The sequence below is a fragment of the Oncorhynchus mykiss genome, chromosome 19 (assembly GCF_057628025.1).
Source record: "Oncorhynchus mykiss isolate SJ-2025 chromosome 19, ASM5762802v1, whole genome shotgun sequence".
NCBI lineage: Eukaryota > Metazoa > Chordata > Actinopteri > Salmoniformes > Salmonidae > Oncorhynchus > Oncorhynchus mykiss.
The window spans coordinates 17,079,007-17,223,185 of record NC_143040.1 but is presented as its reverse complement, the minus strand read 5'-3'; the positions used below and the strand labels follow the sequence as shown (position 1 = coordinate 17,223,185).

Here is a 144,179-nt window from a genome sequence, read left to right as displayed (position 1 = left end):
TACACCACACATAGAATTATCTGTAAGGTCCCTCAGTCGAGCAGTGAATTTCATACACAGATTCAACCACAAAGACCAGAGAGGTTTTCCAAAGCCTCACAAAGAAGGGCACCTATTGGTAGTTGGGTAAAAATAAAATAAAAACTAACATTAAATATCCCTTTGAGCATGGTAAGGTTATTAATGACACAATACATCCAGTCACTACAGAGATACAGGAGCGACAGGTAGCCTAGTGGTCAGAGAGTTGGGCCAGTAACCCAAAGTTAGCTAGATGGAATCCCAGAGCTGACAAGGTAAAAATCTGTCGTTCTGCCCCTGAACAAGGCAGTTAACCCACTGTTCCTAGGCCGTCATTGTAAATAAGAATTTGTCCTTAACTGACTTGCCTAGTTAAATAAAGGGTAAATAAAAACAGGCATCCTTCAGTTGCCGGAGAGGAAAGAAATGGCTCAGGGATTTCACCATGAGGCCAATGGTAACTTTAAAACAGTTTAATGGCTGTGATAGGAGAAAACTGAGGATGGATCAACAACGTTGTAGTTACTCCACAATACGAACCTAAATGACAGAGTGAAAAGAAGGAAGCCAGTACAGAATTAAAATATTCAAAAACATGTTTGCAACAAGGCCCTAAAGTAAAACTGCAAAAAAAGTGGGAAAGCACTTTGTATTCAGGACAAAAAGTTATGTTTGAGGCTGAGTGGTACTCAGTAATGTGTTGTATTGGAGGCAAATCCAATACAACACATTACTGAGTACCACTCTCCATATGTCCAAGCACAGTGGTGGCTACATCATGTTATGGTATGCTTATAATCGTTAATGACTGGGGAGTTTTTTAAGGTTAAAAAAAAGAAACGGAATGGAGGTAAGCACAGGCCAAATCCTAGAGGAAAGCCTGGTTCAGTCTGCTTTCCACCAGACTCTGGGAGATGAATTCACCTTTCAGCAGGACAATAACCTAAAACTCCAGGCCAAATCAACACCGGAGTAGCTTACAGCGAGGACAGTGAATGTTCCTGTGTGGCCGAGTTACAGTTTTGACTTAAATCTACTTGAAAACAGTTGTCTAGCAATGACCAACAACCAGAACAGAACTTGAAGAATTTTCAAAATAATATTGGGGAAATGTTGCACAATCCAGGTGTGTAAAGCTCTTAGAGGTTTACCCAGAAAGACACACAGCTGTAATCTCTGCCAAAGGTGCTTCTACAAACTATTGAATGTGAATACTTAAGTCAATGAGATATTTCCGTATTTAATTTTCAATAAATTAGCAACAATTTTAAAAACATGTTTTCCCCTTTGTCATTATGATGTATTGTGTGTAGATGGGTGAGATTTTGTTTTAAATCCATTTTGAATTGAGGCAGTGACAACAAAATATGGAATAAGTCAAGGGTCTGAATACTTTCTGGAGGCACTGTACACAGGCCAGCGCATCGCTCTGCTGCTCCAACCCTCTACAGTACCAACAACACAATACAAGCACGCTGGTGCCGATGTAGCTCACTATTCTGTGTGTGCATTCCCCGTGGAATCTCCTATGTCAGTACATTACCGTATAAGTGGCGGAACTGACTGTGGGGACTCTTTCATACACATTCATACAGTACCAACACAATTGATCTTCTAGCAGCATGCTCTGAGAGAGGGGAGGCTTGCAGAGAGGAACGATCTATACATTTACAAGTAATAGATCACAGGCACTCATACGGAAATAATAACTCTGCATTGAAGGGGACAAAACACCTGTTTGATAAGGATGTGACATGGGGACAATATCTCCCCAGAACATTAGAATATAGTGTATCATATCAGCCATTGAACTGTAAAGATGTTTATAGTAAGTAATATATACTAATTTATGAACAGAGTACCATGTAACATTTTGATTCATTGTAGATTGGCCTTTTCTTTTGTATTTAGGCATGTATTTATTTTTCTTCGCGGACACATTATCCCCTTCTGGATGATCAAATGCTGAATATGTTGTGAAAACATTTGTACCTCAATCAAATGGTGTTTATGTCAATCTTGTGTTTGTGTTTGTAGCAGTAGTTGACTGTGGACACGTCAGTGGGAGGACGTTGTCATCTACTATAAACATGAAGGTTTCAGGAAGCATGGGGACACAGAATGATAATGCTAGGGTCACTCTTCACATTCCCATTTTCTGTAAATAAATAAATAAATAAACAGATATAGATGTATATTTTCAGCAGTACAGAGGCTGCATACTTCCTTGTTAGTAAAGGGAATTATTTAGAAATTTGTTTTTTTTCAACATTAAAAAAAGATATATATATATATTACTAATATTGGCTTTGCAGCTAATCGATTCTCCCCATGTATATTTCTGTTGTATAAGAGTGAGGGCATTAGTTACTTTAAAATAAACACTTTCTCTTAGATCTTGGTTGAGGCTGCTGTGCACTCAGACAGCAGTCAATGATATGTTTGAAATTAAAATAAATGGACTGAAGAGAGTTGATCTGTGTGTGTGTGTGTGTGTGTGTGTGTGTGTGTGTGGCATTGCGTTCGTGCACGCTTGTCTGTGTAGTGAAGTGAGTTGCTCTGTGAGAGACTAATGAGAGTGATCACAGATGCTGAGAGACCAAACAGTCTGAAACAGAGAGGAGCTTGTTCTCTCCCACTGAAATAGAGGAGCCTTTAAAGAATATTATCTTTAAAGAAAGGAAAAAACACAAAGGGTGACAGTTAAGAATAATGATGGAATTATATTTCCTTTAAATGTAGAAACACCCTAAACTACTAGTACTGCGACTAATTCACCATTCAGCTATGAATTGGTTGCATTATATTGAGACCACTGCACATTTTACTGAATGCTTATACTGTTTGTAATGTACAGTAACAACACTATGCATTGTGTTTGTGTGGTTTGGATCTCTACCCCATCTACAGTAAAAATGTTTGTAATGTACAGTAACACTACGCATTGTGTTTGTGTGGTTTGGATCTCTACCCCATCTACAGTAAAAATGTTTGTAATGTACAGTAACAACACTATGCATTGTGTTTGTGTGGTTTTGATCAACCCCATCTACAGTAAAATGTTTGTAATGTACAGTAACACTATGCATTGTGTTTGTGTGGTTTTGATCAACCCCATCTACGGTAAAATGTTTGTAATGTACAGTAACAACACTATGCATTGTGTTTGTGTGGTTTGGATCTCTACCCCATCTACAGTAAAAATGTGTGATGGAGAAGACGAGGTCAAAGTGCATACAGTATGTTGTTAATGTACAGTAAAGACAATAATATGGATGTTCAGCAAGTACTGTAGATAAATGAGAGAGAGACAGCGAGAGAGAAAACTAGTTGGTCTATTTAAACTCTTCCCCCGCAGGGTAGAGTATTTACAAGGAAACGGTTATCATTTAGTCTCTGTTGCGGATCAAGATGTCAGGCTCCACAGAGAATCTTCCCAGTGCTGTGAGGGGCAAAAGTGCATTTTAAGAGCCTCAGGATCTGAAGGGGAAAAAAATATTTGCAAATGTCCAAATATCTCTAATTGACCTGGACTATGGCCTGTGTGCAGGAACTGTTTGAAATCGATAGCGAGTGCGTTAATGCGCTTTTTCCTGAAGAAAAAGTCCTGTTGCTGCTCAAAGGAAGAGGGTCATACAGCAAAAGCACAACAACATATCATTAAGTCACTGAGGACCTGATGATGAAGAAGCCTATAACTACCTCTCATAATGGAGGACTGGAGAAGTCTCAATATCTTGTGCTGAATGAATTGCGATTCCTTTTCCCCCACCAATCAGACAGGGAGTTACCTACTGCTACTCGAGTTGCCTATTCAGTGTTCAGTACTGTGTACATACTATACATGTCATTTATGATAGCGTACACAAACACATTAGTCCCCACTGAAATACCAGTAAGCTACCTCAGAGTCAGGTGTATTTCTTTCTTTGTGTGTTTAGTGAGATAAATCAATGTGCCGTATTGCAATGGATGATGGGATTCACAATTAGCCCCAGCACAGTGAATCCCTGAGTGTCCGTGGGTGGGTGGTGTGTGTGGATAATGACTTACAGTCAAGCTGACACTCCTTCACTCTTCCCCCTCTGGCCCTCCTGCCTGCGGGTCCCTCTCCTGTCCAGGTGCCTTGTGGGTAACGGCCAGCTAGGCGAGCTAGGCCAGGTGGGCGAGGAGAGCCCCTCCCTGGTGGCGCTGGGGCGTGACAGCTCGACGCGCTCTTTGACCTGCAAGGAAGGCAAAACAACATCAATGGTAATTCCCCTTCAAACACATTAACTGGGAAGAACCGAGTCCCACCGAGCCCCTCTGAGTGGACTCGCATTGATCGCCCAGACTCCAGAAATCTATGAATAAATTTAGCACTAATTGATTTTTTTTCTCCATTTTTTATTTTCTCAACAGAAAATAAATCTACTAATTCTCTGAATGGAAGCCATGAATGTCAAATAAGGGAAAACTGCCTTTTCTTTACTTAAAATGAAGAGGGAAATACAATCTACGAGCAACAATAAATCCGACCAAATTCTGAATAGTAGTGGCCCAATGGCCAGTCCCCTAGACCGGTTTATTTTTTACTAGAGCTAGTAGTTTTATTATATTGAGACTTGACAAGAGTCAATAGAAAGTCCACCTTGAGCTTCTGTTGCCAAGTAAACAAACAAAGAGAATTCATTGTATCGGCTGCCGTGGCAACAACCCCAGAAATTAACCCATTAGGGTCTTAGGATTCAGCTACCTTTTAATTGCTTTCAATGGGGATTGGAGAAGCCTGCTGGTTAGAGGGGAAACGGTGTCACATCTGCATTACAAGGGTTTTCCATCCCCTTACACCCGCGAGTTGGAGGAGTGATATTGTCAATATTGGAAGAGAAACATTTTAAAAAGATCCAAAAGCTCAAGTGTACGGTTGTACATTCTGGCACCAAAGAGAGAGAATTGTTTTTTAAATAATGTTCAGAATCTTTAGAAATAGTATATTTCAACTTGATAAAGAAGCGATTGATTGAGAGAGCAATATTTTTTTCCTGAAAATTACCTTGGCAAACAAAAATCCCTGGTCTCAAATACTCTCTCTCCTGTGATTTCATATTACATTAACAAAAATACAAACATTCAAATGGTTGTTGAAATGCAGCACACAACTGACAATTGGAGTCCCAGAAAATAATACTAATTTCTGAAGACAGTTGACCAATATCAGAAAAATACAAGTGTACAGTAAATCAACTTTGGACATCATTGCAGCACCTCAGTGTGACATACTGTCTACATATGTAGTACCCAAGCCTTATATTGAGAATAAATTAAAATATGAGGCTTTGTATAGTGCTATAAAACTAGCATAACATAATACCCGTTCCAGCCTTCTTCCAAGACCTACAAATAAACATTCAAACATGGATTGATGTTCTGAATGTAAAATACTACACTAAATAAAGACAGGACACATAAAGAGATTGTGCATGTGTGAATGAAAATATATCCTCACATTTTATTCTGATCTTCATTTTTACCCATTTAGGTATTCTGATGGTGAGTTTGTACTTTGCTGTGGTATATACCTGGCAATCACCAAATCAAAGAGACTGCTTCTTCTAAGACTGTAGGACTCATGGAGTTGAGCTGCAATACTGACCAGATTCAGGTATCATACTGCCACCTGTTGGTGACAAGGCAGAACAACAGGAGAAAACATATTATTTGGGAATTTTGAAATTGAAGGAAATAACTACCTACAGTACAGAATGCCTAATAACATTAGGATACAACAACTGTGCTTATCATAAATAGCTGGTAAAACACTTTGAATTGCAGGAGACTACTATACTAATTTACAGCGGAAATATATCTTCACCCCGTAGGTAAACTGAGATCCCTGGGTCCCAAGCCCCACTGAATGAAACACATGCTTCTGACAATGGTACCTTATTCCATGTATAGTGCATGGACCCAGGACAAAGGTAGTGCACTACATATGGAATAGGGTGCCATTGTGGACGCACCCATGTGGGTATACTCTCATCATCAAGTGCAAAGAAAGAAATCTCCCTGATCGTTCCTCTATGTTTGATGGATGAGTTGTGCATATAATGACTGGACATTACCTCTGTAAATAAACAGGCTTCCACATCACAATGCCCCGACAAGCAGAACATCTGGGGGAGCCATGGAGACAGGATCAAAGGGCTTGTAGAATCTAGCGTCCTCCCCGGGTCTGACTGTACCGAACATATATGGTGACATCATTCCCTTCAACAAGCAGCTGCAGTGTTTTCCTATCTAACTTACAAGTATGTCATCATCGACTTCATGCTAGTTTGTTAGTCATCAATGTCTTGTTTTTTTGGATCGCAATTTGTTCATATTGGTTGTCAGACTGTTTAGTGATGTTGTAGCAGCTGGGTTGAAGTGGTGCTGATATACACCACACTGGTCAAACTATGAGTTGAGTTCAACATTCCAACACTTGAGGACAGGTTCCCTTAGTGTGGGGTGGATAGGGGACACACTGTGCTGCACAGAGAGGCCAGAGGTTTGACATGGGCCTATTTATTCTCCTTTAATCCTGACAGAAAATGGCTGCAAGGATCCAAGAAGAAAACGAATGCTGCCGAATTTATGACCGATGCAATGACAACATACAGGCAGCTTACAAATGAAGGAAAAGTGGACAGAAGAGGAAACAATGACAACTTTTCAACTGAGAAATACACACCATTATGTTGCTGTAGCCAACACAGTAAAATGCTTAGATACGTATAATACAGCAACAGCACATACTGAGTGTTGTCCTCACCAGCACTTTCCAACTGACAAATCCAACTGACAAATCTCACCAAATAGCAAGCCAATGTTCTTCTGTACTGTTACAATGTGGGCCACAGTACTACACCACACATTACAGATGTAGGGTCTTAATTTGAGCCAGTTTGCTACAGCAGGAAAAGAAACCTGTAGCAACAGGAAATTTGAATGATTTTGTGGATTATAATTCATGGACATTTTTGTAGGGGCCGATACATTTTCCGTAAGGGAAAATCAAGTCTGAAATTTCAACGTGGAAATTAAAAACTTCAGAAGCCTTTTTAAACCTCAAATACACAACACATTTTAAAATGTCCTGCATTGCAGGGTGATCAAATTACGATCCGACATCTGTACTCTGGGTTGGTGTAGAACAAGTTGGACAAATGCTCTAAACCTTAATCAGTCAAGCTGTATTCACTCAAGTGATTTCAGGGCCTTGTAAAGTGGTGAGCAACAGCATCTGTCACTGGGGTTGAAATGATTTCCAAACCAAATAGATGTAGTCTACGTACCTATCTGTAGGTTTTTACTGGGATGCAGTATTACATAAAGAATTTCCCAACAGATAACAAATAAAGTCACCATTTCAAAGCTCCATATCACACTTAAATCTAAATATTTACTGAATGACACGTTTTACTACAGAAATGTGTTTAATCTGTCTTGTGTGTCAACTAAAGCAACACATCATCTTTCAAACAGTCTTTCAGATCAAACATAAACATGGTGTAGTATGAATTGGGCTTAAATCATCTTTTCACAGAAAAAGTATTTTGAATTACTGCAATTTAGCAGGCGTTGGGGGGAAGGAAGGACTAAATAAACCTAGTTCTGGGAGAAACCAGGCGTTGGGGGGAAGGAAGGACTAAATAAACCTAGTTCTGGGAGAGACCAGGCGTTGGGGGGAAGGAAGGACTAAATAAACCTAGTTCTGGGAGAGACCAGGCGTTGGGGGGAAGGACTAAATAAACCTAGTTCTGGGAGAGACCAGGCGTTGGGGGGAAGGAAGGACTAAATAAACCTAGTTCTGGGAGAGACCAGGCGTTGGTTGCCAGGTTCTTGAGTTTCATTGTGTTTGCCATCTCTAAATCTCCCCAAGGCTATGCATGTGGGGCGGTAGGGGGGGGGGACAGGATGTCACTTTGGTGAACTAACCGCGGAGGGAGAGAAGGGAAAATGACGGCATCATCAGAAAAGTGGTTTGCGTGGCGAAGCAATCCGGACTAATGAGGGGCAGGTTGGGAGAGGAGGGAGGGAGTAGAGGGGAGCGCCAGCGACGGCAGATGTGTCTCAGTGTCACTCCGCATCCTGAGCCGAATGAATCACCCAACAGATGTTTAACGTCAAGGCCGGGCTGTCACGCCAGCCAAACACACACACGGCCAAGCCACAAGTATCCATGCAGCAGTATTCACACACGCAGCACAATTTACCAGTACGATAGGGAGAGTGGCTCCGCGAGGGGACAGGTTAGGCCCGGGCACTTCACCTCTATGTGACTTTGACTGGGGACGCCCAAACTAACTCAAACCATATCCCACTAGATAAAAGAGCTTCTGGTAAAGGAAAAGAAGAGATACCGCAGCTGCCCTTAAAAACAAACATGTAAGTCTTGGACTGCAGAACCATTCAAAGGGCTTATTATTAACAAACATGCCTTGAGCCGAGCAACAATGTAATCACAAAGAGAAAAGTCCTCTTCATCTTCTGCTTGTACCATGTGTCATCCTCTTTCAAAAACAAGCAGTCAATATTCAAAGATATGAGTCTCTTTGATAACCTCACACCAACACTCTTCACCATCTTGTGTCTTCTCCTTTCTGGTCTTCTTTTCCATTCTGGGACGTTTCATGTCAGAGGCAGTGTAATGATATTTTTGTCAATACCTATGGCCAACAAACTTCTGTAGCCCCCTTGCCCGTGTGATGTAATTTTCATCACCTCGCTCGCGTTCGCTGCTGCTGTGTGGAGTTGTTGTCTTCTGCATTGCCACTGCCTTTACAATCGGAAGAATACACTCTCCTCGGGAAGACGGCTTGAGAATGTGCAGCAGCTAAGGTAAAGCAGGGGTGTTTAAAAAGAGTTGCTGCGTGTTTGAGAATATTCTTGAGGCCCCTTTTCTCTCTGTCGGAGAAGCCCAGGCAGATAAAAGGAATCACTCGGGTGGATTAAAGTGCTCAGACTATACCAACATCAAACCACCAGAGTTTTTGCCCTCTCCATTTTTCAACCAGTCAATAGATCTAAATATTTTACTGTGCCCCGGCCAATTTATTATTTGATGTTTTAAAAACTCGCGTGGAATGAAAGAAAATTCATTAAAGCGGAGGGGGCCCCTGAACGAGGCCGTATGCGATCAGCTTTGAAAGTCGAGTTTAACTGGGATATTGATCATTCTCTTTCTTCTGTGACAAAGGCCACCAGGGAGGCCGCCGGTGTCGGAGGATGAAGGCAGAGCTGCCAATAACCGCCAGACAACAATGTACACACCGTGTTGTAGGTGAGACTGGGAATAACTGATCCCACCGCTGACGCCAAAAGCTCCACGGAAGCCAATACTCTGGGAGAGGCCCGGGGAGAATGACTGACCAAACACACAGCAACACATACTTGACTCTTTGTTGTGTGGTCAAATGAAGATCAAGTACATGTACTACCTTGGATGCAATAAAGGACTCTTGGGGGTTAACGTTTGAAATACAGCACGGAGGAAAGAGTTAGGTTTCCTAGGAACTCATTAGATCGGTTTTGGACGTTTCTATAGCAAGAATGACACATTTGACTGATCGAGTGATTCAATTTTATTTTGGAGGTTTTAAAATGCTTTACTTTATATTACGGTATACATTTTACAGTTATTTTACAAATATATAGTTTCTATCACATTTCTATGAAGACTTTTTCAATGTAAGACATTAATAATTCAAACAACAACCTCGTACATTACAAAGCTCTTTTAATTTCCTATTATAGTGAATTGACAGTTAAAGTTGATGACTAGAGATGTGTAGCAGAAGGGGGGAAAGCTACTTTCAGAACACATTCCTCACCAGCCAGGCATCAAAAACTCCAACACAAAGAAAACAATGGCTCTTAAGTGTTTCCCTCTTCAACAATAATGTTGTGTGCGGCTGGTGGGCATGAACCTAGAGCCCTGGGAAGGAGTTACAATCATCAAAACAAAATGCCCAAAGTTTGTTTATTTGTAGGACTTCGTCTTCTGACATACTTTTGTAATGACCATGAAATGTAATGATTGCCATTCCATATTCATGAATCAACAACCAACTCACCAGATTTGTTTCTAGTAATATTAGAGAGAAGGCTAATTCAGTGGCTGGACTCCAGACATGCTGTTTGTTTCAACGTCTCCAGATGTTCTTTGCATTGTTCTTTTTACTCACTGACAAATGCCTGTCTTTTCATATTTGAAATATTAACCTACATAAATAGTGTAAAAAAAAATACACTGTTTAAACCTGGAAAACTGATCTCGTGTTTTGTATTATTTTACCTTTATTTAGTTTTAAAAAACAGACTGAAATATTGGTGGGGCATTTCATTTTTTAGGCTCTTGCGATTGTGTTGACCAAAATGGCAGCAAAGAGGCAAAATCACTGACTCTCCTTCCAGTCCAATACCCCTGTCCAGAGGCCTCTCCACTCTTCGCTCCCTGCCCTCTGTGCCCCCTGCCCTGGCCACTGCTCTGAGATATAATTACAACCCATGGCTGTTTCAGCAGCTTGGTGACCGATGCCGTGCATTAGCAGTGTGTCTCCCGTTGGCTGGGCGGCTGACGGCCCACTTGATGGCTAGATTGGCCTGGCTCCTGTCCACACACCGATCACCTCACCAAGCTCAGACCAACGGAGCGGGAGCCTTTCTCGCTCTTCCTCCCCTCTCCCCCTTCTCTGCCTTCCCAGCTCCCACAAGGTTATCAGGGGGAATTACCATTCAGCGGACTGACGGTCGGTAGGTCGAAAAGGAGGAGGCAGGAGGAACCGCTAGCTGGCCAGAGGTGAGAGACAATTCCATCGATGGATACGCAGGCAGGCAAGCAGACCAGGCAGACCTGCTGGGCCACCAATTCCCCCGGCCCAAATCAAACCTCTCACCCAGGGCAGAGTAGTGCTGGCTGGTTTCTTTCAGCTCCTCTCTTACTGTCAGTTCACCATGGCAGGTCTGGAGAGAACAGAGGGGTTGAATTAAAGAGGGTATGTGTGTGGATCCAGGACACGTAATGTGGTAGTGTGTTGTAGTGTAGTGCACCCTGGGTCATGTCATACTAGTCTGTTCAGAAGAGACTGACTGAACACCTCTCTGGTTAGCAGCACATTTGTACAGTGCAAGGCAAACTACATGAAATATGGTGTTGATTCACAAAAGGATGACCTATCATATGAAGTGGCTAGAGGTTTGGAGTGGGTCAGGACAGGATGATGTGGAAGAGAAGGCTACACATGAACAATGCTGGGAAAAATCAAGTCAAGCCTTCTTCCTGAATCATATGGTTCATGCATGCAATGTTTAGTTCATGACATTTCCTCTGGTTGGAGCAGGTCAGAGCAAATTCAATGTGCAATATTTTATTCTACTTATGGCTAAGCCATCATTTCTAACATTTTATAATACAATGTAAGACTCTTATCAAAAAGTTTAATTGAGTATGTATAACATGTTTGGACTATCTAGCTAGGCTACATGTATCTGGCTGACCAGTCAAACTACAGATGATGACCTCTCCCCGTTAGTTAAAATAATATGTTTTCAAGCTAACGTGGATAGCTAGCTAATTGACTGAGCAAGTACGATAGCGGTAGTAGGTATTGGCTAGCTAGCTAGCTTCAATGTGATGATACTTTGTAACATGTTAAGTAACGGCGGCTAAAAACAATAACCGAACAACAATATATGGTTCACTGTTACCTTAACTCCACCAGAGGAGGCTGGAATTCGACATTACTTGCCAGGGAGCTGTTTCTGATAACTGCTGCACTGTGCCTGTGCATCACCAGCATTAGCAGTGCCGCTGTCAGTCACTGGCAGCTAGGTGGCGCTAATCAAGACTAATTTGCCGCAATAGAGAGAAAAAAATATCCGGGATCCTTGGTACGTCCTTACCCCATTGAAGTATACATTTAAAATGGTTAAGGTTAGCTTTAAAATTAGGGTTAGGTAAGGGTTATGGTTAGGATTAGGGTAGGGGCTAAGGTTAGGGTTTAGGGTTTAGGGTAGGGACGTCCCAAGGATCCCAGATAGCACTGACCGAAGTACTGTAGACTTATCTAGAAAATATATAGATTATTTGCATTGCTGTGTATTTCAGTGTATGCCTCTCTATATGAAATTGTTTAATGTATTTACATTTTTAGTTCACACTTGAACTTTCTTTAACTGACATTTATATAATTGATAATGTAATATAATGATATAATGTGAGTTTTCAATGTCAGTTCTTTCAATGAGGGGCAGTAACTGTATCCTTGCTCTCAATATTGTCCTTTTTGCAGGAGCCGTCTTTCCGCCTGCATTCACCTCTCCTTTGAATAGACACAGCGGGAGGTGAGTCGTGTTCTGTTATTCTTTTATTGACTGACATGGCTGATGAGAGAGCCCGTCCAGGTCTCTGGCAGGAGAGGGGGAGAGTGAGCTGAGCCGCTGAGGTGGTGCCTGGCCAGGAGTGAGGTGGGACGACACCACACCGCCACGGCACCACGTCCGTCCTTCATAGATATTCTGTACGCGGCTTTACCCCCGGTTGCCCTGTCAAGGTCTCCGCCCAACGCTCCCCCCCGAGGGGGCTGAGACAGGGTCATAGATGACACAGAGCGGTTCGCTTGCCAGACGTGACGGCACAGCTGGTGGCTTAATGACAGAGGGGCCCTCCCCGGCACACACCTGCCCATCCCAGGCAGGGCAGGCAACCTCGTGAGCTGCCGTGCCACGTTGGACGGGCAGATGTTGGGTCAGAGAGAAAGAGACAGAGACAGACGCACTACAGGGACCCCTCTCCGGTTCTCTCCTCCCGCCTGTAATTGAAAATCATGTAAGAGGTCAATTGTGTTCAGCGAGCGCTCAGCTGTCCCTCTCTGGTCGTATCCTTCTAGAGAAAACATGACAAGAATAACGCTCTCCATCAAGCTCAATGCATGACAGCTTTTGCCTCAATTACTGCCCATTAAATATGGACGACCATATACCATAATGGCCATGTAATGAGAATATCTGTAAATATTCTGCGCGGCATAAATCTGCATAGTCGAGTAGGTGCAGCCCATCTGTTGGAGGCCATGGTTACGGGGTCCCAAAGAAAGCCCTAATCATTGGGTACATTACTGAGACGTTGTTATGACATTGGGTCTCCGGGTGGAGGATGACTGCATGCGAGGGGGCCTGGAAATGATAACAGTCTCAGGTGATTATAAAATGGAGGCCAACGCCAGACCAATACAACAGTAACCCTGTCCAAGCTGGTACAGTGTAGTGTGGACCAGGCCAGCCATCACCTAACTGTCCTGAATGCTTTCGTCAGTCAGAGTGACCTTTGGGTCCGGGTCTCTCTCTGATGAGGAGTGGCAGGGTTCTGGGTTCTAACCCCCCCCCCCCCCAGGGCCTTTCTGTGTTCATGGTTCTATTAAACAGAACCAGCAGTGGACCTGTCAGACAATATCAGCTTCTCCACATGTCAGGAGAGACAGTCTGGAGACGCCTGGAACTTCACTGGGTGCGGGAGGATCCAAACAGGCTATCAGGAATCATTCAGGAATACCAAGTTAGGTGATTTGAGGTAAACATTTGATTCGAGCCCACTTTGCGGTCTGTTCGAAATTTGGACGTGCACTTTGAAAAATATTGGAATTCTGACAGTATGTTTCAATAGGTTCTTTATTTCGCTCGGGTTGAAAGGCAAGGTTTCTTGGGAGTTGGATTCGCTGCAAAAAGGTTCAATATTTCTGAATACGAGTCTCCGAAAAAATATGGTTTCAGGACAACACAGTCGAAACTAAGTAAATTAAAGACATACCCCATCGACGGTGACATTTCATTCTGGTTTTATTTCAATAATTCATGAGGTTTGAAAAGACATTAGGCCAAACGAGGAACACATGAGGCTAACGCTCAAACATGTGGTTCGGGAGAGGGGGAATTTTTAGGACTTAACAAAAACAAGTGCTGTGACGCGAGCGCAGAGCGCAAACAGGAAGGAAACAACACACTCCATAAACTCTCCCCAAATGAGTATGTTATCAATAACACTTGTGTCTGAGGGAGAGAGTAAATGTAGCCGCGTTTCACAACGTGTGTTTTAGGTTTGACTGCCGGAGCCTTTGCCAATAACCATGTTACCCGCAATCACTATCCAAACCGCACTGCCTTGGCACCGTCGTCTGTCACAAATTATGTTTTGGTTCTGACCGAATGCTACAGCTTCCTGTCTCGTTCTGTTTTCTCTTACCGTCTTTGTTATGAGCCTCAGCCAAAGGCAGGCTTTTTCACTTTAGCAGGGAAGGAAATGCACATGGAAACAGTTGGCGCAATGACAAATGTGAAATATAGGTCTACATATCTTTTTATGTTGACTTAACAGGGCATGTGAATCAAGTCATTATCATATCTGATGACGTGCGTGCTGGTGTATGATGGCCCATTGACCCGAACACCACTTAAACAATTGTAACAATTTACTTCACTTACGTATTTACCACTGGGCACAGACGTTAATTCACTGTCTAGTTTTGATTTACATTTGGTTGAGTTGTCAGCTAACCGTGAATTCAACGTGAAATCAACAAGAAATGTCACAAGGTCATTGGATTTAGGTTAAAAGTTGTTGTTTTTAAATGACTAAATGCCTTTTAGGTTAAACGTTGTTGTTTTTAAATGACTAAATGCCTTTTAGGTTAAAAGTTTTTTTTTTTTAATGACTAAATGCCTTTTAGGTTGATGACTTTTTGCAAATCCAATCAGTTATCCACGTCGATTCCACATCATCACATAGATTTGTCGGGGTTGAAATGACATGGAAACAACGTTGATACACACAGTTTTTGCCCAGTGGGTTACCACCTTCTGAAAAACAAAAAGTACGTACAGTTTTAGGTTTGTCATATCTAAAAAATCCCTTCTTCTGTAGCCATTTTTTCACTCTCTTTGTGACTGTGTCTGTGTGTGAGAGAAAGGCAGTGTGTGTGTGTGTACCCGCTGGTGAGTGTGTGTGTGTGTTTCAAATGCGAGACAGCTCCTGGGCTTGCTGAACTTTTGCTTGTTATCAGGAGCTGGGAGAGAGATGGAGAGAATTGATCTTTTGTCTGCTGGAGGTGCACTCCCCTGAGCCGGACCAGCTCTCTCTTCCTTCCTCTCTGTCTCCCTCCCTCTCTGTTGTTCTCTCCATCCCTCCCTCTCCCTCTTTTTCTCTCACTCCCTCTTCCTTTCTCTCGTTTTCTATCCCTCTCTCTCTGTCTCTCTCTCCCTCTCCAACCCTCCATCTCTCTGTCTCTGCATGGCGGCTACCTCTCCTCCAGCTGACACTTGTCCTGCCGTTGCTGAGAGGAGAGATGTGCGCTGAGCGCCTGACACCAGGATTGATCTGATCTCGCTGTCTCCCCATAAGCTCCATCTCATCCCTCGCTCCCAGAGACTCCGGAGGAGAGCAGTGATGGAGGAGAGAGGAGAGGCTATTGTCAACCCTTATCCTAGCGTGTCAAATTAGAAATGTACTGTGGGCACAGAGTGAGGATTCCAGAACACACGGAAGTTAATGACAGGAGAGGGGTTGCAACACAAAGCTTATGAGACTGGGTTGCAAGAGATGGGCGTGACATTCAGACAATCCAAGTGGATGATTATTATGAAATCCTAAACATCACTTTATACCAGTGGCTTGGCACCTCTGTCTTAATCGTTCCCTGAATCCATCCAGAAAGTATATTTCACTTCTCCCAACAAGTACTGTGAGTGAACCTCTGACCTCTTTTATTGAAGTGAACTAAGAATGGTATGTCAAATGTTATTTTATTGAGGTGAAGTGAGAATGTAAAAACCAATGAGTCCTGTGTTTCTGTAAAAGCCATGCCTACCCACAGTGAATAACAAATCCCAGACATGTTCTTGCCTGGGCAAGGATACCAGCTATGTATTTCTTCCATCGGGAGAAAAACTCCAAGCTACAGTGTGCTGGCCAGATGTTGGTGGGAGTGAGAAGGTTTTACCGAAGCCCACTAAATGTTTGAGCCCACACAAACACACACACACACGCATGCACGCACGCACACTCACACGCACACACGCATGCACGCACGCATGCACGCACACACGCACACACACACACACGCACACACACACGCGCGCACGCACGCATGCACGCACACACGCACACACACACACACACACACACACACACACACACACACACACACACACACACACACACACACACACACACACACACACACACACACACACACACACACACACACAGAGAGAGAGAAATCAAGACTTCACTCCAGGCCAGAAAACACAGCACAAGTAAACTGTATTCATCTGATAAAACTTTATTTTTCTATGGATTTGTACTGGAATCAACATAATATTTTCTGATGGAACAGAAAACACCAAGGAGAAGGGTGGGAAAACCCCCTCTAAACACCAGATAATGTTGGAGGGTTTCAGAGTTGGAGTGAACATTAGGGCAGCCTCCTATCCACTCTTATTATTGTCCTTGTCTTTCTTCCTACTTTTGGGGTGAGTTTCTTGTCTTTGATTCAAACACTCTCACGTGTTTTTACATATGATTAATGACATGGAACATACTTGTCAGGGTAGATCAGAAGAAAAGTACACTAAGCCAACTCTGACATGTACTGTAGCCCTCTCTCCCCCAACATACCTTGTTCAGAGTTTATTGTGTGCCTAGGGTATATTAGTTGCTATAGTAACTAATATACTATATAGCAACTCCAAAATAATTCTTGAAAAAAGTGAAAACCTAACTCTGGCCCTCGTCCAATTCTGAGTGAATAATGTAGGCTAGTTAATCACAAAATGTGTTTCTTAAAACCAACAGTTCATAAAAAAATGCTAATTTATTAAAGAAATCTAGGGGGGGAATAGACATTTTTGCTCACACTTGTGTATTGACGTATCGTCAGAGCGCAGGGTGTAAGACTTTGTCACATATGAGGTTCTGCATTTAGTTCCTAAAACACAGTAGCTGGATTATATTTGCAAACCTTGACCAAAATAGCTGAAAATAGTGTGGTAAAATGTCCTTTCAAATGAACATAATGGGGCAAAAGTGAGAAAATAGCTTATGGTGTATTGCACTAATACAGTACAAACTAGTATAGCCACATACTCAGGGGGTAGTTTGTTGGAGGTATTTGGGCACATATTAAAGTGACAGCTATATCTGACTGCCAGCAGAGTGCCGTTGACAGGGCTGTAAGCCATCCAAAGTGCATAATTAGCAGGATCATGTCATGTCGTATAGCCAGACTTAGGGAGATACGGTGGTAACGTCTCAGTGCAGTTTACCCGCTTCAAAAGGGGATCCATCTGCTGCTGCTGACAACACTCACCTTGCCATGCAGGGGAATAAGCTGTCTATGTTAGCTTACTTCAGGCAGGCGCGAAGTTGTGTGCTTGAGAATACAATGTGGTCCTATTTACATGTACAGTTTAGTCAATTAGCAGGTGCTCTTATCCAGAGCGAGTTACAATACAGTTAGTGCATTCATTTTAAGATAGCTAGGTGGGACAACCACATACAGTATCACAGGCATAGGAAGTACACTTTTCCTCTATAATGCAGCAGAGTCACAGTTAGAAGGGCGGGGTCAAGTGCAAGTGTTGGTTCAGGGAAGTTTGTTTATTTTTTTAAATTTTTTAAAATCTTATTTTCTTATATATATATTTATTTTGGGGGGGTCGAGGGGAGGAGGGGGATTATTTGAAGATGTAAAATATGCTAGCTTACTTTATGGTACAGTCAGGTTTGGGTAGGTTACTTTCTAGATGTAATCTGTTACAGTTATTGTAATGGGTCATTTACTTTTGGATTACCTAAACTCAGTAACATAATCTGATTACTTTCAGTTACTTTCAGATTACTTTCCCCTTAAGAGGCATTAGAAGAAGACGAAAAGAATCCATCAAATGCATTTGGTGTGTCATCATAGTGGTTTCTGACTTGTGGTCAGATTCGCTCAGGGGGAACAAACTTAAACTTGTGCTTTTTTTTCAATGTTGAATTGAATGTAATTGAGAACTTCCTTTCTGAATTCAAAAGAAAACCAATAAGTAATCATGAAGTTTTTTGAAAGTATCTGTAATGGGATTAAAATATGTTAACTGGTAATGTAATTTATTACAGTTACATTTGTTTCTAATCAGATTACATGTAGTTCATCTCCAACCCTGGGTACAGTGAAATAATGTACTTCTGGACGTAAGAGGGTCATTTAGTAGATGCTTTCAACATATTTAACCTGTGTTCAGCATGTTCAGTCTAGGTGGCCCACGTGGGGAAGAAGTAGCCAGCTCCTCTCCTACAGAAGCCTTGGTGGAGCGGACTGATGATCTTTACCGTTATTATTGTGTGTTACTGGCATTGGGAGGAGAGGGTGATGTAATCTATTGTATCTATGTTAATCACCTCTTTTTGATCCCAAACAACTAGCGAAATATAACAACCAACACCAACAAAAAAATATATATATGTATATATAGGCCTAGCCTATTAAATATGGAATAAAGATATTCTATTTGTTGAACAAAAAGGAAAAAAGAAGCAACTGAGCAAGAGATGAATTAAAACAAATGTCTGTAACTCCTGAAAGAGAAAAGTAACAGAGATGTGTTGTTAAAAACAAAGGAAGGAAGAGAGAGGGGGTGGGTTGGGAGATGGGTTGGCTGCTTTTTACCAGACAGGTAGCAACTGCTAACATGATCACTTGCAGGTTAGCCAATTTCGGGAAGGCGAGATGCCCCGTTACCCTCCGCAAGGGTCCAGGGGAGAGAGAGGAGCAGAGCAGGGATGGATGAATCAAGTTTAATGACAAAGTGCTCTAATTGTCCCCCTCCACCCTCTCTCCACTCCCTCCTCCACCCCCATCCCCATCCCCATTGAACTCTAATTACGGGCCAAGCTCTCCACACTGTCACGCGATATTAAGTTGTTGAAGAGCGGGGAGCCGAGATCATCGATAAACACTTTACTTTTGCGGAGGGGGGAGACGGAAGAGAGAGAATGAAGAAGAAGAAGAGCCGGCCCCTGCCTCCTGCCGTAACAGTGGGAACCAGCAGCACCTAAAGCCCTCCTGCGTCCATGAGAACGCCGGTGGGACTGCCCGGGAATGATTGCCGAGCAACAATCCGGAGCGTGAGCTCCCGGGCCCCGTCGAGGCCTCCCAGGGGCCCACCAAGCGCTGGTGCGTCTGAGAGGGAAAGGTGAACACGGTCACTCTAATTACAGGCCACTCACACACACATTCTTTCAAAGACACACACACACACATTCACACATAGCACCGGCATAAGTAAAGACAGGCCAATTAGGCCGAGTGGGAGATAAGGGGAAGTTTTATTTGTATACTAATTAAGACCCTGATGAAATTCAAAGGGGGGGGGGGGGGGGGTTAGGTGAGGTGGAGGAGAGGAGCGAGCAGGCGGTAATTGTGTCTCGGAGAAAAGGTTGCTTTAGGTGCTGTTATCTGAGAAGCACAGCCTTGAGATAGTTGCCCCTAATCCCGTGCTAGAGCCCCGGTGTTGCACTGCAAGGTCTCTCATAATTTGATCCAGGCCCTTATGAAATTGCTAGAGCTTTGACAGCGGGATCATCGACTGTGTTTATTGTCTATTTGGTCCTTGTTAGTGAGTGTGGGAGAGAGGAGACAAAAAGGAAAGTGTGAGATCACACGGAAGGTTTATTTTTACCTGGCGGTGTGAATGAAGGAGCGGGAATCTCAAGACAATGGATGTGAACTTGTGGCTGTCCCCTATTAGTGAAATGAACCCTAAAGCTGATTCATTGAAGAGACGTGGTGTTATTAATCATAATTAGTAGCGAGCGTGCCAGTACACGTGTAATCACCTCAAAAGGCGTGACCATTAAAGCACTGAGTGGTCAATGGTCTCCTATTCACAAAGCTCTTTAATGAATACAGACAATAGATCATGCTTAGGCATAGTGGAAGTCAGCACTACCAATACACTGAGGGCCAGATTAAACCTAGTCCTGAACTAAAAAGCATGTTCAATAGAGAATCTATGTTGAAACAGCTATTTAGTCCATCACTACGCATAATATCTTTGTCCGTGAAAACCAGCCCTATGGGTAGGCCTAGAATTCTCTGTTATTTGTGTTTAAAACACAAGGAGATGAAGTTGTCCTGGTCTGGTAGACGTGGCGGTGTGTTTCTAGCTCCAACTCCAGCTAAGCAACAGCGAAGATGATCAAGGAGTTTGGGCATAGGCCTCTTGAATCTCAACTCGGAGTCATTGTGTTCAAAGAGAGTTGAAAAGGAGTGAGAGTGAGTGTGGAACTAGTTGAAGTAGCGAGCCCTCGTAGGTTGATCATCAGTGGGGTAATTCCCCCCACGGTAGCTAGTACCTCCTCGGATCAGAAAGTGAAGCACATAGATCCAAAGTAAAAAGTACTCCTTATCATTAGGCTACCCGCTATTTACTCCAACACTCCTCCGTCTTAAAAGGGAGTTTTTTCCCCCTGCTAAAGATCAACCTGGTTGGCTCTAAAGCCTCATCAAGAACCGTTTCATCCCTTATTAGAGATTAGGCTCACAGAGACCCCCTGCGACGCGTTGTCACAGTAAGCCCTGTTGCCCGGGAATCAAAGCAGGTGCCCCACCGAGCGTAGAGAGAGAGAGAGAGAGAGAGAGAGACAGAGAGAGAGAGAGAGACAGAGAGAGAGAGACAGAGAGAGAGAGAGAGAGAGAGAGAGAGAGAGAGAACGTCAGTAAAGCTCAGTTTTATCGGCCAAGTAAAGAAGATCGCATGTGGCAGGATCTTAAAAAAGTCAAATAATCTGGACGATTTGACAACTCTCGGCAGTGGAGGGGAGCTTGTTGCTTCATTGGGGAGACCGATTCTCGACCGATTTGGAAAACCCTCGGCTTCAAATTGAATTAGCCTGCGAGACGGAAATATTAATGACGTAGTAATGCGTCGCTAGCAAAGTAAAAAGTTAGTATAAGCGGAGAAAGTGTGTGATGTTAAAGTGATAAAGAGAATTCGAAATGGACCCTCATCAGTGGAGAGAAGACATAGCTTCACACTCTTGAATCTGAGGGCAACTTTTTACAGTTGCATCATGGCAAGTCCAAAATTGCATTATTTTTCTGGGGAATTGACTAAAACTATTTAATTTGTATCCCTGCAGTGGAAGCAAGTGTTAAGACAAATATCCTTTCACATTTTGAGATGGCAAATGTATCATTGGTTTATCATTGCTAGCATGGGAATTTGTTTGTTGTTGATTTTATCTCATAATTTCAGTTTAGTGAAGCCAGAGAATATCAGTGTTTTGTTATTCCCTAATTTCTCAACAGTCCAATTAATTGAAATCTAATTTGAATGAACATTCACTGGGATGATTGAGCTGAAAAAAAAGTGATTAAGGATTCAAAAACGTAAAAGAACACTGCGAGTGATTACACTCGGCCACGGTCGTCCATTCGCGTAGTGAAATATCTTGACCAGAGAGAGGCATTAGCAGAGATGTTTAATCATGTATTCCCTTTAAGCCCATTAAGAATATCTATGTGGACACTTTTGATTGCTACAGAAAGTGTATCATCTAGGAATAGGCTTACCTTCAAACCACATCTCACCCTTTCGTCTCTTTCCCCCCGAGCCACAAAGATCAACTGGACCAGGCTGTAATTGTTCAGAAGTGAAGGAACACCAGAGAGGTGGATGCTACAGAGAAGCAGGTATCAGCTGACCTCTGTTGGTCTGTTAGTGCTGCTAGGGGTTTTAAAGGTGTCATTGACAACGTGAAGACAGGTGCTGTAATGCAATGGTCTGAATGGTCACAGCACTGCTGGTTGTCATGATTAGGGACTGATTCAGACCTGGGACACGCCAGGTGAGAGGGAACTCTATGGACAATCAATGACATGAATTTATTTTAAAAAACAGCAGTACTTCAGGCCACGTGAATAGTTCTGTCATGATCTATATCATTGGCACTTTGATGGAAGACCTTTGATAATCTAATATTTAAAAAATGTTTTTATCTCAACTTAATAGTAAATCACTTGATAGCCCAAAAAAACAGCAAGGATTGCATCTTTTTCGTTTTATTGATTAATGCAACATTAATTTTGTTTACTTGTTTCCTGCTCACACATCAGTCCAATCTCCGTCCGTCCGGAAGGTTTCCCTTCTTGAATTTGTCTTGCAAATATTTATTTGGAGGTGATGCAAGCCATTGCAACTGTGAGAGGGGTGGTCAGCATGGGGTTGTGGGATCACTGTGAAGTAACCCACGTATCACCGATACCACTCCCTGTGCTCCACTGTGGGTTGAGGATTAGATAAAGAGCGTGCGTGTCAGTATTGGAATGGACAGTAATACAACACAACAGCTTACATGTCATGGATGCCAAACAATAACAAATCATAGTTTGGTTGGTGCATCCCTCGACGGGAAGAACTATCAAAGCCTGTTTGCTTTTACTCCGTGATCACTTCTCTCTTCCAAGGCTACGTGTGCCTTTTAATTCTTTTTTTACGTAGTTCTGTCTTTGAGCTGTTCTTGTCTGTTGATGTTCTGTATTTTGTCATTCTGTATCATGTTTCATGTTTTGTGTGGACCCCAGGATGAGGAGCTGCTGCTTTTGCAACAGCTAATGGGGATCCTAATAAAGTACCAAATACCAAGAGGAGGGATTGTCTAGTCTACAGAGAAAGAAAAAGAGAGAGAGAGAGAGAGAGATAGAGGCCCATTCACAATCCACCCTGGGGGGGTCTGGCTGGTCTGAGTGTCTTCACCGGGGATGGGGCTCCGGTCTGGGGCTCGGCTTCCACCGCTCCTGGGCCCGTCTGTCTGGGTGGAAGATGAATCTGGTCCATAGTCAACCGTCAACCTCCAGCCCCGAACAGACCCCCAACCAGCCTCCAGCCCCCAACAAACCCCCAACCAGCCTCCAACCCCCCAAACAAGCAACCATTTCCCATGCGCCAACCAAATGGCAGGGGCTCATGAGGGATAATTGTGTGTGTAAGTAATGTTGTTTCTTTAACCATTGCAGCTCTAAAGCCCCTCAACACTTGCCAGGCCGTCATTGTAAGTAAGAATTTGCTCCTGGATGAATAACAAACCAAATAAAAAGCAGAGTGTAGGTCCCTGTTTAAGGACTCTGTCAGGGGTTGGGGGGGGGGGTCTATAAAACCACACCGACAGGGGGTAAACAGTGCCGAGTCAACCCCGGCGACCTCCACAGCGACGCCTTCACTGTGTTATTAGCCCGGGGCCCTCTGGGGAAGGAGGCTTTGGAGAGCTGCCCACGCTAATGCCACGACAGACAGACAGACAGACAGGAAAACTGGCTGGGAAGCACAATGAGGCCTAATTAGCACAGAGACCTAGCAGCGTTAGCAGTTCTCGGCTACGCGCTCCCCTGGATAGCTAAACCCCCGGCCCTTCTTTTCATTTACTCTACTACTCTCATCCATCCATCCAGTGGCGTACCACATGTTGTGGCAGAGTGAAAACTGAGAGAAAACTGTGCAGTTTTATAACTAATCTCAAGTTATTCTACAAATTTTACAATGAGGCTGAGAGAGTTTTGCATTTTTAAAGCACATTTCTACACAAATTTTACAACGAGGCTGAGAGAGTTTTGCATTTTTAAAGCACATTTCCTGCCATTCTACACAAATGTTGCCACGAGGCTGAGAGAAAATATTGCAGTTTTACAGCTAATTTCCTGTAATTGTAAACATTTTTGCCTTGGTTTATGACATGTTCACATGCCTTGCCAGGGCTGCTGGGGTGTGTGGTACACCAGTGCATCCATCCATCCCTCCATCCACGGAATAAAATGTGTGGGTTAGTTCACATGTGGGAGAGCAGGGAAATAGGAGAGCACCAGCCTCCCATCCTATCTCTGGCCCCAACGTCAAGCCTCAAGTCTGGGCATCAGGAGGGGGCAGAGGTGGTGGGGGTATATTGTCTAAGGGTGTCGTTTAGCAACAACCCACACCATTTATGTCTAGAAACAAGGTACTGTAATTTAGAATGCGTTTCAGAGCAATTAAAATTTTACAGGCACAATTACTTATTTCCCCACTGGGGCAGCCACAATCAGAGAGTGTTTGTGTGTGTGTATGTGTGTGTAATGGGTTTATGGCCTTGACGCCGTGGCACAAACATGTGATGCCTATCGCCCAGCTCGGCCGGGGCTTCTCTCAAGGCTACGGACCTGCGTTTATTAATTGTGGCTAAAGTTGATAAATAAAATCAGCTGTTTGCTCTTATGCTAATTAGCGTTAGAGATCAAATTTATGATTTCATAAGCACATATTTCTCCAAAGACTTAGGCCGTATGCCCCCTATCCATCGGTCATATGCTGCCTTGTAAGTAATCTATCTTTTGGGAGAGGAGAGGGGCCGAGAGGGGAGCTTGGACGAACACAGGCAGTAAATACTAATAGTACTTAGTGGGTACTTTGAGACTTGAAGTATTTCAGGCGATTTATTGAGCTAACTGGGCTTCTAAAGTAAAGATGCTAGAATGAAGGACTAACACACAAAATATGACAATTTGTAGAAAAACGGAGCATCACAGGCTAACTAGCACTTAAATGAGATACCTATCTCACAATCAACACACAGAAAATAATATAGTGTGAGATTAGGTGTCACATCTATTGAGCATTTGTCTAATTGAATCCTAACCATTTCCTCTTTTGGGTTTTCTCTCCCTTATTTGAGGTAGAGTACGGGTTAAGGTCTGTATAAAGCGACCCGTAGTGGTTTGAGAGATTCTTCTAACATAAAATGTGAAAAAGCCCTCTGACTGAAGCCCTCTTCCTCGGGTAAACCCAGTGCACCAGCTTCACACAAACACTTCATCTGTTTTTAACATCATAGCATGTCGGTGCCACCGGGCTCCTAGTCCGACTATCGATCCAAGTCACGACATCAAGGTGTAGCGTGGACGCCAGAGCCCGTGAAGAGTACCACGGCGGGACCATCCTGAAAGGGAAGACAACGTCCACATCTCTAGCCTCTAGGCCATGCCCGGAAGAGTGACAAGTGCTGAAACCACTTCAATGGACTTCACTGTGCCCCTAGCCCTTTCTAGTCCCTGCTTCAAAGCCAAGAGGAGCCTCTGGCAGTTCCCTCTCTCACTCTCTTTCCCTCTCTCCCTCACTTTCTCTCTCTCCAGTCCTTTGGGGTGGCTGGTCCTCCTCTCCTCCTCTCAGGCCTGTCAATGTCAAAGCCTGACTGAGTCCAGTCAAAGTCAGCTACCCCGCTCTCTCTCTCTCTCTCTCTCTGATGCTCCAGTCTCTTCCCCTCTGCATGGCTGGCCCTATCTGACAAGTGGAAATCACATAGATCCTAGCTCCTCGCTGAGCGAAGAAGACTTCTGAGTGCCGACTACCCTACAGCGATCAGTTGTCCTGAACCTTAAAGATGACACAGAGTGCATACATTTCCCTGTACTTCAGAAACTACTTGCAGTTTGAGTTTCATGAAAAAATTTGAAAGGGGGCAAGGGATATAAAAATGGTCTGCCTGCTACTCTGCTCGTGATGTTTTTTTTTTACTTTCTAGGATAAATAGAGAGGGAGGAAAGAGGGATGAGAGAAAGGGAGCTTCACTTGCCAAAAGGGACCTTGGGTTTTGCCCTGTGGGCATGGCAGCTTTCATTTTCCTCTGCCTCCATCACTATTCCCCCCGGTTTCCAGAGGTATGATTAAGTTTCACATATTGGAGTTATATCTGGCAACACGTCTTGTTTATCTGCTGGGCTTGATAACAGTACTGGTCTAGGTCCGAACGGGTGGGGGGAGGGGGGGGGGGGGGGTGTAGAGAGAGAAAGAGACTTGAACTCAATCTCTCTGTTTGACTCATTGATTTAGCCAGAGTTCATTGGCAACCCTTTCCAGCCACTTGTTATCTCAAGCTCCAGATTGGACCCAGGGTGGACTCCCCTGGACCCTCAGACCCCTAAGGCTAGCTGGGCAAGAGTCTGGTGATCAAGGTGGGCTTTCTCTGCCCAAGACAGGGAAGACAGTTATTCTGGGTGACTTGATGGGTTTTACTACCGGGTAATCACTGTTTGTTTGTGTGTTTGTTTATTTCAGTTAAAGTCCAGCCCTCAAAGTTACTCTCCTGATGTCCGCTACGGGACTTGGTGGGGCGCACTATGGTTCAACCTTTTGGTTTTATTTTTTATAAACGGTATCCATTTTTAATAGGAGAGTCTAGGCTTTTTTTAATCAATACAAACGCTATGAATTATATTCTGCTCAAGTCCCAGGACAGTATGAGGGCGAGGAGGGGGGGGGGGGGAGTTCTTTGGCAGAGGGGTGTAGGATGGAGAAGGAGGGAAAGGGAGGGGGGCTGTGGAGAGACAGGAGGGACGATGGCAGCCCAACTCAACTCAGGGATCATTTCACCAAAGCGGATGGTGCCACGTCTCCCAGACTTCTCTTATTGTCAAGGATTAGATGTGTCCAGCCGGACAAAGAGAAAGGAGAAAGAGAGAACGAGGGAGGGAGAGATAGCAAGAGAGATAGAGAGAGAGAGAGAAGGGTAGAGCTGTGCTTGCTGGACCCTGGCTGCGTTGCAGCGAAGCCTCAATTATTCATGGTGCAGTGCACATGTCAGGAGGCCGCCAGACAAGCACAAGAGCAAGGCCGAGCCCGAACGGCGAGCGAATCAAACGGCCGCGTCCACGGGCAAACCAGGCCCACAATGCACCTGGAGCAGAGCAGCAGCACGCCTCACCACGGCCTATCTCTACTGTTCTCTGGATAAACAGAGAACAAGGCTACCTGAGCACCGGCTGACTCTCCTGCTTCTCCTCTGGAGCCAGGAGCTGCTGGCCTGCTGTTGTTGTTGGGTTCCATCTGCTCACGGCTCATTACTTTTTCAACCACTTTAATCTTAGACTATCCTATATCTCCTCTGTGGTTCCACTCTCTGTGAGTGTGTGCGCATGTCCCCAAAATGTCTACATTAGCTTGGGTTGTGAATGGTTTCCCCAGGTGGCCACAGAGGGACTGGATGGTGATGGTTCAGGAATCTCATCTTGTCTTTATTTTACTGTCGACCGCTGACTGACTCTCTTCTCACTTTCTTTATTCCCTGTTCTTGCACCTTCCTCATCTATTGTCGGTAGACCATCCAGGCTGTATCACAACCAGCCGTGATTGGGAGTCCCACAGGGCGGCGCACAAAGGTGAAATAAAATAAAATAAAAAGTTTCTCAAAGCTGTTAGAATTCCATGTATGTATTATTGTTCTAGTTGCCAAAATAGCCTTTTACACTTGGCCATTGCTCAACACCTGTCAATTAACACTTTCTATTCCACTCAGAGGTGGTAGAATTATGGACTGTTGGCACTATGGCGACCGTGGGCCACCCAGGGCTATGGGCAGCCATTCCAGAATCTTCTGAGCCCAGTGCATGCCTGGGGTGACCTCTCCGTGCTCCCTGTCAGTGACAGCGGGGAACCAATCAGAGAGCTCGTCACTGGCTGACCCTGTGCTGTATTTTAGCAGAGAATCAGGACTGTGAGGTTGGTGAGGCCAAATACGGGGAGAAATGAATACACAGTACATTTAAATCACGATTTTGTGAATTTGCCATTGTTTACAGCATAAATTCACCCCACTTTTGGGTTGATGCCCTCTTCCGGGTAAAACTATTTCCAAGAAAACTTTTCTAGGATATGTTGAGCTGATTTTCTAATGGAAGTATCAAAATGGTCTATTTACATTTTTTTTTTTTTATCAAACCTTTATTTAACCAGGTAGGCCAGTTCAGAACAAATTCTCTTTTACAACTGTGACCTGGCCAAGATAAAGCAAAGCAGTGCGACAAAAACAACAACACAGAGTTACACATAAACAAACGTACAGTCAATAACACAATAGAAAAAAAAATGAAAAATCTATGTACAGTGTGTGCAAATGTAGAAGAGTAGGGAGGTAAGGCAATAAATAGGCCATGGAGGCAAAATAATTACAATTTAGCATTAACACTGGAGTGATAGATGTGCAGATGATGATGTGCACGTAGAGATACTGAGGTGCAAAGTAGTAAGAGGATAAGTAACAATATGGGGATGAGGTAGTTGGGTGGGCTATTTACAGATTGGCTGTGTACAGCTGCAGCGATCGGTAAGCTGCTCTGACAGCTGATGCTTAAAGTTAGTGAGGGAGATATAAGACTCCAGCTTCAGTGATTTTTGCAATTCGTTCCAGTCATTGGCAGCAGAGAACTGGAAGGAAAGGCAGCCAAAGAAAGTGTTGGCTTTGGGGATGACCAATGAAATATACCTGCTGGAGCGCGTGCTACAGGTGGGTGTTGCTATGGTGACCAATGAGCTGAGATAAGGCGGGGCTTTACCTAGCATAGACTTATAGATGACCTGGAGCCAGTGGGTTTGGCGACGAATATGTAGTGAGGGCCAGCCGACGAGAGCATACAGGTCGCAGTGGTGGGTAGTTTATGGGGCATTGGTGACAAAACGGATGGCACTGTGATAGACTGCATCCAATTTGCTGAGTATAGTGTTGGGGACTATTTTGTAAATGACATCTCCAAAGTCAAGGATCGGAAGGATAGTCAGTTTTACGAGGGTATGTTTGGCAGCATGAGTGGGCAGTCACAATAGGGGCAGTCCTTTTACACCTCCAGGCTATTCTGTACAGATATCAGATACACCGAGACACGGTACAGATATAAGGCACTTTTCAAGGATGATTTTGGGGGTTTCTTCCTGGTGTGTTTTCATACAGTAGATCTGTTTGATATATAGCATTGTTTATTTTCCTCTGGGTTTTTGCACTTCCATGAGCAGTGACTTGTTCTTCTGAGTATTTGTTAGCTGGAAAATATCAGCTTTCACAGACACCCTGAGAGAGAGTGAGAGAAAAGAGAGAGAGAGAGAGAGAAAAGAGAGCGAAAGAGAGAAAGGGAGAAAGAAAGGAGAGAGAGAAAGAAAGGAGAGAGAAAGAACTCCTCTGTGTCGAGTAGTCCTCAGGAGGTGCGGCTCTCAACACCACTTGACAATACATCATTGGCCAATCCCCTGGCCCTTGTATTCTAAACTGTATTTTCCCCGGCCCAACCGACAGACATGAAATGTGTACGGGTTTAATAGGTCTTCTGATGTGGTCAAGTCGAGCAGAAGCATAGCATTATGTCCCTAGGAAGAAACAAAATCACTTTTTTAGAGGCGTTGGTCATGTTATCGGTCAATGAATCTCTCTCTCTCTCTCTCTCTCTCAGAAATGTAACATGTGTCTCTTGGACCTGAACTCCTCAACATCAATTTAAAGGAATGTGCAGGGTAGGGTTAGTGTTGTCCACTCTACTCTCTCAGGGAGTTCACTCCAATTCCCCTCTCTGTTTGCTGCCACATGTAATATGTATTACATTCTGTGGGGTGGAATAGGCTTTTGTATTAAAGGGTAGACTGTTAGACTGTCAAGCTGCAAAAGGACAGTTGACGAGACCCTGTAAGGATGCTGGTGAACCCCTGACAACCATATGGGACAATTTGCCTTAGATATTACCTGTCTTGTGTCTATTTGATACAAATGCTGTCCTTTGCACACATGATGGAATCTTACAAACAACACCAAGTGGAGACCGTGCCTTTGTGTGCAATGTCTGCAAAGTGCAATGCAGTCTCCCACCAATCTGAAGCTTGATGCCATGGTTTAATGAAATAACCAGTCAAACATCTGCCGAGTGTTATTCAAGGCGGTTAACAGGAAAGGTGTGTGTGTACAGAAGTATTAGCAGTATCGGTCTAATACCTCTGACATACACACACTGCTGCTGCCCCAGTTACTCGTCTCCCTCTCTCTTTCTCTCTTTCTCTCTCCTGATGGATGACAAGGCTCTAGAGAAAAGGAGGACAGAAATCCCTCCTTTCTTCCCTCAGTGAAGACGGTAATAATAACTCATTTAATAAGACGCCACATCAGCTGTTTTCCTTTACCCAAAGATCAGTGGCGTTCTTCGTCTTCCGCCACATGTTTCCCCTGGAACCGGAGGAGCTGAACTGAAATAAATACTACATGTTTACGTTTAGTTTTTAATGTCCGTCAGTTGTTACATTGAATGACTGATCTCCGGATCAAGAGTGTATCAAAATATAATTATTTCACAATTACATAACCCTCTATCCACTTAAAATCTTGGCCCAGCGCAGTCAAAATTCAGTTTTTCCAGTGTTTTGTATCATATTGTACAACAGCTGATGAAACTAACACTGTAAAAGTGTGAAAAAATGTGATCAGTGTTGTTATAATCGACACGGGTCCTTCTAATCAGCAGGTTTGCATGGGCGGGGGTTTCGGCATTCCATGGTGACATCACCATGCATAGATAATATGACATGCAAAGCAAGTTCCTAACGAGTTCCGGATGCCAAGCTAGAGGTCTGTGAGACGTTCACAGCAATGGGGAAAGAAGTTTTGATCAAGAGAGACCTTTAGAAAATATGAACATTTTCTCTACCTAAACACCTTGTAGTTAGTCGTTTTATAATTTGATTATACTATATTTAGAACTCATATAAGTCATTCCAAGCCTTATTCATACAGTTTGTTGAAAAGGAAATACATAATATAAAATAGCATTTCTAGTTATTGTTTATGGTACTCTCATGATAGGGCCATACTTGGGGGATGATGTATATTACATTTTAGATTTCATTTAGTTACATTTATAAAATGTCCACTGCAGCTGTTTTTATCTCAATATCAAATCATTTCTGGGTAACAATAAAATACCTTACTGTGATTGTTTTGAATTCAAATGGGCAAAAATAAACAAAAATGGCTTCTTAGCAAAGAGCAATTTCCCAAGCAAGAATTTTGCTAGGTTTGGTCTGGGAGTGTTGAGGGGAAAATTAAAAACTAGCTTTGGAACCCTCTGTCTTAACGGTCTATTAACTTATTTACCACATGGTGATGTCACCATGGAAAGGACAAAGGTTCATCTAGTCAAAACAGGCTGAAATGTCAGGCGGTCTATTCAAACAGCTCTTACACTAAAAGGGCAGTATCCTAATTTTCACAAATTCACAGTATTATTCCAACTTCATATTGTGGAAATATGTACAGGAGCAATTATGGTGCTTTGCTTAACTGCTTTACTCAAGGGCACATCACCAGATTTTTCACTTAGTCGGCTCAGGGATTCAAACCAGCGACCTTTAAGTTACTGGCCCGTAACTTTTAACCGCTAGGCTACCTGCCACCTCAGGAAACTCACTGCCAGGCTACCTGCCACCAATGTTCCCTCTAAGCTGCACAGGGACTGCCGCGCAGAAGAAATATCAGTCCGTTCACTCAGCTTTCTAGAGTTTTCCCTGATTGTTAACATTCAACGTTTCCCTTTACTGTGGGAATTGTGATCGAATCAATGCAATATTAGCCCATTTCAATGCAACATATCGAAACAAACTATGCAAGAGACTGTTTTGTAGGCAGAACTCATCGGAGTAGGATTCTATTGCGTTGACTGACAGGCACGACTCAGGCCCATACTCTAGTCTACATAGACTGGTGCGCCATAACCAATCAGAGCTGCAGTAGGCCTATGTGCAAATACACCGCTGCCATACATGGATCTGTGCCATTCACTTTGAACTGCTGTTTACAGCATGAGCGGTCTTGAGTAGATGAGTTTGTTTTGAGATCAAAGCGAGAGCTGCATCAGCCACACGCACACATTTGTTCATATTCTTTGCCAGTTAGTGAGTTATTAGCCCAGTTATAGATAATTTGTAGACAGCAATGAAGGAGTGAATGCTTCCTACAAGAGCACAAAACATGTACATTTCTAGACATCTTTGAAAAGAGAGTCAGGTGAAGAGCTTTTTGTCTTAAAAGGGAAGTGTTGTATTTTGAGACATGCTTGAATAAGCTCAGTAGCCAATAGGCAGAGGGTAGCATAATTTGTCTGATTCACTGTAATAATGATATGGGTATAATAATTCATTTTATTTTGTAAAGTGGTTTCTTGCATCAACCAACCATTTTCAGTTTGTAGGAAAAGTAGGTTAACGGGTTAATGTAAAACCCTGTATGTTTTTTTCAAAAGTCTCACGGAATGTTTTTATTTAACTTGGCAAAATAACAAATTCTTATTTACAATGACGGCCTACCCCAGCCAAACCCTCCCCTAACCAGGACGACGCTGGGTCAATGACGGCCTACCCCAGCCAAACCCTCCCCTAACCCGGACGACGCTGGGTCAATGATGTGCCGCCCTATGGGACTCCCGATCACGACCAAGTTGTGATACAGCCCGGGATCGAACCTGAATGATAGAACAGCTATTTCCATGTTAAAATGTTATGGGATGCATTTTTTCCGTTGTTTATGATGGTTGACCATTCTGGTAGGCTTACATTATGGTCAAACAGCCACTTAAAATTGTAACTTACAGCACGTACAGCCTCAGTGTTCACAGTAAACACACAGAAGTTGCACATTGCCTGCCACCCTGGAAACTCAACTTTTTGACTGCACCGGGCACTTAAGGATCAACTGTGGACAGAGAAGAGGAAAGAGGAGTGGCGGAGAAGCAGCCGCCACTAGGCTAATTAGCATGGGCTCACTGCTCCACCAGGCTACAGTTAATTACACACCTGGTGTGGTGGCATTGGCTCTGTGTACACACACACACACACATATATAGACATACACACACACCCCCCTCCCTGCAAGGGAAGAAAACAAATATACATCCACACACACTAAAGGCACTCCCCCACACTGGCCTATTGTGTGGACAATGCAAAGCAAGCGCATCGGTGGTCTGCCCTGAGATGGCTCCAGTGACTGCTTCATCAGCATCCCATAATTTATGTTGTGTTAATTAGGTCCCTGTGGCTGGGCCTGGCTGCTAGCGGTGACTTCATGCTCACACCAAGGGAGGTGTGTGTGTGTGTGTGTGACACAGAGAGAGAGAGAGAAAGAGAGAGAGAGAGAGAGCAAAAGTTAGAGGGGGAAAAAGATAAAGAGAGTAAAAAGAGAGAGAGAGAGAGGGAGAGAGAGAGAGAGAGAGAGCGAGAGCGAGAGAGAGAGAGAGAGAGAGAGAGAGAGAGAGAGAGAGAGAGAGAGCGAGAGAGCGAGAGAGAGAGAGAGAGAGAGAGAGCAAAAGTTAGAGGGGGAAAGAGATAAAGAGAGTAAAAAGAGAGAGAGGCTCCTTGCAGACATCAGTCGCATTAACATGCCCTCAGCATTGGCATCAAACTGAGATATAGACAAGTCATAATTAATGCTGGTGAATTATTAATGGCGCATGAGTCCTCATTGTGTGTGTATGTGTGTGCATGCGTGTGTCCATACCTTCTCAGTGCTTCAGTTGTTGCAGGACAAGTCTCTTTTCACACACACACACCTTCGCTGATTAGGACGAATGACATCACCTGGAACTGGGGTATAAAGCTCAGCTGCAGCTGCCGGGGCCCCAGCTCCGCTCCACCACGGCCCTACCTGGCTCATTAGCCATAGTCAGTGTCAGAGGTCAACACTGCACCGTGGAGCCCAGTGGAGCTTGGTGGAGCAGGGGCCACAGACACACAGCTATCCCAGCAGGAGCAGCAGGACCAGGGGCTGAGTTATTAAGACACTGCCTGCTGCCAGGGGCTGGTACAGGTCAACATCACATAGGTCTGGGAGGACTGGAGGATGTCCTGGGAGAGAGAGATGTAGACACAGATTTAAACACAAGTACACACCCACACACCTCAGATGTACACACACACACAGAAGTACACACATAAACTCAGCGCTCATGAACGAACAGAGACAGACAGACAGACAGACAGACAGACAGACAGACAGACAGACAGACAGACAGACAGACAGACAGACAGACAGACAGACAGACAGACAGATAGCTAGACAGTGCACACAAAGGTAAACAGTAGCTGAAGGTATGCCTACAGTATGTGAACTCAAAAATATTATGTGTGTGGGATTCAATGCAAAATACTGACCCAGGCAAAGTTGACACATATGGTAATACATAGTCACACCAGACCAGTACACATTGTGTAAGAAATTATTATTGTGTGGTCTGTTTTATAGCCTTGATTTATAATGCAATTCCACGAGGGAATTCAGGCTTTAAGTCGAATCCAAACGGGATAGGCCACTAGAAATGTATAGAGCTGATTATATTTATTGATACAGCAAGAAATACATTGTAACAAAACATATCCACACATTTTGCAAATGAAATTTTAGGGATTTGACCCAGTCAAAACCCGATTCAGAACCTTACTGAAAAATGTCTGATTTAGGAAATATCTAAACCAATACAGCATGAGACAAAGCCAAACATATTTGTTATGGTACTGTATTCTAGTGGCATATACAGTTGAAGTCGGAAGTTTACATACACCTTAGCCAAACACATTTAAACTCAGTTTTTCACAATTCCTGACATTTAATACTCATAAAAATTCCCTGTCTTAGGTCAGTTAGGATCACCACTTTAGTTTAAGAATGTGAAATGTCAGGATAATAGTAGAGAGAATGATTTATTTCAGCTTTTATTTCTTTCATCACATTTCCAGTGGGTCAGAAGTTTACATACACTCAATTAGTATTTTGTAGCATTGCCTTTAAATTGTTTAACTTGGATCAAACGTCTCGGGTAGCCTTCCACAGGCTTCCCACAATAATTAATTTTGGCCCATTCCTCCTGGCAGAGCTGGTGTAACTGAGTCAGGTTTGTAGGCCTCCTTGCTCGCACACACTTTTTTCAGTTCTGCCCACAAATTTTCTATGGGATTGAGGTCAGGGCTTTGTGATGGCCACTCCAATACCTTGACGTTGTTGTCCTTAAGCCATTTTGGATGTATGCTTGGGGTCATTGTCCATTTGGAAGACCCATTCGCGACCAAGCTTTAACTTCCTGACTGATTTCTTGAGATGTTGCTTCAACATATCCACGTAATTTTCCATCCTCATGAAGCCATCAATTTTGTGAAGTGCACCAGTCCCTCCTGCAGCAAAGCACCCCCACAACATGATGCTGCCACCCCCGTGCTTCACAGTTGGGATGATGTTCTTCGGCTTGTAAGCCTCCCTCCTTTTCCTCCAAACATAACGATGGTCAATATGGCCAAACAGTTCTATTTTTGTTTCATCAGACCAGAGAACCTTTCTCCAAAAAGTATGATCTTTGTCCCCAGGTGCAGTTGCAAACCGTAGTCTGGCTTTTATATGGTGGGTTTGGAGCAGTGGCTTCTTCCTTGCTGAGCAGCTTTTCAGGTTATGTCGATATAGGACTTGTTTTACTGTGAATATAGATACTTTATTACCCGTTTCCTCCAGCATCTTCACAAGGTCCTTTGCTGTTGTTCTGGGATTGATTTGCACTTTCGCACCAAAGTACGTTCATCTCTAGGAGACAGAACGCGTCTCCTTCCTGAGCGGTATGATGGCTGCGTTGTCCCATGGTGTTTATACTTGCGTACTATTGTTTGTACAGATGAATGTGGTACATTCAGGCGTTTGCAAATTGCTCCCAACCAGACTTGTGGAGGCCTACAATTATTTTTCTGAGGTCTTAGCTGATTTTTTTCCCCTATGATGGCAAGCAAAGAGGCACTGAGTTTGAAGGTAGTGTCCAGAGCATGGAGGCGCAACCAGGAGACAGGCCAGTACATCAGGAGACGTGGAGGAGGCCGTAGGAGGGCAACAACCCAGCAGCAGGACCGCTACCTCCGCCTTTGTGCAAGGAGGAGCAGGAGGAGCACTGCCAGAGCCCTGCAAAATGACCTCCAGCAGGCCACAAATGTGCCATTAGGTACCGAGATGAGATCCTCAGACCCCTTGTGAGACCATATGCTGGTGCGGTTGGCCCTGGGTTCCTCCTAATGCAAGACAATGCTAGACCTCATGTGGCTGGAGTGTGTCAGCAGTTCCTGCAAGAGGAAGGCATTGATCTGCACATCTGGGACATCATGTCTCGCTCCATCCACCAACGCCACGTTGCACCACAGACTGTCCAGGAGTTGGCGGATGCTTTAGTCCAGGTCTGGGAGGAGATCCCTCAGGAGACCATCCTCCACCTCATCAGGAGCATGCCCAGGCATTGTAGGGAGGTCATACAGGCACGTGGAGGCCACACACACTACTGAGCCTCATTTTGACTTGTTTTAAGGACATTACATCAAAGTTGGATCAGCCTGTAGTGTGTGACTCCAAATCCAGACCTCCATGGGTTGATAAATTTGATTTCCATTGATAATTTTTGTGTGATTTTGTTGTCAGCACATTCAACTATGTAAAGAAAAAAGTATTTAATAAGAATATTTCATTCATTCAGATCTAGGATGTGTTATTTTAGTGTTCCCTTTATTTTTTTGAGCAGTGTACATCCACAGGTACACCTCCAAATGACTCAAATTATGTCAATTAGCTTATCAGAAGCTTCGAAAGCCATGACATAATTTTCTGGAATTTTCCAAGCTGTTTAAAGGCACAGTCAACTTAGTGCATGTAAACGTCTGACCCACTGGAATTGTGATACAGTGAATGATAGGTGAAAAAAATCTGTCTGTAAACAATTATTGGAAAAATTACTTGTGTCATGTACAAAGTAGATATCCTAAACGACTTACCAAAACTATTGCTTGTTAACAAGAAATTTGTGGAGTGGTTGAAAAACTAGTTTTAATGACTCCAACCTAAGTGTGTGTAAACCTCCGACATCAACTGTAGGTCAGGGATTCTTGAAAGATGGGACAATCTTCTTAATATTAACAACATTTGAAATATATATTTTGATAGACCAAAGTACCAGCTATCACACCGTGTAAAGGAACAACCTAATTCTTAAATGTTTTCATAAAATGCAACTAACTGGATTCATGTCAACTCCCTCAAACACCGTAAAGGCATTTCATTTGTACATGTATTGTCTGACAAGGGTTTTTAAAGGCCTTGTGTAACGTCCGTCGTTAAGGGTAGACCAAGACGCAGCGTGATTTGGGTTCATCTGTCACGCCCTGGTCTAAGTATTTTGTGTTTATCTTCATGTATTGGGTCAGGCCAGGGTGTGGCATGGGGTTTTTGTATTGTGGTGTGTTTTGTCTTGGGGTTTTGGTGTGTATGTATTGGGATTGTAGCTAGTGGGGTTATCTAGCAAAGTCTATGGCTGTCTGGAGTGGTTCTCAATCAGAGGCAGGTGTTTATCGTTGTCTCTGATTGGGAACCATATTTAGGCAGCCATATTCTTTGAGTTTGTCGTGGGTGATTGTCCTTAGTGTCCGTGTTAATGAGCACCAGAATGAGGCTGTCTCGGTTTTCGTTACGTTTATTGTTTTGTAGTTTTTGTATTGATTCGTGTTTACGTTGTGTTATTAAACATGGATCGCAATCTACACGCTGCATTTTGGTCCGACTCTCCTTCTCACCTAGAAAACCGTGACAGAATCATATTTTATTAAAATGTGAACCAGCAAAAAAAACAAAAACATTACGAAGAACGAAAAGCTTCTTCGTGCAAAATACATGCAAACAAACAAAGACAAGATGCCACAACAGAAGGTGGGAAAAAGGGCTGCCTAAGTATGATCCCCAATCAGAGACAACGATAGACAGCTGCCTCTGATTGGGAATCATACTGGGCCAACAAAGAAAAAGAAAACATAGATATACATAATCACACCCTGACCTAATCAAAATATAGAGAATAAACAGGGATCTCTAAGGTCAGGGCGTGACACCTTGACTGTTCAATTCTAACATTAGATTATTCAAATATGTGATACAAATCTCCAAATGTATTTTGGTTTTATTTTGTATATTTTAATAAATGCTCCAGGGCTAATTTCATTAGCATTTTGGCATGTTTTTCTAGGTTCAGAACATAAAACAACATGTATAAAGCAAACATGATCCCTTAGATATAGAACAGTAAATACTTCAATGGTTGAAGCATTTGTTGCAGAACACGCACAAACACACACACGCACAAACACACACACACACACATATATACACACACACACACACACACACACACACACACACACACACGCACACGCACAAACACACACACGCACAAACACACACACACACACATATATACACACACACACACACACACACACACACACACACACACACACACACACACACACACACACACACACACACACACACACACACACACACCACAGAGGTACTCACTGACAAGTAGCATGTTGCTCTCTCTTCTTTTTACCCATACATACAGAAAGCAATAATATCTCCCCTGGACATTTAAATTGCTAATCACAGCATAGCTTTAACATCACACAGACAATAAATGATTTAGACGTATGTCCAGCCTGTATAATTACAGATGTATTTTTCTCAATCTGTCCAACATTGAAAATGTATCACGGTAATCCAGTGATGTTTAAACCAGATGAAATGGTAATTACAGTGCTCATTATTTAAACCCAGATCAAGGACAGGGGAACCTGAGGGGGAGAAGTGGATACCCTGGGTGGCTGTAGTATGGGGGTGGTGTGAGGGGTGTTACTTGGATGGCTGTAGGATGGGTGTGTGAGGGGTGAGACGAGGGAGAGGGGTGAGGCACTCAGTGTAAATGGGCCAAAGCCCCTATGAACCCCCAACCTCCATAAACACATACCTGTACAGATGCCCCCCCCCCCCCCCCACACACACACACACACACCCACACACAGTCTTTCTGAGGAACATAATGACACAGCTGGAGTTGAACAGAACTCAATGCCACAGTCACAACCATGTTTATGGTGCATTATTTGGCTACTTGCCAACCCGTTGGAGATGTTTTTCTCTGCTCTTGTTGCATCAGAATGACACGAATCAAAAAATAAAAGGCAAGTTTGTCTACACTCTGACTCTGTGTTATGGCTGGCAGTTAGAGAAGGGGACATGAGGGAGGTTATGTCCTTATGTTTGTCTACACTCTGACTCTGTGTTATGGCTGGCAGTTAGAGAAGGGGACATGAGGGAGGTTATGTCCTTAAGTTTGTCTACACTCTGACTCTGTGTTATGGCTGGCAGTTAGAGAAGGGGACATGAGGGAGGTTATGTCCTTAAGCTTGTCTACACTCTGACTCTGTGTTATGGCTGGCAGTTAGAGAAGGGGACATGAGGGAGGTTATGTCCTTAAGTTTGTCTACACTCTGACTCTATGTTATGGCTGGCAGTTAGAGAACGGGACATGAGGGAGGGTATGTCCTTAAGTTTGTCTACACTCTGACTCTGTGTTATGGCTGGCAGTTAGAGAATGGGACACGAGGGAGGTTATGTCCTTAAGTTTAAAGATGAAAGGCTCACGGAGAAGGACGACAGAGAGACCTTAATGTGTGGAGAGGGTTTGTCTGAGACTGGACTCCTGGGTGAGTTTTTCTGGGTTGTGATGGTGTGGAGAGAGGAGGGTGGGTGGAATGGTTATTGTCTGGTTGAATGCCGAGCTTTGGACACACGGGCCAAAAGGAGGGCGGCCCGGCGTCTCAGCATGCCCAGCCTCCCAGCCAGACAGCCAGCCCATCCCAGCGGCAGCGAGGCACAGAAAAACCACTGTAGCAAAAACAAGCCTCAAGATGTTGGAAAGAAAAAAAAAAGAAAAACTACTTTATCCACAAAATCAACAAGGAGAATGTCAATGTTTGGTCTCAGGGAGAGAGAGACACGTTTAAATATACATTTATTCAGACCGGGCTGAGATCAAACAGCAACATTGATCGGCTCTTCCCTCAACCCCCCCTCCCCTCTTTTCCTCCCTCCCTTCCTCTTTTTCCCTCTTCTCTGTGAGTATCGACTTTCTGCATGGGCCATCACCATGCCGATTCTGGCCCGCTGTCACCTGCCTCTCTTAGGGGCAGAGCCTGGATTATTATGGGATAGAGTTCATCTGATGGCCTTGTGTTGGGAGTGGAGGCTAAGAACACACACACACACACAAACACCCACCCACACACGTATACAACCACCCACCCACACACACACCTCTCTACGGGGCCCTCTTGTCTTACCAGCAGGGACAAATTGAGTTCCCTCGACCCAGTCCGAACACAAAACAAGTTTCTAATCAAGACAAGGACTGGCCAACGGATTCCTGCCAAACCCCAAGCTACATTTCCCCAGGCCCCTCATAGCCCCTCTCTGCATCGACCCAATGGGAAATCAGATTAACTCACTCCAGCCTATCAAGTGTAATTAGTCCATTCTCCGATATTGCTTAATTGCAAGGCCCGGCCTTTTTACAAAATGGGCTTGTCAGAACCCTTCCGAGGTGATAAAATATTTACAAGGGTATTTAAAAGGTAGGACGCAGCCCTAAATTAAAAGTGGCATCCTGTCTCCTGGTAAGGAATAACAGACTGATTGTGGAGTTAGAATGGTGACCGAGCCAGACAACCTGATGATGATGGTCATGAACAGCCTTCTACTCTCCAGACCACAACCAGTCAAATGGGCCGGGTCATATTTAAAAAGCGGGAAACGGTTGAATATGATTTGATGAACCACTTGTCAGTTATTGTTTTTGACGAATCACCTCCAGACCACAACCAAACGCCACAGTCAAACGAGGTGAATCATGATGTTCAATAAGCGGGAGATAGTTGAATATGATTGGATAAGTCACTTGTCAATTATTTGTTCTGACCAATCAGAATCATACAATGCTTGGTCAACGCTTGGACAACGCATCTCCAAAATAAGCCATAATGGACAATACTGCATAGGTGAGCATTTAATCATTCATCAATGAGTGAAGGGTGTCATTAGGACTTGAGGGGGGAGCGAGTTGTGCTGCAGTGCAGTTTCTGAAGCAACATCTCGTTGAGTGGAGAGAGCTAGAATGGGCATAGGAAGTAGATCGATAAGACCTGAGGCAGATGCAGAGGGAGTGATGGGTACTCCATGCAGCATCACACACACAGTGGTATATTACATTAGGAAGGCCAGCTCATGACGAAACACAGAGAAAATAATAACAAACAAAAAAACAAGGAGACAGTTTTTTGGAGGGTATAGCTGTGAATCCCTAAGTTTGTTCAACTTGGTCTGTGTATTTCAGATAGACACAGGTGGGCTGTATCTAACAGAGAGAAAGGCAGCCCCATCTAGATCAGTAGTGACTGAGATGGAGTTAACCTGTGCTCTCTAGGTAGTTACAGAACACTAGTTGTCTCATTTGAAAGCAGATCTCGGCTCTAAACAAGGGTCCAAATCAAATCAAATCAAATTTTATTTGTCACGTGCGCTGAGTACAACCGTGAAATGCTTACTTACTTAAGCCCTTAACCAACAACACAGTTCAAGAAATTGAGTTAAGAAAAAATTTACTAAATAAACTAAAGTAAAAAAATGTTTTTTAAAAAGGTAACACAATAAGGAGGCTATATACAGGGGGTACCGGTACTGAGTTAATGTGCGGGGGAACAGGTTAGTCGAGTAGCAGCAGTCTAAAAACAAAGGGGGGTTAATGTAAATAGTCCGGGTGGCCATTTGATGAATTGTTCAGCAGTCTTATGGGTTGGGGGTAGAAGCTGTTAAGGAACCTTTTGGACCTAGACTTGGCGCTTCGGTACCGCTTGCCGTGCGATAGCAGAGAGAGCAGTTTATGCCTTGGTTGACTGGCTAATACACTACAATTCCGCCTCACTATCAATTACAGATTTGACTCTTGTATTGAATCAATTTGTTCAATTGAAATGTAAGTTTATTAATCACCATCATCCCTGTGATGGCAGATGATTCATCTGGATACTGTAGATCACCGTTTCCCAAACGATTCATCAAGATCAGCGTTTCCCAAACGATTCATCTGGATACTGTAGATCACCGTTTCCCAAACGATTCATCAAGATCAGCGTTTCCCAAACGATTCATCTGGATACTGTAGATCGCCGTTTCCCAAACGATTCATCAAGATCAGCGTTTCCCAAACGATTCAAACCAATGCCAAACCTGTCAGCAGTGACTGATATGAATGTATCTGAATAGATCCATATTCACATGTTGCCTCCACATGTCAACCAACTAATTGATTATGACAATATTTTCTGAATGAATTGCTTTGACATTAACATGTTTCATTATAACAGATGAACTCTGTGTCAATAATAATAATATGTTATTTAGCAGAGGCTTTTATCCAAAGCAACTTACAGTCATGCGTGCATACAATTTAAGTATGGGTGGTCCCGGGAATCAAACTCACAACCCTGGCATTGCAAGCACCATGCACTACCAACTGAGCCACACATGACCACTATATTTGGAGTGAACATGTTTGGTTTGATACAGACCAAGAAGGAGAATCTAGTGCAGAGAGAGCAGTAATCTAATTGGAGCTAAAGCTCCTCTTGTGGTCAGCCCAGACTAAGAACATCCACTGTATGTCCTCTCTGCTTCCCTCCAGTCCAGTTCAGTCCATCAGCCAGGACAGATCCACCTCTGACCCATCTGCCCTGTGGTTGGTGGGGCTGGTGATAGTCTAGATGTAGGTGACTGGTGGGTGGCCCAGTGGGACCCACTGTCCCTACGAGGGTGCCCCGCCACGGGTCACCTGGCGCCGTCTCTATTCCTCTCTGCTTCCCTCCAGTCCAGTTCAGTCCATCAGCCAGGACAGATCCACCTCTGACCCATCTGCCCTGTGGTTGGTGGGGCTGGTGATAGTCTAGATGTAGGTGACTGGTGGGTGGCCCAGTGGGACCCACTGTCCCTACGAGGGTGCCCCGCCACGGGTCACCTGGCGCCGTCTCTTGTCCTCTCTGCTTCCCTCCAGTCCAGTTCAGTCCATCAGCCAGGACAGATCCACCTCTGACCCATCTGCCCTGTGGTTGGTGGGGCTGGTGATAGTCTAGATGTAGGTGACTGGTGGGTGGCCCAGTGGGACCCACTGTCCCTACGAGGGTGCCCCGCCACGGGTCACCTGGCGCCGTCTCTATTCCTCGTTATTTATCCCTGTCGGACAGTCCATTCCTCTTCCTGTCATCTCTCTCTCCTTCCTCATCCCCCATTCCCTCTCTTCCTCTCCGCTCAGCTGTGTCTGGCACTCGTCCTCCACTCTCCGCTCCCTGGAACTACAGCCAAGTGCCAGCTCCCTGGGCCAATGCCTGCTGAGTCCACCCCTCCACGCCGCCCCCATCCAGCCCCCCAACAGCCCCCCTCCGGTAGCCCCATTACGCCCATCCCCCGCCCCGTAGGGTCATGTGACCACCTAATGATGGTGATGGCAGATCCAGAGCTGTGTGCTCTCGATGTATAAAGTTTAGTCCAGTAGTCTAGTGAGTTCCTCCGGCCCAGCCGGGGGTGGGGGGGGGTGGGTTGCGGTCTCCTCTCCGTGGCCCAGCAGTGGAGGTAATTATTTCCCCGGGTTGGTTGGGTCTGGAACTTGTCTCCTTGCCCCCGCCAGCTCCCTCAGGAGTGTCCAGGACGCGGCCCTCTTTTATTTCTTTCATTAGGAAAGTAGCAGCTAACGGAGGCAAGAGGCAGGAGGCAGCCGGACAGAGTGAAGGCCCCTCTTTTGGCCGGTGATAAATTGGTTCGCCTTGCAGGCTGGAGGTAGGGGGAGGGAGGGAGGGGGGTAGAATGACACGCAGAGGACATGAAGGGGGGAAGAACACAAAGAAGAAGAAGAAGAAGTCACAAACAACATTAAAGGAGGTGAGGGAATCGGCAGCAGATAAAAAAATATCTAGTTCAAAGAGAGAGACAGGAGAAGTACACTTCCAGCTGCAGTCTCTGTCCATTCTGGCCCCTTAAATAACAACCCTATTCTGGGGTTGTATTAGCAAGAGACCACTGGTCTTCACATCAAGGACAGGCCCCAAAGTGCGAACAAGTGGTAGGCATTAACATGAATTGAAAGTCTGGTAATGACAGGAAAATAATTGGCATCATCTTCACTAGAGTTCCGGTTAAGGTGGAGGAATCCTCCAAAGCCATTTTCGGCGGTTTTGTACCTTGCAATTACTTTGCAGCGCTCACAGGCAGTTTAAAGTGACACAGCAGTGTAAAAAAAAGTGGGGAAGAAACGAGGGAGCGAAAAAGTGTAATTAGCGAAAGGGTTTCATGTGAGCAGCTCTTTGATTTATAATTCAGTAGCGCAGCGCTCCTGCTAACCCAAGGCTAATGCTCTACTGAATTAGCTAGACCTGCATGCGACTGGGAGAGGAGAGGGGCCAGCCAACCCAACATGGTGGGTAATTTGTGCTCTGTTTAAGGTGGGTTTAAAGAGGGCGAGAGACGTGAGGTCCATACCTGGCCCTGTCTCTCTCAACCATCCACCTGGCAGGCATCAGGCATCAGATCACAGGAAGAGGCGGAACATAGTAGAGGAGGGTCAGGGAGGTATGGATGATGGGAAGAAAGAAGGGTCTCTCTCTCTGATATCTAGCCAGATGAAAGGGATGAAGGGATAGGTTGGTAGGGACTGAGAGACCCCCCATCCCTCAAACTACAGGAAGGAAGAGGACCTCATATGAGGACTTCATAGGAGGACTGTAGTGACAACACTAATAGTTATTGTAATCTACTGCACACACTCTTTATGTGACCTTTCATCTGACACTGCGTCTGTGTCATAAGAAAAAGTCGGACCAAGACGAGACCAAAAATATGTAGTGTAGCTACCATTTAGAATAGTAGACATACAGAATCGTTTCTAATCAGATAGCTGCTTTGATGATGCTGCAGTGCTCTCTGTTCTCTGCTATAGTAGCCTAGTTTCTACTCGACACACAGTTAGGCTTTTTCCTCCTCAGTCTGTCTCCCCCTGGGTTCAATGATTCCCCCCTGATCATCTTCTTCTCTGACGCACTTATAAAGCTAATGTGCTGACTTTAGGTTTTCAACCCGCCGTGATCCCCCACAATCCCCTCTGTTCCCTCCGTTCCCCCGTTCACATTCCCGAGCGAGGATCCGCTGCCGCGGCGCCGCCTTTGATCGCATACAGGCAGTCCCCGGTTAACGGTTTAAAACGTCTCAATTCCTTGACGATGTTGGGCCTCGGCGGTTCAGTTAAAGAGCGTTTCCCCATCACCGCACCCCTGTCCAAATTCACAGCTCTTAAACGAAGAGGAACCCCTTTCTACGAGTTTCCCATCACCAGCACTGCTTTCAAGTTTCAAGTGCCCCTCAATAGTGTGCCGTAGATGTAAGCCCTAGATTTTGTCTCGCCCATCTTTGTCAAGCCCGTTTGCCAAATACTCAAAAGGGCCAATAAGCTAGGTCTTCATCGTTGCTCTCCAAGTAATCCTCAGCTCTGACTCTCTCTCAGAAATCAATGTAAAGGTTGAGAGGAGGTTAACTTGCAATTATTCACTCATTGGGGTTGGAAAGTAGTAAAATTTAAGGGATCACCCTTTTTTGTTAGTATGGGCATTGGTCTACATGATGCAATTAACTGCCCACATCATTCAACATTGTACATTTGGTAACAACAGTGTGTCAATATGTGACCCGTTTCAAGAAGCTAGGTGTATGTCACATGTCACTTCACAGGAGAGGCATTTGAACATATACACTACCGGTAAAATGTTTTAGAACACCTACTCATTCAAGGTTTTTTCTTTATTTGTACTATTTTCTACATTGTAGAATAATAGTGAAGACATCAACACTATGAAATAACCCATAGGGAATCATGTAGTAACCAAAAAAGTGTTAAACAAATCAAAATATATTTCTTCTTCAAATAGCCACCCTTTTCCTTGATGACAGCTTTGCACACTCTTGGCATTCTCTCAACCAGCTTCACATGGAATGCTTTTCCAACTGTCTTGAAGGAGTTCCCACATATGCTGAGCACTTGTTGGCTGCTTTTCCTTCACTATGTGGTCCGACTCATCCCAAACCATCTCAATTTGGTTGAGGTTGGAGGATTGTGGATGCCAGGTCATCTGATGCAGCACTCCATCACTCTCCTTCTTGGTCAAAAAGCCCTTACACAGCCTGGAGGAGTGTTGGGTCATTGTCCTGTTGAAAAACAAATGATAGTTCCAAGTCCAAGCCAGATGGGGTGGCGTATCGCTGCAGAATGCTGTGGTAGCCATGCTGGTCAAGTGTGCCTTGAATTCTAAATAAATCACAGACAGTGTCACCAGCAAAGCACCTCCACACCATAACACCTCCTCCTCCATGCTTTACGGTGGGTAATATACATGCGGAGATCATCCTTTCACCCACACCGCGTCTCACAAAGACATGGAGGTTGGAACCAAAAATCGCAAATTTGGACTCCAGACCAAAGGACAAATTTCCACCGGTCTAATGTCCATTGCTCGTGTTTCTTGGCCCAAGCAAGTCTCTTCTTATTATTGGTGATTCACACAATCTGATTCACACAATCTGCTCTGAACAGTTGATGTTGAGATGTGTATGTTACTTGAACTCTGTGAAGCATTTATTTGGGCTGCAATTTCTGAGGCTGGTGACTCTAATGAACTGATCCTCTGCAGAGTCTTCCATTCATGTGGCGGTCCTCATGAGAGCCAGTTTCATCATAGCACTTGATGGTTTTTGCAACTACATTTGAAGAAACTTTCAAAGTTCTCAACATTTTCTGTATTGACTGAGCTTCATGTCTTAAAGTAATGATGGACTGTCGTTTCTCTTTGCTTATTTGAGCTGTTCTTGCCATAATATATGCTTGGTCTTTTACCAAATAGGGCTATCTTCTGAATACCCCCCAACCTTGACACAACACAACTGATTGGCTCAAACGCATTAAGAAGGAAAGAAAGTGCACAAATTAACTTTTAAGAAGGCACACCTTTTAATTGAAATGCATTCCAGGTGACTACCTCATGAAGTTGGTTGAGAGAATGCCAAGAGTGTGCAAAGCTGTCATCGAGGCAAAGGGTGGCTACTTGAAGAATCTCAAATATAAAATATATTTTGATTTGATTTGTTTAAAACATTTTTGGTTACTACATCATTCCATATGTGTTATTTCATAGTTTTAATGTCTTAACTATTATTCCACAATGTAGAAAATCAAGAAAAACCCTTGAATGAGTAGGTGTTCTTAAACTTTTGACTGGTAGTGTACGTAAAACCTTTTTTTTTTTATCAAAATGTGTTTTTTGGTAGAAATGCCACAGGACGACACAGGACATCTTACTTATTTAAAGGGGTTCATCCATGTATACGGTAAGTCTAGCTACATTTTCAGATATTATGCATTTCTAAATTTTGTCAGAAAGTCATTTTCATTGCAAGTTAAAGCGTACTGTTAGCTAGCTATCGAATGTTAGCTTGTTGGCTTGATAGCTAACGATACGTGTATGATCTGTGTAATAATTGTATTTGTATCTCAGAAATATATTTGCATTGCTAGTTATAGCCTAATGTTAGCTAGCTAGCTAACACTGAACCTCATCAGTTAGCTTTAGCTACCTGCAGATTCATACCACAGCATTTCATGTATGGTGGCTAGCTATGACAATCCATTTGTATTACTAGTAGTACTATATGGGTTGGGATTATTGTTCATAGCTAGCTAGCTACATGTCTGAACAAAAGTCTACAGTTCTCCAGATGATTATTGGCCCATGAATTTAGACAAGTGTGTCTGGGTGAACATCATCTAATAATGATAAAATATTTCTACAATATTTTTATCCAGACACTTTCTGTTTTTGATATTGCTACTATGCAAGTAACCATTTCACTGTACTGTTTACACCTTCTGTATCCTGTGCATGTGACAAATAAACTTAGATTTGATTTGATATAGTGTGTGTTTACCAGATACGGTAATATGAAGAACAACATGACCTATACCAAAGATAGATTAGGATATAGGCCAAGGACTGTATAAAGTTACCTGGAGTTTTTCATTATCGTAGGCTACTACTGTCGATACTTTTAGTCTTGGGTTATTTACTACACTACCTTACTCACTCTGTTTAGCACATGGCCTCACATGTGACTCCTTAAAGAGATGGGTGGAGCTAAGGCTTAAGAGGGTGTGAACAATGCTGAATAGGTGTAGACAAAGAAGAGCTCTCCAGTAGGTGTACCAAAACATTCAAGGGCCATTTTCTGTGTGGTTACAAGCTTATCAACATTCAATGCAGAATTACTTTCCCATTGTTCCTCAACTTCAGTGTAAGATATATAATTGTGTAGCTCTGAATCTCTATATTTATCCAATGTAAAAAACACTATTTTAAATTTTGCAACACAAGACTGAATAGAAGTGGTCGGTCAGATATATCCATAAACATGTGTAAACCTACCTCATGCACCACTGGGGTAAAAGTTCAGTAGTTTAGCTGTTGTCCTAAACTCTTATTCTTCATGACAGAGGTGCTGCTATCTAAATGTATCCTGGTCCATCTATCACGGTTGAACTACTCTTCCACAGAGATGTGGCCATAGAGGTCTGCTGTGTGTGTGTCTGTGTGTGTGTGTAAAAGTAGGCTAGCTCTGGGACGGCGCGGGAACTGCCAGGAAACCTTGGCTAATGTCAACCTGATCGAGGCTCAACCCAGTGGGGTGGGATGTTCCACTATAACCCTCGGCACCGGATCTAGCACCATAATTAATATGTTGTTGTATCAAAGTTGAAGCGTTTGCCTCCGAAATGTCCCGTGCACCGCTCCCCTTATTGAAGACCTGACCTCCAAGCAGCTGAAGGTTGCTCCGGAACTTGGCTCGCCCCTGAGCGAAAACATCTGCTCCCCTCGCAGGGTGGACCAGCGCGGCGGACCCTGCGTCTCAGCTGGCTCCTCTAGCCCAGCAAGAGAGCCCTTCTCCTGTCCTCGCTCGCTGACCCCCGCATTTATAACCCCGCCAGCAGCCCCACACATGCCCCCTAGACCCAAGCCCCCGGCACAGCTCTGGCCTGTTCCATCACCTTACTCCTCCTCTGCCCACGCCAGCCCGCGTGTCAGTGTGGTCACTCCACCACTGAGAGGACTGATCCTGTCTTGTCATCCCCCATCGCAGCCTGTCGAGAGTAGAGGTGGGAGGGATGGAGGGAGGGAAGAAGGGAGGGAGGAGGAGGCATCTGTGGCGCTCCCACTAACCGGCGACTGTTGGAACGCTGACAGAAGCATCTGTCATCCCCTGCCTTCACACACTCACCTGCTGTCCGAGGGCCTGACTCTCATTCCCTCTCTCTCGCTTTCTCGTCCCTCCCTCTCTCCCTTTCTCGTCCACCCCTCTCTCTCTCTTTCTTGCTGCAGAGCTGATAGGAAGCTCTCTTACGCCTCCTCCAGAAAAACTCTGCCATCTCTCGTTCTTGTTTAATCTGGAAAAGGTACATTCATTTTTGGACTTGGGGGTTAAAAACACAAATGCCGTCACTATCCATTTACAAACTAATTCTACTTCAGATTAGTCACCACCAGACATCCAGTGTTTCAACAATAGCCATTTTGTATTACTGCTAATACACGACCTGTGCCACTCGGTACCAAATATTGTTTCAGACATTTAATTAAATCCATTATTTTGGACAACATCTCACCTATAGTATTAAAAACACTATTCAAAATACCTACTCAATCATATGAAGTTTGATTGGTTCTTTTACTTTCATACTAGGTCATTTAATAGAGCTCCATAGTTCATCACCAGGTCGAGTAACACTTCATAAACAAATAATATGCCCCCTGATCATGGCTGTGGTGTTAATGAAGATACTGACCTGCATGGCAATTACTTTATCATTCACCAATGGCACCCCTGCCCACCCCCCAACGAGCTGAAGAGTTGCCAGCAGCGGCGAGGGGAAGGATGCCAATCCACGGGCACGACACACACACACACACTCAAGGACACCATCGTTCACTGAACTCTGGCAAGGTGCCCTTCAGAAGAAGCCACACAGTCCAGGCATGGAGTACCCTAAACCCTACACACACAGGCCTGGAGTACCCTACACACTACATACACTGGCAAGGAGTACCCTAAACCCTACATACACAGGCCTGGAGTACCGTAAACCCTACACACATGTCTGGTGTACCCTAAACTCTACACACACAGGCAAGGAGTACCCTAAACACTACATACACAGGCCTGGAGTACCGTAAACCCTACACACTACATACACAGGCCTGGAGTACCGTAAACCCTACACACTACATACACAGGCCTGGAGTACCCTAAACCCTACACACTACATACACAGGCCTGGAGTACCCTAAACCCTACACACTACATACACAGGCCTGGAGTACCGTAAACCCTACACACTACATACACAGGCCTGGAGTACCGTAAACCCTACACACTACATACACAGGCCTGGATTACCCTAAACCCTACACACTACATACACAGGCCTGGAGTACCCTAAACCCTACACACTACATACACAGGCCTGGAGTACCCTAAACCCTACACACTACATACACAGGCCTGGAGTACCCTAAACCTTGCACACCTTGTCCTAAAATATGCCAAAACCTGAACAGGTTTAATGGTATGTTATTATGTTAAGGGTATGTTATTATGTTAAGGGTGTGTTATTATGTTAAGGGTGTGTTATTATGTTAAGGGTGTGTTATTATGTTAAGGGTATGTTATTATGTTAAGGGTGTGTTATTATGTTAAGGGTATGTTATTATGTTAAGGGTATGTAATTATGTTATTATGTTAAGGGTATGTAATTATGTTAAGGGTATGTTATTATGTTAAGGGTGTGTTATTATGTTAAGGGTATGTTATTATGTTAAGGGTGTGTTATTATGTTAAGGGTATGTTATTATGTTAAGGGTGTGTTATCATGTTAAGGGTGTGTTATTATGTTAAGGGTATGTTATTATGTTAATGGTATGTTATTATGTTAATGGTATGTTATTATGTTAATGGTATGTTATTATGTTATGGGTATATTAGAATCACCTTTATTTGCCAAGTAAATGTACACACACTCTGAATGTCACTAGGTGATATGGAGCATCAGCAGTGAGAATAGCAGGACATCATGGGGCTCCAGAGAAAAAGAGGGATGGAACGTGGTGCCAACACCTCGTCTGCCAGGGTGAAGGGTAGATAGACACACTACCACCGTCCATCCCTCCCTCCCTCTCTCCATCCGTCCATCCCCCTCCTTCCTTCCTTCCCTACCTACCTCCATCCCCACTAGGCCTGGTGTCTGAACCCCACTGAGCTGGCTCAGGTCCAACACCAAGGTCTCTCACCCTACAGGCTGGGCAGGGGTCCTCCTCCTCCTCCTGGTTGCTCTTCAGTGCTATTCCTGGGGCCTGCCCGACCTGCTTTGCTCCTCTCTCTCTCCTCCCCAATCCCCCTCTCTGGGGTGACGGGCCTGTCCTTCACATTCATCAGTATCTCCTTTACTCCTATTGTCTTTCTCACGCACATACGCACACACACACAACTGTTCTGTCCTGTGTTTGGTGGTCACACACACCTAGGTCACCTTCATTCAGTCCTTCCTGATGTGTTCATTCAACAGTAGAAAGGTTCAAGTAGTCGTGACAGTTCTGGTGGTGTCAGAGGTAGCAGTCGCAGGCCTAGTATTATTGATGGGATGTCATTGCTGTTGTCAATGCACAGAGATTCACCTTTCTAGACGAGACCTCTGATAATTCCAACTCAGTGATGTAGTGGAAGATAAACTCAAACTAAAACCTTTTTAATTGTGTGAATAGGGTCTAGCTACCCTTTTTACCACTACATCCCTGCACTACAACGTACACATAACCAAACATGTACTGTATGTTCCTGAATGAATGAGACATTATTAAGAAGATGCAAAAGAGAATGTAACTAAATACACTGCTCAAAAAAATAAAGGGAACACTAAAATAACACATCCTAGATCTGAATGAATGAAATATTCTTATTAAATACTTTTTTCTTTACATAGTTGAATGTGCTGACAACAAAATCACACAAAAATGATCAATGGAAATCAAATTTATCAACCCATGGAGGTCTGGATTTGGAGTCACACTCAAAATTAAAGTGGAAAACCACACTACAGGCTGATCCAACTTTGATGTCCTTAAAACAAGTCAAAATGAGGCTCAGTAGTGTGTGGCCTCCACGTGCGCCTGTATGACCTCCCTACAACGCCTGGGCATGCTACTGATGAGGTCGCGGATGGTCTCCTGAGGGATCTCCTCCCAGACCTGGACTAAAGCATCCGCCAACTCCTGGACAGTCTGTGGTGCAACGTGGCGTTGGTGGATGGAGCGAGTCATGATGTCCCAGATGTGCTCAATTGGATTCAGGTCTGGGGAACGGGCGTCCCAGTCCATAGCATCAATGCCTTCGTCTTGCAGGAACTGCTGACACACTCCAGCCACACGAGGTCTAGCATTGTCTTGCATTAGGAGGAACCCAGGGCCAACCGCACCAGCATATGGTCTCACAAGGGGTCTGAGGATCTCATCTCGGTACCTAATGGCAGTCAGGCTACCTCTGGCGAGCACATGGAGGGCTGTGTGGCCCAAAGAAATGCCACCCCACACCATGACTGACCCACCGCCAAACCGGTCATGCTGGAGGATGTTGCAGGCAGCAGAATGTTCTCCACGGCGTCTCCAGACTGTCACGTCTGTCACATGTGCTCAGTGTGAACCTGCTTTCATCTGTGAAGAGCACAGGGCGCCAGTAGCGAATTGCCAATCTTGGTGTTCTCTGGCAAATGCCAAACGTCCTGCACGGTGTTGGGCTGTAAGCACAACCCCCACCTGTTGACGTTGGGCACTCATACCACCCTCATGGAGTCTGTTTCTGACCGTTTAAGCAGACACATGCACATTTGTGGCCTGCTGGAGGTCATTTTGCAGGGCTCTGGCAGTGCTCCTCCTGCTCCTCCTTGCACAAAGGCGGAGGTAGCGGTCCTGCTGCTGGGTTGTTGCCCTCCTACGGCCTCCTCCACGTCTCCTGATGTACTGGCCTGTCTCCTGGTAGCGCCTCCATGCTCTGGACACTACGCTGACAGACACAGCAAACCTTCTTGCCACAGCTCGCATTGATGTGCCATCCTGGATGAGCTGCACTACCTGAGCCACTTGTGTGGGTTGTAGACTCTGTCTCATGCTACCACTAGAGTGAAAGCACCGCCAGCATTCAAAAGTGACCAAAACATCAGCCAGGAAGCATAGGAACTGAGAAGTGGTCTGTGGTCCCCACCTGCAGAACCACTCCTTTATTGGGGGTGTCTTGCTAATTGCCTATAATTTCCACCTTTTGTCTATTCCATTTGCACAACAGCATGTGAAATGTATTGTCAATCAGTGTTGCTTCCTAAGTGGACAGTTTGATTTCACAGAAGTGTGATTGACTTGGAGTTACATTGTGTTGTTTAAGTGTTCCCTTTATTTTTTTGAGCAGTGTACTATATATAATACACTGAAGGAGAAGTGAGGGAACAATACTCAATAGTTCCTGTAGTGGTATGTTAGTAGGGCTAAGTACAGATCTTCACCACTGGAGGGCAATGAATAGCAAGCAGTAAGGAATGTGATTTCCTGTACTGGTGCAAGACTAGAATACTCCACAACATGTCAGCATTCTGTAAGATATGAAGACAGCTATAATGACCACGTTGACATACAACGTAGCCAACAATTTCAATATTAAGTTATTTCACGCAGGAGTCGGCTAACGCTTTACCAAATGCTCTTACCTGCAAATGAGTGATATGTATTAGTATGTGATAACATAGTCGAATTTTGGAGTATTAGACAAACTCATATTTCAGTTTGAGGCAACTTGAGAAAAACGGAAAGTATAGTTCCTCAAGTCAAATGTACTAGCTGTCAAAATGATCACATGTGGACTTGGTCAACCATAATAACAGAATGCAGCATCAGTACCAAGGAAATGTTCTTGCGCAGTTCTCCTAAACTTGCATCTTATAAGAGGGGTGTACCTCATCCACTTGAATTGTCTTGCATTGATTACATCTACAAATACAACCATGTGCACACCAGAAGCACAAATAACGTCACTTCAATTACTTTCTTCACGTAAAAAGACCAAGATACACATTGCAAAGACTATCATTTTTGTGTTTAGGATTTTAGCTCACCCTATTTTAGAGCTATTATGGTAAAATCCATTACCGTGTTGCGCGGGAGCAGGACAAGTTGTGTAGGCTGCTTAGCTAGCTACGAATATAGTACTACTTTGGTAAGCATTTTTCATTTTCTTCTAGGTAACACCATTCAGAATGTTTGTGAATATGATACTAACATACACATACTAGTATTCCTTTCTTAACGATATGTATTAGTTCGTTTTGAACTGAGGTCAAAGCTAGAAAGACAGCCCGCATGTTCATGTTGTCACCGGAAAATACTAGAATGTCGCGAAAAGGAAACATTGTATCTAAACACTAGGTAGCTAGATTTTGACAAGCACGAAAATGTATCTACATGTAAACATATGTAATGCCATGTTCATGGGTCGCGGGAGAATCGGTATTTGGAATGAAACTGGATTCGTCCACGTTTCTGTTTGTGTGCACGACCCGATGCGCTAATGCATGGGGGTAAGGGTTAGTGTCCTTGCTACATACCCACACTGTTATGCACGAATCATGCATTCTATAAGTCGTACACTTGTAGAATGGATTCGCAACTGAAACTCAATTCAGGTGTGCAATAGGTAGGTGCATGGTCCTGTAACATTTTCCCAATTGGCTTTTTCGTAGGACTTGATGCATTTCATCTAGCTGTTCTTTCTGTGTATGTAGGCTAAAGTTGCATTCTGTTTGCACTGTGTTCTACGTATTATTATTATTATATCAAATCACATCAAATGTGATTGGTCACATGTGTCAACAGAGTGCCGTACGTCGCAAGAAGAATGGCTCGGGATTACAAACCGGGTGACCTGATCTTTGCGAAGATGAAGGGCTACCCTCACTGGCCTGCCAGGGTAAGCCAATACACAATCACACAAGACAAGTTACTTCCATTTACCTTAACGACGTATGTAGAGCTGGGCGAGATCGACAAAAATCCATATCGCGATAAATTGTCTGAAATTATGCAATAACGATACATTTACAATTACACCACATTTTTTCATGTATTATTCTTTTAAACTACTACTAGTTTGCTGATTGTAGCCATCAATTGTCCCATTAACAATCACTCATATTAGCACAAATATTTCATTTCAAACTTCATATTTCTCTAGTATAGGCTACTTATCTTAATGAACGATATCAGCAAAATGCCTGTGATGGGTATGGTCTGTCGATTATTTTTGGTTTATCGTCCCAGCTCTAACGTATAGTCATTAGTCTTATTTCATGGTATTATAGAGTTGTTACTTCCATTCTAAACACTTAATGCACTTGTTACACAGTTAATTTGTCACATAGGGCATTTATTAAAGATGGATTTTTGGAATTGTCTGCCAATTACATGACATGTACACACTAGGCTAATCAATTCACTGCTCTTTCCCTTTCTACCAGATTAATGACTACTCTGATGGAGCTGTGAAGCCGGCCAACATGAAGTTTCCCATCTTTTTCTTTGGTACCCATGAAACGTAAGAAGTTATCTACAGTAGTTCCCTTTGTCTCACCCATACACTATACTACAATACACTACACCCTCTATCTGAACAATACACCAGTACTTGATATTGGCATTGTGTACAATATACAAACATCAGTTTGAGCACCAGAAAAGCATCTATGCATTGACTTTCCTCCTCTATTGCAGTGCATTCCTAGGCCCCAAAGATATATATCCCTACCTGCCCAATAAAGAGAAGTATGCCAAGCCTAACAAGAGAAAGGGCTTCAATGAAGGCCTGTGGGAGGTTGAGAACAACCCAAAGGTGGAGCTGAATGGAGAGAAGGTTTGTTTTATCTCCTCTCTTTTGTCATGTTGCTCTGGTTCGTGTTCATTAGGGCAAACAAACGGAAGACTTTATGCAACAGAAAGTGAATATGAGCGTTAAGCCTGGCCTCAGCCAAATGAAAAGTACTTTACGTATTTATAAGCACCTCTAAGACGTACTGTATGATGCCTGTTAATGGTCTAGTTACTTTAGACAGAAACAAAAGTGGGGAGGATGAGGGGCCTAATCCGCGACCGTCTACGTTGCACGTTGAGAGTCGGGTCAGGGACAACTGTAGCATTTTAGCCCATCAAATCTTATTTTATTTGTCACGTACACAGTTTACAGCAGGTATAAACGGTGCAATGAAATACTTACGTGCTAGCTCCCCCAACAATCAGTACATTCATCCATTTACTTCCATTTAGTGCCAAATGAACATGACCCTGGAGTTCTCTATGTGGGGGGGTTGCCCTAATGGTTAAAGGGGCAATCTACTATTGCTACATCCATTTTGGGGCTGTTAAATTAATGATATATAGCCATTGATTCTTGAAGAATATAACTTATAAATGCCTCATGAGCTTAGTTCAAGTGTCATAGCCCATCAGAACCCAGAATATAAGCTTGTTTAACTCAACATTTTAAAAAAACAAAGTCAATGTAAACAAACACTGTATAGCTTCAAAATATGTGGTTAAATCTATAATTTGGACATCATGGATGGTCAGTCCTTGCATCCATAGTTCTGCCTATGAATGCAAGAGCAGTAATATTCTATTTCTCAAGGCCCATCCCTCAGCTGTTTACCAAAACAAGTGACCCCTTTTTGTTATTGTTTCAAATGTGGATTTCCCCTTTAAGGTTGGGTTTTGGGGTTAAAGTAGTCTGTTCCTCGGTCTGTGATTTAGGAATGTTTTCTTCTTTTGGTAACATGTTTGGTTTTCTTTCATTAGCAAATGATGCTGTCGGATAACGTAACGGAGAAGGACTCTGACAGTAACCCGGAAGGGGACGAGGAGGGAGGTTATGAGAAGAGGAAGAAACCCAAAGTAGGTTAACTATTCTACCATCTACCTTAATTCATAGGTCATTATTTTTATATGGACTTTACTGTGTTATTCACGTGAACACCATAGAATACTGACTAACCTCACTTTCTTGACAAGCACCACGCCTACGTAACATTAAATGCTGTGCGCTCTTGTACCAATGTGTCTGTCTGCTGTTGATGTTGTCTCCTTTTGCCAATGGTACCGTGCTTTGTGTCGTAATACCCCAGGAGGCAAATCTTGAATTGTCAAATGTTATTTGTGGGGTATATTACTAGTACTTGACCAGAGTTGTTTGTCCAAGCTGAATCCCAATTACGTGTAGAATTGTCTGGGAGCGAAGGACTGAAGTCAAGGGAGAGACGGGGCCCAACTTCTCTCTCTGTCTAGCTGTCAATTGGCCCCACTAAATAACTAACCTAACCCCCCCATACCCTGGGCCCTGTGTGTTTTGATATGGTTACACAGGTGTCGGGGGCTGAGAGTGAGGCTGGACAGGAGGAGGATGATGAGGAGGATGGGGGCATGCAGGTCTCTGAACAGGGACAGCCCCAGGGCCAGGATGTACGTACTGTTGCATGATGGGATAGGTGACCCTCGCACCCCACTTAGGGAAAGCATGATGTGGCACCTGGTGACTTTCCTTTTATAGGTGGTGTTATTTTGTTCCTATTGCTAGGCAACCGTGTTACCATTGGCTTGCACGACTACCGTTGCAAAGCCTTAAGGTGATGGTTTGGTGCCGTATCCTCCCTCTGTTTCTTAGCTAGCCTGGTTTTTCTGTTGGTAACAATAGTATTTTGAGTGTTTTACAACTATACCACAACAGGGGTGGATAGGGGTACGGAGGGTTATTTCCCTGTAGTGAATGGTGAGAGGGCAGGGCAAAGAGAGAGGAGTTTTCAGTACCTGTGTTACAGCCTGTAAGTTTAATATACCATGGATATTGGTGTGATTGTGCCCTTAAAATAACCACTGTCATTCATTTTGAACAAACCTGGGCTCTCACTATGGGGGATGACGCAAATGTTGTGTTTAGTGAGAGTGGTCATTCACCATAAAAATGTAAATAAATGGGTAAATGTTTTTGTGAATTAGATGTGGTATGTTAAATATCATTTGCATGACCTGAAAGCATGTTCCCTCCCTTTCCTTCCCACCTCCTCAAGTTTTGATGTACTAGACTGTTTTACTGACTCAGGCACTGAGGCCTGATTGTTGATCAGTGGCACGTGTTGCTCCCTCACTCCTTGTGGTGTTTTTATCAAGCTTTTAATTGGTGGGCTGAACTACAGCAATTCTTATCAGTTAAAGCAACGTATTTATGTTTTATTTTTGCATGGCATTCTATGTCGCTCTGGAGAAAGGTAAGTTGCTCTCTTGCGCCAATGACTGATCCTTCATTTGATAGGAACTGTTCTGGGACTTGGAAACTAGACTCTTGCCTGCTGACTTGGTAGGTGTAATACCACAGTAATCCACTAGATGTGGCTGAAACACAACTTCCCCTTATTTTACTGCAAGGACAGTTGGGAGGGAATTATTACAATACAGATGCAGTCAAATATATTGGCACCCTTGCATGGTTTATATTGGCACCTTTGTATGATTGACTATTTATTCTAAAATAAGTTAAAATTGAAAAAGATGTTGGTGTTTACACGTGTATTTGTTTGATTTACAACTGTACATGACAAAAAATAAATACATGAAGATTTCTAACTTCAAAGTAAAATAATGGCTTGGATTAAATTGATCAAATTCATTTGTTTGGAGCCAATGATTCTTGTTTACTGTGTAATTTCTCACCTGTGCTAAGTTTCATGTGCCTACAGGGTAAAAATAGCAATTTTATAGAAAAGCAGAACATTCTACTCCATTGCACTGCACTGCATTGTGAAGAGCAAAGTGTGCCAATCTATTTGACAGCATCTGTATGTCTGTTTTTTCTAGGACCCCACACCAAATGAATCTACAGACACTCCCAAACCCAAGAGAAGAAGGAAGAAAAAGGTATCCCATATCCTCATTTATAAACTGGGTGCCCTGAATGCTGATTGGCTGACAGCCGTGGTATATCAGACCGTATACCACGGGTATGACAAAATATTTTATTTTTCCTGCTCTAATTATGTTGGTAACCAGTTTTTATAATAGCAATAAGGCACCTCTGGGGTTTGTGGTATATGGCCAATATATCACGGTTAAGGGCTGTGTCCAGGCACTCTGTTTTGCGTCGTGGATGAGAACAGCCCGTAGCCGTGGTATATTGACCATATACCACACCCCCCCCCCCCCCCCGGGCATTATTGCTGAAGTATATCATGAATTCACCTAATCTAGACATAGTGCAACTTGTGAATTACTTTGAACCTAAACTCACTGTCTTGTGTCATTTGTCAGAGTGATGTAGAGGCCGACTCTGAGAAAGAGGACGCTGCCAACAGTCCCACATCCAGCCCTCAAGGTACAGTGTCTGTCAATGCAACCCTCTACCTTTCCCACTGTGTGCAAGACAGCAGACCTACCCCAGGCACTCTATTGTTTTGTCAAAGGGTAAAACAACAACCAAAGTAATGGAAAACAGCTTGCATAGCACTCCTCTGTATTGGGACAGTAGTGTCCCCCCTCATTATGATAGCTGATGACGACTCATAACTACAAACTCTATGACCTGTGTGTGTCCAGATGGAGAGGGCCCCACTCCTAAGCGGCGAGGCAGGAAGACCAAAGCTGAGAAGATGCTCCTACTCCAGCAGCAGGACCCCCAGGGCTCAGGCAGTGACCTGTACGGTTGTGATTATGGTTCATCTGTCTGTCTTACCTGCTGTTATCACCTGTAGAGGCCTCTTCAGCAGGCTTCTCCTTGTCCGACTCCTGCTTCTTATCATCAGGACTGGGGTCGCCATTCATATTATTATCTAGAGCAAGAGACATACAGACAGACAAGAAACACACAGAAATACATACAATAAGAGCAAATGTGCATTTACAAGAACAATAAATGTGTATTTTAAGAATTTCAGTTCTATACAATTTCAGTTCTATGTATCTAATAGAATCTCTATATGAGACCCATCTGCTGATTTTAAAGGATCCACTAGTAATCCATCATTAATGGACTGTTTAATTGTCAGAAAAACAACAGTGGCTCACCACTACTGTAGCTACCATTGAGCAACATTGCTTTGACTTTCCTGGGTAAAATAACTCCTAAAAGACGTTTCTCTCCATTCAGGGACACTGCTGAGTCGGAGAGAAAGAGAAAAAGGACGCCGGAAGACAAGTCCAAGAGAGGAGAGGAAGAGAAGAGGCTGGACGGGAGGAGAAAGAAGGAAGACAACAAAGGGAGAGAGTTGGAGGGGAAGAAGGACCCTGATGCTAAACGGAGGAGACAGACCAAAGAGGAGAGCTCCTCTGACTCAGAGAACCAGGAGGTGGGTGTTCCACAACCAGACAAGGGAAGTAACCCAAATGGAACCCTAATGCCTATGTGGTACACTACTATTGACCAGGGCCCATAGGGAGTAGTGCACTAAACAGGTAATAGGGTGCCATTTGGGACTCGCAGAGGTGAATCACAACAAATTACCTCACCAACAGGGATTGGCAAAATTCCAAATGGCACCCTATTCCCTATGTGCCCTAAATAGGGATTAGGGTGCCTGGGGCTCTGGTCAAAAGTAGTGAACTAGTTATTCTAATTTAGTTACTGTTTCCACTATTACAGAGTGTGCCCTAAATAGCCTAGTGAAGCAGACAGTTACACAGTGAAACCATGTCATGACAAACGGTGCCAGCCAAGCATGTCTACATGTATGTACATCCAATCAGCATCTCTTTCTCCACCCCGTTAACCATTAGAAGAGCAAGGGGGTTGCGGGAGACCGCAAGCGGCAGCAGCCCACTCTGACCGAGACGGGGGACAAAGACGATCGTCAACGACGCAAACCAGACGAGCAGAAAGAGTAAGGCAACCATCCGTCTTATCTATCTCCCAACACTCAACCTTTCTAGTTAGTACCCCACGGGGGCTCCACACACCCCCCCCCCCCCCCCCCACGGGGGCTCTACATCCCCCCACAGGGGCTCCACATCCCTGTTATGGGTGTAAGATGGCACAGTGATGACATCTCTTGGTAAATGTTCATTACTGCAACTCATGTGTTTTACCGGTGTGCTTGAGATACCCGGATGGATTGTGATGTACTGAACAAGACTGGTTACTCGCATCAATGCCTCTGTCTCATCATTTAACATTCAAACATGGAGTCGGATAACTAACCATGCTTTCTGCAAATTAGAGTCACCTGTTCTGGTTTACCAAACAAATGCTTATTTGAGTAATATTTCGCCGGAATTGGCCTTAGCCGGTTAGACATGGCAGCGAACATTCCCCCTCCCACCGTTATGAAGCTCAGTGGGGATTGGAGCACGAACTGGGATACGTTTAGAGGTGAATGGGAGGACTCTGCGCTAGCCACGGGACTTCTGGAAAAGGACGATGAGGTAGTGGCTGCCACTTTGAGGACTATAATGGGAACTGAATGCCGACACGTATACAAACACAACCTGAACCTAACAGCAGCTCAGCAAGGTAACGCTATAGCTATTCTTGATGCTCTTGAACATTACTTTAAGCCAGCAAAGAACGTCATCTACGAGCGTTATGTTTTCTGTTGTTGCAAAAAAGAGGACGGGGAGTCCATTGACAGCTTTGTCACTAGGTTAAGGGAAAAGGCAGCTACATGTGACTATGGTGCTTTAAGAGATGAACTGATCAGAGATGAGATTGTGCTTGGCATAACTGATGAGGGCACCCGCAGACGTTTGCTGAGAGAATGTGACCTGACGCTGTCCTTGGCAGTGGAGACATGCCGTGCAACAGAGCTTACTGATATACCGTTAATGTCCATGGGCTAGAAAGGCAACATACGGACAATGTCAATGCTACATTCAGGCAGCCAGTAAAGAAATTCCCCTTTGCCACAGCTAATACTACAGCCAACTCTGCAGTAGACAACCCCAATACATGCCGATATTGTGGCATTTGTCATGGACGAGGAAAAGAACACTGCCCAGCCTATGGAAAAATATGCAATTCCTGTGGTACAGCTAATCACTTCGCAAGGGTCTGCATGAAAAGCAAGAGAAAGGAGGGTAAAGTGCACTCCATGGAAACAAACACAGATGAAGGGAATGACAGCACAGAGGATGTACATGCTAGCGAGTGCATAGGGGCAGTGAGGGCAAAAGGACAAAGTGGTTTGTCACTCTGCTACTTAATAATGAACCACAGCAATGCCAGCTAGATTCAGGGGCCACATGCAACGTTATGAGCCTTAAAGACAAAAGGAGGCTCGCGCCCAGAGACAAACTCACACAGAGTAGCACCAAGCTGAAACTGTATTCAGGCCAGTTCATGACCTCTTTAGGCCTGTTTGTGACAGAGTGTGTTTTACGTGGCCAGAAACACACCCTAGAGTTTTAAATAGTTGAGGCTAGTCAACAGCCATTACTGTCAGGTTCTACATGCGAGCGCCTTGGGCTTATTAACTTCACCATCCCAGCTGATCTTAACATTATAGACAAAGTCCAGGCTGGGCCCCTGAGCAATGAGACACTCCTAAGCAAGTACCATGATGTCTTCAACGCACCGGTCGAGTCAGTTCCCGACGAAGTCCACTTTGAGTTGGACGCAGCAATCCAGCCTGTCCAGTGTGCAATGTCCCAGTGGCCATGAAAGCAGCTACGAAGGCTCAGCTTGACAAATACGAAGCAGATGGCCACATCATATCCGTCACCGAGCCTACAGACTGGATAAGTAATATGGTTATCGTCTAGAAACCAGACAAGCTACGGATATGCATTGATCCTAAACACCTCAACCGGGCTCTGCAACGTTCACATTACATTATGCCCACGTTGGAGGATGGTCTTTACAAGCTCCCAAAGGCCAGAGTCTTCACGCTCGTGGATGCCAGAGATGCCTTCCTGCAGTGCAAGCTCGACGAGCCCAGCAGCTACATGACCACCTTTTGGACACCCTGGGGCAGGAAGAGGTGGTTGAAGTTTCCGTTTGGTGGCTCCAGAGGTGTATCAGCGGAATCAGCATGAGCTGTTGATGGGACTCAGTGGCGTGGAACCCATAGCAGATGACATCCTCGTAGTGGGCTGTTGGTGACAGTGATGAGGAGGCAGAATGTGACCATGATGCCAAACTGCTGGCCCTGATGGTCAGATGCAGACAGGTCAAGCTAAGGCTAAGCATAAAAAAGCTTCAGTTTAAAGTGCCAGAGGTCTGCTTTCATGGGCACATCTTGTCCTCCACCGGATTGAAGGTGGATCTTGAAAAAGTGAAGGCCATCTGACGTGAAGGTGGTGCAGTGCTTCGTTGGATTCGTCACCTACCTGGCCAAGTTCTTACCGCGGCTCTCTGAAGTGTGTGAGCCACTAAGGAGGCTCATGGACAAGGACACCATCTGGCATTGGCTCCCAAAACATGACGCAGCGGTGAGGGAAATAAAACAACTGGTCACCCAGACACCTGTACTGCGATACTACAATGTGTCAACCTGTCACGATTCAGAGTGACTCAAGCCAGTATGGACTTGGCTGTTGCCTCATGCAGGAGGGCCAGCCTGTGGCATTCACCTCTAGGGCACTCACCCCAACAGAGCAGAACTATGCCCAGATAGAGAAGGAGTGCCTCAGCATTGTGTTTGCATGCCAACGCTTCCACCACTACCTGTACGGGCGCGACAATATTACCGCAGAGACCGATCACAAGCCCCATATTGCTATATTCAGCAAGCCTCTTCTGAATGCCCCAAAACGACTGCAGAGCATGCTACTGGCCCTACAAAACTACAACCTCAAGGTGGTGTATAAGCCAGGGCCAGAGATGTATGTGAGTGACACGCTCAGCAGGGCTACTGCATCAGGCACTCACACACGCTCCATGCATGAACAACACGCAGTGTGCAGCTTACAAACAGAGCAAGTGGATGTTGAACACATCAACCAGGCTGACTACCTTAATGTTACGGACCAGCGCCTTATACAAATCAGACAGCACACAGACAGGGATGAGCAACTCCAGGCATTGAGGTCTGTGATTCTGATGGGCTGGCCCGACTGCAGGGAAGAAACTGCTTTAGGCGTCAGAGAATATTGGCCAGTCAAAGAGGAGCTCAGTGTTCAAAACTGAGTAATATTCAAGAGTCAGAGAGTCGTTATTCCCTGGTCTCTGCGCCCTGAGATGTTGGCTCACGTGCACTCAAGTCACATAGGAGGTGAGGCCTGTTACAGACAAGCACGTGACACACTGTATTGGCCAGGAATGCAGAGTGAAATCAAAGACTATGTCAGTAAATGCACAATCTGCAATGAATATGCCATTGAGCAACAGAGAGAGACGATGATGTCCCACGAGCTACCGATGCGCCCCTGGCAGATAGTAAGTCTAGATCTCTTCCAGCACAGTGGCAAAGACTTTCTGCTGGTAGTTTATCATTACTCAGACTTTTGGGAGATCGACCTCCTCCCCGACCTCTCAGCAGAGACAATGATCAAACGCTGCAAGGCTCAGTTTGCCCGCTATGGCCAGCCAGATTGCGAGAGGGCAAAGATGCCTGGAAAGCAATCCTGCAGTGGCGCAATACCCCAACAGAGGGCATGGATAGCAGCCCGGCCCAGCACCTCACGGCACGGCGCTTAAAAGCAGCTCTGCCAGTAGCCAGCACTCTCCTGGAGCCATGTGTGGTGACAGACGTGCTGGTGAAGCTACGTCACAGAAGACAGGTCTCCAAGTTCATCTACGACAAATCAGCAAAAGACTTACCTGAGCTCAGGGTGGGTGAAACGGTGCGAATGAAGCCACTGCCAGGGGACCGGACAGGCCTCTGGAGACTCGGATCCTGTGTACAGAAAGTGGCACCACACTCCTACTTGGTTGAAGTGAATGGATCACTGTACCGTCGTAACAGGGTTGACCTTCGGATTGCTGAGCCAGCACCTACTCAGAACCCTGATGGTCAAAGAGGTCGCATGACAAAAGACTGAACCCCAGCAAGTCACATGGGGCCTGAGGCACTGGGCAAAGAGCCAGGGGATCACAGGTCGGCCGCTCCCTCGCCCATCAATACTCCCCTTAGACAGTCAGGTGACACGCCTGTGCGGGGACGCGCAGTCCTCGCGGACAAGCCCCCTGTCTTTTCACGCTGCGGGTGTCTGTCCCAGCCACCAAAAATACTTAATCTGTAGGTTTCCCATCAGACATTGTTGTCAGAGATAAAAGTGAAGAGGATATCAAAATGTGTTGTTGTTACCTGAGAAGAAAAAAAAAGCCAAGCTGTTCATGTTGGAAATTATGACGAGGTTTGTTCTGGTAGTGAATTGACAATGGGGGCTCCACATCCCATCCCCACGCGGGGGCTCCACACCCCCCCCCCCCACGCGGGGGCTCCACATCCCCCCCCCCCCCACGGGGATATACATTTTCAATGGCTAGTGATTTTATTTTTTACTGCTCCATCTAAAAATGGCTCCCGACAGTCGGGTGTGTAGAAAGCCGTGTGTCAGAGGTCAATGTGACAAGATGACAGGGTCAGGGTTTATGTTGAATGGCAGCCGCAGCGGGAGGACAGGGGAGTGACATAATTGGATGTCAGACATGAGGCTCATTCCATGTGCACAGGTCACAAGGGCCCTGCTGGCGCTGGGCAGAAGTCTCCATAGAAACACTCCATAGGGGTCTGGATGGGGTGGGAATTGGGTTCCCTGTTCTGTACATCCATCTCAAACGATCTCCAGTTGATATGTTGATGAGGGAATTTCCAGTGGTGTTACTCTTAAAATGACTGGCAGTTCAGTTTGGTTGTGTGTGTGTACTTGTGAGGTTTTTGGTAAGTCATTTGCATGTTTATTTTTTTTTAAATTTTTATTTCACCTTTATTTTACCAGGTAGGCTAGTTGAGAACAAGTTCTCATTTGCAACTGCGACCTGGCCAAGATAAGGCATAGCAGTGTGAACAGACAACACAGAGTTACACATGGAGTAAACAATTAACAAGTCAATAACACAGTAGAAAAAAGGAGAGTCTATATACATTGTGTGCAAAAGGCATGAGGTAAGCGAATAATTACAATTTAGCTGGTCATGTACAGGGATATTGGTGTGCAAAAGAGCATAAAATAAAATAAATAAAAACAGTATGGGGATGAGGTAGGTAAAAATGGGTGGGCTATTTACCGAACTTGTGAACTTCAAATTGAAATGGACACATGACCTGAGTTGATTTGGTGCGTTAATGGTCTTCTGTGTTTCAGGCAAAACAAAGATGATGGAAACAAAGTGGATGAAAGGAAAGGAGACAAGAAGAAAGGTGACTACTTGGTGCTACTTGTCCTCTGTCGAGATGGATCAACTCTGGCTTTCATGAACAAGTCATGACCGATGTCGGTTTTTGTTTCCTTCATGGCAGAGATATCGATAGAATCGAGGCTGCAGAGGTTGCATGGAGAAATCAAAATCTCCCTCAAGATTGACAACCCAGTAAGTTGCCCTAAAAGACTGCCCTAAATCTAGACCTTGCCTTCTACAGAGCCCTTACCCAAGAGACAATCAATTATTTACTTCACCAGGGTCATTTTACACACTCACTTTTTGCAGAAGAAGAAGCTTTCAAATCATTCTAGGTTTTAGTTGGGAGACAGTTTAATGGATCCTCCTAGCCATTGGGTGGTTTTGGCTTTGTTTGACATTTGTGGCTGTCACACTGAAGCCAGAGTCTAGTTGAACCTTATCTTGACCTGTGATGGATTCAGGTCTTCAGAGCAGACAAGTTGACTGAGTAAAGCATCAGGTTTTTGTCTGGGTTTACATGAGGCTGAAAGAAAAAGAAGCTGCTCTTTTTGGTTAGACCGAGGGTGGAGTTATTATGCAATGGTATAAGTACATTTCAAGTTGAACGTTTTGTGTGTCCGTCTATTGTAACGGATGGCTCTTCTGCTACTCTTAACCTTCAACCCCACCCAAACAACACCAACAATACCATATTTATGGGAGGGGAAACATCTAATCCCATTTTGTATTGGTCACATGCGCCGAATACAACAGTGAAATGCTTACGAGCAAATTCCCAACACTGCAGAGTTAAAAAGTTAGACCAATATTTGCAAAATAAAATGGTAACACAAAACAAATAAGGAGTTTATATACAAGGAGTACCCGTGTGGACAAGGGGAACACTAGTTGTCATTGAGTTCACTTGACCTCTTGACACCTTCCTGACTGTTACCAGACGTATTTCTGGGTGACATATAATATGCCATTTAGCAGATGCTTTTATCCTGGGTGACTTAGTCATGTCCATTATGCCCAGTCAACACATACCTTCTCAAATGGGCAAAACGGCTATATTAGTGACAAAACCAGCAGCTATATTAGTGACAAAACCAGCAGCTATAAAACCAGCAGCTATATTAGTGACAAAACCAGCAGCTATAAAACCAGCAGCTATATTAGTGACAAAACCAGCAGCTGTATTGGTGACAAAACCAGCAGCTGTATCGGTGACAATACCAGCAGCTATATTAGTGACAAAACCAGCAGCTGTATTGGTGACAAAACCAGCAGCTGTATTGGTGACAAAACCAGCAGCTGTATTAGTGACAAAACCAGCAGCTGTATCGGTGACAAAACCAGCAGCTGTATCGGTGACAAAACCAGCAGCTGTATCGGTGACAAAACCAGCAGCTGTATCGGTGACAAAACCAGCAGCTGTATCGGTGACAAAACCAGCAGCTGTATCGGTGACAAAACCAGCAGCTGTATCGGTGACAAAACCAGCAGCTGTATCGGTGACAAAACCAGCAGCTGTATTGGTGTTAAAACCAGCAGCTGTATTGGTGACAAAACCAGCAGCTGTATTGGTGACAAAACCAGCAGCTGTATTGGTGACAAAACCAGCAGCTGTATTGGTGACAAAACCAGCAGCTGTATCGGTGACAATACCAGCAGCTATATTAGTGACAAAACCAGCAGCTGTATTGGTGACAAAACCAGCAGCTGTATTGGTGACAAAACCAGCAGCTGTATTAGTGACAAAACCAGCAGCTGTATTGGTGACAAAACCAGCAGCTGTATCGGTGACAAAACCAGCAGCTGTATCGGTGACAAAACCAGCAGCTGTATCGGTGACAAAACCAGCAGCTGTATCGGTGACAAAACCAGCAGCTGTATCGGTGACAAAACCAGCAGCTGTATCGGTGACAAAACCAGCAGCTGTATCGGTGACAAAACCAGCAGCTGTATCGGTGACAAAACCAGCAGCTGTATTGGTGTTAAAACCAGCAGCTGTATTGGTGACAAAACCAGCAGCTGTATTGGTGACAAAACCAGCAGCTGTATCGGTGACAAAACCAGCAGCTGTATTGGGCAGCTGTATTGGTAAAAAAAACAGCAGCTGTATTGGTGTTAAAACCAGCAGCTGTATTGGTGACAAAACCAGCAGCTGTATTGGTGACAAAACCAGCAGCTGTATTGGTGACAAAACCAGCAGCTGTATTGGTGACAATACCAGCAAAAGTTATGGCCAATTTCAGTTAACGTACTGAATTGAAATGGAATTGTCCCCCAGCCTTGCACTATACTGTTATTATTGTTTGGGGGGGTGACCTTTTGTATTTTTGTCTAATAGGCTGTTACTCACCTGGTCGAAGAAGATAAATAGTTTTGTCTCGTGTGTGTGTAGGATGTGAAGAAGTGTCTGGTGGCGTTGGATGAGCTGGGCATGCTGCAGGTCACCACCCAGCACCTGCAGAAACACTCAGAGCTCATTGCAACACTCAAAAAGGTAACGTCTCTGTCAGAGCTGCCCCCCTACACACACACACTTAGTTCTCAATGCCTTTTGTTTCACCATAAACCAAGTGACCAATCATTATGCTAGTCCCTCCACACAGCTGCTGTGTCCTGAGTTAATGTTGAAGTGTGAATGTCACCAAAAGTGTCCCAGAATGCATGTGCTGACCCACCCTGCTGGGGTTGAGGGTAGAGCTTCCCCTACATCCTTCTGCTTAGGTCATAGACTCACACCTGCTGCCAGTTGGCCCTCTCCTTCTGCTTAGGTCATAGACTCACACCTGCTGCCACTTGGCCCTCTCCTTCTGCTTAGGTCATAGACTCACACCTGCTGCCACTTGGCCCTCTCCTTCTGCTTAGGTCATCACATTATAAGAGTACATAAGAACATCTGCTAATTGTATGCAACTGTGGGTGCATGTTTATATGTTCATGCATACTTTATACCCCATGTACATGCTGCTCTTTGTTGCCAGATCTGGGGATTTAATAAGTGAAATGCTATTGATATTCTAATGATAATATATGTCCTTTAGCAGACTCTTTTACCCAAAGCAACTTATTCATTTGTGCATACATTTTACATACGGGTTGGTCCCGGGAATCAAACCCACTATCCTGGCGTTACAAGCGCTATGCTCTACCAACCTGAGCTACAGAGGACCAGCTATATCTCCTGTATTTACTGTCTGTTCTCCATGGGTGAGCAGATCCGGAGGTTCAAGGCCAGCCAGGACATCATGGACAAGTCCACCATGCTGTACAACAAGTTTAAGAGCATGTTCCTGCTGGGGGAGGGGGACCAGCTGCTCAGCCAGGTGCTCAACAAGTCCATAGCAGAGCAGAAGCAGCAGGAGGAGGCCAGGAAGGGAGCCCAGAAGAAGGCTGAGCGGGCCAGGGAGAACAACACAGGTACTGTGAGGAGTGAGGGACTGGGGCTCTGTTCCTATATACACACTGGCAAGCTGCACACTAGTGAACTTAGTAAAGCCAAGAGTGGTGCTTTGAAGAAGGCTGAGCAAGTCAGGGAGAACAACTCAACAATGGGAGTGTAGGAGTGGGACCGGGGTCTTGTGGAGTGGGAGATAAGTAATACATGTAAGGGAGGTGGTTTGGTGACACACTACTGACTGTATGTCTGGACCTAAACCCAAGGCTTTAGCTAAGTGGGCTAATGTAATTTGGAGTTGTGTGGTTGATACCTGATCACTCAACAATAGCTGGGTTTAGAAGTTGTCCAAAAGTACTTGTCTCAGATCAGATTAGCCTACAGAATCCTTCAGAAAGATGAAGAAATATTACCCAGTATCTGTGGTTAGGGTCAATGCCCTACATATTCCTCCTTGGGAATCTGATATAAATCCTAGATGTGATGAGCATCAACTCATCAAACATTACAGATTCAGAAGGATGTGTGTCTTCCTCAGTGTTCTGCAATGCTCATTGTGTGGCCTGTGACATATCCTGTGAATTTCTGTCCAAAAGACTAATTGTTTGGGAGAAACTCCTCACCAGCCGGTATAGAGAAAGGCCAAACCGACTCTGAGACTTAACAGATCTGTGCCCTTTTGTTTAGAATGTTTTTTAGTAATTACAGTTTTTACATAAACAATTACTGTGGGAACATATTGTGATGAAAGATAAACACTCACTTAGTATATGTAGTTACGTATCTGCTGTAATATGCACACACAAATCAGATTTTTTGCATAAGTCAGGCAGTGTTAACATTAGGAGAATTATCTCAAATTCTAGTTATGCCCACATATCGTATTATGATTTTACACTGTATTTAATCAGTTATGGTGGGCTGGATCCAAACTGGAAATACGCGCAACTTTTGCATAAATCGTCATGTTGTCAATGGGAGATTCATTGGAATGAAAATTGGCGTGAGCATTGTGCATTCATCCCTGTATGAAAAGAGTGTTGTCTACTGATCATATAGGCCTTGGTGTTCTGGCCACGTCATTGGCCACCCTTTATGACCGGTTAGGCCACTCGTGTAGACTAAAGCCCTGTTCACACTGCAGGCCTTAATGAACAAATCGGTTTTGGAATACTGACTGTCCAAATGGCAAGTTACATGTGACCAAATTTGGATTTGTGTATGTTCAGACAAGTCATTTTCTGACTTGGCTACGCTAGTTGTCATAGTAACGGCGGGTGGTGTTGATTGGTGGTGGTGCTCGTGACGTGCTTCCTAGCACTCCATTTATTTGACCTTTTATTTAACTAGGCAAGTCAGTTAATTAAGAAAAAAATCTTATTTTCAATGACGGCCTAGGAACAATGGGTTAACTGCCTTGTTCAGGGGTAGAACGACTTGTCAGCTCAGGGGCTACGCTGCCGCCCCAAGTGTAGCAAGCTAAGGTGACAACAATGCCTGCCATGGACATTTCCCCGTTGCTTTCACTGTTCAAAATCAGTTTTAGGGTCATGAAATCTGGTCAGCAGGTTATTGTCATGCAAAGACTGCCGGTCTCACGGTAAATGACCGTTAATTAACAAACACCTTCAGCATCTCCATGCCTCCTCGCATACAAGCCACTGATTCACAGCTTTGGAACATCTACATTTAAAATAAAGTCTAAATCAATTTAATGTACACCATCGCAATAAGTCCATGTATTTTAGTCAGGTCTAAAGAAACATTATGATATGAAGAAAAGGTATTTCAGAAGAACAGAACATGAGTCAGGTTACTGTAGGCCTATGTTATCTGGCTATGCTCCATGCCATGGGCTTGTTCATCTAGCTGATAATATAGAAGTCCCATCACATTATTTCATGTTCTATGATTTTACAGTAAGAAGAATATAATTGAGCTTATCTGCATCAAATAGAAAGGATATTTTTCCCATTACGGAGCGAGTGCACATATGAAGTATGTATGTTGAGCATAAAAGTGACCATTTGAAACTAGTCTTATATGCTAGATTTAGAGTTATTTGGGAACTTTAGTTGTGAATGATGCAAACATTAGAATGTCTTAGAAATCAGAACGTATATGGTCTGCATGATCCAACTGACTATAAGCTGTTGATGATTTGAAAAAGTATTTAAAAAAAGCTTGCATTCTGTTCCTTGCCTCAGGCTGCACAGCTGTTCTCTCATCAACTGATCACATTTTCAACCATCAAACTATTCTCAATTTAGTCTGGTCTTTACCAAAAATTTAACATTTGTTTCGATTTAGAATGGCCCATTTATCAAATGGGCAGGAACAGGGGCAGGGGGGAAAAAGATGTAATCTGTCTGCACTCAAATAGTGAGTGGAGGCCGCGCTTTCCCACCAACCCGTTTTGTAAGCTACTTGGGGTTTATAGCCAGCATGTGCTTAATATGAGCAGCTGAGAAATAAATATAAGAATATTGATTTCACTCCAAGCATGTCACCCAATTAATTATGAACATTCCCTATTACAAGGCTATTCAAAATGAAATCAAATTGACTAATTGCAGGCTAACTGTGAGCCGACCTGCATAATCATTGAACCAACAGCATGGCCTAGGCCTGTACGTTCTCTCCCAGACTCATGGTATACATTTTGGAGCGGAGCAGAAGGTCCAGTCCATCCATTATGCATAATAATACAGTCCACACTGAAAAGCAATTACTATCATTTGTATAGAGTAGACCAATTATGTACCAAATACATCTTAAATCAGTTTTGTTTTTCTACCATGTGTAATATGCAGTAGGCGTATGTATTTTATAACATCTTAATTCCATTTTCTTTTTGGGGGATCTGGGCTCATGCATCAGCTCCAATATGCTTATGGGAGTTTTGAATGAATCATCCCCTTAGAAAGAGCTGTTCAACTATGTTTTACTCTGTTCAAATGAATCATCACCGTGAGGTGCGTTTTAAAAGTAAGATAGGGCTACTGTTTTGACAAGTGCTTGATGTGATTTTCAATTGTATTTGCATTGACATCAGAGTGGTTAGCGGGACAATAGAGCCCTGAGTAGCAGGCCATTAGGATCTGATGGTAGTTAGCAAGTTGGGTACTACCAAAGAATGTCCAGAGTGCATAAAAGGAGATTACCATGAACGGTTACGTGGAATCTTACTGCGGTCATGACTCGTGACTGGCGGTAATATGAGTGACCCCTGGTAAAAACACCCTTTTTAAAGTTTCAAAGTATATGATCCAACTTTGAAAAGGAGCCCTTTTTTGGCTAGCCACAGCAGTCAACTAGCTAGCTGTTTAGCTCTCTAGCATTCACTAATTTGTTTGTAAACAATTAACAAAATAGTTAGCTACCACTTGTTCTTGTCAAAACTGTCAAGAGAATCAGCAAGCAACAAGATATGCCTAAAAACAGTCTTAAAAAAAAACACTTGAGAGAAAATACATCCGATTTGAATCTTGATTTCAAACCACATACAAAGGTGATTTGAAATGTGACTTGAAATATCAGATTCATGTGATTTTATTTTTTTTGGGTTGTTCAGACTGCAGGAAAAATACCAGATTATAATCAGGTATGCAAAAAAAATTGGATTTGAGTCATTTCAAACTGCCAATGTGAACAAGGCTTAAGAGTAAAATGCCCCAGCAGCCTTACCACCATAGAATTCAATTTCTGTGATCCTATAACTCTTCAGACTATGACCGGTCTGTAGGCATTATGCCCTTTTTTACGATGGGCTCTGTAAGTATTAACATGATCAGGAGGGTTGTGTTCTAGTCGGGACCACATCCGTACCACTTAGCCATACCTCAGATAAGTATCTCTATGAAACAGGCATTTCCAATGGATAGAAAATCAGATTAGTCTCCGCCTGGCCCAGATATAGGCATGAGCGTATCACATGTCATCCCCCTCCTAACTCCTACAGGAGATTTCAGATTTGGGGTCGTAAAAGGAGAGCTGGGAAAAAAATGTATGTCTGGGCAAGAAGATGGTTGTCTGTTTGGATTATTAATGCAGGCTGAAAGTGTGTGTGTGTGTGTGACGCTTGCTCTAGATAACAATATGAATGGCGACTCCAGTCCTGATGATAAGAAGCAGGAGTCGGACAAGGAGAAGCCTGCTGAAGAGGCCTCTACAGGTGATAACAGCAGGTAAGACAGACAGACCGACAGGGGCCAATAGGTTCTGGGTGTTTGGAGGTCTGTGCTTGCTCACAAGACCAATCCTGCATGTTCCTTAGGCCGTTGGCGAATGTCCTCCAGCTCACTCTGTTCACTGCTCTTTGGGCCTGAGTAGGTTTCATGAACAAGAATCCTAAACCAAGCAAATTTTCAAAGTATCCGTATTTTGTCAATTTGCTAGTTACATCCCCATTTTGTGTTTGTATAACTTCTATACACTTTCTTAACAGCGCTGTGCTAGTTGCCGTCCCATTTTCTAATCCCTTTGCCGGCAGTGTAGTGAAGGCCCAAGAGGAAACCAACTGATGAAGAACCATCTGACTGACTAAACGGAAGGGGATGTTGGTGCTGCTGACCTTCTCCTGAGTCCTGACTGATCTGTGCTGATCCCACCTGCACACACTAGTCCAAACACCACCAATAAGAGGTCCTGTTGCTTTGACATCATGTCGTACAAATCCAGGCTCTTCTCTGGTCTGAACACCCACGTCTTAAACCCTACAGAGCAGTGTCTTCCAAAGTCCTATTTTAGATTTCATTTTTTATGATGAATGCATCCACTGTGGCTGTTTTTTAAACTGATGGTAGTAAAAAGTGGTTCCACAAGGAAAATATGTTTAATTTAACTAGGCAAGTCAGTTAAGAACAAATTCTTATTTTCAATGACGGCCTAGCAACAGTGGGTTGCCTGTTCAGGGGGTTTGAACTTGCAACCTTCCGGTTACTAGTCCAACGCTCTAACCACTAGGCTACCCTGCCGCCCCAATACTACTTGGGGCGACCTTACTTTGTTTGAACTATTCTGCTATGTGGTGAAAAATGTACAGTATCATGTTTGAGAATGTCATGGCAAAAATGTAGTGGGTCAAGGAAGCTTTATAGTCTGTTTTAAAATCACTTAACGTTTGACATCGCAAGATCTTGCAGTTCAACTCAATTATACAAGATAAATCAAATATACGGTAGTTACTGGTAGGAGTCTTTGTATTACTAGTTAGTTTAGTAAAATGTACTTAATACTGACCAATATTACTCCGAGTAGGTGCACATTTTGTTCTTGCACAGAAAGGAAATACTACTTGTGCCAAAGGTTTTTTTTCCTTCCACTCGCACACCCAAGTTTAAATGTCTGTCTGTTGTAAGTCCTCCAATTTGCTGACATTGATGTAAATAAGAGTATTTTTGTGCCTGTCTGAAAGCCTGTTTAGCCTCCTTTGTAATAAAGCATTGGGTCGGTAACTACATAAATTGATATTCAGTTATTTTGTTTATTGAAACATGAGTACTCATGTTAGATGTGGTTAAATATTGGCACCCTTGCATGATTCACTTCAAAATACATTTAAATTAATAACTTGTTTACACTTCACAGGACCAAATCAAAATTAATATTTTTCACTTAAGTCAAATGGCCTAGACTAGCTTATTCAAAATTCATTCATTTGGAGGCAATGAGTCTCATTAAGTCATTTGTCACCTGTAGTAAGTTGCAGGTGCCTACAGGGTAAGAGAAAGCAGAACATTCTGCTCTACTGCAAAGTACAAGTGGCGCCAATATAATTGACCTCATCTGTACGCATTCAAATAAATTGCTTCTATCAATAGTACTGTGTCAAGTCAACAGGTCACACGGAAAACTATTAGCCTCAGATCTGAGCTTTCCGGTCTAAAATGGCCATCAGTAGCTTAACAGATCGGTTAAGATTATTCCATTGATGTGTTTTGAATCAAGATGTTGCTAGAGTGCCCTTCCAAGTCACCACTCGAGCTTTTGCAGGGCGTGATATCCCTATCCAGAGGTAGAAGACAGAAGGGTGTTGTCCCACTGATTTCCACTTTAATTAGTGAAACCAATTCTTCGTACGAGCTATAATCATTCAAGTGAACTTCTCATGAGTAGCATGAGCTGGTGACACCACCAGCTCACCACTGAAGGTTCATCTATCCGAAATGAACAGTCTATGAGCTTTACAATTCTATGACTACAACAAAAACATTTCCATGTGATCATGAATCCCAAGACAAATAGAACAGTAAATAAAGTGCTTTAATGCCAACAGAAATGTGCCCTATGTGCCATTACTAATACTGCACAGCAGTAGGAGGGAGAAACAGGACGGTCTCAGTTGAAGGCCCCAGGGTCCACATAAGGGTAGGCCAGGAACTGTCCTAGTTTGTTTCCTTTCTCGTCATAGTGAAGCATGCGGAAGCATCGCTCACAGAAGAGACACGGGTCATTTGGGGCAAATGGATCATTTGTGGTTAACCATCTGGGAAAAAAAAGTCAAATTAGTACACTGACAACTTGTAATGAATTTAAACTAATGTACAGTCAATTGTTAGGGATATGTTTTTTTGGCCAGGTCATGTAAAAAGAGAATGGTGATATTTTTTCTACACACCTGCCGATGTAGACGTGACACACAGCGCACTTTCTGGTCATGACCCTGTGCTTGTGGGTAAGGAGAGGGTACAACTTCCTATCCAGGCAGTCATCCTTATGAGCCAGTCTGGAAACATTGAGCAGGGATAAAATAAAACATACCATGTCCACACTAATGAAACCAAACCAAGCCTTGTTACACATCTACCACAGTGGCTGGAACCTTTCACCTTTAGCGTGGAATGATCTCCAATGCACAAATATGATGAATTGGTGCCTCAGTGCAGGGGTGTCAAACTCATTCCATGGAGGGCCTAGTGTCTGCTGGTTTTTGTTTTTCCTATTAATGAAGACCTGAACAACCAGGTGAGGAGAGTTATTTACTAATTGCTAACCTTAATCAATCAAGTACAAGGGAGGAGCGAACACTCGGTCCTCCGTGGAATGAGCTTGACCCCTGTGCTGTAGGCCTGGGGCACTTTTTCCCCCAAAACGCGGTCCTCTGGATCCCAAGGGGTGCACATTTTGTTTTTTGCCCTAATACTACACAGCTGATTCAAATGATCAAAAGGTTGATGAATCAGTTGTGTAGTTCTAGGGCAAAAACCAAAACGTGCACCCGTTGGGGTCCAGAGGACAGAGTTTGGAAAACACTGGTCTAGGGCATGTGATGGCTCTTAGGGGATCTTTTAGTGAACAGTGTATTTTAAAACAACCCAACAATACATGAAAAGCAAAACACTATCACAATTCTTTTTGAATGAATGTGTATTCTGTACTGTATTAAAACGGCTCATCTGGAAAAGAGACCTTGATCTCAGCCTTGACTCCTTGTCAAAATAAAGGTTAAATAAATAAAAACTGTGTTGAAAAGGACAAAGTGATGGGAAAATATCTGAGCCAGCACAGTTTTGTAACAGTTTTACTGGCAGCACTGAGGCTGAGGCCTTCTTGGAAACATCACGCCACAAAACCAGCCTTCATGCACAGTTAGTGCCTCCAGCAAAGAAAACCAGTCAGAAGAAGGCTAAAACTTAAATCAAATCAGTCTCAGAAAGCTGAAAAGGCTGACCTACAATATAGATCAATTGGAAAGCCTCAAGGCTCTTTATCATGTGAGTGAATTGATCAAAGATATGACTTTATCCTATTCATCTAGAAAGGGCAGCACTTTCCCCTGACCTGCTGTCTTACCAGAAATCTGGCCTTCTTCACAGTACCGATATGAGTAAGGTGAACCGATTTCTGACACATTGATTTCGCATAGATACAGCAACATATTTTGGCTCTGTAGTCGGCACTTTGATTTTTAAATGATTTAAATGACTAAGGTTAAAGTGTAGACTGTCAACTTAAATTTGAGCTTAATTTCATTCATATCGGGTGACCCGTTTAGAAATTAACACTTTTTGTACATTCGGAAAGTATTCAGACCCCTTGACTTTTTTCATATTTTGTTACGTTACAGCCTTATTCTAAAATTGATCAAATGTTTTTTCCCCCCACTCAATCTACACACAATACCCCAAAATGGTTTTTAGAAATGTTTGCAAAATATGTAAATGTAATATTTTTTTTTGTATAAGTATTCAGACCCTTTACACAGTACTTTGTTGAAGCACCTTCGGCAGCGATTACGGCCTCAATTATTCTTGGGTATGACGCTACAAGCTTGGCACACCTGTATTTAGGGAGTTTCTCCCATTCTTCTCTGCAGAGCCTCTCAAGCTCTGTCAGGTTGGATGGGGAGCGTCGCTGCACAGCTATTTTCAGGTCTCTCCAGAGATGGTCGATCGGGTTCAAGTCCAGGCTCTGGCTGGGCCACTCAAGGACATGTCCCGAAGCCACTCCTGGGTTGTCTTGGCTGTGTGCTTAGGGTCGTTGTCCTGTTGGAAGGTGAACCTTCGCCCCAGTCTGAGGTCCTGAGCGCTCTGGAGCAGGTTTTCATCAAGGATCTCTGTACTTTGCGCCATTCATCTTTCCCTCGATCCTGACTAGTCTCCCAGTCCTTTCCGCTGAAAAATATCCCCACAGCATGATGCTACCACCACCATGCTTCTCCAGATGTGACACTGAACTCTTTGTCCTGAATTCCATCTTGGTTTCATCAGACCAGAGAATCTTGTTTCTTATGGTCAGGTGCCTTTTGGCAAACTCAAAGCGGGCTGTCATGTGCCTTTTACTGAGGAGTGGCTTCCGTCTTGCCACTCTACAATAAAGACCTGATTGATAGAGTGCTGCAGAGATGGGAGAACCTTCCAGAAGGACAACCATCTCCACAGAGGAACTCTGGAGCTCTGTCAGAGTAACCATCAACCATTGGTCACCTCCCTGACCAAGGCCCTTCTCCCCCGATTGCTCATTTTGGTCAGGCAGCCAGTTCTAGGAAGGGTCTTGGTGGTTCCAAACGTATTCCATTTAAGAATGGAGGCCACTGAGTTCTTGGGGACCTTCAATGCTGCAGACATTTTTTGGTACCCTTCCCCATATCTGTGCCTCAACAATTCTCGGAGCTCTACGGACAATTCTGTCGACCTCATGGCATTGTTTTTGTTCTGGCATGCACTGTCAACTGTGGGACCTTATACAGACAGGCGTGTGCCTTTCCAAATCATGTCCAATCAATTGAATTTACCACAGGTGGCCTCCAATCAAGTTGTAGAAACATCAAGGATGATCAATGGAAACAGGATGCACCTGAGCTCAATTGAGTCTCAAGCATTTAGACCCTTTTGCTATAAGTAAATGAGGTGTTTCATTTTAATACATTTGCTAGTAAACTGTCTTTTTTTTAAGCCCATAACAATGTGTGTGTCATGTGTATACTTCTGTTTCAAAGTAGATTTGTTTAAGACTCCCAAGAAATCACCCTGTGACCCTGATTTAGCCCACTGCAGTAAAAGGTTATTAAGGGAGTAAAATTCTGTTTAAGTCATTAGTAAAGAACACATCGTTAAAGAGTATAATTATATTTTTTAGGTGGTTTTAAGCCTGTCAATCATTTATTGCTTCATAAGCAGAAACATTGTGGCTGCCCAGGTCATTAGGCATGTTGTGAACCTAGGGTCACCCTAAGTTCATAATATTGAACTCATTAAGGCGTTATCTGTTAGACGCCTAGAGTTCCGAGCTTGCAGACACGTCGCTGCTTGTAAATACCCCTGCTTGAAACCTGACACGCCCCCCCCCCCCCCCCGCACCAGTACCCCCTGTATATAGCCTCGTTATGGTTACATTTTTTTTTTTTTTTTAATTTTAATTTAAAAAATATTTTCTAAAATCCAATTTTTCTTAACTGCGTTGTTGGTTAAGGGCTTGTATAAGTAAGCATTTCACAGTAAGAACTACACCTTTTGTAGTCAGCGCATGTGACAAATATAATTGGATTTTGATTTGACACACATCCCAAGAACCCATTGGCTCTTGTGTAGAGACAGAAACAGAGCGGGGAGAGACAGATCTAGAGAAAGATTTTATTAAAAGGTAAATAACATTTTCTTAAATCTTTGGTACAGAAATGTAAGCATACATATTACAATTAAAGTTTTCTATGCAATATGAAAAGACTGTTCTAATTACTGTTCTTAGAGAAGAGCATGTCTGTCTTTGACCTGGGACTGACTGTAACCGAACACCCCCACTTGCCCTCCTACCCCTTGTACAATATATAAGTAACCCTTACCCTCCTACAAGGTATAAATAACCCTTACCCTCCTACCCCTTGTACAAGGTATAAATAACCTTTTTAGCTAACTCTCAGCTCATAACACACCACCTTGTGAAACACATCCTAGTCCTCAAGCCTGTATTCCACTCAAGGTTTGGTCTGTATATTCTTCTTCTTCGGCTAAGGTATAGAGCTTCGCTCTACAGGCTGGGTAATCAAACCCCATAGCTGTCCATTAGACATAACCACTTGATCTCCCAGCACCTTTATGGATAGTATTTGGGTTCTGCACAAATGTAGAAAACAATTTTGTGTAGTGCTGATTTACACTAAGCCCTTTTTCTGTTGAAGCCGGCATCATCCTACTTTCGATGTTACGGTCATCACGTGTGTGTCAGTAAGTGACAACTCCATGTTTTTCTTCTTCTTTAGAGTTCTGTTCCTCTTTCTCGAGGTTTCTTCTCACTCGTAGTGTTCACAGGACAAGCCTAAGACTTACTTATACACAGGCAAACCTACCCGGGTTGACCAAAATGGCTGTCAGAGAGGGCTGCCTCGCTTCTAGGCCTTAGGAAACTTTGCAGTATTTTGTTTTTTTTATGCATCATTCCTTACATTGTTAGCCCAGAAAATCATACATACAGCCAGGAAGAATTATTGGATATCAGAGCGACATCAACTTCCCAGCACTACGACCAGGAATACGACCTTCCCGAGGCGGATCCTTTGTCTGAACCACCCAGGGCATTTGAACTGATTCCAAAGGCTGACCCAAAACAACGCCGCCGGAGAAGAGGTAGATGGAGCGGTCTTCAGGTTAGACTTGGGAGGCGCGCACACCACCCACCGCTTCTGAGTATATTACTTGCTAATGTCCAGTCTCTAGACAACAAGGTAGATGATATTAGGGCAAGGGTTGCTTTCCAGAGAGATATCAGGGATTCTAACATACAGTTTCACGGAAACATGGCTCTCTCGGGATATGCTGTCAGAGTCGATTCTTTGTGCGTCGCGCCGACAGGAATAAACATCTCTCCGGGAAGAAGGGCTTGTGTTTCATGATTAACAACTCATGGTGTAATTGTAACAACAGACAGGAACTCAAGTCCTTCTGCTCACCCGACCTATAATGACTCTCAGTTGCTGACCGAGTTCTACTCGGTTATTGTCACAGCCGTGTATATCCCCCCTCAAGCCGATACCACGACGGCCCTCAAGGAACTTCACTAGACTGGAAACCATATATCCGGAGGCTGCATTTTTTTTGTAGCTGGGGATTTAAAAAAAAAGCTCATTTGAGAACATGGCTACCTAAATTCTATCAGCATATTGATCACGCTGGAAAAACATTGGGTCATTGCTACTCTAACTTCCGCGATGCATACAACGCCCTCCCCAACCCTCCTTTCGGCAAATGTGGTGGACTCCATTTTGCTCTTCCCTTCCTACAGGCAGAAACTCTAACAGGATGTACCCGTGCTAAGGACTATTCAACGCTGGTCTGACCAATCAGAATCCACGCTTCAAGATTGTTTTGATCACGCAGACTGGGACATGTTCCGGGTAGCCTCAGAGAATAATATTGAAGTATATGCCAAGTCTGAGTGAGCTTATAAGGAAGCGTATAGGAGATGTTGTACCTACTGGGACTATTAGAACCTACCCTAAACAGAAACCGTGGACAGATGGCAGCATTCACGCAAAACAGACAGTGCAAACCACCACATTTAACCATGGAAAGGTGACTGGGAATATGGCCGAATACAAACAGTGTAGTTATTCCCTCCGCAAGGCAATCAAACAAGTGAAATGTCAGTATAGAGACAAAGTGGAGTCGCAATTCAACGGCTCAGACACGAGACGTATGTGGCAGGGTCTACAGACAATCACAGACTACAAAAGGAAAACCAGCCACGTCACAGACACTGACATCTTGCTTCCAAACAAACTAGGATAATACAAACTAGGGTAATTCAAACTAGGATCATTCAAACTAGGATCATTCAAACTAGGATCATTCAAACTAGGATCATTCAAACTAGGATCATTCAAACTAGGATCATTCAAACTAGGATCATTCAAACTAGGATCATTCAAACTAGGATCATTCAAACTAGGATAATACAAACTAGGATCATACAAACTAGGATCATTCAAACTAGGATAATACAAACTAGGATAATATTGAGGATAATACACTGCCAAGGATGCTGCCCGCTACCAAGGACTGTGGGCTCTCCTTCTCCATAGACGACGTGAGTAAGACATTTAAACGTGTTAACCCTTGCAAGGCCGCCGGCCCAGACCGCGTACTCAGACCAGCCGGCTATTCAATCTCTCTCTATCCCAGTCTGCTGTCCCCATATGCTTCAAGATAGCCACCAATGTTCCTGTACCCAAGAAGGCACTGAACTAAATTACTACTGCACTGTAGCACTCATTTCTGTCATCAAAGTGCTTTGAGAGACTAGGCAAGGATCATATCACCACCACCTTACCGGTCACCCTAGACCCACTTCAATTTGCTTACCGCCCCAATAGGTCCACAGACGATGCAATCGCCGTCACGCTGCACACTTCCCTATCCCATCTGGACAAGAGGAATACCTATGTAAGAATGCTGTTCATTGACTATAGCTCAGCATTCAACGTCATAGTACTCTCCAAGCTTATCGTTAAGCTTGAGGCACTGGGTCTCAACCGCGCCCTGAGCAACCGGGTCCTGGACTTCCTGACGGGCCGCCCCCCAGGTGGTGAATGTCAGAAACAACTGTCCACTTCGCTGATCCTCAACACAAGAGTGCGTGCTCACCCCCCTTCTGTACTCCGTTCACCCATGACTGCGTGACCACGCACGCCTCCAACTCAATCATCAAGTTTGCAGACGACAACAGTAATAGGCTTGATTACCAACAACCACAAGACAGCCTACAGGGAGGTGGTGAGGGCACTCGGAGTGTGGTGTCAGGAAAACAACCTCTCACTCAACATCAACAAAACGAGATGATCATGGACTTCAGGAAACAGCAGAGGGAGCACCCCCCCCTATCCACATTGAAGGGACAGCAGTGGAGAAGGTGGAAACTTAAGTTCCTGGGCATACACATCACAGACAAAATTAAATGGTCCACCCACACAAACAGTGTGGTGAAGACGGCGCAACAACAGGTCACCTAAAACCCTGACAAACTTTTACAGATTCACAATTGAGAGCATCCTGTCGGGCTGTATCACAGCCTGGTACGGCAACTGCACCGCCCTCAACCGCAAGGCTCTCGAGGGTGGTGCGGTCTGCACAGCGCATCACCAGGGCCAAACTACCTGCCCTCCAGGACACCTACACCACCCGATGTCACAGGAAGGCCAAAAAGATCATCAAGGACAACAACCACCGAGCCACTGCCTGTTCACCCCGCTATCATCCAGAAGGCAAGGTCAGTACAGGTGCATCAAAGCTGGGACCGAGAGACAGCGTCTATCTCAAGGCCATCAGACTGCTAAACAGCCATCACTAAACCAGAGTGGCTGCTGCCTACACAGACTTGAAATCATTGGCCACTTTAATAAACGGATCACTAGTCACTTTAATAATGTTCAGATCTTGCATTACTAACTTCATATGTATAAACTGTATTTTATACCATCTATTACATCTTGCCTATGGTCGCTCCCATTGCGCATCCATATATTTATATGTATATATTCTTATCCCATTCCTTTACTTAGATGTGTGTGTATTAGGTAGTCGTTGTGGAATTGTTAGATTACATGTTAGATATTGCTGCACTGTCAGAACTAGAAACACAAGCATTTCAAGTGTGATTTGAAATTGCTTTTATGTTCCTTCTACAAGGGGGGTCACACGCTCACAACACTTCCACAAGTTCACTACAAAACTTACCAACTGTTTGAACTGTCAAAAGTTCAAACTCAAGCCTCCCCGAAAAGTTTTTTTTAATTTTTTTTTTATACATATTTTGACTTTAAACACATTTCTTTAAGTTCAACAAGTTCACTGCACATCACCTGAGAGGATGTCACTCTGCGTTTTTTACTTCAAATAAACAGGTGTACTGTCAAGTTACCTAATGACACACTAAATAAAGTGAGAACATCCAGAGAGGATGTCATTAACAGGTCCACCAAAAGGACGACACAAAGCACATATCTGTTTTTGACAGCAACTGTCTACTATATTCGCTCTTGCATATGCTGATTGTTTTGGTTGTGTTTGAGATTATTTTGTGCCCGATAGAAATTCATGGTAAATAATGTAGTGTCATTTGAGTCACTTTTATTGTAAATGACACATTATTTACCATGAATTTCTATTGGGCACAAAATAAATCTGAAACACAACAAAAAACAAACAGCAAATGCATCCCAAAAATGTGTCGAGTCACAAGTTTGATATAGTCATTGCGTGCTATGAACATGGGACCAAATAAACATTTTACGTGAATTTGTCACAATACGTTTGGCCCCCTAAAATGGGGAGACTACGTACACAAAGTGCAGTAATTTCTGAATGGTTCACCCGATAAGGATAAAAGTACCCTCAAATTAAAGCTGACAGTCTGCACTTTAACATCATAGTTGTATCATTTATAATCCAAAGTGCTGGAGTACAGAGCCAAAACAGCAAACGTGTCACTGTCCCAATACTTTTGGAGCTCAGTGTAGGGGGAAATGACATACCAAGTCAAAGCTCAAAATCCAGGTATCAATATGGATGACAAAATGACCTCTGACCTGATATCGGTGATGATGACAACGTGCTCGCAGTCTCCCTGGTGACAGAAGAGGTAGGGGTATCCCACCTTCACCTTCAGGTCGTAGAACCTGGTGTCCTCCATCTTGGCCTTGTGGAATGTGGGGAAGTCTCTGGTCTTTGCCCATTCAATGGTGGTCCTGGAAATATAGTACAATGCAACTTTATTGTCCAATTTGAAAAGTACAGTAGAAAGTAGAGGAAGAGAAACGAACTCCAACACCCAGAAAATACGCTTTGGAAATTCATCTTAAATTTACACAGAACAAAAATCTAAAAGCGCAACAATTTAAGATTTTGCTGAGTTACAGTTCATATTGAAATAAATGAATTAGGCCCTAAACAGCTCTGGTGGACATTATTACAGTCAGCATGCCAATTGCACGCTCCCTCAAAATTTGAGATATCTGTGGCATTGTGTTGAGTGACAAAACTGCACATTTTAGAGTGGCCTTTTATTGTTCCCAGCACAATGTGCACCTGTGTAACGATCATGCTGTTTAATCAGCTTCTTGATATGACACACCTGTTAGGTGGGTGGATGGATTATCTTGGCAACAAATGTGTGCACAACATTTTAGAGAAATAGGCTGTGTGTGTATGAAACATTTCTGGGATCTTTTATTTCAGCTCATGTTTCATGAGAGACCAACACTTTACATGTTGTGTTCATACTTTTGTACAGTATACTTACTAGCATTGTCTGAGAAATGATTTGATTATACTTGGGCTTAAAGGTGATTAGCTCACTAAAGAACGCTGGACTCTACCTTTCTTAGAAACTACAAAGAGTCACTCATTGGCCCAATTACTAAGGTCACCAACACATCTATTGGTCTGGGGGTTTTTCCAAGGGTATGGAAGTCAGCCATAATAACGGCCATCTTTAAATCGGGCGACTCTGCTAACGTGAGTAACTACAGGCCCATCAGTATACTACCTGTGGTGTCGAAGGTCGTTGAAAAGTGTGTAGCAGAACAACTGATTGCTCACCTCAACAGCCCCTTCACATTACACTCCATGCTGTTTGGCTTCAGAGCGAAACACTCCACAGAAAAGGCCAACTGCTTTCTTTTGGAAATTGTGAAGTTCAAGATGGACAAAGGGGGCGTTGTTAGGGCCGTGTTTCTAGACCTAAGGAAGGCTTTTGATACTGTTAACCATGAGATTCTCATCACAAAATTGTCCAAGTTCAATTTTTCCCCCCAATGCCTTGAGATGGATGAAATCATACCTTGAAGACAGAACTCAGTGTGTCGGAGTGAGCAATGAGCTGTCGCCCACTCTAAGCCATGATGTGGGTGTGCCACAAGGGTCAATACTGGGGCCCCTCCTGTTCAGCCTGTGTAATGATCTGTCTTCTGTCTGTACTGGGTCTGAAGTTCAAATGTATGCAGATGATAGTGATATATGTGCATGCAAAGAGCAAACAACAAGCTGCACAAGAACTCACTACTGTAATGGTCCAAGTTACAAAGTGGCTCAGTGACTCGTGTTTGCATCTCAATGTGAAAACAATTGTCTGCATGTTCTTCACAAAGAGGGTAACAGATGCTACTGAGCCAGATGTCTGTGTCAGGTGAGAAGCTCCAGGTGGTATCTGATTAAGTACCTTGGCATCATACTTGATTCCAACCTCTCTTTTAAAGAGCAGGTGAAAAAGGTAATTCAAATAACTAAATTCAACCTAGCTAATTCCTGTTTTATACGAAATTGTTTGACTACAGGAGGTAGCAAAACTGTACTATAAATCTATGATACTCCCCCACTTGTCATACTGCTTGACTAGTTGGGCCCAAGCTTGCTGTACAATATTAAAACCCATTCAGTCTGTCTACAAACAGGCTCTCAAAGTGCTTGATAGGAAGCCCAATAGCCATCATCACTGTTACAGCCTCAGAAAGCATGAGCTCCTGAGTTGGGAAAATCTTGTGCAATACACCGACACGTCTTGTATTCAAGATCCTAAATGGCCTGGCTCCCCCTCCACTCAGTATTTTTGTTAAACAGAAAACCCAGACATATGGCAGCAGATCCACAAGGTCTGCCATGAGAGGTGACTGTATAGTTCCCTTAAGGAAAAGCACCTTTAGTAAATCTGCTTTCTCTGTGAGAGCTTCCCATGTCTGGAATACACTGCCATCAGACACACATAACTGCACCACCTATCACACTTTCACAAAATGTATGAATACATGGCTAAAGGCCAATCAGAAATGTGAACATAATCCCTAGCTGTGTATTGCCGCTTTCCATGTTGTCTGTAGCTTATGAGGTGTGGAAACACTGTTGCTTTTATGCATTTTGTCTTGTTGCTTTTTGTTCTGTGTTGCTCTGTCTGTGTGCTACGTCTTGCTTGTTCTATGTTGCTCTGCGTGTGCTCACTGCTCAATGATTGTCTATATTGTAATTGTTTTTAATAACCTGCCTAGGGACTGCGGTTGAAAATTAGCCGGCTGGCTAAAACCGACACTTTTACTGAAACGTTGATTAATGTGCACTGTCCCTGTCAAAATAAAATAAACTTAACAAATAAACTCAAAAGGTTGTTTCCAGTTCATCAATAAAATGCATATGAATATCCATTAGATATAGCAGATACTGAGCAAATGGCTAAGTGCATGAAGAACATTTTTTCCTATTTCCAATGGGTCTTGTGGCCTGGTTTGACATTTTTAATTACTGGATTGTGGCACATTACAATCTAACATCTGTTGATTCCGCTGACACATCCCCAAGGTTAACCCAGGCATATAGTTTAGTCTGGGTCATAGTTAGGCAAACCGAATGCAATATTCTGCACCTAAAACCTCCATCTCCGATCCAATATAGAGTTCTATGGCTGAAAAAAGTATTGTCTTAATTCTTTGTGGATCTACCTCTACCTCTCACTCTCTACAGTTTTGTCTTAATTCTCTGTGGATCTGCCCCTACCTCTCACTCTCTACAGTATTGTCTTAATTCTTTGTGGATCTGCCCCTACCTCTCACTCTCTACAGTATCGTCTTAATTCTTTGTGGATCTGCCCCTACCTCTCACTCTCTACAGTATTGTCTTAATTCTTTGTGGATCTGCCCCTACCTCTCACTCTCTACAGTATTGTCTTAATTCTTTGTGGATCTGCCCCTACCTCTCACTCTCTACAGTATTGTCTTAATTCTTTGTGGATCTGCCCCTACCTCTCACTCTCTACTTGTCTTAATTCTTTGTGGATCTGCCCCTACCTCTCACTCTCTACTTGTCTTAATTCTTTGTGGATCTGCCCCTACCTCTCACTCTCTACAGTATTGTCTTATTTCTTTGTGGATCTGCCCCTACCTCTCACTCTCTACAGTATCGTCTTAATTCTTTGTGGATCTGCCCCTACCTCTCACTCTCTACAGTATCGTCTCTGCAATATACAGGCCTGGCTTTTGTCTTTTTCGGGTTACTCCCTGGCTTCTACAGGCCCATTTCCACAGATGTTCTCTCACAGGATCAGCTAAGGTGAGTTCAAGTAAGCCTAGTCTGAAGTGTTCAGTCAGTCCAGTCGATGTAGCCAGATGACAGTTGGATGTCAGAAAGCGAGAAAGAAGAGAGAGAGCCACTTACTCGCTCATGTCCTGACACTCAGGGTGACGCATGTCATTGTAGAAGACCCCTTCAAAGTAGAAGAAGGCGGATTTGAAATGATCCTGAAACAGACAGTGAAAAGGTTCACCCAACACCGACATGATGATCAAGTCCTATTATGTAGGCTTATACTCTCTGTGAGTGTGTGGCTGAGTAGCTCCCAACTTAGACATCCTTATTATCTCATTTGTTACTAATTGTATTCCATAGTCAATGTGCTCCAAGACTCACAATCAATGACTACCTGTGTAGCAGCACGTGTTCCACGTTGGAACGTACTGTATATCCATGATGACTAGACGGTTCTTCTTGAGAAGTCGTCCTTTATGTCACCGAGCCGTGCACAAGAAATCTACTGGCATCTGTAACAGTATAACTTTAGTCCGTCCCCTCGCCCCTGCCCGGGCTCGAACCAGGGACCCTCTGCACACATCAACAACAGTCACCCACGAAGCATCGTTACCCATCGCTCCACAAAAGCCGCGGCCCTTGCAGAGCAAAGGGAACTACTACTTCAAGGTCTCAGAGCAAGTGACGTCACCGATTGAAACGCTATTAGCGCGCACCACCGCTAACTAGCTAGCCGTTTCACATCCGTTACACATCTACTGAATGTTGGGTTTTGGAAGTGGGGTGGTAGCATCTAACATTTGGATTCATTAGTTTGTTGTGCACTGCTCTGTGATGTAAGGGACGACTTCTTAAGACGAACTGTCTACCGACTATGGATACACATTCCGACGGAAGCCTAGCGTCAGCTGCTAGTTCGAACCCCCCGAGCCAACAACGTGAAAAACCTGCCTATGTGCCCTTGAGCAAAGACTTCGACCCTAATTGCTCCAGGGTCGCCGCTGATAATGGCTGACCCCTGGCCGTGACCCCAATCTCTGAGGGCGTCTCAGGGGGAGTTGGGATACGCAAAAAATACATTTCCATTTCACACGTGTATAATACACACGTGTACATGTGTGAAACAGGGAAATATAAGCACCCACCTACCATTACAATAGTATGGTTTGAGCTCGATCTCTTTGTGTGCGTGTCACCTTGCTGATGAAGTCCGGTGCCATGTCGGGCGTGTTGCTGAACTCTCCAAAGACCTGCAGGTCGCTGATACAGCAGATAGCGTCCCTCAGGTCCACCAGACTATGGGAGCCCAGCATCTGAAGGGTCATGTGGGGCCTCACATACCTAAACTGGAAGAGAATGTACGTTATAGGAAAATAATGCATGCTCTAGAATGCCCTTTAAGCCAATCAGAAATGGGTATTCAACAATTCCATGGTATAAATGAGATTAATAGGCAAAGAATGTACATGTCTTACAAAAGCACATTATTGTTGTGTTTAATGATGGAGATTGTTGGAATTAGGCTTTTCAACTTTTGGTGATTCTCACAAAGACTTGGAATCGAAGAAGTGAAACTGCACGTACTCTCTCAAATATGGCTGGGTAGAGAACGTTGATGCTCAAAATTATCTCCCCTTCTGGCACCAAGTCAGCAGGGTCCTCAGGCCTTTTCCCCACCGCTAGGCTCTCCTAGAAAAATCAAACACACAAGTCAATCAAATTTCTAAAAACAGGGTCTTAGCTCTTGTCGGTCGTGTTCATCTGGCACCAAACTGAAGAATATGACCCAGGGGTCTGGGTGTGTAGACTTCTGGGTGTCAGTCACGCTACAGGTTACATCAACAGGTTATACTCTATTCAAGGGATGCATTGTTTTCCAAGAAGTAGCCTTGAAGTTTTTGAACTTTTGTAGGCTTTTTTTTTATGATATTCAATGGGCAAAAAAAATGTGTGCAATGGTCTGCAACGCAAACACCTGGTAGAAGTAAATTCATCCTCAAACAAATATACGTTTATATATCTTAAATGACTTAAAACGGAAGGGGTGGTTACTTTCACAGGGTATAACTAACCAGTTCGTCTTGGTAGTGGTCAACTCTGCTTATCTTATCGATCCTCAGGGTGCCTTTGTAGTCCTGCTTCTTCTTCCTCTGTCTGAACATCAACAAGGCAACACTTTTTTAATGCAGTTCATGAGTAACTGTCTGCAGAACATGGAATTGGCGCATTTGTCATGTGGAAATGGTCTAGGATATCATTTGTATAGTAAAAACGTTGTAATGTTTTACATTAGTGTTTGAAGAGTGGGGTCAGGTGGCACAACGTTGGTGTCAAGAGGCTCATCTTCAGCTTGACCCCGAAGAGTGTCAACGCTGGAGAAAAAAAATCAACAATGTGAAGTTCACAGAACATCTCTGATACCACTAGTTTTGACCAATATTCTAAAATGCGTCATAAAACAAAAACAAAGGGAAGTTATATCCCTGGTCCACTACTACAGACGCTGAAGTTCAACAACAAACACATTATTATTGACAAACGATAACTAGCACATTGAGAAGTTACTGCTTGTCAACTAGACAGACAATGGATTTTCAGCTACCTAGCTAGAGTAGCAAATACATTTATAACTACCCCTTACTGTACAAACCTGCAGATAGCTTTCAGTTCATCCAACGTTTCTGGTGCGATTCCCATTTCCTTTGCAAAGTCGGCATCTTCATTCTCTTCGTATTTATCCTCGTAGGAATAGTCAATTGGTTTCAATTTCTCAAGCCATGCGGTTCTGAATGAGCCAACGTGGAATGGTTTGGTGTTTATGTCTTTATACTCAAAAACTGGAATATTTTCGTTCACGTTTGAGCTACTGCCCGCCGCCATTTTTTCATCTAAATGACGTCAAAACTCCCAGGTAACGCTGGGTAATGAAGTGTCTCGAGATGGGAAAATACAAGAGAAATTACCGATTGATTGAGTTATTTTACACTGGCCCGGGTTGAACCGGGTAAAACCCGGCACGTCATCCAGCGAAAGCTGGGAGGGAGGAGTGCCCATCTCAAATGGAAGAGTAATCTGCGCTGCTCGGTAATTTTGTCAACATAGTGCACCGTCCAGAAACATACATCTTTCCATGACTAGTTTTCATTGGGAAGGCAGATTAAGCGTTTTTATCCAAAGCAATCACAGAATCCTAATACATTTATACACGTGCTTAATTACGTCACTTTTGCATTGCGCCGACTTCGCCATAAAACAGAGTGGGGCAGCCAGGTTCCAAATCGAATGCAATCAACTTTCAGCCAGCCAAAAACACGCCTAAACGGGTGCCCGGGCGAGATTAATCAAACCCCTTCTCTAATACAGGCTAATTGTGGGGCTGCGTTATGCATTTTTTATTTGTATTTAACCTTTATTTAACCAGGCAAGTCAGTTAAGAACTAATTATGGGCCAATTGTGCGCCGTCCTATCGGACTACCATTCACGGCCGGATTTGATACAGCCTGGTTTCGACTCAGGTACTACAGTGACGCCTCTTGCAATGAAATGCAGTGCCTTAGACGGCTGCGCCACTCCGGAGCCCTGCAATTTAGGTGGGTGTGTCCTTAATTATGTAACCCCACCATGCATAATTTAGTAGGCTATTTTATAAAGGTGTCAAATGGGCAAGTTCTCTTCCTTCTGGTGAAAGATTAACTCCAAAGCCCAATAGCTATTTTTTCGTCTAAATTCAGAGAGAACTATTCTTTCTTTCAACAGCTGGTATCTTTTAGACCTATTCCCCCCCAATGTATTTATTAATACGTTCCTTCTTTATCTGATAATCATTCCTGACGTATCGAACATGGCTCACGTGAAGAATGGGAACATCCAAAAGGTAAGACGTTTTTAGCCTTTTTTTAAACTTGTTTTTATTTGAATGTTCAATAGGCCTACATTTTATTTAAAGGTTAAATCTGTAATGTTGATATCATTGATCAGTCCTTGTCGATCTGTTCATGAATTTGAAAGTGGTTACATTTCAATAACAATGTTATATTCCAAAGGACCCTTCTATGGATAAAATTGTGATATAATTTTTGGGGGGTATTTTGTATGTCCACTAAAATAATCTGCTATCATGGGACTGACCAACATTTTATTTTGTTGGCCTAATCCTACTTTCTATAGAAGCGTTCAATATAATTGTTGTATAGCATCATACACATGACTTTAGAGTTGGAAAGTGTCATTTGGTCGAAGCTGCCTAATAGCGTCATTGTTTTGTTCTTTAAAGGTCCAATGTTGCCTTTTTTTTTATCTCAATATCAAATAATTTCTTTGTAACAATTAAGTGGGCTGCTTTACTAACCACGTTTCCATCCCCAGTTGTTATGCTATTACAGTCATATGCTACCTTCTAAACAAATCATCAAAGACAGCTGTGATGGAAATAGGTTTCGGTACAATTTTATGCATGCAGACAGGCCTAATTTGTTCGTTGGACATGGTAGGATATTTTTGTGTCGTAAAATTCGTTGTGCGAGAGATGGCATTGGAAAGGGCTGTAAGCGCATCTATTGATATAATAAACACCATATCCACGTAAAATTGGAGTCAATTTCTAAAATAAGTTAATATTTTCTAGATATGGTGTGTTGTCCTCCCACTAAAAGTCGGGAAACCATGCAGTTTATAGGCTACAGATTAAATGCATTCATAAACTCATTATTACAATAACAGCCCTACATCCACACTATAGCCAAATGATTTTGCGTTAAACCAGCGAGATTGATCTGTTAAAATATCTAATATTAATTCAGGAAGACGCACATGCAAGACTGATAGTGAGAGGTGAAAGTGCATTATACCAGAGTCAGGTAGGCTACAAGTAGGGATGCAGGAAGAGTGTGCCTACAGCAAGAAGTAAAAAAGTTAGCCCAACTAGGTAATCATTCATTATTTGGATTATCTCAATGATCGTTCTTACTGCGTGACAATGCACATTTGTTATAGCCTACAATTGTTATTGTCTTTGAAGCCAAAAACAAGACATGCATTTTGGGTAATTGTTATTGTCTTTGAAGCCAAAAACAAGAAATGCATTTTGGGTAATTGTTATTGTCTTTGAAGCCAAAAACAAGACATGCATTTTGGGTAATTGTTATTGTCTTTGAAGCCAAAAACAAGACATGCATTTTGGGTAAATGCTCTAAATAGCAAGTTGTTCAGTTATTTTCATACATATTTTCATAAATTGCAAACTGGTCAGGTGGGCATTTGAAAGTGTGTTCTATTGTCAACATGGCTAGCTAAGTTACAAAATACAGTCTTACAGTGTTAGACTTTTGCAAGGCAATTCAGAGAAGCAGATCGTCATTTTGGTGTGCATATATACTGAACAAAAATATAAAGGCAACATGCAACAATTAATGATTTTACTGAGTTACAGTTCAATAAGGACATCAGTAAATGCATTAGGCCATAATCTATGGATTTCACATGACTGGGCAGGGGCCACCCACTTGGGAGCCATGCCCATCCAATCAGAATGAGTTTTGACATTGGCGGTGGCTTATGGTAGAGAAATTAACATTAAATTCTCTGGCAAAGGCTCTGGTGGACACTCCTGCACTTAGAATGCCGATTGCACACTCCCTCGAGTCTTGAGACATCTGTGGCATTGAGTTGTGTGACAAAAATGCACATGTTAGTGGCCTTTTGGTGTCCCCAGCACAAGGTGCACCTGTGTAATGATCAAGCTCTTTAATCAGCTTCTTGATATGCCACACCTGTCAGATCGATTTATCTGGGCAAATGGGAGAAATGCTCACTAACAGGGATGTAAACACATTTGTGCTCAAAATTTTAGAAGGTTTTTGTGCATATGGAACATTGATGGTATCTTTTATTTCAGCTCATGAAACATGGGACCAACACTTTACATGTTGAGTTTATATTTTTAATCAGTATATTATCACAGCGCTGGCAAAGATGGTTGACCAACTCCCTGACCAAAATTACTGACATTTATCCCATCATAAGAAGATTGATGGCCATTCTGAAATTCTAATTATATGAGCATGTTACTGTACAGCCCCTGTGTCCCCAATGTCAAATCAAATCTTATTGGTCACATACACATGGTTGGCAGATGTTAATGCGAGTGTAGCGAAATGCTTGTTCTAGTTCCGACAGTGCAGTAATATCTAAGTAATCTAACAATTCCCCAACAACTACCTAATACACACATCTAAAGGGGTGAATGAGAATACAGTATGTACATGTAAGTATATCGATGAGCGACGTCCGATCGGCAGAGGCAAGGTGCAGTAGATGGTATAAAGTACAGTATATACATACACTGCTCAAAAAAATAAAGGGAACACTTAAACAACACAATATAACTCCAAGTCAATCACACTTCTGTGAAATCAAACTGTACACTTAGGAAGCAACACTGATTGACAATAAATTTCACATGCTGTTGTGGAATAGACAACAGGTGGAAATTATAGGCAATTAGCAAGACACCCCCAATAAAGGAGTGGTTCTGCAGGTGGTGACCACAGACCACTTCTTCGTTCCTATGCTTCCTGGCTGATGTTTTGGTCACTTTTAAATGCTGGCGGTGCTTTCACTCTAGTGGTAGCATGAGACGGAGTCTACAACCCACACAAGTGGCTCAGGTAGTGCAGCTCATCCAGGATGGCACATCAATGCGAGCTGTGGCAAGAAGGTTTGCTGTGTCTGTCAGCGTAGTGTCCAGAGCATGATTGCGCTACCAGGAGACAGGCCAGTACATCAGGAGACGTGGAGGAGGCCGTAGGAGGGCAACAACCCAGCAGCAGGACCGCTACCTCCGCCTTTGTGCAAGGAGGAGCAGGAGGAGCACTGCCAGAGCCCTGCAAAATGACCTCCAGCAGGCCACAAATGTGCATGTGTCTGCTCAAACAGTCAGAAACAAACTCCATGAGGGTGGTATGAGGGCCCGACGTCCACAGGTGGGGGTTGTGCTTACAGCCCAACACCATGCAGGACGTTTGGCATTTGCCAGAGAACACCAAGATTGGCAAATTTGCCACTGGCGCCCTGTGCTCTTCACAGATGAAAGCAGGTTCACACTGAGCACATGTGACAGACGTGACAGTCTGGAGACGCCGTGGAGAACGTTCTGCTGCCTGCAACATCCTCCAGCATGACCGGTTTGGCGGTGGGTCAGTCGTGGGGTGGCATTTCTATGGCGGGCTGCACAGCCCTCCATGTGCTCGCCAGAGGTAGTCTGACTGCCATTAGGTACCGAGATGAGATCCTCAGACCCCTTGTGAGACCATATGCTGGTGCGATTGGCCCTGGGTTCCTCCTAATGCAAGACCATGCTAGACCTCATGTGGCTGGAGTGTGTCAGCAGTTCCTGCAAGAGGAAGGCATTGATGCTATGGACTGGGCTGCCCGTTCCCCAGACCTGAATCCAATTGAGCACATCTGGGACATCATGTCTCGCTCCATCCACCAACGCCACGTTGCACCACACTGTCCAGGAGTTGGAAGATGCTTTAGTCCAGGTCTGGGAGGAGATCCCTCAGGAGACCATCCGCCACCTCATCAGGAGCATGCCCAGGCGTTGTAGGGAGGTCATACAGGCACGTGGAGGCCACACGCACTACTGAGCCTCATTTTGACTTGTTTTAAGGACATTACATCAAAGTTGGATCAGCCTGTAGTGTGGTTTTCCACTTTAATTTTGAGTGTGACTCCAAATCCAGACCTCCATGTGTTGATAAATTTGATTTCCATTGATAATTTGTGTGATATTGTTGTCAGCACATTCAACTATGTAAAGAAAAAAGTATTTAAGAATATTTCATTCATTCAGATCTAGGATGTGTTATTTTAGTGTTCCCTTTATTTTTTTGAGCAGTGTATGATATGAGTAATGTAAGATACATTATTTAAAGTGACTAGTGATCCATCTATTAAAGTGGCCAGTGATTGGGTCTCAATGTAGGCAGCAGCCTCTGAGTTAGTGATGGCTGTTTTAGAAGCTGTTTTTCAGTCTCTCGGTCCCTGCTTTGATGCACCTGGACTAATCTCGCCTTCTGGATGATAGCGGTATTAACAGGCAGTGGCTCGATGGTTGTTGTCCTTGATGATCTTTTTGGCCTTCCTGTGACACCGGGTGCTGTAGGTGTCATGGAGGTCAGGTAGTTTGCCCCCTGGTGATGCATTGTGCAGACTGCACCACCCTCTGGAGAGCCTTGCAGTTGAGGGCGGTGCAGTTGACGTACCAGGCTGTTATGCAGCCCAACAGGATGCTCTCAATTGTGCTTCTGTAAAAGTTTGTCAGGGTTTGGGTGACAAGCCACATTTCTTCAGCCTCCTGAGGTTGAAGAGGCGCTGTTGATCCTTCACCAAATTCTCTGTGTGTGGACCTTTTCAGTGTTTGTGACGTGTACGCCCAGGAACTTAAGTTTCCACCTTCTCCCCTGCTGTCCCTTCGATGTGGATAGGGGGGTGCTCCCTCTGCTGTTTCCTGAAGTCCACAATCATCTCCTTTTGTTTTGTTGACGTTGAGTGAGAGGTTGTTTTCCTGACACCACACTCCGAGTGCCCTCACCTCATCCCAATAGGCCGTCTCTTCGTTGTTGGTAATCAAGGCCACTACTGTTTTGTCATCTGCAAACTTGATGATTGAGTTGGAGGCGTGCATGGCCACGCAGTCGTGGGTGAACAAGGGAGTACAGGAGGGGGCTGAGCACGCACCCTTGTGTGACCCCAGTGTTGAGGGTCAGCCAAGTGGCGATGTTTCCTACCGTCATCACCTGGGGGCTGCCCGTAAAAGTCCAGGACCCAATTGCACAGGGTGGGGTTGAGACCCAGGGCCTCTAGCTCGAGTTTGGAGGGTACTATGGTGTTGAATGCTGAGCTGTAGTCAATGAACAGCATTCTTACATAGGTATTCCTTTTGTCCCGATGAGATAGGGCAGTGGGATGGCGATTGCGTCTGTGGCCCTGTTGGGGCGGTATGCAAACTGAAGAGGGTCTAGGGTGGCTGGTAAGGTGGCGGTGATATGATCCTTGAGTAGTCTCTCAGTGCACTTCATGATGACAGAAGTGAGTGCTATGGGGTGGTAGTCATTTAGTTCAGTTATCAGCGACACTTATCAAAATAGGCTTTTCGGAACCGGTATATGGGTATGAGTGTAAAGAGCTAACCTACGTCACTTTTGTTTTAAAACTTCGTCATCGGCCAAAACGGAGCACCTGGCTCACGCCTAGGAAGCAGCACGGTTCCAAAACGAATGCAATCAACAGTAACCTGGTTCACCTGGGGCATGCCTGGGGTATTAAAGCCTTGTTCACATTGGCAGTTTGAAATGACTCAAATCTATTTTTATTTTTTTTGCATTTCTGATACGAGTCTTTTATTTTTCCTGCATTCTGAACAGCCAAAAAGCACATGGAATCGGTTATTTCAAGAACCGCTTCAAACCCCCTTTGTAGGTCGTTTGAAGTCCGGTACAAATCTGATTCCTGGTGCTGTGACTTGTCTTTACGGTCAAATCTGATTTATTTGTCCTGAAGTGGTTTTTAGACTGTTATTCTGCATATCTTGTTGTTTGCTAGCTACGACAGTTTGACAAGAACATGTGGTAGCTAACTAGCTTGTTAATTGTTGACAAACAAATTAGTTTGTGTGCTAGAGAGCTAAACAGCTAGCTAGTTGACTGCTGTGGCTAGCTAGTTGACTGCTGTGGCTAGCAGTCAACTATTTTGAAAGTTGGACTGTCTTATTCTTTGAAGCTCTAAACATTTGACACTGATTGAGTATTCCAAGCACCTGGGAAATGTCCATGGCAGGCATTGTTGTCACCTTAGCTTGTTATATAACTTCTGAGTGATAGGAACCACGAGCACCACCACCAATCAGCCTACACCACTGCGCACACACCCGTCATTACTATGACAACTAGCATAGCCATGTCAGCAAATGACTGCAGTCTGAACACACACCCATCCGATTTGGTCACTTGTAACTTGTGGTTTGGACAGTCAGTATTCCAAAGCGGATTTGAAAAGCAAAACTGATTTGAGCGTAAAGGCCTGCAGTGTGAACAAGGATTAATAAACCCCTCACTGTAAGGGACTTCTTTGTTATTGCCTTCCATTTGAAGTAATAACTGATTAGAAACACCTCAAGGAAGAGGGTAAGGAAGGATACACTTAAGGAACTTGAACGACCCCAACATTCTCAATTATCCAATGGGAATCCTGTGACAAATGCACTGCTATACCATCGCAGTGAATTTATTTTTCTTCTTTGGTATTGCGATTGATTCTCAGGAGGTTACGTTTACACTTATCCCATGTCTCATATTTGGCCACTAATTGGCCTATTGACCAATCAGATCAGCTCTGAAAAAGAGCTCTGAAAAATAACTGATGTGAAAAGCTCCAATGGGATTGGTCAAAAGACCAGTTAGTGGAGAGAAATATGAAAATTGGTCGGCCTGTATAAACACAGCCAAAGGGCTTGCAGTTTGGCTAGGCACTGATAAACTTGATTTCCTTGACTTTCAGATGGACCCAGAGGATCCCTTTCTCCTGGTACCTGATAAGATGTAAGTCTCCTACTTCACAAGTCTATGCTAAGATACACACTGATTTAGATCTTCCCTCTATGTGAAAAGAGCTATGTAACCATAGTTACAGTATTAATGCCTACAGCACAAATCTCAGCCGATGCAGACACATTCAATGTTGTGTTCTGTGTCTAAACAGACATTTCATACGGTCTGCCACATGCTGTGATTGCTATAGCCCCCATACTCAACTGGTGGACTGCAATCCGGACCCAGAACAGGGTCAATATGGACTCAAGTTTTTTTAGGAACTCTGTTGGGATTCGACCCCTGGTATCATATAAACACACAAGACACGGAAGAGTGTCGAATTACAGGAAAGTAGCTTTAAAGTTTCTAAATTCTCAACGCCAGCAAGAGGGGTTTGAACCGTTTGGAATGGCATGGGTTGTGAGTTTCATTTTATTACGCCAAAAAATGACCTTTGCCGCCTAGGACATTTTGTTACCCAACCTTCTCAAATAGTACTTGAGTAACCCTTTGGCTGATTTTGACAGGACTCTAGAAATGACATCCATGTGTGGAACATTACTGGAGAAATACTACACCTGATCTGCACTTCTGTTTCCCTTCCCAGGAAATCCCAGATGGATTTAGAGACTGCGTTGCAGGATAGTGCCAAAGCCCTTGACCTCTTCCTCAACAACCGGTTCTCAGATGCCTTGGATCTCCTCAGACCCTGGTATGTCCCAGTCAACTTCATCATAGCTTGCCTTGAGGCTTTACATGCTTTAAGATGAACTGCTCATGTCTGTCTCTAATAGTGATTGGTGGTGACCTGTTCGGTAAAGTGTATTCTACTGCAATATTGCCAACACAAATTGTCCTAATTGGCTACCAGAAACTGTCCACTTTTTCTGTGTATATTCATTGGTTGGTCACATTGGATCCATTTCTCAATAAAAGTGCTTCTCGAGTTTCTTATGTTTTCTGAAGGGCTTTGTCATGTTCTCACAGGAGGAGCCAGAGTATGTACCACGCTGTGGGCTACAGCAGCATGCTGGCCATGCAGGCGGGCATGACCTTTGAACCCAAGGATGTTGAAAAGGCCATGACTGCTCTGAAGGAGTCTCTGCAGACGTGCCAGATGTACGGTTTTGCTTCTCTCATAGAAATGACATGAATGTAGGGCATCTCGTTCTATAGAGTTTCAATTGCCAATGCATTGAAGAAGCTTTATCTCACACATCAGATTCAGACATTGTTGGGCAGTGGCAGGACTTAGAGCTAGAGGATTGAATCGAAACAATAGCTAAGCGGACACCCCGCCTCTGTTTTGGTAAAAAGCTGAAGGATGGACCTGGAGTAATCCAACAATGGATGATGCAAGGACTGTTAGTTTGCAAACATTGGAGTTACCCCATCAGAACCCAAAATGTACATTTGGTTATGACAGTTGAACTAAGCTCTTGAGGCATTTATCTGTGTTATATTCTTCAAGAATCAATCGTAGTGTACATATTATACATTTTTGTCCAAAGGTGGATGTAGCAACTAAGGATTCTAACTTTAACACAGTACGTTATCTCATCACAGGTTCCGGAAGAAGACTACCATGGTGGAGGCCATCACTGAGATGTTTTACAAGCAGCCAGCTGACGACTTAACTGAAGGTGTGATTGGCTACCATCTCCGTGATGGTTGTAGGTTAAAGGATGATATCAATATGTCGACATCTAGTCATCCATACATGTAGTATGCGTCATCCATACATGTAGTATGCGTCATCCATACATGTAGTATGCGTCATCCATACATGTAGTATGCGTCATCCATACTGAAATATGCATGTTTCATGACTGGCCTTTTGATTGATTTCATGTGTTTATTGTTTGGGTTGTCATACTTCAGGATGCCCAGCACACATGGGGTTAAAATACTATTTTCTGTAGCAAAATTATAATATACAGTGGGGCAAAAAATTATTTAGTCAGCCACCAATTGTGCAAGTTCTCCCGCTTAAAAAGATGAGGCCTGCAATTTATCATAAGGTACACTTCAACTATGACAGACAAAATGAGAAGAAAAAAAATCCAGAAAATCACATTGTAGGATTTTTTATGAATTTATTTGCAAATGATGGTGGAAAATAAGTATTTGTTCACCTATAAACAAGCAATATTTCTGGCTCTCACAGACCTGTAACTTATTCTTTAAGAGGCTCCTCTGTCCTCTACTCGTTACCTGTATTAATGGCACCTGTTTGAACTTGTTATCAGTATAAAAGACACCTGTCCACAACCTCAAACAGTCACACTCAACTCCACTATGGCCAAGACCAAAGAGCTGTCAAAGGACACCAGAAACAAAATTGTAGACCTGCACCAGGCTGGGAAGACTGAATCTGCAATAGGTAAGCAGCTTGGTTTGAAGAAATCAACTGTGGGAGCAATTATTAGGAAATGGAAGACATACAAGACCACTGATAATCTCCCTCGATCTGGGGCTCCACGCAAAATCTCACCCCGTGGGGTCAAAATGATCACAAGAACTGTGAGCAAAAATCCCAGAACCACATGGGGGGACCTAGTGAATGACCTGCAGAGAGTTGGGACCAAAGTAACAAAGCCTACCATCAGCAAGGGCATTGAAGATGAAACGTGGCTGGGTCTTTCAGCATGACAATGATCCCAAACACACCGCCCGGGCAATGAAGGAGTGGCTTCGTAAGAAGCATTTCAAGGTTCTGGAGTGGCCTAGCCAGTCTCCAGATCTCAACCCCATAGAAAATCTTTGGAGGGAGTTGAAAGTCCGTGTTGCCCAGCAACAGCCCCAAAACATCACTGCTCTAGAGGAGATCTGCATGGAGGAATGGGCCAAAATACCAGCAACAGTGTGTGAGAACCTTGTGAAGACTTACAGAAAATGTTTGACCTCTGTCATTGCCAACAAAGGGTATATAAACAAAGTATTGAGAGAAACTTTTGTTATTGACCAAATACTTATTTTCCACCATAATTTGCAAATAAATTAATTAAAAATCCTACAATGTGATTTTCTGGAGAAAAAAAATGCTCATTTTGTCTGTCATAGTTGAAGTGTACCTTAGGATGAAAATTACAGGCCTCATCTTTTAAGTAGGAGAACTTACACAATTGTTGGCTGACTAACTTTTTTGCCCCACTGTATGCACAGTATAGTTTATTTGGAAAGTTCAGACCCCATTACTTTTACTTTTTCCACATTTTGTTAAGTTATTCTAAAATGTATTAAATTGTTTTTCAATCTACACACACAATACCCCATAATGACAAAACAAAAATAGGTTTTGAGAAATGTTAGCTAATTTAAAAGAAAAACTGATCATGTTTACGTACATGTTCAGACCCTTTACTCAGTACTTTGTTGAAGCACCTTTGGCAGCGATTACAGCCTTGATTCTTCTTGGGTATGTGCCTCCACACAATCCTGTTTTGGCGCTCTACGGACAATTCCTTTGACCTCATGGCTTGGTTTTTGCTCTGACGTGCACTGTCAACTGTGGGACCTTATATAGACAGGTGTGTGCCTTTCCAAATCATGTCCAATCTATTGAATTTACCACAGGTGGACCCCAATCAAGTTGTAGAAACAGCTCAAGGATGATCAATGGAAACAGGATGAACCTGAGCTCAATTTCAAAGGGTCAATAGCAAAGGCTCTGAATACTTCTGTAGATACATTTCTATGTTCTGCAAAAATGTCTAAACCTGTTATTGTGTGTGTAGATTGACAAATGCATTTAATCAATTTCAGAATAAGGCTGTAACGTAACAATGTGGAAAAAGGGAAGGGGTCCTGAATACTTTCCGAATGCACTGTTTCCATGTACTACATCCACATTGGTTTAAATGTGTGGGTCTGTTCTGGACTTTTGACTGACAGGCATCTCTCTTTTTTTCTCCCCTTTCCCGCTACAGAGGAGATGCATGCGGAGTTGTGCTATGCTGAGGCGCTATTGCAGAAGGCTGCACTCACTTTTCTGGACGAGAGCATGATCAGCTTCATCAAAGGAGGCATGAAGATCCGCAACAGCTTTCTGATCTACAAGTGGGCAGTTTAAAAATATATATATATTTTTTTCTTCACACGACTTACCCTGGTCTTGCCTGGTTTCACATGAACTGGTTGATGATATAATGTGAAAAGGATATTATGTTCCGTGTTTGGGTAGTCCAGCCACAGGTGGCTGGTGACACCTTAATTGGGGAGGACAGGCTCAAAGTAATGGCTGGAATGGCATCAAGCACATCAAACGTGGTTCCCATATTTTTGATACCATTCACTCCATTCCAGTTTATTATTAGCCGCCTCTACCATCCCCTCACCAGCCTCCTGTGCTTTCAGTATATGAATGACTGTTCTCAGAATTGATGCACTAGAAAGAAATTATCAAGCAGTGATTGTTTTTAGCAGGGTCACATTTGAGAGTCAAGTATTTTGGGAGATCTTGCATGGTTGCTAGTGTACTCAAGTTCATAGTTCAATATGTAATTCTGTCCATGAGCTGCTGTTGTCTATGAATGTTCTGTATTATGTCATGTTTTGTGTGGACCCCAGGAAGAGTAGCTGCTTCATTAGCAATGTCTAATGTGGATCCTTATAAAATAACCAAATGCCTGTTTGGCTCCTCTCTACAAGGGAATGTGATGTTATGTCAACCATGGCAAAGAACCAGTCTGACCAGATGAGCACACAAACTCACTTCAGGAGCGGTGTGAACATGGGCATTGGTTCATTTAACTTGGTAAGAGCGTTGGTGTTTAGTGCTTCAGCGTTATGGGTGAGGTAGAAGATGGTAGGACAGGCAGATTAATAAGAGTTGCTAAAGCTTAAAAAAAAAAAAAACATTTAAATGTAAGATTACAAATGTTTTTTCTCAACTCAAAAATGATGAATGTTTTTATTTTCTATTGGCTGTTTTTTCTTTGACATGAAAGAGGGATTTTTGTTTTGTGGTCCTCAGATGCTGAGGTCACTATCTTCACCATTTTTGGTTTTCCTCTTTCAGTATTTGTCTCTCTTGCCAAGCAAGGTCCTCAGACTACTGGAGTGGATGGGTTTCTCTGGAGACCGGGTAGGTGACGAGGAGCAGTCTCACCACTTCTCTCTCTGACAAACTATTCAGCATCACACGCCAGTCGCCTTGCAAAATACTAATTTTCTCTTGGATAGTCCGAGTGGGGAGTCTATTTTTCTTCAAAGTAATTATTGTCCCCCAAAAACGGAGTGCTTGCATAATTAAAAAAATAATACATCTGTAAATGTTTGAAATGATACATTTCTTAAGTTTACTTCCCATTATGTCTCATAATTAAGCCAATGACGATGCAATGAAGTGGATGTTGTTGATAGAGGCTTGTTGTGCAGGAAGTGGGTCTGTCCCAGCTGAGGGAGGGGGCAGCCAGCAACAGCCTGCGCTCCATCCTCAGCACTTTGTGCCTCCTGATGTACCACCTCTACATCAGCGTCATACTGGGTAAGGTACAGATCTAGGATCAGCTTTCCTTCCCCGAAACCTTACCATAACCTCGGAACCCTAAATTGGGGAAAACCCAAAAAGGACCCAAGACCTCTGTCTAAGGGCAACATTTGACCTACTCCTTAAATGCCACACAGGACCCTGGAGTTTTGAGGATAAAGGATGCCCTCTGGTGGTGGTGATGCTAAACTGTTCCATTGTTACTACAGTACTGTGATCATCAACTGTCGCTGTCACGCTTTACAAAGTCACTTTGTCTTCAGCTGGTTTCTTATGTGAAGAGCATTTAATCCATTTGTATGGCCTATTAGGCTGTGTTTACACAGGCAGCCCATTTGTGATCTCTTTTCCACTCATTTATCTTTTGACCAATCAGGTCTTTTCACATCAAATCTTTTTCAGAACTGATCTGATTGGACAAAAGACGAATTATTGAAAAAGACAGGCAGAATTGGACTGCCTGTTTAAATGTATCCTTAGATAATGGGTTTTAATTTACAACAGCCATTAGGGTTGATTGATGCCTTGTCTTTCCTTCTCTATAGGTACTGGTGAGGCAAACTTGGAAGAGTCTGATGTTCTTCTGGACCCCTACATTGAAAAGTTCCCCAATGTAAGTGAACAGTCCCCCTCCTGCAAGGTCTTCCCACTTGCCCATCTCCTCCGTTAACATCGACTGTGGTTGTTCTCTAGGGGGCCCTCATTCTCTTCTACCAGGCCAGGATTGCTGTGCTCAAGGGTAACTTTGAATTTGTGAGTAATCTCCCTTTTTAAGAATGGCATCTTCATACATTTTCCTGGGTAGTATTCATTAGGTACCAAATGGAAGAAAACATCATTGGGAGCAACTTCCTAAACTTGTCCAATGAGAAACGCTTGTGTTCTGTTACAAAGCATTTTGCTATGCTGTGCCCTAATGAATATGACCCTGTCTGCTATGTTACAAGTTATAAAATTGACCCCTCTGTCTAACAAGAACCATATCTCCTTGTTTTGTGTATCTGTCCGCCAGGCCCAGAAGAAGTTCCTGGAGTGCATAGCGGCGCAGCAGGAGTGGCGTCAGATCCACCATCTGTGTTACTGGGAGCTTATGTGGTCCTACTCCTTCCAGCAGGACTGGCTGGAGGCATACCAGTATGCAGACCTTCTCTGCAAAGAGAGCAAGTGGTCCCAGGTATAGTACACCTGTAGCAGCCTGACTAAAACATTTAGGATGGAGTTCCCAGGTATAGTACACCTGTAGCAGCCTGACTAAAACATTTAGGATGGAGTTCCCAGGTATAGTACACCTGTAGCAGCCTGTGACTAAAACATTTAGGATGGAGTTCCCAGGTATAGTACACACACTTTTTGTTGTTGCATACACTGGAAAGGTGCAGTGAAATGTGTTATTTTACAGGGTCTGCCATAGTGGTACGATGCCCTCTGGTGCAGATTAGGATCAAGTGGACATCGATAGATTTTACACCTTGTGTACATGAACCAGTGACATTTCAGTTACTGGCCCAACACTAACCGCTAGGCTACCTGCTGCCCTAGCAGCCTAACTAAAACCATTTTACTTCCCGGTCAACAGATGAAGGTCCTTTTCCAGTAACTCTCCTTCTACACTTTAAAAAATGTTTTTATCCATCCCTTACGGTCTTTCCTCCTTGCTCTTTACAGCTCCCCCATGTTCTAAAACTGGTATAGTCCCTGGAGGTCTGGGTACAGATGGCTCATATTCATTGTGACTTTTGTTCTCTCCTGGCAGGCTGTATACGTGTTCCAGAAAGCTTCCATCCTCAGCATGATGCCAGAGGAGGAGGTGAAGAAAACTGGGGAGAATGTGGAACAGTTGTTCAGGTATGTGTTGTCAATAAAGACATTTTATTTGTATGGCACCCAAAGATACTATACAACTTGAAAGAAAGTAGGACCACACCAAAAAAAAGATGACTATTTTCAGGATGGCATAAATGTAATATTTCCATGAATCATAAACTGAACAGAAGGCACTATTACAAAGGGAAGGTGGGTTGTTAAGGTTTATAGCGATGGCTACTTTCGTGTGTCTTAGGCAAGTGGAGAGCCTGCGGCTGCGGATTGCAGGGAAGTCTATCCCAACAGAGAAGTTTGCCGCGACGAAGGCTCAGCGATACAGCGCCGCAACCCCAGTGACGCTGGTGATTCCTGCCGTGGTGAGAACTCTTCTTTTTTATTTATTTAGTCAAAGCAATATATGTGAACTTTTAAAATGTGGTATTTAGGTCTAAAATGCATTTTCCTCATGACAGGAAATGATATACGTTTGGAATGGCTTCACCATCATTGGCAAAAGGCCTGAACTGACAGAGAGCATTCTGGTCACTATCGAGAAAGCAGAGGAGCAACTGAAGAATGACCCAAGTGAGTTTACCTTCACAATGCTCTAGGTCTAATTTATGGGACGGTGTGGGGGTCTCAAGGGGGGGGTGGCCAGGGCTGATTTCTGGTCCTTCAGCCCCTGTCTAATACAGAATAATCTAGTTTTTTTTCTGTCTTTCCTCTCCCAGATCCATCAGAGTACCACGTGGATAACGAGTGCATGGTCCAGATGCTGAAGGGGCTGTGTCTGCGACACCTGGGCCACCTGGACCAGGCCCAACTCTGCTTCACACACGTCATCTCCAGGTAAGGCTATTATCACCATTCACAGATCATTGAGGAATGTGGTTTGTGTGGCTCCTCAGGGGGCAGCCCACCATCTACTAAGACTATTGATGCACCCAAATGTAATAGATCTGTTGGCTTTCTTACAATCTGATTGTTGTGATTTGTTTTGACAGTGAAAACAGGATCAAGCATGACTGCTACCTGGTGCCATACAGCATGTATGAACTGGGTCTTCTCTATAAGCAGCAAGGAGACTTGGGGAAGGCTACCACCACCATAGAAAATGCCAAGTAAGTGTCAATTGAAACCAGCACTAGTTTAGATGCATTGTTTACTGCCTAGGATGAAGAGTGAATGTTATTAAGACGTATCTGGATGTTTACAGGCTGAACTACAAGGGTTATAGCATGGAGTCGAGGCTACACTTCCGTATCCATGCTGCCCTTAACACAATGGGGACCTCGGTGGCCAAACTTCCACCCCACCGCACGTCAGCTTGAGGACGTGAGGGTAAAAGGCACCACTGCCAACGAGGAATTGCTGAATATCTTGTTTCCATTCTACCTTGATATGGAGGTGTACAGACTTGAAAGAGTCTTGATTATAGTACACTTAGAAAAAGCCTGCACTTAAAATGTAAACGTTGCAATATGACAAATTGAGTCTTTTCTGTAGGGCCGACTCATGACTAGAGATTTGAGCGCATAACTCATTTTAAGCACAAATCTTCCATTGTAATCGATGCATGATATACAAGAAACATGTGAGCTGCACACTTGGATCTTAAGTTAGGATATGGCCTAAATGTTTTGGGTTTAGCCTTTTGATTTGAGTCTGTAAAGACATGTACCTGTACGGTTTCTGTTCTCTTATACTTCTGTTCTATACACATTATTATGCTGTTATACATTCTGCTCTGTTTAATTTTCTGCTCATTTAACCAATTTACATTTGAACACATGGCTCTTTATTATCCACGTATGAAGGTGCACTGGAAATGCGACGTTTTATCTGTCATTGTACGAAGTATTTACTCAAAAGATTTTGAAAAATAAAACTGTTGGCAGGAATGAATGAGATTTTTAATTTTTTGCATGAATTGTCTGCCATTCATTCACTGACAATTAGATCCGACAATGAGCCCACTTGTCACTATCAGATCTCAATAACAACGCATCACACCTACAAAACTGCACATTACTGCTGTCTGCGCAGCAAACTATAACTGTTCAGTCAGTTTTCAGAGGATGCTTTTTGTTACTATTCAGTACTGTATCCAAATCAGAGGTTGTTATAGCGCGTTTACTGTACAATCAAACTCTGTTTCAGGTGGTTTGTGTGTGTGTGTATATACAAACAAAAGTATGTGGACACATCTTCAAATTAGTGGATTCGGCTATTTCAGCCATCCGTTGGTGACAGGTGTATAAAATCGAGCACACCGCCATGCAAGCTCCTTTCACAAACATTGACAGTAGAATGGCCTTACTGAGGAGCTCAGTGACTTTCAACGTGGCACCTTTCCAACACGTTCGTCAAATGTCTGCCCTGGTCAACTAAGTGCCGTTATTGTGAAGTGGAAATGTCTAGGAGCAACAACTGCTCAGCTGTGAAGTAGTAGGCCACACAAGCTCACACAACGGGACGCCGAGAGTTGAAGCATGTAGCGCGTACAAATCGTCTGTCCTCAGTAGCAACAAACTACGGAGTTCCAAAATGCCTCTGGAAGCAAGGTCAGCACAATAACTGTTCGCCAGGAGCTTCATGAAATTGGTTTCCATGGCTGAGCAGCCGCACACAAGTTTAAGATTACAATGTTCAATGCCAAGTGTCGGCTGGAGTGTTGTAAAGGTTGCAGTTAAACCATCTGGCAGTCTGAAGGACTAATTTGGGTTTTAGCGGATACAAGGAAAATGATACCTGAAGTTGTGGTAGAATAATGGTTCGGGCCTGTTTTTCATGGTTCGGGCTAGGCCCCTTAGCTCCAGTGAAGGGAAATCTTTACGCTACAGCATACAATGACATGCTAGACGATTCTGTGCGTCCAACTTTGTGGCAACAATTTGGGGAAGGCCCCCCAGCCGACCTCTTGGGGGAGGAGAAGATGGAACTAATTGAGTTACAAAATAAACTGGATAATATATATAAATTAAAAGCAGAAGGAGCCTTTATTAGATCTAGGAAAAAATGGATTGAGGAGGGAGAACAGAATTCATCCTATTTCTTTAGACTTGAGAAATTTCACTCTAAAAATAACACTATCCATAAGTTAAACATTGATGGTGTTATTACAGATGACCAAAAAATAATCGCTAAATACTGCAGCAATTTTTACAGAAAATTGTATAGCTCTACGTACTGTCAGGAATCCACAGATATGTTTTTTAACTCACTGAATAATGTTCACTCTATCAGTGATATAGAATCTAAACAGTGTGATGAACCCATCAAAGTTGAAGAGATTATAGAGTCTATCAAACATCTAAAGAACAATAAATCACCAGGTGTTGATGGAATTACATCAGAATTTTACAAATTATTTTCTGAACAAGTAGCTCCCTTCCTATTTGATGTCTTTTTAGAGAGTATTAAATACAATGTTCTCCCTCCTACAATGAGTCAGGGGTTAATAACACTGATACCTAAACCTAAAAAATAAGTACTGCTCATCGATAACTGCCGTCCAATTTGTCTTCTTAATAATGACTATAAGATATTAGCCTCACTACTTGCAAAAATAATTAAAGAAGTCCTGGATGCAATCATTGATGAAACACAGTCTGGCTTCATGAGGAACATACATATTTCTAACAATGTCAGACTAGTATTAGACGTACTTGACTACTCAGACCTAATAACTGAGGATAGCTTCATATTATTTTTAGATTTTTATAAAGCATTTGACACAGTAGAGCATCAGTTCCTCTTCCACTCCCTTGAGAGACTTGGCTTTGGGTATTTTTTCTGTAAGGCTATTAAGACTCTATGCAAATGGTAACAGCTCTATCAAATTGAAATATGGCACCTCACCTAGATTTGAGTTAAAGAGAGGAATTAGGCATGGTTGTCCTATCTCTCCGTACCTGTTTTTATTAATCACCCAACTTCTTGCAAATTCTTTAAATAATAGTCCTGTACAAGGTATTTCCATAGCTGGTAAAGAAATTATTATAAGCCAGCTGACGATACTACACTTTTTCTGAAAGACGCTAACCAAATTCCCATATCGATCAATGTGATACAATCCTTTTCCAAAGCGTCTGGTCTATATCTTAACATTAAGAAATGTGAACTCATGGCTGTCAAAGATTGTGTGACACCTTCATATTATGGTATTCCAGTAAAAGAAGAACTTACATATTTAGGCATAACCATTACAAAGGATCAGAAGTCTAGAGGCTTACTAAATTTTAACCCTCTTATTAAAAAAACCCAGAAGAAACTAAATCAATGGCTACAGAGGGACCTATCTTTAAAAGGTAGAGTCCTAATAACCAAGGCTGAAGGTATCTCTAGACTAACATACGGTGCTCTGTCTTTATATCTTGACCGTAAAATAAGCAAGGAGATAGGCCAGATGCTTTTCAACTTTCTTTGGAGAAACCGTACCCATTACATTAGGAAAACTGTTGTAATGAACACTTATGAGAATGGTGGACTGAATTTTCTGGACTTTACTACTTTAAATAATACTTTTAATGATCAATTGGATAAAACAATTCCTAAGAAGACCCACTTCTATCTGGAATTTTATTCCTCATCATGTCTTCTCTACTTTTGGTGGCCTTAACTTCATGTTGTTTTGCAATTATAATATTGACAAAGTTCCAGTGAAGCTTTCTGCTTTTCATCGGCAGGTTTTCTTGTCATGGTCCTTAATTTATAAACACAATTTTTTCCACACAGATATTATATATGGAATAATCGGGATATATTGTATAAAAATACCTCTCTGTTTTTAGAATATTGGTTCCGAAATAATATCCTATTGGTGAGCCAACTGGTAAATGCAGAGGGTCTTTTACTCAGTTATAAAGAATTCTTATCACTTTACAAGGTCCCTGTAACACCTAAAGATTTTGCAATTGTTTTAGATGCCATTCCCTCAGGTGTTGCTATGTTATTCAGGAACATGTCAAGACCTGACCCTCAGAGCCTACAGTACCTTCTGTTGACCCTGTTGACTCATCAGTAGGAAAGATTTGTTTCTCTTTTGGTCCATTCAACAACAGAGCGATACGATCCTTGTTTCAGCAGGATATTGTATCTATACCTTATGTCATGCCTTATTGGAATGGATTTATTGATAATATCTGTTGGAAAAAAGTTTGGATGTTGCCACACACATACCTACTTGTTAACAAAATTAAGGACGTTTCCTTTAAAATTATTCATAAATATTATCCTGCCAACCACTATATGAAGAAGTTTAAGGAAAACATCAACTCAAATTGCTCCTTTTGTAATGACCACCCAGAAACAGTTGTGCATCTTTTTTGGCATTGTATGCATGTAAGAAAACTGTGGCAAGACATAAGTAGGTTTATAGTTGAACATATTTATGAAGATTTTACACTATTGTGGAGAGATGTACTGTTTGGATTCTTTACATACAATAGAAATAAGCGGAATCATTTTTATGTAATTAATTTCATTATTCTTTTGGCCAAATTTCATATACACAAATGTAAATTTACAAACAGAAAAACACATTTTCGTACCCTACAAAAATAAATTTAACTGTATTTTAAGACGGTTAAATGCTCTACTAACAAAAAAGCTGTTAGAATTGTAAGTATATGCATGTCCCTTAAGGTCCTTATGTAATTGTAATGTGATATTGTACCCCCTAGCTCGATTGTCTATTGTTTGTAATCTATGTATGCTTGTGTACCCTCATGTGCTTTATGTATTGATTTGTTATTAATAAAAATAAAAATAAATAATTCTGTGCGTCCAACTTTGTGGCAACAATTTGGGGAAGGCCCTTTCCTGTTTCAGCATAACAGTGCCACTGTGCTCAAAGCGAGGTCCATAACGAAATGGGTGTGGAAGAACTGGACTGGCCTGCACTGACCTCAATCCCACCGAACACCTATGGGATGAATTGGAACGCGGACTGCGAGGCAGGCCTAATTGCCCAAAATCAGTGCCCGACCTCACTAATGCTCTTGGCTGAATGGAAACAAGTCCCCGCAGCAATGCTCCAACATCTAATAGAAAGCCTTCTCAGAAGAGTAGAGGCTGTTATATCAGCAATGCTCCAACATCTAATAGAAAGCCTTCTCAGAAGAGTGGAGGCTGTTATATCAGCAACGGGACCAACGCCATATTAATGTCCATGATTTTGGAATGAAAGGTTTGAGGAGCAGCTGTCCACATTGTCATGTAGTGTATATTTCAGTGGGTTGGAAGTCATGCTCTAATATTGAGAAATGCAGAACAACCCCACTATATGAGATCAGAATAATTGCAGCGTCTGAGGATCACTGACGAAAGTGCTGCTCCGAACGTTCAGATGTGTTTTCGGTGAGCCGAATCATTTGGCTCCGTCACGTAAAAGAGCCGGCTCATTTGGCCCCCAAACGGCTCTGTTAAAAATGCTTGAAGGGAAGTTAAACTTTTTCTGTATTTTATTTGACTTCAGATTCATCTTCAGCACCACCCCAACATCAACATATGTGAAAATGGCAGCACGTGTCTATGTTTAATAGATAAAGAAAGGAAGGTAAGTGTTTCCAGTGACATCATTGATGTGCGTCATGATTTTAACCAATTATTAGTGCCTACTAATTGTCTAATTGGTGAATGTCATGGGAAGATGTGTTTCCAATCCTTTTGACTGCAAAACATATAAACACTCTGTTTTCACATATGTTAGTGTGGTGGTGCTGGAGATGATGAATATGAAGTTGAACATTTTAGAAATGTAAAACTAGAACCAGTGAAAAAACAACACATTTCCGATTTAAAGCCCAAAAGGTAGGCTCCCATTATGTCAAATCAGGAAATGCACCTCCAAATAAATGTTTACCTGGCTGGATTATTAGATGGCGCTGAATTGTTTTTGTTGCATGGACCAGATTTCACTGATTCGGTTCCCGACGTTCACCAAAAAGATCCGTTCGTTCGCGAACTACCCATCACTACTGTCAGCTGAGAGCCGGGGGGGAGGAAGAAAGATGGAAGGGAACAGAGACGAAGCAGAAAAATGTATAAATATAGCCACTAAAGCTCTTGAAGCAGGAGACAAAGACAAGGCGGTGAAATTCTTAAACAAAGCAGAGAAGCTCTATCCAACCTACAAAGCGAAAGGTAAATATCTACGTTGCCATATTTCAGTTCATTAGCCCGTTACACATTAAACACCGATTTAAAATAAGATTTGGCAACTTGCCTTGGAATATTGTCACTTGCAATGCACGGATAATACGTAAACGAATACATGATGAAATGGTTAAGTAACGTCATTAACGCTTTAAACTGCTCAGGGCAAAGGAAGAAGTGACGTTTCTTTAAATTGCTAACTAACGTTAGCATGCTATCAGTGTGTACTATGTCGCTAACGTTAACTACTTGACGTTAGCCATTTCTTAGCCCATTTTGTTGATTTGATAAGGTCGACATCATCCACGGTTAAATGTCTCACTTGACAAGCTATGTTTCATTTTATAGTTATGTTTTAGCTCAGTGACGAATGTGGACTGGCTATGCTAACTAGCCAATTGGCAAAGCTATTGCTAACTATCATTTACAAACTTTAGCTAGCCTATATGAGCTAGCTAAATGTTGGATTGCCAACAAATTCAGTTTTTCATTATGTGGTCAGTGGAGCGAAGTTCCCAATCTGGGATGTTATCTCCCCACATGTATGGTCTTTCGCAATAACAAGGTCAACTGACTAAGCAAGTAATGCCTATGCACCAGTAAGTTAGCCAGCTAGGGGTTGTTTCCAGTGTCCTCATGACAGAAATGTAATTTTAAAATGGGTATCAATGTAGGCCTGATACTAGCTTAGTAAGGGACTTGGCTAACTATCCGGACACAAGCCAAGCCTGGCTGTGGTTGTATTGATACATGATGATGATCCAGCAGCTACCTCGGGCCATAAGCAATTTATCTGCTTATTGCTCTCAGCTGCCGTGATGTTTTGTAATTCATTGCTTTGTCTGTTGAAAAGTGCTTGTCTGTAATCAAACACTTATGTTTTGTGAGTGAATTGTGTTCTTGCAAGAGGCTGCTTGCATTATGGTCAATTGTGCAGCCTGCCACCTACCAATCATATTTAAAAGCTTCTGAAATTGTCAATACTAGTATGTCAGGCAGGATACATATTTACCTTGTTATGAAGGTAAATTGCAATTTCCACAGCAGCCATATATAATAGAACACATATTAGCTGAACGGTTGGCTATGTGACAGTTGACAGCAATTATTCCTCATGTTGGCTTAACTCTCACATCATGCAGTTAAACATGACCGTTTATGTTCACAAGGAACATTTAGTTGTAGTGAATACTCAAGGTTTGGTTAAATAGTGTTTGTTGTGAATACTCAAGGTTTGGTTAAATAGTGTTTGTTGTGAATACTCAAGGTTTGGTTAAATAGTGTTTGTTGTGAATACTCAAGGTTTGGTTAAATAGTGTTTGTTGTGAATACTCAAGGTTTGGTTAAATAGTGTTTGTTGTGAATACTCAAGGTTTGGTTAAATAGTGTTTGTTGTGAATACTCAAGGTTTGGTTAAATAGTGTTTGTTGTGAATACTCAAGGTTTGGTTAAATAGTGTTTGTTGTGAATACTCAAGGTTTGGTTAAATAGTGTTTATAATGGTCACCAAGGAGATGGCTATAGCAGCCTATTCACCTCACTCAAATCAATGTTTATTTGGTAATGTTCATGGGATACAGCAGGTGCAAACAGTACAGTGAAATGCTTACTTGCGAGCTCTTCCTCACCAATGCCTTATTCAATATAAAAAATGGAAGGAAGTAGAAAAGTGGCTGTCTCAACTTCTGCTGAGAATCTTTTTTTGGAAATGGAGGTAATGTGGCTCTTGCAGGATGAGGCAAGGGGGTTTGTAGGGATTCCACTGTCAGAGCAGATGAGGTAACGTGGCTCGTGCAGGACGAGAAGGTGTTTTGTAGGGATTCCATTGAGCGCAGAGGAGGTAACGTGGCTCGTGCAGGATGAGGTTAGCGAGATGAACAGGCTTGTCCACCTCAATCCCTTAATTGAATGATTGACCCAGAGCTGAGGGAACAATGGTAGCGCATTAGCCAGGGCTAAGCTGGGGCCATGGTAAGGAATGATAGGGCAGTGGGCCAGGGAAAACCAAATCATCCTATTCACCTTTTAATTTTTATTTATTTCATTAACTCACAACAAGAAAGAATAGTGAATTCAAGGAGGATTCTGAGGATTCAGGAAGATTGCATCTTGATTGAAGAAAAACAGCCACCATCTTAAGTTCAGTGTCATGCAATAATACATTTACTACTACAACCATTAAGATGAGTATCTTTCCCGACATGCCAGTATTGTCACTCTGGCGTGTCTATCCAACATAGTGTTCAGTTACCTGTGTAAACTTTCACATGAATTGCAGAGCTGTATTGCACAGTCTGGGTGCTGCCAGAGAGAACAGCGATGCACTAGGCAGTATACTCAGGCTGTTGCTTAGGCTGCTGCTGCAGTGGTCATGGGTAGACTGACACAGAGAGCTGCTTTGTGTCACTGGAAAAGCTTAGCACATTCTCATTGAGCAACCAGAGCTGGATATATTCGCCTGCGGCTCTCATGGACGCATGACCAGATCTCCACTACAGCTCGTCTATGGAAGCCAACTGGATGCTGGGAACAATGTAACCTTAGTTTCTGTGTGAACCGCTGATGTTCCCTTGCATGGTGGTCTGACTTTCAAGAGCCTAGTGTTTTGCCCAGTAAGATTGAGTGGCAGTTTTCCAGAACCAGATTAAGACTAGTCCTTGACTAAAAAAACACTTTCGATTGAAAATGAGAGCGCTTTTTAGTCGAGGACCCGTCTTAATCTGGTTCTGTGAAATTTGCCTTTGAAGTGCTTAGCTTTGTTTCTTTCCGAATGTGCCACGTCATGCTTTGTTCTGTCTTCTCTTTCTCTTCATCTCTCTTTTCCCTCCTAGCCTTGTTGGACACCTTGACGAGGAACGGCAGCTCTGCAGGGAATGGCACGCACTGCAGACAGCGTACTACAGACAGCTCCTCGGAGAGCACCAAGGCCCGGGCTGGTGGGCAGGACCAGGAGGCCGGAGGGGGCGAGCCCAGCACCAAGGGCTTCACCAAGGACCAGGTGGAAGGAGTGCAGAGGTGAGCAGGAGGCTTTTGACTTATTTTCCACTTGATTGCTCACTCAGCCAATCCCAAACAGATTACATATCTGTTTGTAAAATCTCTGTTCCGCCCTCCCTGATGGCCGTATGGTACGATCCTCTGTCCCACTTCTCATGTGTGCAGCAGGCAGGCCTGTGTGTGTAGTTGTTGCTTCACTCTGGTGCATTCTCATGTGGCGATTAGGGCGGGAGGGCCACTTTCAGCCTGGTTGGGGTTGTTGACCCTGAGTTTTTGTAATCAATGTGAATTTAGGAGACTGACACTTTTGGGTGTTCTTTTTTCATTTGGCTACCTGTTAAGATGAGGAAATGGTGGATTGTAAATTCCCTTACTCACCTGAATTTCCTGTTGCATGTGTGTGTATTATGATCTATTTTACATTTTTTAATAACCTGATGGTGGTTCTTGCCACAACAGGAAATTGATAAGGATTTGTCACACGTCACGTGAGCATGCTCTCACACTAATCAGATGTATTTTAGATGAAACTGGAAGTATATCCTTCACACCCAAAATAATGAACCCATGTACTCCGTGTCATTCTGTCTCAATCGAGGGACCATTAGTCAGTGCTTTATGCTTGACATTCTGACAGTAACCGGTCCTTCGAACCGGATGATGACTGAACCAAAGACTGGTGAAATGGAGGCGGAGAGGGAATAATTGTCTCCACTGGAAGGAAGAAGCGGGGAGGAGAGAGCAGCTGAGGGAAAGGTCTTGGAACAAAGGAAATATCCAGGCGCTAAGCCTAAAGCAACAAAGGCTTCATCCTCAACCACCAGCAGCACCAGAAGAACCAGGCCAGCACCTGGTTATCTTAAGGATTATGTGGTCGAGTTTCCGACAAAGGGCAAGCCCACCAGAGCTCAAAGTGGTGATGGATCAACTGTACGTTTCAGCCCTCAACCATCCACTTTGAGCCAAGTACTGGAAACTGCTTTGGAGTGGTGACTCCCACAGCACAGGTCGACCAGCTTCCTGAGGCAGGCTCCACTCACCCCTTAACTAATGGGAAATCGTGAAGCACTCTAGACGGAGTGGGAGTTTGACCAGTGGATACCCCTTTGGAAGTGGCCGTGGCAGCCGCCATTCACTAGCCCTCAGCGATTCACAGACCGCTGTCCTACAAGACAGGATGAAACTATTAGCTTTGGAGGAAATTGAGCGTCAGTTTGAGGAGGAACGACAGGCTGATGAACGATGTCACCAATTGGATGTGCAGGCCCGTAGAGCTCTACAGGAACGGGAATTCATTGCCAAGGACCTGGCACAACAGCGACGGCACCGTCAAGCCAGAAGGGAATTGGAGGAGGCACGGATGGTCTCATCCTTCCTGGAGAGGAACAAACAGGGAGTTGACCTGACCACCCCTCCACAACATTATGAAACTTCTAGTAGCCTCAGCCTATGGAATTCCCACACCCAAACTGCCATACTTTGAGAGCGGAAAGGAGAGTGAATTTGTCCTTTTGGAAATGGCATTGGAGAGCCTACTGGGTATTCACAGTCAACTGTCAGAACGCTACAAATACCAAGTACTAATGGATCATTTACGGTTTCCCAGTGCATACAGGCTGGCCCAATCCTTTATGCACTCCGCAACACCATACACTGCAGCTCTCCAGGCTTAGTGGAATTTCTGGCTTCTCAGTTTCTTGTTCTCTTGGCCATCAGCGCTTTTAACCTAAATAATAAACCATCTTTTGTCAGTGTGTCTGCACTAGGGACTCGGGATGTGGTTGCATTATTGATGTCATGTTAATCAGGTCTTTTGATTTGAACATATAGATAGGTAGCCTACAAAACAAACTATTTAATTTAGGGATCAAGCCTTAGCAGTCATTCTGATCTTGTTCCCAATGATCAGTGCTTTATGTTACTGTCCAGCGGTTCTGAATTTGCCATTCACCTGACTGTTTTTTTTCTTCTATTCAATAGCCTTTTGATTTGAACATTTCAAGTTCTTGTGTGTACTACACCATTTGATTTAATTTATATATGCTACAGCACTTTGATTTCACTAATATATATTTTGAAATTGAACTAAATGATTGGTTTCTGTCTTCAGTCCTTTTTAAATGAGAGATGGCGATAACATATGTCAAACTCATTCCATGGAGGGCCGAGTGACTGGGTTTTCTCTTCTCCCTTGTACTTGATTAATTGTCACTGATTAGTAAGGAACTCCCCTCACCTGGTTGTCCAGGTCTTAATTCACCAGAAGAAGAAAAAACAGCAGACACTAGGCTATAAATGGAATGAGTTATACACCACTGGGCTGTATGGTCTACTGCAGTATAGGTTGAATGTGATAGGCCTACTGAGGCTGGTTATAGAGAGACTATAACTCCATTCCTGATTAGAGAAATGAATCAAATTGGCTATTATCAGGTTGGTTAATGCGATTCGTTTCTGTTGAATTTGGGGGGAAAAAATCGACCCGCATGCAGCCCCACCCACTCGGCCAATCAGTAGCCGCTACTGTGTTGTATCACACTGCACACTTTTTACTGAACGGTACGTGCTAAATAGTATGTTAGCTAGTATGGGTCTTTGGCCACTGATTGTTGTTGGACCCTGAATCATACCAACCGTGGGGGGAGGGGTGTTCTAGAATGATCTCCCTTGAGAGTTCTTGTTAAACACCTCTTTCTGTGTCACTGTTTCATCATTGCTGTCCCCATAGGCCAGGGTAGGTGGCTGGGACTGGGAGCTCTGAGCGACTGATGTCCCTGGTGAACAGAAGTGTTGCTAATAATGGGCCGAGTGTAGCCTAGGCCTCCACCTTCCCCTAGCGAGGTCGTCTGACGGTAGTTAGATGGTTCTATTGGGCTCCATGTTTTGTTTTCTCTAGCATCTTTATGGTTTGTTAATTAACCCTGCAGTTGACCTACAGGATCACTCATAATCCCCCAGTCCAGTGTGGTGTACTCAGAGGGGTTAAACTTCTCTACTGTACTATGAGCCAGCCAATAACACACTTTTTATGTAGAGAAGGCTGCTGTTGAAACACTTACTCAGCTCAACATTTTGGAGTTGGGTTTGAAGTTGAAGCCTGTGGAATATTTGCAGTGTTTGCTGAGCTAATGACAGCAGACGGGTTGTCTGTGTATTTGTATGCAAGTCTCATGGCAGAGCTGTTTGGGTGGCTTGTTGTGGTCGGCTTTGTGCCATTGGTGGTGTGTGTGTGGGCCGTTAATCAACTGCTCAATGAGGACACTGCAGTGTTCTACACACCATACTACCCCTATGGGAACCTCAGACTCGGCAAGGTGCCCTTAAGGCCAGTGAGAGGGGAAGGGAGAGGGACTGAGAGAGTGAGACAAAAGAGAGCTGTGACACATCTCGTTATGGCAACACTCACATAGTGCTTGGTAGGCCTGACCAACATCTAGTCCCATTGTAAAGAGCGTAAGACGGTATGTTTGTTTACTAAGATGCTGTGTTTGTTTAGACTAACCTGTATGTTTTGTTAAAACAGGCCTACATGCAGTGTAGGGTTTAACCTCCAATTGAAAGGTACACAGTGACATCAGCATATATTTGATTATTCTAATTGAATGTTAATGTAACAGTCTGGCAAGTATCTCAGGTGGTTCTCCTTGGAGACTGGAGGCAATCTCTCTTCTGCAGGTCATGCAATACAGAGTCGATTGCGTTTGAACTCTCCTGCTCTGTTCTGCCAACAATGTTGATTTGCCCTCTTGTGGTTTCAAATGGTACTTCAGGAGCACAGTTTTCTAAACCCAGAGGTGCAACATTGCGAAACTTCCAGGAACACTTGCTAAACAGACCAGAAGTGAAAATTCTTCACTTGGATGTTGATTTTCTCTAAATGTAAAGGCACAACCTAGATACTTTCCAAATACTAGTTCTTGAAGCAAGAAATATCCATTAGAGGTTTTTTGTATTGCTTTTGGGCCAAATGTGATCTGTGCTACAGCCCTCGTGATTAATCAGATCCACTGCATTGTAATAAACTAGGTCTATATCTGTTTCCTGGACATGTGTAACATAGCCCTGATGAATCACTCACTGTCATCTCTCTTAAAGGATAAAGCGGTGTAAGGACTACTATGAAGTCCTGGGCACCAGCAAGGAGGCCAATGAGGAGGAGCTGAAGAAAGCCTACAGGAAACTAGCACTCAAGTTCCACCCAGACAAAAACCAAGCCCCCGGAGCTACAGAGGCCTTCAAAAGTAAGAAGTTTCACATGCATTGTTTTTGTGTTTGGTGCCAATCACATGTATCACAGGGCGCGATGCAGAGGAGAGGGGAGAGGTATGCATGTCTGGCATGTATGCATGTCTGGCATCTACAGGGGCAACAGGGTAGACTAGTGTTGCTGAGTGTTGAACTAGTAACCGAAAGGTTGCAAGTTCAAACCCCCGAGCTGACAAGGTATCTGTCGTTCTGCCCCTGAACAGGCAGTTAACCCACTGTTCCTAGGCTGTCATTGAAAATAAGAATTTGTTCTTAACTGACTTGCCTAGTTAAATAAATAAATAAATAAAAATGTGGCTGTAATGTAGGCTACAGGTCTTCACGGATCCACCTGTACCCGATTTCGGGACCCGGGCGAGTCACAGGTCTGGGTCAGATCTGATATGATTGACACAGGTCTCGGGTATGTGTAAATTTAACCAACTTGTCCGGAAGGTACCAAGCCGAACGTAACTGCTGCAGTAGAGGGAGAGAAATTGTATAATTTATGCTGCTGCTCTTGTTTTCACGAGTGGCGGGTTGTTGGCCGGTCATTAGTCATCAAAGTGGCAATGGGCTACAGCCATTTTGCCTTACTCCGTGTGTGGCAAAAGTTAGGAGAGATCTAATCAATGGAAGATGGAATTAAAATGACGGAGTTAAAGGAGAAGAATAGGCTACAAGAACCAATAGGTAGGCAGGCTGCTACTTATCTGAATAGAATTGTTTGTAACTGTAGGATCAGGAAGCGTATGCTGCACTGCAGCCTCAGCCTACCGTAACTAGCTTTTCCTGGTTTGATGCAGTTAAGACGGGCACTACGTAATCATATTGATGATAAGTAATCGAGCTATGGCAGCTATTAGTCTACTATAGTGCCAGTCAGCTTGGTTGGTTGCTGTCTCTCCCTCCCGCCTGCTAGAAGGGTCTCTCTCACTCAGCTCTGGTTAATAAAGTAGCTTTCAAAAATGACTTCTTCTGCTTCCCTCACTGATCGGACCGGGTCTGGAACAAGTGAGCCCCTACAGCATTGTCAGCAGCCTAAATTTGACCTGCCATTAATTGAATTGGAATAGATTGAGGACTGGCAGAGTATCTACGTCTGGCCCCCCCGACGTGAAGTTTGCAGATCAGTGTTAAATGGGGCATCAGATCCGAGCCAATGTCTACTTTTTCGCTGACTTAATGTGACACTTATTGACCACGAGTGTGTTGTGGTTCTAACAGAGATCGGCAACGCGTACGCCGTGCTTAGCAACCCAGACAAGAGAAAGCAGTATGACCTCACGGGGGCGGAGGAGCCGACCAGTCCTGGCCACGCCCACAGCCAAGGGTTTGACTTCCACCGGGGCTTCGAGGCCGACATCACTCCCGAGGACCTCTTCAACATGTTCTTCGGAGGAGGATTCCCCTCTTGTAAGAGACACTTGCAGAGTTTGTCTCAATGTTTAATAAACAAGTCTTAATTCATTACATCAATGAAATACAATTGTCTTGCTCAAACATGAATGTTTATTAAATGAGTATTGTATTGCAAGTCTTTGCCGAGTCACTAACAGGGTACCTCCTCTCCGCAGCGGCTGCCCACACGTTCACCAACGGCAGGGCGCGATACAGCCAGCAGACGGACCAAAGACGGGAGAGAGCAGAGGAGAGGGGAGAGGTATGTAATGTCTGGCATCTACACTGCCAGATGTATACTGTGACTGTCAATATAATACCTAGTGAGTCTGGGGTAACTTCAGGTCAGACTTCCATAGCAGACCCCCCTCTACAAGCTATGGGAGTCTCGGCAGCATATTGCAGGCTCTGTTTTAGTGAAGGACACAACCGTTCCAGCCTTGACTGGGATGAGCTCTAGTTAATTTCCGTGTGCTACATAGTAAAGCAGGGAAACATGCAAAGTCACGAACAGGACAGTACACGTCTTAAAATATTAAATAGTAATATATGCCATTTAGCTGACTCTTATCCCAAGCGGCTTAGTCATGCGTGCATACATTTTACGTTATGGGTGATCCTGGGAATCAAACCCACTATCCTGCCGTCACAAGTGCCATTCTCTACCAACTGAGCTGCAGGACAAAATAGTGTCTGCTTAGTGATTTCTGTAATCTGTTTTCCAGGGAGGGTTCTCCATGTTTATCCAGCTGATACCCATCGTTGTACTGATCCTGGTGTCCATCTTGAGCCAACTGATGGTGTCTACCCCTCCCTACAGCCTCTACTCCAGACCGTACGTGTACACACACACACACTCACGCTGGGGTCGTGCTCAGTGTGGATCACAGTACTTAAAAGGTTGTGTTCATATTGGACACATGTATTTAAGTGGTACCACTCCGTTTCCAAACGTTTTCTCCCACCTGAACACGGCCCAGGCCTTTTATTCTGTACCCCTGCTCCACTTGCTCGGTGCTGAAAAATTCTGTCAAATGGTGACATGGTTGGTGTAAGTAACGGACACACCTACCAGTAAAGTACTGATGCATTTATTGTGTGTGTTTGATCATTCCCATTGCCTCATCTCTTCACCTGGTATAAAAAGCTATACATCTCGCTGTTCTCAGAACAGCCGTCTGTAACCTGATGCCTGTCCTCTGTCTTCTCCAGGTCCACGGGGCAGACGGTGAAACGGCAGACGGAGAACCTGCATGTGGATTACTACGTCAACAGAGACTTCAAGACAGAGTACAAGGGCTCCAATCTGCAGAAGATTGAGAAGAACGTGGAGGAGGACTACGTGTCTAATGTCAGAAACAACTGCTGGAAGGAGAGGCAGACGAGTAGGTGTCCATCATGCCTCTATTAGTTGGGCGGTATCCAGATGTTCATACCTTTTCTGTACCATACCAGGTACTACCATAAATATTAAAACAATTTAGGCAACAGGGATCTTGATCCAGGAGGAGATTAAATGTCTCTGCTGTAATCTAGCCACGTACCTAGCAAGTTAGAAAACCAAATGCCTAGCTGAAGCTCTGACCTGGATATAATTGATTTGACACAGATTTCTTATAGTTATAAGCAGTGGTGTAGCACGCAGCCCCTGCAGGGTATAATTACAGTGAGGACTTCAATCAAATTAGCCCCATGTAAAGCAATACAAGTTACTCGTACAAAACACGCATTCATTTCCTTCTATTTTGTGACGAAAGCATTCCCTCGACGTAGCTTAGTGTGACATGGTTGATATTGACATCTCCCCCTTCTCTCTCAGAAACAGACTTGCTGTATGCTGCTAAGGTCTACAGGGACGACCGCCTGCGTAAGAAGGCTGAGCTGATGACCATGGATAACTGCAAGGAGCTGGACAGACTAAATGACCTGTTCAGGGGGGGCTGAGCCCGCCTGATGCCGCAGGCTCCCACAGGACGCTTTTAGAAGAGATATATGAATAGAGATATGTATGTAAATGTTTTTTTTAAGGAAAAACCATGGAGATTGAAAGGAGGAAAATAAAAATAATTAGCCTTACCGTTGACGTTATAAGTTGTCCCCATCCCTCCCCCAGTACCCATCTTTCCATCCTCCTCACCACCCCCTCCTTCCTGGGAACTGCCTTGCTGCATCTCAATGAACCAACTGAAGAATAGACCAACCTCCCAAAACACTTGAGAACCACAACTTCTTTCTCTTCTATCTTTGCTTGTCTTTTTGTGTTTTCTGGAAATAAGAACCCACTCTGGAAATGAACACTGACTAGAAAAGCAGAAGGCATTGTGCTGGTGCCTCGAGTATTGAAGCGCCAAGCATTCTGCTGTAACAAGCAAATCACAATCTTCTTCACTCTAGATAACTACTTCACCTGCTTGACTTAAACAAGATTTTTAGGCTCATCTGGAGATGCTGCCCTCCTTCCAGTCCATACATTAGCAGTGCTAGTATTGTGAGGAACCCAGAGAATGCTTCCTAGCTACCACAGTGGAACCCACAGTGGAACCTTGTGTGGAGTTACATGGACCTTGAAGTTCATTCCGCAGATGAAGAAATGACCACTGTCTCACTTGAACTTTTTTTGGCCTGGGAAAAAATGTGAAGTTGGAACCATAATCTTCATCAATTGTATATTTTTCATTTTGAATGTTTGAAAATTTATGGAGTTATTTAAGTAGAAAAACAAGGTTTTTCTTCATTGCTCGATTAATCATTTGAATAAACAATAAATTATTACCAGAAGCAGTTTTGATTTGTTTCGAGCACAAGAGCATGTGCAATTGTGTGTATGAAGCAGATGGAAGGGCAGGTTAAACACCCTTTTAAAATGTGTTCATAGTACTCAGACTGTAGGCCTATTCTCTCCACATAATATTCTCCCTGGTATACAGATCCGTTACTCTAGTAGTTTGTATAGTCTCACTTTCGTTTTGCAGGAAGCCTTGTTCTCAACCTAATATGGCCTCACCATATTCATGAGGCTTGTAAAATATGTGTTGATGTGGATTTGTATGGCTACATGCTCCAGCTTGGTACCCAAACAGGTTGGTAGTGTGATTCTTAAAACTGAAATGCAACTGAACAAGTCTACTAGAAAGGAGACTTTGCTGTTTCTCCTGGAAGTCCATGAGAATTGTGGTGGTGTTTCTGAAAAATACATCGGTTATAGGCCTACAGTGATTATCACTTGTATTGATTAATATCAGTGGTGGGACAAGTACTCTATTGTCATACTTGAGTAAAAGGAAAGATACTTTTGTAATTTTCTATTAAGGTAAGTCACCCAGTAAAATACTAAGTATTTGGTGTTAAATGGTTTTAAATGTATCAAAACTAAATGGAACTGCTAAAATGTACTTAGGTAGTAATAGTATAAACCACTTCAAATGCTGTGTATTAAGCAAACCAGACAGACTTTTCTTGCCTTTTTTAAATTGACATAACTGGGCACACAGACCATTTTCAAAGGAAACATTTGTGTTTAGTGAGTCTGCCAGAACAGAAGCAGTAGGGATGTTCTCTTGATTTGTGTGAATTAGACCAGTTTCCTGTCAAAATGTAAGTACTTTTGGGTGTCACGGAAAATGTATGGAGTAAAAAGTACATTATTTTCTTTAGAAAAGTAAAGTAAATGTTGGCAAAAATATGAATGGTAAAGTACAGATACCCCCCCCCCCACAAAAAAAAACACTACTTAAATAAAAATACTGAAGTACTACACTGATTAATATTGCCTTAAAACAGAAAGCAAGACAATGTCTCAGTAAAAATCATCAAATCGGTCATGAATTTACGTTTGTTCGTGGCATGCATGAACTTCGAACATCTGTGGGCGTTGAGTGACCACGTGTACTGTAAGTGCCATGTATATTGGCACTGATAGGCTTATTGCTGTCACGTGACTAATCCCACATCCGGAAAGAGAATTGCATGACAGGCGATTTGTTGACATCGAATAGGACCAATAGTGTAACATTTGGGAAAGTGTGAAATTATTTGTTTTACCGACGTTTGGTGCAGTCATTTAACTTTGGATTCACATGCCGACCAATTGCAACTATTTTCTAGCACCGGTGCTGTCATCATGCATCATAACAGTTGTATCCCGGTTTTTCTCGTTGGCTTACTATCTTTCTATGGATTTCTGAGCTGTGTGTCATGTAGTAAGGAACCTGAAACACCGGACTGGCGGATGACTTTAAAAACCATTCGCAATGGGATCCATAACATTGACAAATACCTCAACGTTGCTCTGGACTTATTTGGAGGACAAGATGGACTGTGTCACTATGAATGCAGCGATGGTAAGGTCTCTCAGGCCACACACACAGTCAGTACTTGTTGGTAATGGAAATAAAAACATGGCCATAACTACTTTGCTTATTATGCAGACAGGCCATTTATTAAAAAGCTCAGTTGAAAGTGATTATGTTTCACAAACAAAGCAGATAAGCACCACTGTAGCTATCTTGAGTTGTAAACCATTAAACTGGTACAGTGCCACCCCCAACACACACTGTAGTTTCTCTGAACAGGTCGTCTCTCTCAACAAGATTAAAGAAGAACACTGAACACCTCTCTACCTTTGCTCTTTCCTTGCAGGTTACAAACCAGAACCCCGGCCTGGTTACAAACCAAACCCACCCAATGGATGTGGGTCACCCCTGTTCGGATTCCAGGTGAGCTAGTGTCATGTATGACTTTGATCTATAGCAGTGGTCTTCCCTATTAGTCCTGTGGGGGGGGTGCAGTGTGTGCAGACCAGTCCAGCACTAACCCACCTGGTTTAGCAACTCATGTTTTTTTATGATTAGCAGAGACCTGTGTTTCAGACAGTGACGCCTGCACACACTATAGTGTATTGCTATAGCTGCGGCTCTTCAGGACCATAAATGAAGACCCCCCCCCCCCCCCCCCCCCACACACACACAAAATGTATTTTATTTTATTGTCACACATATGTGCAGTGGAATGTGTTGTTTTACAGGGTCAGCCATAGTAGGGCGGCTCCCCTGTACGGCGACCATTGTTTATAGGAATGTTATTACACCTGTCATATTATATATTGCATTGATCTAATGGTCATCTATTTTGTCTACTCTACAGTTTGACATCGGCATCCCGTCCTTGACCAAGTGCTGTAACCAGCACGACCGTTGCTATGACACCTGTAACCGTGATAAACACGACTGTGACGATGAGTTCCAGGAATGCCTGGAGACCATCTGTAGGAGATTACAGAAGATGTTGGGACTGGCCCAGAGTGTCCAAGGTAAGATGGCACATGGGTTGTGTTTATTAGGGCATGCAACAGAAACCGTTTTACAACGGAACACGACAATGTGTTTCTTATTGTAGTTTCTGCCTGTTTCAGTCTGTTTTCTTCCATCCTGTTTCTTTCTGTTTTCTCCCATGTGTTGCCTATTGAACACCATGCTGATTCATGTATTGATATGCTCCCAGTGTTGAACACAGAGCAGGACTTGACTCAAGCATTCCTCACAGTTAATTCAATAATGTGTCCACCATCTTGTAGCCTGGTTAAATCATACTGAATGCTGCGCTCACCATTGTCAATTGTTTCACTTCACTGGTGAGTTCAGCATTCAGTCAGGTTTAACCAGTCTAACAATCTTGCTGGTGCGGAAGATCATACAACTCCCCCTGATGGCATTTCTGGTGAGGTCTATAACTTAGGGTGAGGTCTATATCCATATTAGGGCATGCAACAGAAAACGGGTGGTTCAAGTCCTGAATGCTGATTGGCTGAAAGCCGTGGTATATCCTACAAACCAGAACCCCATACAATGGGTATGAAAAAAACGTGTATTTTTACTGCACCTATTAAGTTGGTAACCAGTTTATAATAGCAATAAGTCACCTTGTTTTTTTGTTGGTGTATGGCCAATATACCACGGCTGTGTTGTGTCGTGCATAAGAACAGCCCTTAGCCATGGAATATTGGCCATATACCACACCCCCTCGGGCCATATTGCTTAATTATAGTACTGCAATGTTGGGGGAGCTAGCACAAGCATTTCACTGCACCTTTTATACCTACTGTAAACTGTGCACGTGACAAATAACATTTGATATTGATTCATTTTTCTGTGTGTTTCATATGTCTGTATATAATGATCAAGTCGTGTTTCCATGTCTCTCTCTATACAGCGTGTGAGAATACTGTGACCCTGCTGTTTGAGGCTGTCATGCACATGGGGTGTAAACCTTACATGGACAGCCAGAGAGACTCCTGCATATGCAAATTTGAAGTCAAGAGGGATCTATGAGTTGCCACCCAGAGGGGATTCTGGAATAGTCAAGCCAACAGAGAAACATTGAAGTCAATACTGTATCTTGGGATAGAGCTGTGGAAGTTTCCATTGATAACAATGTGCTAAGCCTTGTGAAGGGGCCTGGATGTGCTCTCAATGAATGAATGTTGGGTGATCTGAGTTTTTAAATTGCTATTTGATAATTTTGTAGAATTGTTCTCCTATGCAAAGGTTGTTTAGTGGTTGTTGTCATGTATGTCATTTGTTTGTTCTGCCACACATTTATATGAAGTATAAATTAAGAGAGAATATAAATGTTTATAAAAGGTAAGAAGACATTGAATACAAATGTATGCACATAATGATACAGTGATGAGGGTAATGGCTACATTATCCTGCCCAGTAAGTGTATTGTTTTGGTTACACTTCTGTAACCGATGTGAAATGGCTAGCTAGTTAGCGGTGGTGCGCGCTAATAGCGTTTCAATCGGTGACGTCACTCGCAAGGGCCGAGGATTTTGTGGAGCGATGTTTAACGATGCTTCGTGGGTGTCAATTGTCTATGTGTGCAGAGGGTCCCTGGTTCGAGCCCGGCGAGGATACGGACTAAAGTTATACTGTTACACTTCTCCGCCCATGCATTGGCTATGTAGACTGCTTTATTTCGCATGTGTGGCTACTGAATATGAGCAGCGAGAGCGGACACTTGTACATTCTCTTGAACTACGTTTTGCATATAGGATATAGCCTACATTTTAGGAGGATAATTTGCAGGCAGAGACAAATAAATGGGTAATTAATATTTATTGCAAATGAAAGGTTCGCTCACCATAGCCTATCCGCGCGTTACGCCTTTTCAATAATTTGTATTATTGCACCTTGACTAACGTTGGTTGAGCGGCCTCCACTTCTTTCCATTATCATTTATTTACAGACACTAGTAAACTGTAGTCTAATCATATTTAATGTAATTTTCTTGAAAAGACGACTACCACTTGATTCTCCTCCCACGCATAGGCAGCCTACTCTATTTCATTGAGACCAGACTATAATCTCTCGGGGACTAATTTATGTGGACAGATGAAACGGCGAGAATCTGTCAATGCACATGTAGGATTTTGTGGTTGATGAGCAACATTGAGGGGTTCAATTAATATGCCCGGGCGCCCGACAATGCGTGTTTTTTTACCGGGTGAAAGTTGATTGCGTTTGTTTTGGAACCGGCCTGCCTCCGGGGTGTGAGACAGGTGTCCGGTTCAAAGCCCACGGAGAAATCCGCTCAAAACGTAATTAGCACGTGGAGTAAAGAGTACGGTTCTGTGTTTTCACATGTAAAAGTGATTGCTTTTGACAAAAAAAGCATCTGCTTTCCCAATGAAAACTAGTTTGAAAATGCAAACATATTTTGAATGGAAAAGAGATGTAGGCCTATGTATGTTTCTGGATGACGGACCTTGTTGACAGAGCGGCACAGACTACTGTTTGACTTGAAAAGGGCACTCCTCCTCCCTTAGTGCTTTTGCCAATTCACGTCAAAGGACATACCGATGCCCTGCGGTTCACCATTTTATTTAACTGTTTTTTAACCAGGAAAAAAACATTGAGACCCAGAGTCGCTTTTTCAAGGGATACATGGCCGAAAATGCCGCAACAATCAATACATTACAGAAATAAAACATACAACAATATGATCCAGCCCCAAAAAAGCATTTACACTACTCTGTAACAGTCTCCCATGAACATTTCAATTCATTCAGTGGCACTAACATATCTAGATGAAGTATGGATTGTACACTACACCATACCTCCGGTGCACAAGACAAGAAGGCAGTCTTGCTTAATAGTGCAAGGACTTTATGTAGGTAGCCTAGTGGTTAGAGGTGTGTGCCAGTAACAGAAAGGTTGCTAGATTGAATCCTCAAACTGACAATGTAAAAATCTGTCGTTCTGGCCCTGAACAAGGCAATTAACTCACTGTTCCTAGGCCATCATTGTAAATAAGAATTTGTTCTTAACTGACTTGCCTAGTTAAATAAATGTTTTTTTTTTTAAGTAGCAACTGCCCATCAGACCGGGTATGGTAACTGCTGGTGGTGAAGGAGACCAGACTACATAGATGAAGAGGGAGTTTACACAAAAGGGTTTTGTAGATGAACACTTACATATAATCAATCCTCCCAGTAGTTTCTGGATTTGTTTTTTGTTGTTTATTTGGACGAATCAGGATTGGGCAAATGCATGCATAAAGTGCTAATCAGCAGTTACATCATTTTTTATACTTATAAATTAATGATATGCACACATTGATTCTTGAAGAATAGGCTATAATTTATAAATGCATCATGAGCTTAGTTCAACTGGCATACAACATCAAAACCCCAATTATGAACTTGTTTTACTGCAATGTTTGTAAACAAAGAAAATGTCAAACAAATAGCCCACTGCAGCCTCAAAACATGGTTTAAACTATCATGTTGATATAATGGCTGTTCAGTCCTTGCATCCATAGCTCTGTCTATGATTTTGAGAGAGGTTACATTCCTCAAGCCCCATCCCTCAGCGTTTTACTGACAACCGCTTTATTATTGTTTCGACTGCTGCTTTAACTGGTGCTGTCACGACTTCCGCCAAAGTCGGCCCCTCTCATTGTTCCGGCGGCGTTCGGCGGTCGACGTCACCGACTGTCTAGTCATGGCCGATCCACTTTCATTTTCCATTGGTTTTGTCTTCCGTCACACCTGGTTCCAATTCCATCAATTACATGTTGTATATTTAACCCTCTGTTACCCCCGCATGTCCTTGTCCGTAATTGTTTGTTGTCAGTGCTGGTGTGCATTCGGTTATGTACCCATTTATCTTATTGTTCTGTATCCGGTGGGTTTTGATGATTAAACTGAGCCGTTGGAAGCACAGTTTTGCTCTCCTGCGTCTGACTTCTCTGCTGCCAGTACGCACCCCTGACAGGTGCAGTGGTTTTCAAGCCCCTGTGTGGATGATAAACGGTTTCCACTAGATTCAACAGCCACAAAATTGAAATAGTTTGTAATCTTTTAAAAAATAAGCTTTTTGGTCATGATAAACACTGGCTAAGTTAACAGAGGGAGGGTTTTGGCCAAGACCCATAATGAAAAAGACATTAGATACAATTTACATAAAGTTAAAAACATTAATATGTGTGTGTGCGAATCTATCAGTTACACACGTCAGTACATAGACACAACGAAATTAGCGGAAGGAGGGTTTTGGCCGAGCTTCCATTTGCGAGATTCATTCAATGAATCAGGGACAATATGGATAAGGTAACTTCAGAATGCTATCTAATTAGACATCTATATACACTGAGTGTAAAAAAAACATTTTTGCCCTCAGAATAACCTCAATTCGCACAGGAAGTTAATTGCAGTGCCTTTGGGAAGGCTATAGTTAACTAGCGAGAACTACTACAAGTTATGTTTTGAATTGGAATAGTTATTATTTTATATCCGCTGCTGAAATGTCGCGCTCTCTCTTCTTGGGCAACGGCCCACTGGCACATAAGCAGTACACATAGACATGCACTGAAGGGTCATTCCTATGATGGCTGATAAGTGAGTAACAATATTTAAGTGTGCCTTCATGAACTATGTTAACAAACATTTCCATTACTTTTTATGACCTTACAACCCCTGATTTGGCCATTTGGAACAACGCATCATGCCATTCACACTGATGCATTTTCAATCCACACATTCTCGAACACTACTAGCCTACTGTCAAGCATAGAATCACAGACTAGTGGCAAATAAACTTGAACATAGCAGAATCGATAAATGCCGAACCCGCTTTCATTCCGCTTTGATCAAACTTTTTTGGGGCTCACTGTGTGAATCTGGGCCGGTGATATTCTACTTGTTTTATATAGGAGCTGGTACGCAATTCAACTCCAAAATGTTGGTTCTGGTACCGCGTACCAGACAACTCGACCACAACTAAGCGCTGATACTAGACTCACTTGATTTCGCATGCCCAACTAGGCGAGGTTGGCTACAATATGTAACTTTTTGGGCGACCACATCAAATCCACATAGAAATGTGAGTTATATATCTGTCATTCTCGTTGAAGGCAAATCTAAGAAGCGGTAGCCTATATTCTATGTGCACTATTTCTATGCTTCTTGTTCTTAAATGTAGTTTTAGCGTCTTTTACTATCGGTTTGGTACACCAACTTCGAACAGCTGAAAATGCATTGTTTTTGGCTGTTGAAAATATATATCACAGCGGTTTACATGTTAGGATAATTTAACTTTTGGGATTCACATGTCGACCAATTGCAAACTATTTTCTAGCACTTGCATCAGGTGGACGGTCAGTCATCGTGCACGTTCATAGTTGCATTTCGTTTTTTCTCGTGGGCTTACTGTGTTCCTGTGGATTTCTGAGCTGTGTATTTTCATATAGTAAGGAACTTGAACCTGAAACACGGGACCGAAGAATGACTTTAAAAGCCATTCGCAATGGAATCCATAACATTGACAAGTACCTCAATAAGATCTATACCATTAAAAAAGATCTCAACGTGGTTCTGGACTTACTTGGAGGACATGATGGAATGTGTCACTACGAATGCATTGATGGTAAAGTCCCTCCCTCAGGCTGCACACACACACACACACACACACACACACACACACACACACACACACACACACACACACACACACCAATACTTGTTTGTAGTGGGAAAAAACATGGTAATAACTACTTTGCTTATGCTATGTGGATAATCCATTTACTCAAAAGCACAGTTGAAAGTGATTAGGATCCACAGACAAAAAAAAGACAAGCACCACTCTACTGTATCTTGGATTGTAATCATTAAACTGGCACAGGGTGACCCCCAACACTGTCCGTAGTCTCTCTGAACAGGTTAACTCTTTCAACAAGATAAAAGAAGGTGGGAGAACTCAGAAGACCTTTGCTGTTGCCTTGCACGTTATAAACTAGTAACGTTATAAACTAGTAACAAGCCCGGCCTGGTTACAGACCATCCCCTACCAATGGATGTGGGACGCCCCTGTTAGGATTCCAGGTGAGCTAATGTCATGTATGACTTTGATCTATAGCAGTGGTCTTCCCTATTAGTCCTGTGGGGGGCGCAGTGTGTGCAGACTGTTGTCCCAGCCTGCACACACTATAGTGTATAGGTAGCTACAGCTGCGGCTCTTCAGGACCAGACATTTTTATGAGCTTTTTACATTTATTAGGATCCCCTTTAGCTGACACCAATGGCGACATCTAGTCTTACTGGGTTCCGACACAAAACGAAAAATACATTACAGACAAAATACTTTACAATTTACATACATTTAAGAACATTAACATGTAAAGTGTGTGTGCATCTGTCAGTTACACATACATGTCGGTGCATACACACAACAAGTAGGTCACATGGGGGAGAGGTGTTGTGCCATGAGGTGTTGCTTTATTTGTTTTTTGAAACCAGGTTTTCTGTTCACATGCTCTATACAAGATGGAACGGAGTTCCATGCACTCAAGGCTGTGTATAATACTGTACGTTTTCTTGAATTTGTTCTGGACCTGGTTACTGTGAAAAGACCCCTGGTGGCATGTCTGGTGGGGTAAGTGTGTGTTTGTCAGTGCTGTGTGTAAGTTGATTATGCAAACAAGTTGGAATTTCCAACACAATAATGTTTCTGATAAAAATGAGAAGTGACGCAGTCAGTCTTTCCTCAACTCTTAACCAAGAGAGACTGGCATGCATAGTAATGCAATGAAGAGCAAGAAGTACTTCTCTGTTCTGGGCCAGCTGCAGCTTAACTAGGAATTTATTTGCAGCACTTGACCATATGACTGGACAATAATCAAGATAAAACTAGACCCTGCAGGATTTGCTTTGTGGAATGTGGTGTCAAAAAAGCAGAGCATCTCTTTATTACAGACAGATCTCTCCCCATCTTTACAACCATTGAATCTATATGTTTTGACCATGACAGTTTAAATATAAGGTAACACCAAGTAATTTTGTGTCCTCTACTTGTTCAACAGCCACACCATTCATTACCAGATTCAGATGAGGTCAAGAACGTAGAGAATGAAGACTACTGTTTATAGGAATGTTGTAAGAGCTGTCATATTATATATTGCATTGATCTAATGGTCATCTCTTTTGTCTACTCTACAGTTTGACATCGGCATCCCGTCCTTGACCAAGTGCTGTAACCAGCACCACCGTTGCTATGACACCTGTAACCGTGATAAACACGACTGTGACGATGAGTTCCAGGGATGCTTGGAGACCATCTGTAGGAGATTACAGAAGATGTTGGGACTGGCCCAGAGTGTCCAAGGTAAGATGGCACATGGGTTGTGTTTATTAGGGCATGGAACAGAAAACTTTTTACAGCGGAACACGACAATGAGTGTTTCTTATTGTAGTTTCTGCCTATTTCAGTCTGTTTTCTTCCATGTGATGCCTAATGAACACCACCCTTATTCATGTATTGACATGCTCCCAGTGTGGAACACAGAGCAGGACTTGACTCAAGCATTCCTCACAGTTAATTCAATAATGTGTCCACCATCTTGTAGCATAGTTAAATCATACTGAATGCTGCGCTCACCATTGTCAATTGTTTCACTTCACTGGTGAGTTCAGCATTCATTCTGGTTTAACCAGGCTAACAATGTTGCTGGTGGGGAAGATCATACAATTCCCCCTGATGGCATTTCTGGTGAGGTCTATAACTTAGGGAATGAAGACTAGTCTTTACAGGAATGTTATCTGGGGACCCTGGGACTAAACACCTCCCTCTTCAACTGGATCCTGGACTTCCTGACGTGCCGCCCCCAGGTGGTAAGGGCAGGCAACAACACATCTGCCATGCTGATCCTCAACACGGGGGCCCCTCAGGGGTGCGTGCTTTGTCCCCTCCTGTACTCCCTGTTCACCCACGACTACATGGCCAGGCACGAATTCAACAACATCATTAAGTTTGCTGACGACACAACGGTGGTAGGCCTAATCACAGACAACGACGAGACAGCCTATAGGGAGGAAGTCAGAGACCTGGCAGTGTGGTGCCAGGACCACAACTTCTCCCTCGTAGACTACAGGAAAAGGAGGGCCGAACACACCCCCATTAAAATCGACAGGGCTGTAGTGGAACCGGTCGAGAGTTTCAAGTTCCTTGGTGTCCACATCACCAACAAATTATCATGGTCCAAACACACCAAGAAAGTTGCGAAGAGGGCACGACAATGCCTTTTCCCTCTCAGGAGACTGAGAAGAGTTGGCATGGGTCCCCAGATCCTCAAAAAGTTATACAGCTGCACAATCGTGAGCATTAATCTAATGTTCATCTCTTTTGTCTACTCTACAAGTTGACATCGACAACCCATCCTTGACCAAGTTCTGTAACCAGCACAACTGTTGCTATGCCACTTGTAACTGTGATAAAGATGACTGTGACGATGAGTTCCAGGAATGCCTGGAGAGAGATTTCTGTAGGAGATTACATAATATGTTGGGACTTGTCTAGAGTTTCCAAGGTAAAATGGCATCTGGATTGTGTTCATTAGGGCATGCAACAGAAAACGTTTTACAACGGAATACGAAAAGGAGTGTTTCTTAATGGAGAACTCCAGGTAGTTAGTCTGTTTTCTTCCGTGTGGTGCCTAATGAACACAACCCTGATTAATGTATTGACATGCTCCCAGTGTCAAGCATTCCTCACAGTTAATTCAATAATGTGTCCACAATCTTGTAGCGGGGCGGGGCGGCAGGTAGTCTAGTGGTTAGAGCATTGGACTTGCAACATCGATTCCCAGACCTGACAAGGTAAAAATCTGTCGTTCTGCCCCTGAACAAGGCAGTTAACCCACTGTTCCTAGGCCGTCATTGAAAATAAAAAATTGTTCTTAACTGACTTGCCTAGTTTAATAAAGGTAAAAAAATAAATTGAAGATTGATTATAGAACTGCAATGTCGAGGGAGCCAGTGTAACCGATGTGAAATGGCCGGCTAGTTAACAGGGTGTGTGCTAATTGCGTTTCAATCGGTGACGTCACTCGCTCTGAGACCTTGAAGTAGTTGCTCTGCAAGGGTCGCGGCTTTTGTGGAGCGATGGGTAATGATGCTTTGAGGGTGGGGCGAGGAGAGGGACGGAAGCTATACTGTTACATTGGTGCCGTGACCCGGGTCACTGGTTGCTGCGGAAAAGGAGGAGGTCAAAAGGGGGGTGAGTGTAACCGATGTGAAATGACTACGCGCTAATAGCGTTTCAATGGGAGACGTCACTCGCTCTGAAACCTTGAAGCAGTTGTTCCCCTTGCTCTGCAAGGGCCGTGGCTTTTGTGGAGCGATGGGTAACGATGCTTCGAGGGTGGCTGTTGTTGTGTGCAGAGGATCCCTGGTTCGAGCCCAGGAAGGGGAGAGGGAAGGAAGCTATACTGGTACACCAGCACACAAGCATTTCACTGCACCTTTTATACCTGCTGTAAACTGTATACATGACAAATAACATTTGATTGTTATTAATTTTCTGTGTGTCTGTATAACATGATCTGCTCGTGTTTTCAGAGTGTGACAATACTGCAACCCTGCTGTTTAATTCTGTCATGTGCATGAGGTGTAAACCCTACATTGACAGCCAGAGAGACTCCTGCAGTCTCCTACACCTCCGCTGTTTTCAATCAGGATCTCAGAGGATCTCCTCATTACCTGTGTCTGCTATGGGTCCGTGGTCAAACGACCACTCCTCATCACGGTCAAACGCTCCCTATAACACTTCTGCGAGCAGGCCTTTCTAATCGACCTGGCCCAGGTATCCTGGAAGGATATTGACCTCATCCCGTCAGTCGAGGATACCTGGTCATTCTTTAAAAATAATTTCCTCACCATCTTAGATAAGCATACCCCTTCAAAAAATGCAGAACTAAGAACAGATATAGCCCTTGGTTCACTCCAGACCTGACTGCCCTAGACCAGCACAAAAACATCCTGTGGCGGACTGCCATAGCATCGAATAGTCCCCACGATATGCAACTGTTCAGGGAAGTCAGGAACCAATATACGCAGTCAGTCAGGAAAGCAAAGGCTGTTTTTTTCAAACAGAAATTTGCATCCTGTAGCTCTAACTCCCAAAACTTTGGGGACACTGTAAAGTCCATGGAGAACAAGAGCACCTCCTCCCAGCTGCCCACTGCACTGAGGCTAGGTAACACGGTCTCCACTGATAAATCTATGATAATCAAAAATGTCAATAATCATTTCTCAACGGCTGGCTATGCCTTCCCCCTGGCTACTCCAACCCCGGCCAACAGCTCCGCCCCCCGCAGCTACTCTCCCAAGCCTCCCCAGCTTCTCCTTCACCCATATCCAGACAGCAGATGTTCTGAAAGAGCTGGAAAACCTGGACCAGAACAAATCAGCTGGGCTAGACAATCTGGACCCTCTCTTTCCAAAACTATCTGCCGCCATTGTTGCAACCCCTATTACCAGCCTGTTCAACCTCTCTTTCGTATCGTCCAAGATCACTAAAGATTGGAAAGCTGCCGTGGTCATCCCCCTCTTCAAAGGAGGTGACACCCTAGACCCAAACTGTTACAGACCCATATCTATCCTGCCCTGCCTATCTAAAGTCTTCGAAAGCCTAGTTAATAAACAGATCACTGACCATTTCGAATCCCACCATACCTTCTCCGCTGTGCAATCCGGCTTCCGAGCCGGTCACGGGTGCACCTCAGCCATGCTCAAGGTACTAACTGATATCAAAACCGTCATCGATAAAAGACAGTACTGTGCAGCTGTCTTCATCGACCTGGCCAAGGCTTTCAACTCTGTCAATCACCGAATTCTTATCGGCAGACTCAATAGCCTTGGTTTTTCTAATGACTGCCTCGCCTGGTTCACCAACTACTTTGCAGAAAGAGTTCAGTGTGTCAAATCGGAGGGCATATTTTCCGGACCTCTGGCCAGTCTATGGGGGTGCCACAGGGTTCAATTCTCGGGCCTGCTCTTTTCTCTGTATATATCAATGATTTTGCTCTTGCTGCGGGCGAATCCCTGATCCACCTCTACGCAGACGACACCAGTCTGTATACTTCTGGCCCTTCCTTGGACACTGTGCTAACTAACCTCCAAATGAGCTTCAATGCCATACAATACTCCTTCCGAGGCCTCCAACTGCTCTTAAACGCTAGTAAAACATAATGCATGCTTTTCAACCATTCGCTGCCCGTACCCGCCCGCCCGACTAGCATCACCACCCTGGACGGTTCCGACCTAGACTATGTGGACAACTATAAATACCTAGGTGTCTGGCTAGACTGTAAACTCTCCTTCCAGACTCATATTAAACATCTCCAATCCAAAATCAAATCTAGAATCGGCTTTCTATTTTGCAACAAAGCCTCCTTCACTCACGCCGCCAAACTTACCCTAGTAAAACTGACTATCCTACCGATCCTCGACGATGTCATCTACAAAATAGCTTCCAACACTCTACCCAGCAAACTGGATGCAGTCTATCACAGTGACATCCGTTTTGTTACCAAATCACCTTATACCACCCACCACTGCGACCTGTATGCTCTAGTCGGCTGGCCCTTGCTACATATTCGTCACCAGACCCACTGGCTCCAGGTCATCTATAAGTCAATGCTAGGTAAAGCTCCACCTTTTCCCAGTACACTGGTCACGATAACGATAACACGTAGCACACGTTCCAGCAGGTATATCTCACTGATCATCCCCAAAGCCAACACCTAATTTGGCCGCCTTTCCTTCCAGTTCTCTGCTGCCAGTGACTGGAACGAATTGCAAAAATGGCTGAAGTTGGAGACTTTTATTTCCCTCACCAACTTTAAACATCAACTATCTGAGCAGCTAACCGGTCACTGCAGCTGTACATAGTCCATCTGTCAATAGCCCACACAATCTACCTACCTCATCCCCATACTGTTTTTATTTTATTTACTTTTCTGCTCTTTTGCACACCAGCATCTCTTCTTGCACATCATCATCTGCTCATTTATCACTCCAGTGTTAATCTGCTAAATTGTAATTATTCGCTCCTATGGCCTATTTATTGCCTCCCTCCTCATGCCTTTTGCACACACTGTATATAGACTCTTTTTTCTACTGTGTCATTGACTTGTTTGTGCTATTGGCTCGTTTATTTTTTTACTCCATGTGTAACTCTGTGTTGTTGTCTGTGTCACACTGCTTTGCTTTATCTTGGCCAGGTCGCAGTTGTAAATGAGAACTTGTTCTCAACTCGCCTACCTGGTGAAATAAAGGTGAAATATATATATATTAAAGTGCACACTTAGCTGACATTTGACGTTCGTTGAGCTTTCCTCCTTCACAGGCATACTGAAACATGTATTTTGTTTTTACAGTATCCCTCTGCATAATGTCACACCCTGAAACATGTTTTATATTATCCTGAACAAAAATATAAATCGATACCACAACCGCAGACCACGTGTAACCACGCCAACCCAGGACCTCCACATCTGGCTTCTTCACCTACGGGATCGTCTGAGGCCAGCCACCCGGACAAGAGGAATATTTCTGTCTATAATAAAGCCCTTTTGTGGGGAAAAAGTCCGTCTCAGTGGCTTTGCCCCTGCCCAGTCATATAAAATCCATAGATCAGGGCCTAATTTATTTATTTTAATTTACTTATATGTACTGTAACTCAGCAAAATCGTTTAAATTGCTGCATGTCGCGTTTATATTTTTGTTTAGTATATATTTGACTCTGTTATACGGTTCTCAGTGGCTACAATTATACGGAAGTTGTAACGAGCAACGCTTGACTGCCATGCCCAGTTGCCAATTGTATCCAGTTTTTGAGTAGATCCGCCAATCAGCTTAAAGGGGCGGGAAGTGTCATTCTCCATCAGTGTTTGTTAAGCCGATACATTTTACACTTGCGTGTACACATTGAAAGGAGAGTAGACAGCAACCATGTCGTGTCCAGTGAATAAAGACACTAAAGGTAAGAAAAAGTCCTATTTGGAAGTTATAAAATACTATATGTATGTAGTGGTATTAGTAGTCTTGCAGTTTAATGTAATGTTGTGGTCACGGAAATCAAATAAGACAAATATGAAAGAAGAACTCTCAGAAGACATTTCGGAACCTTCCTGGGAAAGGAAACAAAAGAATAATACATCACTTGCTGAATGATGTCATGGATTTCACAATTCCCCCTCCATGTACTTCGCTTATCTCGAATATGTTTATAAGGTGTATGTACCGCATTATGTGTCAGTTTGTACTGTTGTTACAGTAGCAAAGATTGTTGTTCACTGTCAGATGAATCGCGTCACTACGCAATTGCCTGGGGACTAAGTTACTGACAGATAAGCACAGACCAGATTTTATATCAGGTGTTATGTCAATGTTATCAGTGTACAGACTTGTTTCACAGGTCTGTGAAATCTTACTGTATTGTCTCATGTGGGATTTGTCTCTTCCAAGTCACAGGAAGCTTGGAAAAAGACAACAAAACATCCCAGACGACAGGTGAGTATGTACGGCCGATATAAGGTTAGGTAGGTCTAGGTGCCCAATGCTTGTAGAGACATATGCAGATGTACATTTAAAACCAAAACAGAAAGACTGTTTGAGGTACTGTTTTAACGAAACTACCTTATCTCACGAAATGTCATTTTACGAGACTCAAAGTACACGCTAATTATGTAATGGTTAACACAAACCTGTAGTTATTTCTCCGTTTGGCGTTTGCACTGAGCAATCACCTGAATCAAAGCAGTATACCCTCTTGTTCTCTCATTAATAACCCTTAACACAAGGAACATGAGGAAATGGAACAGCAGACGTTCCCCTTCATGCTTCACCCCACACCTGCAACAGCAGCACAAGTAAAGAGCATGTAAGATAGGAGAGCTTTGTCACTTTTTCTACTGGTCTTAACACCTGCAACCAGCCCATTGAAAACCACCAGGACTGGGTGCTTATTGAACAATGGCTGCTTGGCCCTGGAGTTGTAGCCTAATTCACAAACCTGTTTGCAGAGCTTAACATCAGACCCCCCCCCCCCCCCCCCCCCCCCCAAAATAAATCTGATCCCAAAAGCTTTGGAGACAATTTGCATCGAAACTGCCGAATGTTGAGATCTCAGAAAGCTGTAAAACCACTAGGCCTTTGAGAAGTCATAAGATAAATATTCATTCAAGATTGTCCTGTTCAGATCGTATGTTCCTTTCTCTTTATCAGGTCCTAGTGAGAACCTTACAGAAACAGATGGGTATTTCTGCAGGTAACTATTAGTAATGATATTACTCATTACAGTGTTATAAATGACTTGAATGTAATGAACACCTGGTTGAAATAAGACTTGAAGTGAACAGATAGTTCCTAATTTTTTGTGGTAACATAAGAAAGCTACACTTTCTCTTAACAAATGTCTCTCGTTCAGCTACACCCACTATGGCATAACAAGGTATTGGTATTGACAGGGGAGCATGTGTTTTTCCTTCAGCAGTTCTTTCTCTATGGACCCTGCGGAGGAGTACAAGATGAACCACAAGCGGCGAGGCCTGGCTCTCATCTTCAACCAGGAGCACTTCTTCTGGCATCTGAGGATGCCCCCCCGCAACGGGACCAATGCTGACCGCTCCAATCTGGTCAAAAGGTATACATGGCATCAGATAGGACCGTGCTTCATAACTCCCTATAGACCGGTTCAGTCAACTGTAGTGCTGATGGAGTTGTTTAAAATGTTCTTTGCCTAACCATGTTTGACACTTGATTTTTCTGATTCAGATTTGAGGACTTGAACTTTGAAGTGCAGGCCTTTGATAATCTGAAGGTGGAGGAAGTTCTGGATCAAATCAGTCAGGGTAAGCAGCACTTCTAGTCCTTCGATACCACCTCAAATCATCCGCTTAACACAGATACTGTATCAGTCACAGTCGGTATTATACTTCAGAATAAGAAATGATACATGTCTGATACTCTATAGCGGCTGAGGCCAACCATGCTGATGCAGACTGCTTCGTGTGCGTCTTTCTGAGCCACGGAGAGAACGACCACGTCTATGCTTACGACGACAAGATCGCTATCCAGGACATCACTGCCCTGTTCAAAGGAGACAAGTGTAAGAGCCTGGTGGGCAAGCCCAAGATCTTCATACTACAGGTAAGAGGTCAGATGATGAGATACCTTTTGAATAGATCCATTTGAGATGGTAACCTTTGACATTCAGTACTGTTGACTCATAGACCTAGAGACCATATCTGATGTTTGGGGGCCGGTGAAGGCATATCTTCCTCAGACACACTACTATTATTTGTAAACATTTATCCACATAACCACAAATATTTACTGCTAAATATATATATTTTTTATATATATAACCACCATCATATTGACGTTTTGACTGTTTTTGGTTCCTGATTTGATTGACACCGACAGGCGTGCCGTGGGGACAAGCATGACGATCCAGTGACCCCCATGGACGTGGTGGACAGCGAGGTGAAGACCAACGAGGTGGTGGTGGACGCTGGGGTGGTCTACACCCTCCCTGCTGGCGCTGACTTCATCATGTGTTACTCTGTGGCTGAAGGTGAGGAACACATGGCACAGCTGATAGTCCATTACAGAAAACAAGAAGAAATACTGTAAACCTTGTGGTCGTAAATGAGGATAGATGCATAGATCAGTGATACATGGAGAATAAAGACATTCATTATTTTAATTCCTTATCAACAGACTCAGTTACTATTTTGTACCCAACTCCTTCTTACTGTGACTTGTATACAGTTATGCTGTTTAGACAATATCCTAAATAAGTTTCACTGTGTTTGTGTAATGGTGTTTGATCACTTGATTATCCTTTGCTTCTCATTTGGATTAATGGAATACAGATCTACCATACTTGTTCCCGGTCTCCCTGTGCAGGCTACTATTCCCACCGCGAGACGATCAACGGCTCCTGGTACATCCAGGACCTGTGTGGGGCCATGTGGAAGTTCGGAGATTCCCTGGAGTTCACGGAGCTCCTGACCCTGGTCAACAGGAAGGTGTCCATGAGGAGCGTCGGGAATTGTAACGACAAGACCGCCATCGGGAAGAAACAGGTCCCCTGCTTCGCGTCCATGCTCACCAGGAAGCTCTACTTCCGACCCAAGAAGCAGTAAGGTTTCCATCCACTGGGCAGCTATTACGTCATTCCTGAATCCTGCTGTAGTTGTTTTGAATGTTTTTTGGGGAGAAAGGTGGTCCTTGACTATAATGTCTGGTGGTTCTTTTTGTTAAACGTTTGTCTACATTATTTCGATGTTTGTCTTGAGAACCATGAAATACACTTCATCAAACTGTGCATATTCCCTTTATTCTAATCTTCTTTCCTATGAAACCAAATGGAGATCATGTCATTGGCTGATGATTGTGTATGCAGTGTTATTTTAACACACATTCTGTGGTGGCAAAACTGACCTAAAACAAAGCATGTACTATACTGGTGAAACCTGCTTGGCTGCTCGGCTTCAGGCTTTCCCTGTTGGTGTTGACAGAGGTCATGGGATGTACCTGCAGGGCAGGTAAAAGAGTGACATGAGAATGGTAATTTGAGCATTAACATTTCAAATGACTTTATTCTCAGTCTGTTTGTGGATAGCTATTTGTTAAGAGGGGATTCTTAGTCAGTAAAGGATTTTGCATCACCAGTCCCTTAAGGCCTTTCTCGAGAGAATACTGCTAATTCTTAGCATTGAGTAGTGGGTCCCTGGGCTTGATTTGTTTACATCAACTATCTGTGTCAAATATACAAAGAAATGTGCACATCGTTTAAAGGAAGAAGTGGCTCTGGGGTTAAATCCCTGCCTCTTGTGCTTTAGTCTACTACACATTTGCGCAAATGTCAAAATGACCAAGATAAGTGTTAGTTCCTGAAGTGTATTCATGGGGAAATCCCTTAAAAAAATAAACACTTAGTATCTCTCTTGAGATACAGGCATCTTCTCGCATAACCACTG

At 43.4% G+C, this 144,179-nt stretch overlaps 6 protein-coding genes and 1 long non-coding RNA gene across 18 annotated transcripts in view; 5 read left to right on the top strand and 2 right to left on the bottom strand.

Moving 5' to 3' along the window:
- Window positions 1–9,614: 9,614 nt before the first annotated feature.
- On the bottom strand, window positions 9,615–12,081 carry LOC118936737 (uncharacterized). Its single transcript, XR_005034217.2, has 2 exons — window positions 11,755–12,081; window positions 9,615–11,010 (listed from the first exon to the last, which is right to left on the bottom strand). It is a non-coding gene; the product is annotated as an uncharacterized LOC118936737 (long non-coding RNA).
- Window positions 12,082–53,943: 41,862 nt separating this feature from the next.
- LOC110497343 (PC4 and SFRS1-interacting protein) lies at window positions 53,944–75,136 on the top strand. Of its 9 annotated transcripts, none has more exons than XM_036954089.2 (18): window positions 53,949–54,193; window positions 54,850–54,943; window positions 55,491–55,567; window positions 55,744–55,882; window positions 56,821–56,916; window positions 57,385–57,480; window positions 58,328–58,372; window positions 58,870–58,929; window positions 59,320–59,383; window positions 59,605–59,704; window positions 60,155–60,353; window positions 60,781–60,884; window positions 66,247–66,302; window positions 66,402–66,472; window positions 68,673–68,774; window positions 69,493–69,694; window positions 73,762–73,858; window positions 74,169–75,136. In XM_036954089.2, exons 2-18 carry the CDS (start codon window positions 54,872–54,874, stop codon window positions 74,215–74,217), a joined length of 1,629 nt encoding a protein of 542 aa, XP_036809984.1. In that variant the 5' UTR covers window positions 53,949–54,193; window positions 54,850–54,871; the 3' UTR covers window positions 74,218–75,136. The 9 variants fall into 9 exon arrangements, with proteins under 9 accessions (XP_090066425.1, XP_090066426.1, XP_036809988.1 ...); XM_036954090.2 differs by having other exon boundaries at window positions 74,164–75,136; XM_036954088.2 differs by having other exon boundaries at window positions 74,119–75,136.
- Window positions 75,137–75,916: 780 nt separating this feature from the next.
- Window positions 75,917–91,199, bottom strand: LOC110497332 (snRNA-activating protein complex subunit 3). The gene is made up of 9 exons (XM_036954094.2): window positions 90,822–91,199; window positions 90,460–90,543; window positions 90,244–90,325; window positions 89,756–89,860; window positions 89,368–89,517; window positions 88,301–88,383; window positions 84,691–84,849; window positions 76,291–76,398; window positions 75,917–76,158 (listed from the first exon to the last, which is right to left on the bottom strand). Exons 1-9 carry the CDS (start codon window positions 91,049–91,051, stop codon window positions 76,011–76,013), a joined length of 1,149 nt encoding a protein of 382 aa, XP_036809989.2. The 5' UTR covers window positions 91,052–91,199; the 3' UTR covers window positions 75,917–76,010.
- A 113-nt stretch (window positions 91,200–91,312) lies between these two features.
- LOC110497330 (tetratricopeptide repeat protein 39B) lies at window positions 91,313–107,950 on the top strand. The gene is made up of 18 exons (XM_090210296.1): window positions 91,313–92,046; window positions 98,730–98,770; window positions 99,369–99,473; window positions 99,749–99,880; window positions 100,328–100,404; window positions 102,691–102,820; window positions 103,412–103,517; window positions 103,782–103,847; window positions 104,141–104,249; window positions 104,798–104,865; window positions 104,946–105,005; window positions 105,265–105,426; window positions 106,006–106,097; window positions 106,312–106,432; window positions 106,529–106,640; window positions 106,787–106,904; window positions 107,060–107,176; window positions 107,272–107,950. The coding sequence occupies exons 1-18, from the start codon at window positions 92,014–92,016 to the stop codon at window positions 107,384–107,386; spliced, it is 1,764 nt and encodes a 587-aa protein (XP_090066422.1). The 5' UTR covers window positions 91,313–92,013; the 3' UTR covers window positions 107,387–107,950.
- A 4,931-nt stretch (window positions 107,951–112,881) lies between these two features.
- LOC110497340 (dnaJ homolog subfamily B member 14) lies at window positions 112,882–124,634 on the top strand. Its single transcript, XM_090210288.1, has 8 exons — window positions 112,882–113,201; window positions 116,045–116,228; window positions 120,306–120,451; window positions 121,683–121,871; window positions 122,033–122,118; window positions 122,582–122,691; window positions 123,069–123,241; window positions 123,676–124,634. The coding sequence occupies exons 1-8, from the start codon at window positions 112,937–112,939 to the stop codon at window positions 123,798–123,800; spliced, it is 1,278 nt and encodes a 425-aa protein (XP_090066414.1). The 5' UTR covers window positions 112,882–112,936; the 3' UTR covers window positions 123,801–124,634.
- Window positions 124,635–125,782: 1,148 nt separating this feature from the next.
- LOC110497335 (group XIIA secretory phospholipase A2-like) lies at window positions 125,783–128,498 on the top strand. Its single transcript, XM_090210295.1, has 4 exons — window positions 125,783–126,196; window positions 126,495–126,571; window positions 126,999–127,164; window positions 128,064–128,498. Exons 1-4 carry the CDS (start codon window positions 125,977–125,979, stop codon window positions 128,180–128,182), a joined length of 582 nt encoding a protein of 193 aa, XP_090066421.1. The 5' UTR covers window positions 125,783–125,976; the 3' UTR covers window positions 128,183–128,498.
- An 11,563-nt stretch (window positions 128,499–140,061) lies between these two features.
- The window catches only part of LOC100135902 (caspase 6 precursor), a 5,621-nt gene continuing 1,503 nt past the window's right edge, over window positions 140,062–144,179 (top strand). Inside the window, exons 1-8 of one of the 4 annotated variants that reach the window (XM_090210294.1) lie at window positions 140,062–140,173; window positions 140,665–140,703; window positions 141,418–141,460; window positions 141,683–141,835; window positions 141,967–142,043; window positions 142,166–142,341; window positions 142,618–142,768; window positions 143,104–144,179. The exon at window positions 143,104–144,179 is cut by the window's right edge and continues 1,503 nt beyond it. In XM_090210294.1, coding sequence (XP_090066420.1) covers window positions 140,143–140,173; window positions 140,665–140,703; window positions 141,418–141,460; window positions 141,683–141,835; window positions 141,967–142,043; window positions 142,166–142,341; window positions 142,618–142,768; window positions 143,104–143,342 — 909 coding nt within the window. In that variant the 5' untranslated portion in view covers window positions 140,062–140,142 and the 3' untranslated portion in view covers window positions 143,343–144,179. Of the gene's footprint in view, window positions 140,174–140,658; window positions 140,704–141,417; window positions 141,461–141,682; window positions 141,836–141,966; window positions 142,044–142,165; window positions 142,342–142,617; window positions 142,769–143,103 lie in introns of all 4 variants that reach the window. The other 3 variants (XM_036989314.2, XM_036989313.2, XM_036989315.2) reach the window with 3 other exon arrangements.

What these genes read in the sequence shown, in the direction of transcription:
- LOC110497343 (XM_036954088.2), top strand. Translation starts at nt 54,872, where the DNA reads ATGGCTCGGGATTACAAACCGGGTGACCTGATCTTTGCGAAGATGAAG. An exon ending in TGGAGCTGAATGGAGAGAAG is followed by an intron (nt 55,883 to 56,820) that starts GTTTGTTTTATC and finishes TTCTTTCATTAG; the next exon opens with CAAATGATGCTGTCGGATAA. An exon ending in CAGGGCTCAGGCAGTGACCT is followed by an intron (nt 59,705 to 60,154) that starts GTACGGTTGTGA and finishes CTCTCCATTCAG; the next exon opens with GGACACTGCTGAGTCGGAGA.
- LOC110497332 (XM_036954094.2), bottom strand. Translation starts at nt 91,051, where the DNA reads ATGGCGGCGGGCAGTAGCTCAAACGTGAACGAAAATATTCCAGTTTTT. An exon ending in CCCACTCTTCAAACACTAAT is followed by an intron (nt 90,326 to 90,459) that starts GTAAAACATTAC and finishes GTTGATGTTCAG; the next exon opens with ACAGAGGAAGAAGAAGCAGG. An exon ending in GAGTGTCAGGACATGAGCGA is followed by an intron (nt 84,850 to 88,300) that starts GTAAGTGGCTCT and finishes CTATATTTCCAG; the next exon opens with GACCACCATTGAATGGGCAA.
- LOC110497335 (XM_090210295.1), top strand. Translation starts at nt 125,977, where the DNA reads ATGCATCATAACAGTTGTATCCCGGTTTTTCTCGTTGGCTTACTATCT. An exon ending in TCACTATGAATGCAGCGATG is followed by an intron (nt 126,197 to 126,494) that starts GTAAGGTCTCTC and finishes CTTTCCTTGCAG; the next exon opens with GTTACAAACCAGAACCCCGG. An exon ending in CACCCCTGTTCGGATTCCAG is followed by an intron (nt 126,572 to 126,998) that starts GTGAGCTAGTGT and finishes TCTACTCTACAG; the next exon opens with TTTGACATCGGCATCCCGTC.
- LOC110497330 (XM_090210296.1), top strand. Translation starts at nt 92,014, where the DNA reads ATGGCTCACGTGAAGAATGGGAACATCCAAAAG. An exon ending in TGGGTTTCTCTGGAGACCGG is followed by an intron (nt 103,848 to 104,140) that starts GTAGGTGACGAG and finishes CTTGTTGTGCAG; the next exon opens with GAAGTGGGTCTGTCCCAGCT. An exon ending in ACATTGAAAAGTTCCCCAAT is followed by an intron (nt 104,866 to 104,945) that starts GTAAGTGAACAG and finishes GTTGTTCTCTAG; the next exon opens with GGGGCCCTCATTCTCTTCTA.
- LOC110497340 (XM_090210288.1), top strand. Translation starts at nt 112,937, where the DNA reads ATGGCGCTGAATTGTTTTTGTTGCATGGACCAGATTTCACTGATTCGG. An exon ending in CGGAGGAGGATTCCCCTCTT is followed by an intron (nt 121,872 to 122,032) that starts GTAAGAGACACT and finishes TCCTCTCCGCAG; the next exon opens with CGGCTGCCCACACGTTCACC. An exon ending in CTGGAAGGAGAGGCAGACGA is followed by an intron (nt 123,242 to 123,675) that starts GTAGGTGTCCAT and finishes CTTCTCTCTCAG; the next exon opens with AAACAGACTTGCTGTATGCT.